General features: G+C 54.0%; 6 protein-coding genes, 2 long non-coding RNA genes and 1 pseudogene across 28 annotated transcripts; 6 read left to right on the top strand and 3 right to left on the bottom strand.

Moving 5' to 3' along the window:
* Positions 1–6,253: 6,253 nt before the first annotated feature.
* On the top strand, positions 6,254–11,564 carry HES4 (hes family bHLH transcription factor 4). The gene is made up of 5 exons (XM_038537546.1): positions 6,254–6,408; positions 6,495–6,590; positions 6,693–6,780; positions 6,882–7,665; positions 10,332–11,564. The coding sequence occupies exons 1-4, from the start codon at positions 6,301–6,303 to the stop codon at positions 7,265–7,267; spliced, it is 678 nt and encodes a 225-aa protein (XP_038393474.1). The 5' UTR covers positions 6,254–6,300; the 3' UTR covers positions 7,268–7,665; positions 10,332–11,564.
* Positions 11,565–25,464: 13,900 nt separating this feature from the next.
* On the top strand, positions 25,465–30,765 carry PERM1 (PPARGC1 and ESRR induced regulator, muscle 1). 9 transcript variants are annotated; one of them, XM_038537538.1, is made up of 5 exons: positions 25,465–25,674; positions 26,162–26,564; positions 26,641–28,788; positions 29,317–29,442; positions 29,701–30,765. In XM_038537538.1, the coding sequence occupies exons 3-5, from the start codon at positions 26,790–26,792 to the stop codon at positions 29,814–29,816; spliced, it is 2,241 nt and encodes a 746-aa protein (XP_038393466.1). In that variant the 5' UTR covers positions 25,465–25,674; positions 26,162–26,564; positions 26,641–26,789; the 3' UTR covers positions 29,817–30,765. The 9 variants fall into 9 exon arrangements, with proteins under 9 accessions (XP_038393466.1, XP_038393467.1, XP_038393465.1 ...); XM_038537539.1 differs by having other exon boundaries at positions 26,136–26,305; positions 26,666–28,788; XM_038537537.1 differs by having other exon boundaries at positions 26,136–26,564.
* Positions 30,748–39,273, bottom strand: PLEKHN1 (pleckstrin homology domain containing N1). Of its 2 annotated transcripts, none has more exons than XM_038537544.1 (16): positions 38,408–39,273; positions 38,206–38,305; positions 35,333–35,479; positions 35,152–35,232; positions 34,955–35,027; positions 34,540–34,667; positions 34,326–34,457; positions 34,064–34,144; positions 33,307–33,382; positions 33,053–33,201; positions 32,792–32,941; positions 32,455–32,595; positions 32,156–32,296; positions 31,803–32,012; positions 31,473–31,521; positions 30,748–31,387 (listed from the first exon to the last, which is right to left on the bottom strand). In XM_038537544.1, the coding sequence occupies exons 1-16, from the start codon at positions 38,488–38,490 to the stop codon at positions 31,272–31,274; spliced, it is 1,857 nt and encodes a 618-aa protein (XP_038393472.1). In that variant the 5' UTR covers positions 38,491–39,273; the 3' UTR covers positions 30,748–31,271. The 2 variants fall into 2 exon arrangements, 1 of the variants encoding a protein (XP_038393472.1); XR_005359773.1 differs by having other exon boundaries at positions 31,294–31,387; positions 31,803–31,923.
* A 141-nt stretch (positions 39,274–39,414) lies between these two features.
* KLHL17 (kelch like family member 17) lies at positions 39,415–47,211 on the bottom strand. 3 transcript variants are annotated; one of them, XM_038537542.1, is made up of 12 exons: positions 47,035–47,211; positions 44,212–44,471; positions 44,003–44,124; positions 43,649–43,870; positions 43,122–43,238; positions 42,497–42,710; positions 42,040–42,184; positions 41,788–41,955; positions 41,275–41,363; positions 41,093–41,166; positions 40,707–40,888; positions 39,415–40,329 (listed from the first exon to the last, which is right to left on the bottom strand). In XM_038537542.1, the coding sequence occupies exons 2-12, from the start codon at positions 44,420–44,422 to the stop codon at positions 40,101–40,103; spliced, it is 1,773 nt and encodes a 590-aa protein (XP_038393470.1). In that variant the 5' UTR covers positions 44,423–44,471; positions 47,035–47,211; the 3' UTR covers positions 39,415–40,100. The 3 variants fall into 3 exon arrangements, with proteins under 3 accessions (XP_038393470.1, XP_038393469.1, XP_038393471.1); XM_038537541.1 differs by lacking the exon at positions 47,035–47,211 and adding an exon at positions 45,265–45,389; XM_038537543.1 differs by lacking the exons at positions 41,788–41,955; positions 47,035–47,211 and adding an exon at positions 45,265–45,389.
* A 97-nt stretch (positions 47,212–47,308) lies between these two features.
* On the top strand, positions 47,309–61,244 carry NOC2L (NOC2 like nucleolar associated transcriptional repressor). Of its 2 annotated transcripts, none has more exons than XM_038537531.1 (19): positions 47,309–47,406; positions 47,557–47,709; positions 49,667–49,841; positions 49,931–50,053; positions 50,732–50,849; positions 50,936–51,026; positions 51,835–51,913; positions 52,042–52,152; positions 52,553–52,666; positions 53,401–53,589; positions 53,858–53,997; positions 54,847–54,958; positions 56,585–56,698; positions 57,076–57,177; positions 58,437–58,580; positions 58,691–58,804; positions 59,680–59,815; positions 60,189–60,311; positions 60,617–61,244. In XM_038537531.1, the coding sequence occupies exons 1-19, from the start codon at positions 47,381–47,383 to the stop codon at positions 60,721–60,723; spliced, it is 2,271 nt and encodes a 756-aa protein (XP_038393459.1). In that variant the 5' UTR covers positions 47,309–47,380; the 3' UTR covers positions 60,724–61,244. The 2 variants fall into 2 exon arrangements, with proteins under 2 accessions (XP_038393459.1, XP_038393458.1); XM_038537530.1 differs by having other exon boundaries at positions 50,729–50,849.
* LOC100685503 lies at positions 47,928–48,686 on the top strand (annotated as a pseudogene).
* On the bottom strand, positions 58,038–114,236 carry SAMD11 (sterile alpha motif domain containing 11). 7 transcript variants are annotated; one of them, XM_038537526.1, is made up of 18 exons: positions 113,798–114,236; positions 112,867–113,037; positions 99,341–99,481; positions 86,295–86,469; positions 85,843–85,937; positions 79,767–79,858; positions 75,806–75,987; positions 74,449–74,499; positions 70,357–70,481; positions 67,059–67,148; positions 66,752–66,886; positions 64,706–64,868; positions 63,490–63,605; positions 63,195–63,273; positions 62,556–63,070; positions 62,214–62,338; positions 61,725–61,835; positions 58,038–61,618 (listed from the first exon to the last, which is right to left on the bottom strand). In XM_038537526.1, exons 5-18 carry the CDS (start codon positions 85,877–85,879, stop codon positions 61,373–61,375), a joined length of 2,067 nt encoding a protein of 688 aa, XP_038393454.1. In that variant the 5' UTR covers positions 85,880–85,937; positions 86,295–86,469; positions 99,341–99,481; positions 112,867–113,037; positions 113,798–114,236; the 3' UTR covers positions 58,038–61,372. The 7 variants fall into 7 exon arrangements, with proteins under 7 accessions (XP_038393454.1, XP_038393455.1, XP_038393456.1 ...); XM_038537527.1 differs by lacking the exons at positions 99,341–99,481; positions 112,867–113,037; positions 113,798–114,236 and adding an exon at positions 87,959–88,085; XM_038537528.1 differs by lacking the exons at positions 85,843–85,937; positions 86,295–86,469; positions 99,341–99,481; positions 112,867–113,037; positions 113,798–114,236 and adding an exon at positions 81,994–82,070.
* LOC119871888 lies at positions 64,002–71,311 on the top strand. 2 transcript variants are annotated; one of them, XR_005359774.1, is made up of 4 exons: positions 64,002–64,942; positions 66,196–66,313; positions 68,284–68,485; positions 70,349–71,311. It is a non-coding gene; the product is annotated as an uncharacterized LOC119871888 (long non-coding RNA). The 2 variants fall into 2 exon arrangements; XR_005359775.1 differs by having other exon boundaries at positions 64,005–64,573.
* Positions 72,590–89,497, top strand: LOC111095960. Of its 2 annotated transcripts, none has more exons than XR_005359776.1 (4): positions 72,590–72,774; positions 77,045–77,182; positions 84,078–84,148; positions 88,962–89,497. It is a non-coding gene; the product is annotated as an uncharacterized LOC111095960 (long non-coding RNA). The 2 variants fall into 2 exon arrangements; XR_005359777.1 differs by lacking the exon at positions 72,590–72,774 and adding an exon at positions 76,855–76,948.
* Positions 114,237–121,042: the final 6,806 nt, after the last annotated feature.

Here is a 121,042-nt window from a genome sequence, read left to right as displayed (position 1 = left end):
TCCAGGGTGGGTGTGAAACTGAGATCCACAGTCAAAACCCAATACTATAGGACTCAGGAACTTGGTTATAGACATATTGCACCTGAAATGTCTGTTAGATTTAAAATCCGGTGAGGGATATGGCCTGCGGTTCATGGATAAGTCCAGGCTGGGGTTACCATTTGGGATGTCATTAGCAGGAGACTGTGTGAGGCATGCAAGGGAGTGGGTACAGAGAGGGTAAGGAGTCATGCAGAAATCAGAAAGGCAGAAGGAGTGGCAGTGAGGCGGAGGGCAATCAGGGGTTGATATGGCTAAGAAGCCAGAGAGGGATGTGTAGCCACCCTAGTCACTACTGGATCAGCCGCAGGGACATCCTGGTGACCTTGCCGAGCTTGGTCTCCACAGTCTTGGGGCAGACTGAGAGAGTTTGAGAAAGCAGAGGAGAGGAACTGGATTCACACGGTAGATGGTTGTCCCAGGAGCTTCGCCATAGAGAAGCAGCAGTAGGTGGAGAGTGAAGTGGGGACCTGATAAGTTGGTGTTGTGTTGTGCTTTTCTAACATAAGCGGCATAATGGGAACAGACTCACAGGGAGAAACTGAGGATGCAGAGAGAGGGGAGGGTGCCAGCTACCTGCCTAGTGCAGAGCACAGGGGCTCAACCAGGGGACATTATGTTCTGCAGGCCTCTACATCCTTGGCTTCATGTCAGGTGAGACCAGGATAGGGGAGAGGCACTGTGGGCCCAAGGAGGACCACCAGTGTGCTAAGAGCACATTGGGGAGTGGCCAGGGGATGTGAGGTGCCTGGGCAGCATCAGGGCCACCTGAGGCTCATGGTCCAGAATGCAAGGCAAGGATGATCAGTGGTTTGGAGCATCTCTGGCCACATGCAGCTGCAGGATGTCAGAAGGTTCATGTGACTGACAGAGAAACATGGCCACGGCATGTTATTCTTGAATCTGGCTGGTCTTGTTTCAGCTGATGCAATGTCTCAGAAGTTTCACTGTGTGAGTTCTGGAGCTCAGGCCTCAAGAGACCCCGAGTGTCCACTTCACCCTTCTGAAATGTTAACCAAGCCAGATGAGGAAGCTGGTCCAGCTTGGGCAGGATGGGGCCACGTGGCAGAGAGCCAGAAGTCCGGAGACCGCAACTCTAGTGTCCATATGTGGTGCCACTTCCCTCCTGGCAGGCCAGTGGACAACTGACAGCAGGTGCATGAGGAAGGCCCCAAGGAAGCCACAGCACCACCCAGATCCTACAACTGTGCAAAGGAACAGGCAGAGGACTATGAAGCCACAAAGATAGCTGGGATTTAACCCAGGCGGTGGTTTGGCCTAAAGAATATGATGAAGCAGGAGGGAGCAAGGGTTAGGGAGCAGGCCCCATGGCTGGCCAGATAAGGTTCTCTTGATACAGAGGGGAAAGGATGTCAGGGGATGAGGAAGCACCAGCCTGGGTCTTATCCAGGGACTGCCAATCTTAGCAGGGCTGAAGGAGAGTGGGAGACACGAACTGTGAGGCTGTGAAGTCAGCAGGGAATGTGATGCTTGAGGTTAGCCCGGGGAAGGGTTGCATTCAGGAGAAGGACCCTGGCCAGGGAAGTGAGGGGCCAAGTGGGGAGGTAAAAGGACTGCTGAAGGGGAGGACGTCCAGAAGGTTGGAGAATCATCTTTGTGGATTTTGAAATTACCAAGAACCGTGGCAGGAGTGCTTGGGGAAAGTGACAGAGGATCGGGAATAAAACACATAGGGGGGACACCTGGGTGCCTCAGCGGTTGAACGCCTGCCCTTGGTCCAGGGCGTGATCCTGGAGTCCCAGGATCGAGTCCTGCATCAGGTTCCCTGAGCGGAGACTGCTTCTCCCTCTGCCTGTGTCTCTGCCTCTCTGTGTCTCCATGAATAAATAAACAGAATCTTAAAAAAACAAAACAAAACGAAACAAAACACAAAGGGATTGAGAGAAGCCCCAGGGGCAGAGACAACTTCAGCAAGGTGAGATGTGATGATACAAGGTTGACAGCTGGGGCTTTTGTGGTAGAGAAGAGAGTGGTCTGGAAGTTACACAGAGGAAGGGCAAGGAAGCTCACCTCTCTCCAGGTGTAGTGGTCCAAGAAGAGGGAGCAGCACCCCTAGGAGCCATCCCACACAGACAGGGGTTGGGAGAAATTTCACCGCTTCCCAAGGTGGAGAGATATGACTTCCCGGATCTGGAAAGGTGTCAACACTCAGATTTTGGAGAAAGATATTAATAACGCCCAGACCATGGGGAAGATGCTATCACTCACCATGTGTTGGGCGGGGGGTGCCCTGCCCACTCTTCAGGTAGCTGAGGGAAAGTGTGTCAGTTCCATGGCCTGTAAGGGTGGAAGATGCCCCTTTGGCCAAGAAGATGAGGACCATCCTGGAACCTGAAACCTCATCATCAGCAAGCTGTGCTCCTGGCCTCTGCCTGGGTCCTGGGTATTTGTTTCCCTCGTTGATATCTTGCATCCTGGATCCATCAGCCCTGACCTTTGTCACTTGCTGGATTCTGGCAAACAGTGACTCAGCCCCCAGCTCCCACTTTGCAGCAGAGAACCAACAACAGTCCTAGCTTAGTCACTTGACAGCTCTGGCCCCAGTTGCCTGAGTCGATGGGCTGCTGCCTCTTGGCAGGAGAGGAGGTAGCAGACTCTAAGGAGGGTACATGGGAAGACAGGAGCAGATGGTGGCCTATGGTATCTCCTATGTTCTGGAATCCATGTGCCAAAGGAATGTGAGGGGCAGGGTGTAAATGCAGGTGCCATCTTCCTGTCAGAGGTTGGGAGGCAGGATGCACACAAACAGCATTTTACAGGCTCTCAAGTGACACTGGCTGAATGTTGTCATAGGGAATGCTGTTATGGTGGCCGATGTGAGACCTCCTCCCCCATAAGGCTAGAGCCCCCTGTCTGGCCTAGAAGATATCTCCATCTTTCCTCACAAACTCCCCCACTGACTTTCCTGCTTTGCTCCCCACCCTCTGGCCATCAGTGGGCCCTGCGGACGTCCCCTGAACCATCAGCCATCTGGGGTGTGGCCCACTCAGGCCTGGGTCCAGGAAAACAGACAGCTGGCCTTTGATGGCTTCCAAGAAGCATTCATCAGACAGAAAGCCAGGGTTCAAAGGCCCTGTAAATGCAGGAGAAAATAAGGAATAAGGACAGGGAAGGAGGAGTGGGTGGAAAAAGCCACTGTCCTGGGTTTAGGCCTTGGTTCATCCCAGGTAGTCCAGTTACTACTGCTCTGAAACAACTGACCCTGAAATGTCATAGTAAACAACTGTCCTACTCTGGGAACCAAGAATTGGAACAGAGCACACAGGGGCAGCTGATCAGATGTGAAATAGGTGGCATGGCAACTTCAGGTTGGGATCATTTGGAGGTATTTCGCTCATGTGTTTGGCAGCTGAGACTGACCACTGGGCTGCTGGCTGTGACACCTACACAAGGCCTTTCCATGGGACCTCTCCTTGTGGCCAGTCCATGAGGCCAGCTGGTGCTTCCTTACAGAGGCAGTCTGTGGGACAAGGGCCTAGAGGGTCATGACCAGACAGATAATGGGGATGTAGGTGATGAGGACATTGGGAAAGCATACCATGCTCTGGCCTAGAGAGGGCTCCTTGCTGGGAAGGCCAAGATACAGGCCCCTGGACACCCTGGGTGGAGGGCTTCTTTCCTTCTCTGGCAGGCCTCTGAGGATGAGCCGAGGAGGTGCTCAGAGTGTGGAGAGCATTGGGAGGCATATCTTCCCTCTGTTCCCACCTGCTTCTCTGGGGCAGTTGCAGGGCAGCTGACACATCCCCCTTTCTCACTGCATGCTGGGTACCTTTAAAGTAGGCTCTCATTTATCTTACCAATAATCCTAGGATAAATAGAAAGGTGACCCATTTTACAGATGAGGAAGCAGGTACAGGAAGGTAAATCAGCCCATCTAACAACTAGTGAGGGAAAGAATGGGCAAGAACGTCGCTGCCAGGCCTCTCCTTCCAGTCTGGCCGCCTGCCAGAACCCACCTGGCCAAGCGGCTGCGCCCCGACCACTCCCAAGAGGAGGAGGAGGCGCCGGTGGCCACTGGGGGCGCTCGCGGGCTCCCGGCCTCTGCAATCCCTGCGACCTCCTAGACTGCAGGACTGGTTCCAGCTTGCGCCCCGCCGAAAAGCGCTCCCAGGGCTTTTTGGGCTCCGGTGGCAGCTCTTCAGATTCCTGCCTGACCCCAACGGCTTTCCAACGCCCCCTCCACTCCCGTACGCTCCTCTGGGCGGGAAAGGGGAACCGGTAGCCTCATCTAGGTGCCTGTGCAGAAGCGATCGCAGGCAGGCAGCGGAGCGGGGCAGGGCGAGGGCATCGGTGGAGGGCAGGCAAGGACTTTGCTTGACCCTAGACTACAGTCACCCTCGGAAAGGAAAAGTGGCTTCTGGATGGGGGCCCAGAGTGGGACCCGGAAATGGGTGTTGGGGCAAGGGCCAGCCGTGGACACTCACTATGGAGACCCACAGCAGTCGAGCTGACCTGACCTGACCCTTCCAGGCTCGCCATCGGCTCACTCCATTGCTCAGAAAAGCTCCCCCCGCCCCAGGCTCTCCCACAGCCCTCCCGGGGCCCAAAGCCTCCAGGTCCCCGTGCCTCTGCCTGTCCCTTCCCCTCCTCCCTCAGCCCCTGGGGTCCCTTCCCCATCCTGGGGGCGCCATGCCCTCCCCCTGAGGCTCTGCAGAGCTGCCGTCTCCCTAGAGGATTCCATCTCAGAGGAGACTTCCCCACCACCCAGTCAAAAGAAGGGTTTCCTCTCTCCCAGCAGCCGATCCATTTCTTTCCATCGCTTACAACGGAATGATTATTTTGCTCGGCAATTCCTCCAGCACCAGATTAGAAGCCCCAGCACCTGGCCAGCCCCACTGTGGGACTCCGGAAACGTCTATGGGAAACCACACTGCTGCCAGGCGACAGTGGACTGTGGACTGTTAGTATGCAAAGACTATGGCCCTGCAACCTAATTCAAAATGAAAACAATATCGAACAGGAAAATAACATAGTCCTGTTTCTCTCACTGTGCCACTTTGAAAGAAACAGATATTAAGAGTTGCTCCTCGGGATCCCTGGGTGGCGCAGCGGTTTGGCGCCTGCCTTTGGCCCAGGGCGCGATCCTGGAGACCCGGGATCGAATCCCACATTGGGCTCCCGGTGCATGGAGCCTGCTTCTCCCTCGGCCTGTGTCTCTGCCTCTCTTTCTCTCTGTGACTATCATAAATAAATAAAAATTGAAAAAATATATTAAAAAAAAAAAAGAGTTGCTCCTCATTTTTTTGTGAGCCCTCCTTCGCTGGTGCTTAGCCTACTGTTGAGTAATCTAAAAGAGTGTGACATTACCAGCCCGGTGACATTACCTCATCTGGCTTGTGTGATCACTGACCTTCAGCCTGAGATATCGCCTCATTATCTGGTGGCCAGTGACATCTTCCAGCCTGATTGGTGACATCACTCCAACCTGTCCAGCAATATCACCCTCAACGGTTCTATGCCATAACGCACTTGTCCTGCGACTCCCTGGCTGCCTCAAGACTGTAGCCAGCCGGTCTCTCTCCTGCCCCGGGTCCGGTGTGCCACGTTCACCATGTCACACGCCTGGGGTAGGTGTGCAGGCAGTGGGGGTCCCGTGAGGCTGTTCAGAGCCCCTCGGCCCCGGACGGGAACCCGGGATGGCGAGGGAGAACGGAAGAGGCGCGTGGGCCGAGGCTCGCCTACTCCTCCGGGGCCTGGCCCACCTCCCCTGGCGCGTTCTCCTTTCAGATTTCCCGCGCCGCCCTCCGCGAACTCCGCGCCCTCCTCCCATCCCGGGCCTCGCTCGGCCTGAAGGAGCGCCTCGCGACTCCGCCCCGCCAGGGAGGTCCGCTGCCCGGAGCGGTCGGAAGGGGCCCGGTCCGGGCGCCCAGGTCGAGCGGCGGCAGCGGAGGAGGGGGCGCGGCGATTTTCCCGCTTCATCCCCGCGCAGCTGGAGGCTTTTGTCGCGCGCTGGATCGCTGGGCTGGGAGCCGGGGCGGGGCTGACATTGGGCGGGGGCGGCGGCCGGGGCGGGGGGGGGGCGGCAGGCGGGTGGAGCGCAGCCTCTCATTGGCTGGTGAGAGTGTGGGAAAGAATGCCGAGCCCGGTTCACACAGCCGGCGGCCGCGCTGCCTTAAATAGCCGAGCGGCTGGCAAGTGTGCGCGCGGGCCTGCAGCCTGAGACCCGAGCGAGGGGAGCGTGGGACGCCGCGCGCCCGCCCGCCGCCGGCGGCGCACCCCGCCCGGCCCCGGAGGCGCACCATGCCTGCGGACACCCCAGGGAAGCCGAGGGCCTCGCCGCTGGCAGGAGCGCCGGCCAGCGCTAGCCGAACCCCGAATAAGCCCCGGAGTGCGGCGGAGCACCGAAAGGTGGGGACCCGGCGGGGCGGGGCGGGGGGGTGGGGGCGTGGGGTGGGGCGGATGGACGCGGGACTCAGCCACAGCCCGATCCACAGTCCTCCAAGCCGGTCATGGAGAAGCGGCGCCGAGCGCGCATCAACGAAAGCCTCGCGCAGCTCAAGACCCTCATCCTGGACGCTTTCAGGAAGGATGTAAGTCGGGGTCGGGAGGGGAGGTCGAGGGGCGGAGGTGCGGACCCGCAAGTCTTGGCGCTCTACTGGCTTGCAAGCCGCCCACCACCGCCCTCCCCCCAGAGCTCCCGCCATTCGAAGCTGGAGAAAGCAGACATCCTGGAGATGACCGTGAGGCACTTGCAGAGCCTGCGGCGAGTGCAGGTGACAGGTGAGGCGCGGGCAGCAGCGGCGTGTGGGAGGAGGTGGCCGGGAGGCGCCCCCCGGACCGCCGCGGCGGGAACCGACCGCCTGTCCCCTGCCGCCCCGCAGCCGCGCTCAGCGCCGACCCCGCGGTCCTGGGCAAGTACCGCGCCGGCTTCAACGAGTGTCTCGCGGAGGTGAATCGCTTCTTGGCCGGCTGCGAGGGCGTCCCGGCCGAAGTGCGCTCTCGCCTGCTCGGCCACCTGGCGGCCTGCCTGGGCCAGTTGGGGCCCTCGCGCCGCCCCGCCCCGGCACCCCCCGCTGCAGAGGCCCGCGCGCCCGAGGTCTACACGGCTTGCCCGCCGCTCCCGGCTTTCGACGGCCCCTTCCCCCTGCTGCGCCCCGGGTACGCCTTCGCGCTGCGGCTCCCGCCGGGCCTGACCGGGACGCCCCCCACCGTCCCTAGGGCGGGGCTGCAGAACCGGGGCGCGCCCTGGAGGCCTTGGCTGCGCTGAGGCTGCACACGGTTCTGGGGCCGTGGCCCTTGCTGAGAGCGTGCCTGAGAATATTTGTTTCCAGAGGCCGCGTGGAGGGAGCTTTGATCTTTTCTTTGTGAAGACTCTAGGCTGGCGTTTCTTTCAGCCCTTAGTTCTGGGGCTCTGCTGGTTACTTTGCGCCAGACTTCTGGGGCAGGACTGCGGGTGGCCCTTCCCCCAGGCTCTGTACCCTGCCTTTCCTCTACCCCAAGGCTTGGCCGATGTGCCTGCCTCTGTGGAGGAGCCAGCGACCCTCCTGGAAGCACTAGGAATGTGAGAAGCCACTGAGGAGGCCCAGGAAAACGACAACTAGTCATCACATTTTCTGGAATGTATCCCAATGTCAGAAAGCAGTCTTGGCGGCATCATTGGGCAAGGTTGGTTTGTTTGTGTTTTAAAGTACTTTACCCTACTCTCACTCCTGTGGACCTTAGAAGGTGGAAACATTGTCACTTCTTGTTCTGGGCTGCTGAGCTGTGGGGAGAGGTGATCACGGCCTGAAGCTTCTGGCTTGGTGCACTGGTTCTGGCTTGGTCCACTTCCTACTTTGTTCTTATGGTTCAACAAAAAGCTGCCTGGACTGAGCCTGCCCCAGGCCAATGTGCACGGAAAAGCCAGCAGGAGAGACTGGCTGAGTCCTGAGGACAGGGAACTGGGGCAAGACTGGCCAAGAGCACTTAATGTCAGGGCTTGTGTGTGGGGGTACTGTCCCACCAGAGTCCAGTCCTGCTGTGTACCCTGGGAGGGGAGGTCTCCTTGATAGTGGGAAAAGACTGGAGGGTGGTCCTGCGCATGCCTCTGTCCTGAGCACCTGCTGTGTGTCAGCCCTACAGTCCCGGGCAGTAGTGCTGGGCAGCATTGGACATCAGCCCTGGAGTCACTGTCCCAGATCACAGGTCTCCCTCAGCTGCTGCTGGGAGCTATGCTCCAGTTGCAATGAGGGGGTGATCTGAGTCATACAAGTTCAGACTGGAGTGTCTCACCCTGAGCCCATCAGAGGTTGAGCCAAGATTCATTTCCCTACTGCAGCTAAGTTCATCAGATGGTAGCCTGCTGCCTACCTGGCCAGGGCCCATCAAGGAGAAAGAGGGTGAGTCACTGCTAGAGGTTAGCTTCTCCTCCAGTGGCTTCCATGGTTGTGTTAGAGGCAGGATTCACCTGGGCCCTCCCGCATTTAGCCATGCTCACCTGGCAGAGATCTCCAGGTCCCTGCCAAGCCATCACTCTTGGCCCTCTGATCTCCTTGCCCATCTTCCCAAGAGTCCAGGGCCTTGGTCAGTGGTCCTAAATGGTGGCAGTTGCTGGGCCAGGTACTATATCCTTGGACTTTTATACACTCAGTGATCCTGGCCCTAGGGGAGCTTCAGAGTAGTCTCTCCTTCTTCAGAGCTGTGGCACTAGCAGGACTGTCCAGGAGGAATAGTTGATTAGGCCTAGAAAGCTCTCTTGGGCAGGAGACCAGCACAGGGTCCATTGCTGAAGCTGGAAGCTCAGTTTGGTTGAGGGAGGAGAGCTGCTGAGGGTCTCAGGGCAGAAGCTTGGGGGAGGGGTGTGGCACTTTGGGATGTGAAGCCTGATGGGTGATTAGGGGGGTGGTTAGGGTCTGTACAAAGTGGGCCCCTCACATCCTGCAGGAAAAAGAGGGATCTTCCTACCTGTGTGGCCACCTGGGGAAATCACCTGGAACTTGGGCCATCATGCTCTCATTACTCCCATGAGAGGGCAGCAGGAACTTGGCCTCCTGGCCCCCACCCACCCATACCTCTTACTTCCTACTTCTGATCCTCTCAACACTGTGGCCAAAGGGAGCTGTGCCATGAGGACCCTCAAGGACCTCTCAGGCTCTGTGGGGGACCACACACAGTCCCACAGACAGGCAAGCTCCCCGGTGCTCTGTCCTTTTGAATCAGCCTCCCTGCTGGTGCTGTCTCCTTACTCTCCCCCTGGAGGCAGCCACTGTGGGCTCCAGAGGCTAAGGCCGTATCTGTGTCACTCCCTTTGTTCCTAGCACCTGCTTGGGACACTTAAGTTCATAGTGACCTGATTGATTAAATGAAAGTCAGAGTCTGGAGGTTTGGGAGAGTTTTTGAAGTATAGTTGACATACAGTGTTGTATTGATTTCAGGTGTACAAGGTAGTGATTCGACCGTTGCGTACATTAGACAGCGCTCATCACCATGAGTAGTCACCATCTGTTAGGGCACAAAGTTATTGTATTACTGACCATATACCCTATTTCTCATCTTTGTGACTTATTTATTATATACCAGGAAGTTTCTACCTCCTAATTCCCTTTTGCCTGTTTCACCCACCACCACCACCCCCCCTTCACCTTTCCTCTGAGAACCACCAGTTTGTTTTCTGTATTTAGGAGTATTTTTTTAAAGATTTTATTTTTAAGTAAACTCTACATCCAGCATGGGGCTTGAGCTCACAACTCCAAGATCAGGGATTGTATGCTCAACCGACTAAGTCAGCCACGCACCCCAAGACTCTATTTTTTGTTTGTTCATTTGTCTTGTTTTATAGATTCCACATATTAAGTAAAAACATACAGTATTTATCTTTTTCCGTCTGAATTATTATTTCACTTAGTGTAATATCTTCTAGGTCTATCCATGTTGTTATAAATGGCAAGATTTCCTTCTTTTTTAAGACTGAGAACGGTGTCGATCTTGCTTCCATCAGAGAGGTCTAAGGACACACAGCTCAAGCTGAAGCTGGCTTCCTCCCCAGGCCACTTCTTGCCTCCAGCTGTGGAAGGGCCCCCACCCTGACCCACACTCAGCCTGGACACCTGCCCAATCCAGCAGACCTCCTCAAGTGCTTTTGTACAGGCCTCAGTGGGGGGAGTTAGGGCCTAATATGTAGAGTAATTGCCCTCACACCAGGGGTTCTCCTTTCTACCCTCCCGCTCTTCCACCCATTTCCTACCCACCTACCCCCTTCACTGCCCCTAGATGGGCTTCTGGTTACTCCCCTATCCCTGACCTCCCACCCACCCACCCACCCAGCTATTTTTATCTTGGCTTTTGTCTTGCAGACATTTCCTGCTGAATAATAAATGAAGCACCTTCCCCAGGCTCTGTAGTGGGGGTGGGGGAGGAATCAGGACCTCCTCCTGAGGAGAAGAAGGCTAGAAGGCCTGCCCATCATTTCCCCTCCACCAGTAGGTGGAGTCTCATTCAATACGTGGGGTCTCCTTCCAGCCCAGTTCCTGGCAGTCGGAGAGTGGGTAAATGTTTGCTAAATTCATGTGCATGGTCAGCAGTACTGCCTGCCTCTGTGGGTGTGGGAGCCTTGTGTGTCTGGGTCCCATCTGCCTGTGGGGCCAGGGCTTGGGACCAAACAATGACAGCAAATCATGGGGGTTTGAAATTTAGAGAAAGAATCAGTCTCTGTGGTGACAGAAGTTGGCCCATGAAACTGCAGTCAGTTGGAAATTTGGAGTGGTGGAGGGGCAGGGCTGTTTGAGCCCTGGCTTCTGAGAGGTGAGGCCTTAGTTCCCCCCACCAAATCAGTGGTCCCCTGATTATCTCCAGGCCCCAGCAGCCTCTTCCCATCACCTGGCAAGCTTTCCAGGGCAGGAAGTTGAGCCTACAGGATCCCACAGCTGTGCCTGGCTGCTCTGTCTCAGCTTCCTAGAGCCCTAGGGACTAGATCTATCCTGGGATGTACTATGGGCAAGAAAATAGGCCCTGGGGTTGGCAGCTTCCTAGAAGGCCACCAGCAATCCCCCTCCTGGTTTGTAGGCTTGTGGATGTGTTGAGAGGTTGACTCACATGATCAATAGGGCCCTGCAGAAGCCATGTGATGTCTCTTTAATGTTAGTTTGCAAGTCCATCTTATTCTGTCTCTTTCTGTCACATCATTCACTCTGGGGGAGGCCAGCTGTCCTTGACTATGAAGAGGCCAACTGAGTGTGGACCTGAGTGAGAGTGAGTTTAGAAGTAGATTCTCCAACTCCTTGAGCCTTTGGAGGAGACCCCAGCCACTGTCAACATCTTGACAGCAACTTCAGGAGAAATCGAGCCAGAACCACCCAGCTGAGCAGCTCCTGAATTTCTCTCTCAGAAACTGTGTGAGATGGGGGATCCCTGGGTGGCGCAGTGGTTTAGCGCCTGCCTTTGGCCCAGGGGGTGATCCTGGAGACCTGGGATCGAATCCCACGTCAGGCTCCCGGTGCATGGAGCCTGCTTCTCCCTCTGCCTCTCTCTCTCTCTCTCTCTCTCTCATGTGACTATCATAAATAAATAAAAATTAAAAAAAAAAGAAACTGTGTGAGATGATAAATGCTTGTCATTTTAAGCTGCTAAACTGTAGATTAATTTGCTATGCAGCAATAAATAAGTTGTATGTAAAACTTAAATAACAATAGCAATAAACAACTGTGTACCCACAGTCACCCAACAGTCACCCCCACCTGCCCACCTAACAACGGGGTTGTAGAAGAGGTTGGGTGGGGGTAGGACTGGACTCTTGGGGCTTGCTAGGAAACTGCTTCCAGGTCAAAGTCAGGCCCATCCACTCTCTGTTTATGATAATAGTTGCAGGGACTACAGACCCTAGTCTAGGGCCCTGCCATGGTGCTGACCAGTCACAGTCCAGGTCCACCCCTGAGGGACCCAGGCAGAGCCAGGGGTCATTTCTGTGGCAGTAACTGATAGGGCACCCTGGATCAGAGCATGGGGTTGTGGAGTCACGGGCTCCAGGTTTCCAACAAGAACAGGTGTGAGAGAAGCTTCCTGCCGAGAGCCATAGTACCACTACTGTGGGTGGGCCTGGCCTCACCTGGCCCTGTCATCCATAGCAGAGACACTGAAACTCCTGGGCCACACTGCCCTGCTCCCTGATGGGGTGCATCAACTCTTAATGCAGCCTGGTAACCATGCTTATCAAAAAGTACATGTCTGCTGCTACCTCAAAGGTGTCTCCTCCTGGTGTCCCACCAGACCCCAACATCCACCTGAGGGTTTTGGGTTCAACACCTGGGCCTCTACAGTGTGGAGTGAGGAGTCCCAATGCCTGTGTGGGGAGGTAGGGGCTCAGCACGAGGAGATGGTTAGTGTTGGCAGCTCAAAGCCCTAAGCTTGGCCCTCATCAACCCCTGACCTGACTGTGAGGGAGGTGCACACACCTGAGCCAGCAGGGCCATCCCACCTCTTTCCCTCCCATCCTTACCCACCTAGTGGACTGGCAGGGGGAGCCTTCCTGGAGCTGCTTGTCCCAGCCAGAGGCTGGTGGAGAGCAGGGCCTCTCCAGCCCTACCCCTCCCCTCACTGAAGGTCCCCCAGCACCCCTTGCCAATTTAGCACAGTGAGGGAGAGAGGTCAGCAGCCCCTGGGTATAGGGAGGGGACACCATCCCACTCTCACCTCCCAACTTCCGAGCTGACCTGAGAGCTGACCTGACCTGAATGCTGACCTGACCGCTGCCTGCACTAAACAGTCACACCCAGAGGGCTGGGGGCTGATTTGGCTCCTGACCCTCCCCTCTCATTGTTCAAGGCCCCAGGCCCTGTGATGCCACTGACCTCAGCTCTCCTGCCAGCCTGGGGTCAGGAAAGTGTTATATGAGCTCCAGCTGAGCTGCTTTCTGCACATTCAAAGACTGGCTCTGGGCAGCCCCCGTGGTTCAGCAGTTTAGTGCCACCTTCAGTCCGGGGCGTGATCCTGGAGACCCAGGATCCTGGAGTCCCTGCATGGAGCCTGCTCCTCCCTCTGCCTGTGTCTCTGCCTCTCTCTCTCTCTCTCTGTCTCTCATGAATAAATAAATAAAATCTTTGGGATCCCTGGGTGGTGCAGCGGTTTAGCGCCTGCCTTTGGCCCAGGGCATGATCCTGGAGATCTGGGATCGAATCCCACGTCGGGCTCCCGGTGCATGGAGCCTGCTTCTCCATCTGCCTATGTCTCTGCCTCTCTCTCTCTGTGTGACTATCATAAATAAATAAAAATTAAAAATAAAAATTAAAAATAAATAAATAAATAAATAAATAAATAAAAATCTTTAAAAACAAAACAAAACAAAAAAACCCACAAAGACTAGCTCTGGTGGAACAGGCCATCATCCAGTGGTGTGAGCAAGCAATTTCCTTCTCCAGTTCAGCTTTAGGAAAAGAGTTCCGTGAATGTGTCTCTAGAGATTTGGTTTGCAAAATTGAGAGGTATGAGTCCCATCCCAGAATCTGAGCTGACTAGTCTGCTCACTTAGAGCTGGTGATATTTGGTCAGACTTTTCCTGAGCAAAGGCCAGGTGCCCTAGACTGACCAGCTCCCCCCAAGGTGATGGCATTAGGAAATGGAGCGTTTTGGAGGTGAACTGCTCACAAGGGTAGAGCCCTCAGTAAGGAGAGTAGATTGAGGTCCATATAAAAGGTCCAGTGGATTGAGGGCATGGGAGCTCGCACTCACTCTGCCAGGTAACGAAACAGAGGGCAGCAATCCACAACTATGAAGGGGCCCTCACAAAATCAGCCTGTTGGCACCCTGATCTCGGACTTCGGCCTCCAGAACTGTGAGGGCCAGCGTATGTTTCTGTTGTTGATAAGCTACCCAATCTGGTAGCCCCTAAAATACCAGAACTTACTGTTTCCAAGTAGATTGGTGACAGGAGGCAGTTAACTTTCTGGAAGTCACAGGGCAAATGACTGCTCCTCCGGAGGGCAGAAACAGCTTCAGGTGTCTGGGCTGATGCTCCTTTGTGTATGTTGTTGCTCCCTGGCACGAGGGTACAGAGGGGACCTTCCCCAGATGAACCCCATGGTGAGCCTCAGCCTGAAATTTGACCTCTTGCCCAAGGCAGCCCAGAACACTGGGGAATATTCTGGTCCACCTCAGCCTGGAGCTTGGAAGGGTTGTGTGGAGTGAATGAGATAGTGCTGGAATGTTCCAGTCCCCAAGAAGTACTTAGAGCAGGCAGCTGTAACAACAGGTCCTGTGGCTGCAACTCTGTGTGTGTATGTGTGTGTGTATGTGACCAGGTTGTGGGGTTCTTGGCTGCCATCCACTGCAGTCTGGGGTGCACAGTCCCCTCAGGCCTGTGATGTGGCATTGGGGGAAGTTTGGAGAAGGGAATTGGGAGGGAAGCAGTAACCAGCTCTTCCCAGAACAGCACCTGCTGCTGGGCTTCTTCTGGAGGTCTTCCCACCTAGAACCTGTTCCACTTGGATTGAGGAGGACAAACATGCTGAGTCAGAGACACACAATCCCTTGGTCAGAGATAGAGGCTGCATTGGGTACAGAGAACCCCCTCAGAGGCAGCCAGGGCCTTTCCCACAAAGACGTACAGACTCAGACCTTCTCTCCCATGTGCTGAATTTCCTTCAGCCTGTTCTGTGTTTGGGAAGGCTGCAGACGTGTATGTGCCCTACATCCACAATCTCCGCGTGGGGCTCTTGTGTTGGGCACCCCTCAAGGTCTTGTCAGCATGGTGGTTCAGGGAAGGCTTCTTAATCCCACAGACTGGGATTAAATTTTATTTCTGCTGTCCCTTAGTTGTGTGACCTTGGGCAAGTCACAAAATCTCAAATGTATAGGATTAGTAATACTAACCTCTAGCACTGTGTGATTGAAGGAATTAAATAAAAGAAACAATCTGCATAATGACAATTGCCTCCACCAAAGGTGGAGGAGCAGGGACCAGATTTATCCTCCTGACTAAAACAACTAAAACGTGGACAAAATATATGAACTAACAAGCTTGAAAGACAGTGGTCCCTGAGAAGTGGGCAACAAATGAAGTGAGCCCTGTATTGTTCCAGCTGAAGGTTTAGAAGAAGGTTCAGGCCTCCACTGCAGGGAGCCGGGAGCCCGGCAGTTCAGCAGACTTCCTGACCCTGGGTGGGGGTGGGGAACCAGTACAGCTGGAGATGCTAGAGACAAGAGAACAGCCAAGAGGAAGAGATAGAAAACACTGAAAGAAATAATGACTAGAATTTTTCCAGTCTTGATGTAAATTTAGAAAACCCACAGATCCAAGAAGCTCAAGAAAACTCAAGCCTAAGAAGTTTGAAGAAAACTACATCAAGGAATCACATAATCAAATTGCTATGATACAGGAATAAAACAATGGTGTCTGCTGGTGCCACTTCTGTCCAGCAGTGTAGGAAGTTCTAGCTAGGCCAGTTAGGTAAGGAAATGAAATAAAAGGCACCCAGATTGGAATGGAAAAAGTAATATGCTCAAATGACATGACCTTATATGTAAGAAATCCAAGAAATCCACTAAGAAAACAATTAAAACTAATAAATGAATTAAGCAAGGTTGCAGGGTACAAGATTGATATTTTAAAAATCAACAGTATTTCAGGGATCCCTGGGTGGCTCAGCAGTTTAGCGCCTGCCCCTTTGGCCCGGGGCATGATCCTGGAGTCCCTGCATGGAGCCTGCTTCTCCCTCTGCCTGTGTCTCTGCCTCTCTCTCTGTGTGTCTCTCATGAATAAATAAATAAAATCTCTTTAAAAAAATAAATAAAAATAAAGATCAACAGTATTTCTACACACTGGTAATAATTTGAAAATGAAATTAAGGAATGGGGGATGGGCTAACTGGGTGATAGACATTAGGAGGGCATGGGATACAGTGAGCACTGGGTGTTATATAAGGCTGATGGATCACTGAACTCTACATCTGAAGTTAATAATACACTGTATGTTGATTAATTGAATCTAAATTAAAAAATAAAATGTCGGGGCACCTGGGTGGCTCAGTCAGCGAAACATCTGCTTTCAACTCCGGTCGTGATCTTAGGATCCTGGGGTCAAGTCCTGAATCTGGTTCCTTGCTCAGCAGGAAGTCGTCTTCTCTCTCTCCTTCTGTCCCTCCCCACCACTCATTCTCTCCCTCTCTCAAACAAATAAATATTTTAACAACAAAAAGTTGACTTTTAAAAATGCTCATTCCTGGGACACCTGGGTGGCTCAGCTGTTAAGCATCTGTCTTCGGCTCAGGGTGTGATCCTGGAGTCCCAGGATCAAGTCCCACATCTGGCTCCTACATGGAGCCTGCTTCTCCCTCTTCCTGTGTCTCTGCCTCTCTCTCTGTGTGTGTCTCTTGTGAATAAATAAATAAAATCTTTAAAAAAAAAATAAAAATGCTCATTGCAGAAAAAAGAAAATCAAATTAAGAAATCTGTTCCAGGGATCCCTGGGTGGCGCAGCGGTTTGGCGCTTGCCTTTGGCCCAGGGCGCGATCCTGGAGACCCTGGATCGAATCCCAAGTCGGGCTCCCGGTGCATGGAGCCTGCTTCTCCCTCTGCCTGTGTCTCTGCCTCTCTCTCTCTCTCTCTCTGTGACTATCAGAAAGAAAGAAAGAAAGAAAGAAAGAAAGAAAGAAAGAAAGAAAGAAAGAAAGAAAGAAAAAGAAATCTGTTCCATTTACAATAACATCAAAAAGAATAAAATACTTAGGAATATATTTAATGAAAGAAGTGCATAACTCACACATTGAAATCAACACAGCACTATTCAAAGATATTAAATAAGTCCTAAATAAATGAAAAGCTATCCCATATTCATGGATCAGAAGGTTAAATATCATTAATTCTTACTTTCATTAATATCATTAACCAATACTTTCCAAATTGACTTTTAGATTCAACGTAATCACTATCAAAATTCCAGCTAGGAGGGACACCTGGGTGGCTCAGTGGTTGAGCAGATATCTGCCTTTGGTTCAGGATGGGATCCCAGGGTCCTGGGATTGAGGCCCACATCAGGCTTCCCTCAAGGAGCCTGCTTCTCCCTCTGCCTCTCTCTCTGTGTCTCTCATGAATAAATAGATACAATCTAAAAAAAAAAAAAAAAAAAAAAAAAAATTCCAGCTAAGATTTTTTCAGAAATTGACAAGCTGCCTCTAAAATTCATATGGAAATTCAAGCAACTCAGAATATCTAAAATGGTCTTGATAAAGAAGAGCAAAGCTGTAAGACTCAACCTTCTAATTGCAAAACTTATTATAAAACTACAGTAATTAAGATAGTTTGGTACTAGTATGAGATTGAGGTTAGACATAGTGATTGAGAAATGAGAGTTCAAAAATAGGCCATCATATTTACTGTCAGTTGATTTTCTGCAAGAATGCCAGGACCATCCAATAGGGGAAAGACCAGTCATTTCAACAAATGTTGGGACATCTCATTATCCACATCTTTCCTCACACCATACACAAAAATTAGCTCAAAATAGATGCTACACATAAATGAATGAGCTAACACTTTTATAAAATTTTTAGAAGAAAATGATCTTGGTTGATAAAGGACCTTAGGCAAAGCCTTTCCAGGTATGATATATATTTTTTAAGATTTTATTTATTTATTTATTCATGAAAGACACAGAGAGAGAGAGAGAGAGAGAGAGAGAGGTAGAGACACAGGCAGAGGGAGAAGCAGGCTCCACGCAGGGAGCCCGATGTGGGACTCGATTCCAGAACTCCAGGATTGCATCCTGGGCTGAAGGCAGGCGCTAAACCGCTGGGCCACCCAGGGATCCCCCCCCAGGTATGATATTAAAGCATAATGACAAAAGAAAAATAAATTGAACTGGGGGATCCCTGGGTGGCTCAGCGGTTTAGCACCTGCCTTGGGCCCAGGGCGTGATCCTGGAGTCCTGGGATTGAGTCCCACGTTGGGCTCCCTGCGTGGAGCCTGCTTCTCCCTCTGCCTGTGTCTCTGTCTCTCTGTCTCTCTCTGTGTCTCTCATTAATAAATAAATAAAATCTTAAAAAAAAAAGAAAAATAAATTGAACTTAATAAAAATGTAAAAATACCTCAAAGGACATTATCCAAAAACAGTAAAAGACAGGAAAAAACATTGCATAACATATATATTATATACATATGTTATGTTATATACATGTTATATATAACATAACATATGTTATGTTATATATATATATACCGGGCTGCCCGGTATTTTCTTTATATATAATATACAAATACATATTGATAGGTATTTTATATATATATATATATATATATATAATATATAATAACTCTCAACTCAATAATAAAAATACAAATAACTCAACTAAAAATTGGGTGAGAAACCTGAATGGACATTTCTCTAAAGATATATAAGTGGAAAAAAAAAAAGATATATAAGTGACCAACAAGCACCTGAAAAGATACTCAACATCATTAGCCATCATGGAAATTTAATCCAAAACCACAGTGAGATACCACTTCCCACTCACTTGGATAACTACAATGAAAAAGACAGAGGGGCACCTGGCTGACTCAGTTGGTGGAGCATGTGGCTCTTGATCTCTCAGGGTTATGAGTTTGATCCCCACATTCGGTGTAGAGATTACTTTAAAAATAATAAAAAATAAGGCAGCCCCAGTGGCTCAGTGGTTTAGCGCCGCCTTCAGCCCAGGGCGTGATACAGGAGACCCAGAATCGAGTCCCACGTCGTCGGGCTCCCTGCATGGAACCTGCTTCTCCCTCTGCCTGTGTCTCTGCCTCTCTCTCTCTCTGTGTCTCTCATGAATAAGTCAATAAATAAAATATTTTTTAAAAAATATAATAAATTAAAAATTAAAAAAATACAGGGGTGCCTGGGTGGCTCAATTGATTCAGGTCATGATCTCAGGGTCCTGGGATCCAGCCCTGTGGTCAGACTTCTGGCTCAGTGGCAAGTCTGCTTCTTCCTCTTCCTCTGTGCTCTTTCTCTCTCTCAAATAAATAAATAAAGTTTAAAAAAAAAAAAAAGAAAAAGAAACAAGGCATGCAAGGAAACTGGAACAACATGTTTAAAATACTAAAAGTCAAAACTATTAACCAAGACTCACCCATGCCTATATGGTCAGTTGATTTTCAACAAAGTTGCAAAGACAATTTAGGAGAGAAAGGAGGCTTTTCAACAAATAGTGTGGGAACAACAGGATGGGACATCTAAGTGCAAATTAAATAACTTGGATCTCTACCTCACACCATATACACAAATTAACTCAAAATGGATTATAGACCTAAAGACAAAATCTAAAACTTTTTGGGGAAAACTTAGGAAATCTTTGTGAACTTCGGTTAGGCAAAGATTTCTTAGCTGCAACATCTAAAAAAAAAGAAAAAGAAAAAGAAAAAGAAAAAATTTCCATGAAAGACAAATGGGTAAATTGGAATTCATGAAAATTAAAAACCTCTGCTCTTCAAGAGATATTGTAAAGAAAACAAAAAGATGAACCATAGACTAGGAGAAAATATTTTCAAATCACATATCTAATAAAGAACCTATATGCAGAACATATAAAGAATTCTGAAGACTCAATAATAGGAAAACAAATAACCATGTTAAGAAAATGGGCAAGGGACACCTGGGTGGCTCAGTGGTTGGGCGCCTGCCTTTGGCTCAGATTGTGATCCCAGGATCTGGGATCAAGTCCCACATCTGGCTCCCTGTGAGGAGCCTGCTTCTCCCTCTACTTGTCTCTGCCTCTCACTCAGTCTGTGTCTCTCATGAATAAATAAATAAATCTTTAAAAAAAAAAGGGCAAAAGATTTAATCAGTTATTTCATAGACGAAGATCTATGGATGACAAACACATGAAAACATGCTCAACATCACTTATCATTAAGGAAATTAAAATTAAAACCACTATGAGAGGGACGCCTGGTGGCTCAGAGGTTGAGCACCTTCAGCTCAGGGCATGATCCTGGGGTCCTGGAATTGGGTCCCACATCAGGCTCCCCGCAGGGAGCCTGCTTCTCCTCTGCCCATGTCCCTGCCTCTTTCTCTGTGTCATGAATAAATAAATGTTTTAAAATTAAAAAAAAAAACCACAGAGATGCCACTGTATATCTATTAGAATAATTAAAGTTAAAAAGACCGACCATACCAAGTGTTGACAAGGATGTGGGGCAACTGGAACGTTCATATATTTCTAAGAATTTTTTTTTTTTAGATTTTATTTATTTATTCATGAGAGACAGAGAGAGAGAGAGAGGCACAGACACAGGGAGAAACAGGCTCCATGCAGAGAGCCCGACGCGGGACTCAATCCTGGTCTCCAGGATCACATTTTAGGCTGAAAGCAGTGCTATACCACTGAGCCACCGGGGCTGCCCCGTTCATACATTTCTAATGGGAACAAAAACTCGTACCCACACTAAAAAATAGTTTGGCAGTTTCTTAAAAGTTAAACACACACCTATCATATAACCTAGCCCCTCCACCCTAAGTGTTTACCCAAGAAAAATGAAAGCACATGTCCACACAGACTTAAACACAAACATTCACAAAAGCTTTATATATAATAGCTCCAAAATACTCATCATGAAGAACATTCAAAATGTTCATCAGCAGGCAGCCCCGGTGGCGCAGCAGTTTAGCGCTGCCTACAGCCCAGGGTGTGATCCTGGAGGCCCTGGATCGAGTCCCACGTCGGGCTCCCTACATGGAGCCTGCTTCTCCCTCTGCCTGTGTCTCTGCCTCTCTCTCTCTCTCTCTCTCTGTCTCTATGAATAAATAAATAAAATCTTAAAAAAACAAAACAAAATGTTCATCAGCAGGTGAATGGATTAATAAGTTAAGGTATATCCAACAATGAAATACTCCATGTTAATACATAAAAAAAAGAGAGGCGCCTGTGTAGCTCAGTCAGTTGAGCATCTGACTCCTGGTTTTGGCTCAGGTCACACTCTAAGTGAGATGCAGCCCTATGTCAGGCTCTGTGCTGGGCTGGAGTCTGCTTGAGATCCCCTCTCCCCACTCGTGCTCTCTAAAATAATTAAATAAAGTCTTTTAAAAAAAAGAACTGTTATATTGTTATATATAATGGATGAATTTCAAATTATGCTGAGTGACAGAACTTAGACACACTGTACAAAGTACATACTTTATAATCCAATTTACTTAAAGTTCTAGACACCGTCATCTAACTATTGCAGATTGATGGTCAGCTTGGCAGTAGGGAAGAAGGCATTGCCAATGGTACAGGAGCCATTAGGGGTGATGGGCATATTCACTCTCTGGATTGTGGTGATTGCTCCCTGGGCATCACAAGGCATCACAAAACTAAGCAAATTTTACAGTCAAATATGTGCAGTTTATCATATATAAATTGTACCTCAATAAAATTATTTTTACAAACGTTAAAAGCCCCATTATTTGTGTAAAACATTGAAGATTGGCACGTAACAGCTTCTCATTGAAAGTTGGCTCTTATTTTTCAGTGCTTACTGTCGCAAGGTCAAGGGCTCACAGGGGGCCACACAGCTTCAGGAGAGGAGGCTCCAGGCCTCCCCTAAGTATCCATCCCCCCCAGACCAGGGTAAGGGTGGGAAGGGCTGAGCTCTGTCTGCTTCCAGTGGAGTCCTGGTGCCCTCATGTGGCCCCAAGGGGTACAGCAGGCTGCCTTCCCTGTAACCTCAGTCTCCTGAGGCCCGTCTTCCTGCTCTGTTCTTGCTCCCCGCTTTATGGCATGTGTGCCCAACTGCCCATCGTCCATCCACTTGTTACCCCTGGTCCAGGTCTACACCAGACATCCCTCAACTGCCCCCAACAAGGGAGTCCTCCATGATTGGATGGGGAAGGAAGAAAGGGGAGCCTCAGAGTTGAGCTCAGTCCTCACATGTCCTCCCAGGTGAGATCCTTCTCTCCATCACCCTAGTCCACCTTCTCCCTCCTCACAGCCTCAGAGCCAGCCTCCCTGCCTCCCTCCCTTCAGGCTCTGTATTATCTTCTTCTAGGTCAGCTGGGCAATTATTGAAAAGCCCTGCCCCAAACCCTCCAAACCCCCTCATCTTGTAGGGCTCCAATACCATGTGGGGCTGTGGGGCTGTGGAGCTGTGCCTCTGTAGACAGATCCATACATGTGTGCGACCTGGGCCTTGACATGGACTGGGCCAACTAGGTGTCCACACGGAAACAAAAAGGTATGACACGACCCCATCACCTACCATCCACAAAAATTAACACCAAGTGGATTGTTGATCCAATGTGAAAGGCAAAGCAACAAAGCTTTAAACCAATATGCAAGGGTCTCTTCGTGAAATCTTTGACTTTGGGGCAGGCAAAGGGTTTTTCAAAGAACAGAAAAGTGCCACCTGGGTGGTTCAGCGGTTGAGCGTCTGCCTTCGGCCCAGGGCGTGATCCTGGGGACCTGGGATTGAGTCCCATGTCGGGCTCTCTGCATGGAGCCTGCCGCTCCCTCTGCCTGTGTCTCTGCCTCTCTCTCTGTTTCTTATGAGTAAATAAATAAAATCTTTTAAAAAAGATTTCTGTTTATCAAAAGGCACTGTGAACAGAGTGACAAGACAAACCTGAGGGAGAAGATATTGATAACACAGAGTCAGCCCACAGTTTATGTCCAGATGCTCAAGCCCTACAGATCAATAAGGAAAAAGCACATAAAATGGCAAAAGCATCAAGACATACCTTCACAGAAAAAGACATGTGAATTAACACTGCCATGTGGCTGGCATGGAGCCTCTAGAGTGCCAAGGTGACCAAGACGTGCAGCAGACGTGTAGCACACAGACTGTCCGAGTGTGTCCTGAGGTCGGAGCAAGTATACAGCCATTCAGGAAAACTGCTGGGGAGTGTCGTCTGAGGCTGAACACGCACACCCTCTGGCCCAGCCCTCTGACCTCTCCAAAACCACGAACACAAGTTTTCCAAAAGAAATGTTCTGGATTGTCTGTAGCATCATTATTTTTAATAGCTGCAAAGTGGAAACAACCCAAATTTCTATCCATGGAGACATGATGCAGAGACATGTACATTCACACGTGCTCCACTCTTGGGGGTGAAGCTGACAGCACAACTCCTGACATGCCTCACTCCAAAGATGGTGAGGCTCAAAGGAGGCCAACTATGAGATCATAGAAAATATACATATTGGTTTCTGCTCTCCATTCCCGGTACAGAGCTATTGAAACCTTATAAATTTGTAAGTGACAAGAGTACCAGGACCATCTTTTGTTCTAATGAGGCAATTCCAGGTGGGCTCTCAGATAGGAATGGTCATCAGAAAGACCAGCCCCCCATCTTCCAGAGAGGGGAGAGGGGCTGGAAATGGAGTTAATGAGCCATCATGCCTATGTGAAGAAGCCTCCAGGGACACCTGGGTGGCTCAAGGGTTGAGCTCCTGCCTTCGGCCCAGGGCATGATCTTGGAGTTCTGGGATCGAATCCCACATCGCGCTCCCTGTAGGGAGCCTGCTTCTCCTTCTGCCTATGTCTCTGCCTCTCTCTCTATGTGTGTCTCTCATGAATAAATAAATAAAATCTTAAAAAAAGAAGCCTCCATAAAATCCCAACAGTATGGGGTTCAGAGAGCTTCCAGGTTGGTGAACATGTGGAGAGCAGCCCCCTGGACAGGGGACGGAAGCTCCATGCCCTTCCCACATACCTCACCCTATCCATCTCTTCTATCTGGCTGTTCACCTCTACCCTTTATCGTATCCTCATACAATAAACTGATAAACCTAAGTCAATGTTTCCCTGACTTCTGAGAGCCGCTCTAGTGAATTAATCGAATCCAAGGGGGAGGGCTCATGGGGAACTCTGGTTAGTAGCCAAGTTGTTCAGAAGTTGTGGATGTCCTAAGGACCTGCTGCTTGTCACTGGCATCTGAAGGAGGCTGAGCCCTTCACCTGTGGGGTCTGTCTCCAGGTAGAGGGGGTCAGAACCACGTTCAACTATAGGACACCAGGTTGGTATCAGAGAGACAGAAGGGAAGCATTTGTGTGGGTAGTGCTGGAGACTCGGAGGAGAACAATATAAGAAGGAAACTGGGTTTTCTTTTTCCACAGACACAGAACAGTTCTTAGGGTACAATTCCACTTGTATAAAGTTCATTACAGGCCAGGCTGGCCAGAGGTGCAGGGTGGCCAGGGGGCAGATACCAACAGGTGGCGCCCCTCCTGGGTGGATTTGGCAGCAGCTACCCCTGCGCTCATCATTTGCACACTTCCTGCACGTGGGATATGCCACCTAGTTTCCTGGAATCAAAGCACTCCAGCCTCTCTCATCCTGTGTGTAAAGTTGATCCCTCCATCATCACCCTCGCAGCCTTGGCCATTGCCATCTCCCACCCATTGAAGCTTGTCCTTCTGGCCCTTGAAAGCCGTCTCTGCAGAGAAGTCTCCAGTCCCTCCAGGGCACCTATTCTCTCCTCAGGGCTTCCTTCTTACATTATGTTGCTGTCAGAAATGGTCTCATTTACCTATTTGTTTAGATGTCTCCTAGACTGGAATCCACAAGTGTGCGTGTCACAGGGACCTGCGTGGGGATGGCCAACATCAGCCCCAAGATCAGGATGGCTTAGAGAATGGCTGAGAGTAGGGGCTTTGCAACCCAGCTCTGCCATTTCCCAGCTGTGTGGTCGTGTGCAAGTCTCTCGCCCTCTGTGTGCCCCACCAAGCTCAACTGTGAAAAAAGAGTCCTTCTTGTGACCCCTCTCAGGATAGACAAGTTTTAGGAAAAGTGCTCATGAGGGCCTGGAAGAGGAGGTAATATTCCAGAGGCCCATCTCTGAGTCCCTGACACACTTGGTGGCTCTACTCTTAGTGGCTGGTTCACCCTGGGCGCGGGGGGTGGGTGGGGGCAGAGTGGGGTATAGGAGGGGTTGGGAGGGTGGCACAACATCAGACTCCCTTTCTTGGAGGATTAGACTCTGTGCTACTACCTCTTTCTTGGGCCCTTTTATAGGAGCCTAAGTCAGGAGAGAAGCTGGTGGGGAATAACCCCACTTTCCACCCCTGAATCCTCCTAACCCTCTCTAGAGGCCCAAGGCCCATACTCCTTGGGCTTCCTGCAACCAAGAGCCCTCAATGATCCCACTGATCCCTTGAGCCTCACTGGCAGTTTCAGTGATGCTGCTGGAGGAGGGGCCAAGGAGCCTCTTGAGACCAGAGGCCAGAGGTGCAAGCCTTGCTCCACCCCTAGTCAGCAACACCTTTAGGAATGTTCTGGAATGGTGATTTTTCACTTATCACTCTGCAATCCTCACAGGTAACAGGGAAAAGCCCTAAGACCCAGAAGGGCCTGGGTTGGTGGAGAGAGAGAAGATGGAGCTGCTGGCGGAGGGCCTGAGGTCTCATAGCAGGTGGGGCTACTTTAAGAGGAAAGGTCAGCCTGGGCCAAGAGATGAAATGCAGAGTGGCCTTCAGCTTGGAAACGGGAGGCCCGTGCAGGACTGGTTGCAGGTCAGCATTCTCTGGCCGGTATCTGACCTGACTAGGAAGGCGTCCCTCACAGAGCTGGAAGCGCCTCAAATGCCATCTATTTGTGGCCTGGACCCTGAGGGCTGGCAGGAGACATGTGACCTCAGGGATGGAGTATTTTTGGTCGTGGGGGTGGGGCCTGCGTGGTGAGCCCAGCACCATGCTGCTCTGGGACAGGCAGCTCAGACGCCCAGCTCCACTGCCCTGGCTGGCCACAGGGGCCCAGGTATGACATCGTTGGTTTCTCAACCCCCCCCCCCCCAGAAGTCCTAAAGTCAGACAGCCCCAGAGGGGCTTCCCCAAGGGCCGGCAAGGAGGGTAAATTTCAGAGGTCAGGAAGCCACAGTGCTCTGGTCTCAAGGCATCTTCATCTCAACTCTGGCCTGGCCAGAGGGACCTCCCACCTCCCTGGGTGTGGTGGTAACTGACCAAAGGCCAAAGAGCACTTCCTGTAGGAGGCTGAGACATTAGGGGCTCTCCAGAAGTTAGGGTCACCTTTGTTCCCTGAGCTGAGGCAGAAGGAGGGAGCTCTGCCAACTGGGCAGGTCTAGGTCAGGGGCACAGGCTTTGAGGATGGCCCTAATGGTCCACTGGGACTTAGGAGGCTCGTTTCTGTTCTGAGACCTCTTGGCTAGGCAGGGGGCAGAACCGGGCGCTCCCTGATGACCCTGGGTGGGCTCTGGCCAGCACTAGTGTGACCTTGATGATCTCAGTGGATGCCCAGAAGCCTGTCCCAGCCAAGGCTGGTGGAAGGTCATCACCAGAGACTGGTCACCTGATGGACACTGTGGCCCCTCCTCCATGGCCAGCTGCCACCTGAGGCATCCTGGGACAGACCAGGGCTGACCATCATTCAGGTGAGTGACCAGTGCTGAGACTCCCAGTGAGTGACCCTTGAAGTGGGCTTAGCTGTGTGAAGTTTACTTTGGTCCCTGCAACTCCCGAGGAAGTTTGAAGAAGCGGAGCTGACCCGGTGGGATAGAAAATGCTCAAAGACCACTTCTGCAGACAAAAATTCACCCACAAGGAATCCTATGTTCTCAGTGTACTTCACTAATCTAAGCCTTCTGTGATTCTGGAATGTAATGATACATCGCCACAAGGTTATCCCGGGGGGTGAGTATGGACCGTGGGAGCTGCAGGTTTCTAATCTGGAGGAGGCTCAGCTTGGGAGCAGCTCAGCTTCCCTCAGGATTCCCTGTTTTGCTTTCCTTCAGAACGCAGATGGAGTGCTGGGCCCTAAGCCAAGGAGGTAGGGGCCCCCCACGAGTGTATGCTGGTCGGTGCCTGGGACCTGCATCCACGAAGACCCCGCCTGGCCTGGTGCTCTGCTGATCTGAGATGGAAAACTTCCAGTACAGCATTCAGCTGAGTGACCAGGATTGGGCTGAGTTTTCAGCCACAGCTGAGGAGTGTGGCCTCCTCCAGGCCAGCTTGGCATCTGGGGATGAACTCTTGTCCAGTGACATTGACCAAGGGGACAGGAGTGGCAGCAGTCCCCTTGGGCCTCCACCCCTTCTCGAAGGACAGCCGGGCTCTCAGGGGAGGGGCTGGCCCAGCTTCAAGAAGGAGGACAAGGCAGCCACCCGGCCACTGGTCAGCAGGTCTTGGCATGAACCTGGCTTGGCCCTGGGGGCCGATCAGCAGATGCCCAGCACGTCCACACTGTCAGAAGCTTTGCTGTCCCTCGGATCTGATGCCGCCCCTCCAGGCCAGAGCTCGTCCCTTCTAGGGCCAGTGTCTTCCAGAGACAAGATGCAGAAGCTTCTGCAGGGGCCGGCCTCCCAGGGCCCTGCCCCTAGTCCCTCTGGCGAGCCTCCTCAGAGCTCTGAGTCTCCCGGCTGCAGCAGTGCTCCCCAGAAGCCCCCTGGTAGCCCAGGAGCCCTACCATGCAGCCCGAGCCGAAAGAAGAGGCGCTCTGCTGGAGCCAAGGGAGGCAGGTGCTTGAGCACCCCAGACTCTGCTCCCACCCAGCTGGGTTCCCTGCTGCTTGCTGATGTCAAGCCCAAGGAGGATCTTGGCCTGGCTGGGTCCAGGGGGAAGGGTCTCTCGGCTGAGACAGCAGAGCAGACAGCAGGAACCGGGCAGGATGAACTGGGTCCAGACTCTGCAGGAGCCCCTGCACAGGTGACCAGGCAAGGAACAGATCTGGATCTGTCTACACCTGTCCCTACGACCGAACAAGGTACAGACCTACTCAGAATGACCCCTACAGCTAAGCTACATACCATGTCCACACCTCCCCAGGAGACTCATGCAGATATCTCAATGGCTAAGTCAGATGTGGCTCTGTCTACACATGCCTCCAAGCTTCAACCTGACACGCCTCTGTCTACACCTACCTCCAAATCTAGACTGGACATGGATCTGCCTATGCTAGGCCCAGTGGTTAAGCTGGAGGTGGATTCATCTACACTTGCTTCGCCTCACCTTGTTTCCAAGGCCCAACCTGATGTGGGTGTGTCTACACCCACTCCCATTCCCCAGGCTGGGCCAGACGAGGTGAAAGTGGAGGTTGCCCCAATGGCCAAGTTGTGTTTGAGCCCTGTTGTGTCTCCAGGAGGACCCCAAGAGAAGCCCAGAGAGGAGGAGGCTTCAGCAGGTACCCCTGGATATCACTCAGGGGAGCCCCCACTAGGCCCTGTCCAAGCACCCAAGAAGAAGAAAGTACGATTTTCCATGGCTGTGCCCAGTCCTGAGGAGCCAGGTTCAGGGGACACCTCACCACCTTCACCAGCCACAGCCCAGCCCTCATCCCCCAGGACCACAGTGGGGGCCCGAGGGGGGCCTGGAGCCTGGGACGCCATGGCTGTGGGGCCCCGGTCTCCGCAGCCTCGGATCCTCAAACACCTGCCTCCCCCTTCGCCCTCTGCTTCAGTGGGGTCCAGGCCCAGGAACAGCTTTGCAGTGACCCTCCCGGAAGCCTATGAGTTCTTGTTCTGTGACACTATTGAGGAGGAGGATGAACAGGCTGAGGAGGAGGCAGAAGCTGGCCAGGCCTTGGCTGAAGTACAGTGGCCAGACACGTGTGAGTTCTTCTTCCAGGACTGCCAAGCCCAGAGATCCGGGCCCCAGGGGAGCCACTCTGTGGCCCAGCCCCCACCAGCAGAGCCTGTGCCTGCCCCTCCCCCTGGAGACCCTGTGCCCATCTCCATCCCCGAGGCCTACGAACACTTCCTTGGAGAGGACTCTTCAGGGGGCCGGCTGGAGCTGGCTGCCTTTCTCCAGCGGCCGGCCACCGAGCACGCCAGCTTGGTCCCCTGGGGAGTGGGGCCTGGCACCCTACCAGAGCCCAGCCCAGCCACAGCAGAGCAGCTCAGTCTGGCAGTCAAGCAAGCAGGTGTGTGTCGCGTGGGCCCCATGGGCTGTCCAGGGCCTGGGAACATACTGTCCAGGGAGTTCAGCCAGGAGGGCCGTTGGGGAGAGGCAGGCTAGGACCCCGAGTCATGAGCCGGGGGAGGGGGCTTGGGGATGATCTGGGAAGGATGGACTAGCCTACGTCGGGCAGACTAGGCCAGACGCTGCAGCCACTCAGATTTGTGCCCACATGGACCATCATTCTGTGTTCAGGCCCAGATGAAAGCAGAGCCCTGGTCTCTAGCCTCTAGCGTGGTAGACACAGGGACAGCTTCCACTCAGGCCTTGCTGCTGGCCAGGTCAGACACAGTCCCCCTGGAAGATATTTTACAAACCAGGAAAAGGTACCCCAGAGGCAACTCGCTCAAATCAGCTTGACCCAACCCTGCCACACGCTATTCTGTGTCTTGGGACGGAGGTGTCCTAGGGAAGATGTGACTTAGACAGCATGTCTAGGATACAGGGGTCTGAGTGGAGCGGCCAGAGCACAGAGCATGCTTTTCTCTCCTAGGGGAACCCCGAGATCTTCTCACCTCATTCACCTTCAGCCAGAATGACATGTGCTTGGTGTTTGTAGCCTTTGCTACCTGGGCTGTGAGAACATCAGATCTCCACACCCCAGATGCCTGGAAAACAGGTTTGGGGGCCCTGAGGGAGGAGCGGGCTGGTGCCCAGCCCAGGGGGGCCAGTGGTTCCAGCCTCACCTGCTGGGCCAGCAGGGATGAGGGGTGCATGAAGAGGCAGATGTCCCTCTGACCCTGCTCCTCTCATTGCTGACCCACTCTTCACCTGGCTGGCCTGCTCTCACCCTTTGAGGGCCAGGCCATATGCAGGAAGGGTGGTGACCAGGCCAGAATGGAGCTGGCACTTACAAAGCTTTGTGTTTCTCTTGCAGTCTTGTTGGCCAACATCGGTACCATCTCTGCTATCCACTACTTCCGCCGGCAGGTGGGGCAGGTTCGCCGCAGCCGCAGCCGCAGCCGCAGCCGCAGCCCCAGCCCCAGCTCTTAGAACATAGTAGGCTCCGTCCAGGAAAACACAGGACAAAGAAATGGCCACAGGTGCTGAGGACGAGATGCTGCCCTCAGGTCTTGCCCTTTGACCCCTGTGTTCTATGGCATCTAGGAAGGAGCCAGTGTCCTTGGTCCTGCTCCCTTGGATTCCACCCAAAGTTCTAGCCAGAAGCTAAGGTGAAGGCTATGCTCCACATGTGGAAGGAAGGAGATTCCCAAAGGCTGGGTGGGTAGGTGCTAAGCAAGGAGCTGGTCAGTAAAGTGTCCAGATTAGCTAATAAAAACATAGGGTGCCAATGAAACTAGAATTTCAAACATGCAGTATTTGAGATGTATTTGTACTAAATTATGTGTGGTTTATCTGAAATCAAACTTAACTGGGTGCCCTAAATTTTATTGGGTCATTTAGTTAGGGGGCAGAGGCAGGATAGGGCGTTGGAACTAGAAGGTATCAGAGAAGCAGCAAGGCCAGCTGGAAATCTGGGCAGGGGACAAGAGTGAGGAGACTGAATGGCCTTCGGGCTTGGAGGGGGGTGTCCCAGGGACTCTGCCCTGTTGACAAATGGGCTGGGGTAGTGAAAGCCTCTAAGGCCTCCTTGGCTCCTGCCTAAGACAGTGAACAGGTAGGGTGGCCCCAGTGGCCCCTGCAGGGTGGGGGTCTATAGGGCAGAAGCTGGAGCCCCTCCTCTGGGGAACCCCAGATGAGGTGCAGCAACAGAAATATGGTGGTATCAGATAAAGGGATTGGACATTTGGGATTGTCCCAGGGCTTTGAGGAGATGGGGCAAGAAGGTGGGTGGGAGGATGGTGGTAGCAGAGCAGTGGAGGCCACCAGGCTGGGTGCCGGGTGAGCATGTGTACAGGGCCCCCAGGATGGGGGACGCCTGACTGCTGAGAGGAAAATGCATGGACACACAGCACAAATAAAATCTTCTCTTTCTTTCTTGTTCGGTCTCTTGTCAGTTTCTCCAACCAGACTCAGCCCACCGACACTCACCCTGAATACCCTTCTGTCTCGGTCATGTCTCAGGCTTTGCTGACCACCTGCCCTTGTGCTCTCTGACCCTCACTAACTTGACTGTTCAGCCCTCTGACCTTCACACCTGCACCGTTCTCCCCCCGCAAGGTAAAGCCAGCATCTAGTGGCCTCATTCAGTCCTTTCCTGGAGGAAAGGTGGAAGTCTGGTCTGATGTGGGTACAGCCCTGTCGCCAGGCCATCTTCAGTATGAGGCTGTCCCCTGGCCTCTCCAGAGCCCAGGGAAACTCATAGTTCTGGAGACCCCTTCACCCTGCTGGGATCAGACACTGACTCAGCATTGAATGGCAGTCGTATTGGATGCCGGCCAGCCTGTGGCCCTACAAAGAAAGAGCCAGGCTCTGTGCTCTGCTGTAGACCCCCACTCCAGGATCCATGCTGGCAGGTGGTTCTGAGAACCAGCTGCCCAGAGGCCATCAGATCCACTGGATGAGCCCCCCTCCAGCCTCAGGTTCTCCTCGGGGCCACCGCTGGTGGGAGAGAGATGAAGCTTTGTCCAAGATGTTGTCATAGCTTGTGGGGGGATGGCCACCTGGTGGGGAGGACAAAGATGCATGTGTCTTCAAGGAAGCAGCACCCAGAGCTCCCCTCAGAAAGAGGCAAGGGCCCTCACTCACCTGAGGGAGGCAGCGGGGGGTCGGGTGAGACGTCCCTCTGAGGGGAGACCTGAGAACCCCAACCACGAGTCTGAGAGCTGAGCCCTGGGGGAGGAGACTTGAAGACCAGCCCATGAATCTGGCAGATCCCAGCCCTACATTTTCCTCCTGGTTGTACATTGTCCATTCCTGCCTCCATCCCCCCCTGCACTGCCTCCTGTCCTTGGTCTCAGCTGGCCTTGTCTTCCTGTTTGCATCTCTCCTGCTCCCCCAGGGTCACTGAGGCCCAACACTATTTCCCACCCACCCACAGAACCTCTTGCCCTGGCAGGGGCAGAGGCGGCTACTCACATGCTGAGGGGAGCCCAGGTGTGGTGGCCTCCGGCCCTTGACGGAGCCTCGGTGCCTCTGGGAGGCTCTAGGCTGTGGGGCTCCCTTCTTGGAGAGCAAGTGGGGACCGGAGGGTCCGGAGCTGGAGTCGGAGACGGGCACGGACACAGAGATGGAGGGGAATGGGCTCGAGGACTCAGGTCCTAGTGAGCTCTGCACTGCGCTGAGGAACTGCCAGGAAATGGGTGCTGACCTGAGGTCCTGAACCTGGAACCTCCATGGAGCTGAAGGACCCTTGCCCCCAGAATCCTGACCTGAGCAGACTTCAGGCTGTGGACACATCCAGCCCTTTCTGTCACCCACAGGGAACTGACCTCATCCAGGCCCTGGACGTCTGTGATCTTGTGCTGGGAGTTAGCAGGTGGTGTGTAGGGATCAGCATAGAGTGGGGAGTGTGGGGTCCTCATAGGGTCGTCTGGGGCCTCAGGGTGGTCCTCTAGGCTCTGCTTGCTCAGCTGCAGGCAAGAGACACAAGAGACAAGTTTCCTGGAGCTGGAGGTGGCCTGAGTCCTCCCTTCTCTATGGAAGAAGGCCCCTAGGTGGCTCCAGGACCTGAGAGATGGAGGCCCGGGTGGGGGCTGGAGGGAGAACTGGGTCAGTGTCCTGGGCCCACCTTGGTCAGGTCCAAGTACAATGAAGTGGCCAGGCTGCGTCCCTCACCCCGGGCCTTGCTCCTGGGTGACCGGCTGCTGCTGCTCCGTCTCAGCTCTGCCCTCTGCCTGCTGATGCCGGTGCAGCCAGGGTTGGCCTGGTCCTGTGGGGACCAAAAACCTTCCTTCTAGAAGCTTCCCTAGGGCCCTGGCCCACTCAATACTCTGAGGCTGCACAAAGTTCCCTCCGGGTTCTGCTTGCGATAGAGTGCCATGGGACCCAGTTTCCCTAACACAAACTGTCCTCATGACCCCCTACCCTTTCCTTCTGCTGATTCCTCCCCACCCCCAGGTACTCACAGGTATAAGCTGGGCAGGGCAGCCTGCTGTGGATGTCACTGAGGACTCAGGGAGAGAGTGGCTGGTGTGGGTGGAGGGGGGTGCTGGGCACCCCGAGTCCCAGCTGGTTCGTCCATCTGAGGAGAGTGAGCCCCGGCCGCCACCCATGGCCTGGACAGCAGGGGGCAGGGAGCAGGGAGGTGAGACATCAGAGAGCGGGGCCTACCCTTCTGCCCAGGATGTGAGATAGGGGGGCAGCCTCTCCCCCTGTTGATGCCTCACCTGTGTAGACACCCGCAGCCCCGGGAAGCGCTCAGGGCCCAGCAGTAGGGGGACTCCATCCCTGTGGGAGACAGTCTGCAGGCAGAGCAGCCAGTGGCTGTAGTCCTCGTAGCTGGCGCACACCACTCGGATAGTGTTGATGAAGCGGCCTAGGACACAGACACTGTGAGGGGCCTGGCAAGCAGAAAGCTCCCTGCACGGCCTCACTGAAGAGCTGGCTCATGCCCTCCCTCCCAGGCTGGGCCTCTGCCCACCTTCAATCAGGAAAGAGCGGATCTGCTTCTCCTTCTCTTCCAGGTTGATGTGGATGGCGCTGAGTGGGAGTTCCGCCTGTGCCAGGCAGTGATGAAAGATGGAGCCTTAGCCTGGGCCCATACTTCTGTCTCACCCTCCAGAGCTGGGCTGGGCCCTCAGATGGCAGGCAGAGGGCAAGGCAGGGCTAAGGCTGACATCCCCGAGGGAGGCCAGGGCTCCCTGTCTGTCCTGAGGGATCCCTTTACCCCTGGACTCTGGGTGGGGCCTTCATCAGCCAATGGCAGGCACAAGTGGAGGCTTCACTCCAGCCCCAGAAGGACTCTCATAAACATACATGCATACACACACACACACACACACACACACACACACACACACGCCCGTGCATGCACACACCCCTCAGGCACCAGGAAAATGTCCACTCAAAAGTATAGGCCCCTCTCAGGGATACTGGGGCCCAGCACAAGAGTACCTCCCAGGAGTGGTTCTGCCCCCATGCCACCTCCCCACGTGATAGTCCTGCTGGTGGTGGTGGACCCTTTAGGATGATAATGGGTGCTGAAGCACAGACCCTTCCTTGGCCACATCACAGCTGAGACCAGACTGACCAGGACAGCAGGCTGGGGGTGGGGGTGGGGCCAGCAAACTCTGTCCCAACAGGCCCCGAAATACAGGTTCCTCCTAAGCCGCTGCCCTCTCCCACCCCCACACACAGGGCGTCTCCCTGGGGTGGGTCCACAGTGGGGAGGGACCCACCTTAAAGCAAAGGCCATCTGCTTCTTCGGAAAAGATAGCCAGAGATGTTGGGTACAGGACCAGGAGCCGGTCCCATTGCTCCTGTGAAGGGGTCAAAGGGCAGAATGGGGCCTCAACCAACCAGTGTGTGTGAGGGCCTGACCCCACTTGCCTCCTAAACTCCTCCCCATTTTCTGTGCCCTCCCCCATGTCTTCCCACCTACCCTGTGCCCCCATCTCCTCCCACCCCTGGGTACTGCCCCACTCCCACCTGGCCACGCACCTGTGAGGGCAGATGCTGCAGCTTGACCCTCGAGGCACAGATGGCACTGCCCACCATTTGATGCCCTGATTCCATCCGTAGCTGGGTCAGACTGTGCTGCAGAGTCCAGGGCAGCTCATCCTCAGGGGCACCCTGGAGAAGGGGGATCAGGGGCAGGCAGAGGGTGTTGGCACAGGGGAGATAGGAAAAGGGCATGGGGGTTCCCAGCACTGACCTGAGGGGGTGCCAAGTGGCAGCGCTGCAACCCTCCCACGAGGGCTATCTGCTTTTCCAGGTGGAACAGCCAGCGGCCTAGCTCAGTCTGGCTGGGGCAGAGCACATGAAGGGGAGCAGGCAGCGGGCCTGGGGGTAGAGGGGTGGAGTGGGCTGGGGCCAGCAGCCCACAGGAAAGGCCCCACCCAAGGGCTCTGTGCGCACCCCGGGGCCAGGACCAACAGCCACTAACAGGGCCACATTCACAGCTCTGGAGGTCTCCTGCCCGCTGCCCTGCACCCCACCCAGCTTGGTAAATGCTCATGCACCCACTGGAGGAAAAGCCTGGATCCCTCAGTGCATGCAGGGTCCCTCCAGTGTTCTGAAGCCCAGCCAGAGTCCAAAGTCACTGAGCAGCCCTCACGCCCCCCACACACCTGTGATCTGGAAGGCATGCTCTCTGGACCCCTCAAGCGGGCAGACACTCAGCTCCATCAGTGGTAACAGCCCCTGCCAGAGCACATGCGGGGAGGGGAGGGCTGGGGGACCCCTAGTGGGACTTGGATACCCACCTCCCAGGAGGCTGCTCTCTCCCTCTACCCCTAGCCTCCTCCTTTTGCCTATTTCCCCTCACCTGGAAGGTGAGTCCTTTGGAACCATGGGCCTGGAAGTGGAGGTAGGAGGGGAACAACTCCAGGTAGCAGTCGCTGACGTCCTGGGGGAGAGTAGGGCTGCCGGTCTGAGGGGCTGGGGGGCGGGGGGCAAGCCCCAGGCTGGTACCCGAGCACCCCCCACTTGGCCCAGCCTGGCCCCACCTGGCTATGTTGGAATCGTAGCTGGACCTTGGCGTAGTGTATAACCTTGCCCAGATTCCTCACAGGTACCCTCCGCCGCCCCTTCTTGAACACACTCAGGAATGGCTGTTCCAGGTTTTCTCGCGGGCTCTCCAGGCCCCGGATGTCCTGTGGGGAGCAGAGCTCAGGGGAGGGGGCCTGAGCTGGGCCGGCTGCCCACCCATACATATAGCCACAGTTCTATGACCCAAAGGTTAGGAACATACACACAGCATCATTCGTAGCTACGGCAGCCTCATACACGCTCCCAGCCTCTAATGTGGAGATAGTGGCAGCCTATACGCGTGAGCTCACTGTCTGTTAGTCATAAAACTGCACAGTCTAGAGCAGAGATGGTGAAGCCTGAACTCAACGGACATTCAACTCTTATTTTTGATATTTCCTAACTTGTAATACCTTCTTTTTGATTACTCAGCCTCCCAAGACTTGTGGGTCAGAGGATGTCTGAGGGGTGTCTGAGGGGTGTCTGAGGGAGACAATGCTCCAAACTCTCCCATGCCTCTCAGGTTGGCTATAAGTGTTTAACACCTGGGTCTCTGGGGGTGGGGGGCAATTTCCATGTAAACACTCCCACCAGGACCCATTTAAAGCTACCAGGACCAGCTATCAGCTCTCGAGCACCCGTGCTGACTGCATTAGCACACGGCAGCAGGCCCCTCATCTTACCCATGGAGAAGGCCAAAGTCCCAGCAATGGCCCAAGGGGTCCTCTCGGATCTGCCCCTTCCCTACTCATTTTCTCATATCAGCCATAGGTGCCTTGGGACCTTTGTACTGGCTATTCCCTCTGACCAGACCACTCAGCCTAACTCTCTTCTCACCCATCAGGACACTGCTCACAACCCACCTTCTCCATGAGGACCTGTCTGAGTAACCTAACATTCCAGCCTTCCTGACCCCTCTGCATACCTTTCCTCCTTTATCTTTCTCAAGACTCACCACATCTGGCTTCTCATATCTTTTACTTATCACCTGGTTCTGTCATGGAGATGGGAACACCAAGAGAACAGGGCCTTTGTCTATCTTGCCCACTGGCGTACCCCCAGAGGTAGGCTGGGTCTGGGATGCGCTGGGGGTTCAATGCTTGCCTGCTGAGGGGAGGGACTATTGGTGCCTACAAACATGTAGCCAATCCTGGCACTCAAAAGATCCTCTCTAATCAGGGACTCGATCATCAGACGGGAAGTCAGACGGGGATGGGTGATGACCTGACACCCTAGCTGGAAGAGCTGAGGTCTAGGGGCTCAGGGGTGAGTTGGGGAGGGGCCATGCTCCATTTGGGTGCTGGCAGGGGCTGCTTTGAGGGCTGTTGAGCCCTGGCCAAGCTAAGCTGCCCCTTGGGCAAGCCCAGGAATGTGAGACCTTCCTGTCTCTGGGTGGGGCCTCCTGTACCCACACCCAGTGTGGCAAACAAGTCAGGGATGAGACCCACGAAAAATAGGCCATGGAGCAGGAAGGGCCATGAGGCTGTCCCTGTGGCCCAGGCTCAGCCTTAGGGCCCAGGGAGGAGGCAGCTAGGAGCCTTGGCAATGCTAGTTCATTTGTATACGCAGAACGCACCACAGGGCAGGGCCTAAGAAGTGGCTTCTCCCCCAGCCCCACCTCCCAGCTTCCAATGTGCCTGGTCCCCTCTTCTGGTACTATGTTTGTGCCAGAGAGGACCACCAGGGCCACAACATCTCATGTGATTCCACCCGGTTTACACGATATGTCCTGGGCTTGGACAGAGAGAGTTGGGGTCTGAGATGCAGTCACATGGAGGGATCCCACTGCAGCCCAGCCAGACCCTGGACAGAAGTGCCCTGTCTACTTCTCTGAGGCAGCATACTTCCTCATGCCAGCCCTTGCCTGCAGGGAGCCCTGGGACCTCAGCGGGCAGGAAAGGAGTCAAGCCTGGGCTTCCCAGCCTGATGGAAACAAGTTGGAAAGGTGGGCTCTGCAGGCTGCTTGGCCTCAAAGAAACAGTGTGAGGATGAGAGTGCAGGGTGGGAGCCCTGGCCCAGAGTGACAAATGTTCCTCCTTCTCTGGCTTGAGGTTAGATATTGGTATATCATTTCCCTCACATTCTAGGGCTTCTGCACATAGCAGAACCTCACCCCAACCCAATGCTCTCCAGGTTAGGGAAAAGGGATGGGTGTCCCTCTCCTTTTAGCTGACCCTCAGCCTCTCAGGAGCTGGGCAGGGTGAGAGGAAGCAGCATTCAGCTCAGAGGTGGCCTAGCATGTGGGAGCCATGTCCTTGCTGTGTGGCTTTTGTAGAGGGCAGGGGGAGGGGGAGACAGTGGGCTCCTTACAGTGGAATGAGGCAGTGGTGGAGGCCCAGACACCCCGGGGGGACAAACCAAGGCCTGGAGCGGGTGAGAGTCTGGCTCACTGTTCACCTGAAGCCCCTTACTGAGTGATGGCAGCAGGTAGAGGTTCACAGCCACACTATCAACACAACAGCCATCCCCACACAGCAACACGGATATAAGTGCTTGGTCCATCTCAAATGTGCCTGGACATGCAGGCAGACACCCGGGTACGGCTATGAGTGGAAAGCCTGGCCATGGTGCCCCCTCCAGCGTAGCACAGGGCTCCTGCAGGCCCCGCCTGTGGCCCGCCCCTGCTGGGTGCTCCTCACCCCACTGACTCAGTGTGTCTCAGTTTCGCTCTCTGCTCAGACTTTCGGCCAGATGAGCTCCCCAGGGCGGGGCAGTGTCTACTTCCTCACTTCATTCTGGATCGGATTCCCCCCAGCCAGGCTGGGTGAAGATAGGACAGGTACACACAATCACACAGAGACCACCGCCACCGCACCCCTGTGAGCTGGGACACGCCCACCCGCCTGCTCACCGTCCCAGGGATGTAGTAGAAGATCTTGTCAGCAGTGGCGTCCTGGTCAGGACCGGCCTCGATGCCAAACAGGCCAGCCAGCTTCCTTGTGCCATCCTCTCTGGGGACAAGGGAAGGGGGGGGCTCACAGCCTGGCCCCCAAGGCAGACTGAAGGACGTCCCGTGACCTAGTGACGGAGGCTGCGCCCCGCCCTCCCCTCACCTATTTCCCTTCAGCGAAGGCTTTCTGGAGAAGGAAGCCCGGAGCCTCCTAGGGGCCTGAGGGACGCAGTGGCTGTTTCCCATGGGTGGCGGTGGCAGCGGGCCCAAGTGGAGCAGGTCGCCGGGTCTGGGTCCCTCTGTACTGAGCCTCTGGTCCTGCCTCCCAGGCGGAGCTCTAGAAGTCCTGCCCTTTCCCTAAGGGTTGGACGGGGGTGGAGCCTTCCTGGGAGGGACCTGGCCCTTACCTGGGCCCAAGCCTTTCAGTTCAGACCTGGGTCCTGCACACATGCAGGCCAGGCTGGAGTCAGGGTGCGGCGTTAGGGGGAAATCTTCTCCCCTGGTCCAGCCAAGAGCACCCATCTCAGTCTCCAATCTGTGTGGGAGGAGCCTCAAAGTCCAGGTTTGGAAGTAGTTGGCCTGCCTGTACTCAGGCTGGAATTGCCTGGGGCTGGAGCTCCATGAGTCCAGGGATCCCTCCCCCTAATACCACCCCTCCCCACGGAGAACACACATCCTGTTTCCACCTAAATGCCACAGGCTGAGTCACCACTGACTGTAAGGAGGTGTGTGCTTGCTCTCAGCTGCTGAAATAGAAGTTTGCAACTTTGGGGAAGGGGAAGCCAGGACCCTCCCCCAACCTATCCAGCTTCAGCCCAAACCTCACCCCAGGCCAAAGTCCAAGGAGGCCACAAATGTCCCGGGTGCACTCAGAACCATCATGGTGAAGCAGGGATAGTACTGTGCACATACCCTGCTCTCCAGAGCCCGGAATGAGATGGGACCACGAGGGCCTCTCAGCACCAGGGTAACAGCAAATCACATTCCTGGCTGGGTGCTCGTCCACAACATCACAGCCCTGACCCACCCGGACATGATGATGCTGCCTCAAAGCCCCCAGATGCCAAAGCAGAGCCTCAGCCCAGCTGCACACTTGTCTCCAGGCCCTCCTGGTCACCGCAGACAAGACCCCAAAGGGTGGAGATGTACACTCAGCCTCAAGCCCACAGAGCCCAAGAAACATGTTTATTGTTCAAGTTGGCTCATATTGCTGTGTGGGATCTGTGGCACGCTTGTGCTCAGCTCAGTGCAGGATCCAGAAGAGACACCATGCCCACAAGAAGGAAGCTTGCTTCATGCCCTTCTTGGGAGCGTGCCTGGCTGGGCAAGGTAGGGGTGCTATGCTAAGCCCAGGCTAGAAGGGTCTGCACCTGCTCAGAAAACCTCCACCCCACTAACCCTGGCCTGCTGCTCTGCACCTGTCCCCTCAGTCCCTCCAGGTCTACAGAGTTGGAGTTCACCCCTGACCCATGCGAGATTCAAGTGTCCACACCCATTGCTTCTTGATGCCCCCAGGGGGACAGGAGGACACCTGGAAAGGCAGCTTGGTCCCAGAGACACAGGACACTTCAAGGGGAAACATGTAAACTAGTAGGTGCTGCACGGCTCATCGACCAATAAATAATAAATAAATAAACCAGTAAGTAAATAAATGGCACACACGTAAACAAACACTGAAAAACGAACAGACATGGACAGCCTCGACGCAGAGAGACAAGGACAGACAGGGCAAGACTTTCCTGGTGGGGGGGCCGAGCATCCTGCCCCCGACACACAAGGCGCTGGGGCCCGCCCTGTGGGGCTTAAGGCATGTGGGAGGCCGGGGGGCCGGGCCTCAGTGCAGTCCGCGCCGCGGGTCAGAGGCTGGTGGACGACACGGACAGCGTGGGCGAGGAGGGCGGTGGGAAGTTGAGCAGCTCGAGCACGGCCACGCCCACGCTGCTGCGCCGCGTGAACATGCAGGACGCGGCCACCCACTTGTTGGTCCTTGGGTTGTACTTCTCGATGGAGTTGAGGCTAGAGCTGCCGTCGTTGCCTCCCACGGCATACAGCCAGCCGTCCATGGCCACCAAGTCGTGTGTACTCCTGGGGGTGGAGGAGGTGAGCCGTGGGGGCAGGGCCGCGGGAGGAGCCTCCTGGGGCAGGAGGGGGGAGTGAGCCGTAGGGGTGGTGCCGTGGGAGGAGCCTCCCGGGGCGAGGCGGGGTGAGCGGTGGGGGCGGGACTCTAAGAAGAGCCTCCGGGGTGGGGGCGAGCCATGGGGGGCCTTGGGCGGAGCCTCCTGGGGAGGGCGGGGCGGGGGAGTGAGCTCTGGGGGCGGAGACTGCAAGAAGAGCTTCAGGGGCCGGGTGGAGACCTGCTGCGGGCGGTGCGGATGCGAAGCAAGGGCATACCACGCAAGCCAGGCCTGAGGCCTTAAGACCTCTATTTCAGTCCCTGGTGGGTGGTAGTGACAGGGGCGCACCTTCGGATGTTCATGGGTGCCACGCTCTCCCAGGCACCGGCCTTGGGGCTGTATCTTTCCACAGAATTGAGGCAGCTGGTGCCATCATTGCCGCCGGCCACGTAGAGGGCCCCCTCCAGCACCGCCACCCCTGCTGAACTTCGTCGGCTCAACATGGAGGCCACGGGGGTCCATGCGTTTACCTGCAGTGAAGGGGACCAGCTGGGGGCAGACCCATCAGCAGCCTCCCTCCTCCTCCGCGGGGGAGATCCCTACTCCAGAATAGGCTATCTGTGGGACAGAGGTGGGACGTACAGGGCTGATCCTCTGGGTGGTGTGGGTGACTAGGGTGATGACCTCAAGCAGCACTTAGGAAGGGAAATTCACATGATTGGGGTGTTTCATACCTGGGGCTCATACTTCTCCACAGTTGCCAGGTGTGATGAGCTGTCATAACCACCCACAGCATATAGGTTCCCATCTGTGGAGAGTCAACATGCCCGTGGTATGCCTGCTACATGCGGGGTCCCCCAGGGTGGGGGCAGGTGGGAGTAGGGTAGACATTACACAAAGCAGGCCTGTCACCTACCAAGCATGGCCACACGTACATATCGCCTCCGGGTGCTCATGGCAGCGATGGATGTCCATGTTCCCGTCAGAGGGTCGTAGCGCTCAGCACTGTGGATACCAGGCCTGCTGCTGACCTTGAGCAGTGGCAGAAAGGCTGCCCTGGTCCCAGGACCTGCCCTCCCCCATGGAATATTAAAATCCCAAGCTGGGCAGTCACAGAGACTGACCCCAGAATCCCACTGGAGCAAGAAGCAGACCCTCTGGGTGGAGACACAGGCCACTAGCTGGCTCCCTGCATGATCCTGGGCAAGCGTCCACATGGTCCCCAGCCCCTGGGCTGGTGGAAAGACCTTGAGAGTTAAAGAAGGGGCAGCTGGGCTGATGCACACAAAGAAGCAGGGCACCCTGGTGACTTGAGTCAGGTGGGATCCCTCTTCACTCCCCTCAGGCATGATCTCTGCAGTCCTGATGCAGGCACACCTGCAGCCAAACCAACCCCAAGAGGCCACCCGGCCCTGACCCCGGCCACTACCTGTTGAGGCAGGAGGCCCCATCGTAGCCACCAGCTGCATACAGGAGCCCGTGCAGGGCAGCTACACCCAGGCAGCTGCGCCTCGTGCCCATGGACACCTCAGGCTGCCAGGTGTTGGTCACAGGGTCGTACGACTCTACGGTGGCCAGGTCTGAAGTCCCATCGTAACTAGGGGAGGGGTCCGCTGCCGGTCAGGACTGGTCCAGTGGGCACATGCTAAGCCCCTGACCCAAAACCAGCCTCCACACTTACCCACCCACAGCATACAGCCGGTTCCCAACTGCTGCCACACCCACTCGGGCCCGGCGCGTGGACATGGAGGCCACCACGTGCCAGCGGTCAGTGCGTGTGTCGTAGGCTTCACAGTCCCCATGGATGGCGAATAGGCTCCCACCACCTAGGAACAGGGAGGTGACGGGGCAGGACAAAGGACCCAGGGAGGCAATGGCTGTGGGTCTCTAGCATAGCTTAAGGTCAAGAGTGATTATGGGCTCCAAGGGTGGGCAGAAATGGGGACTGGTTAGTGGGTCACACCACACGGGGTCCTCCATGGGCCAACAGAGGAACAGGTGTGGAGTGGGTACAGAGTATGACCAGCAAAGTGTGATGTAGCCTCAGGTGGGGCTCAGGCCAGGGATGGGAGGGGAGAGGTAGGGTATGTTGGGGGGCCCAGACATGAGACAAGAGACAACATAACAGGTGAACATACCCACAGCAAAGAGTACCGGGCCAGCTCCCTCACAGCGCCGGGGCCGTGTACGGCTGGTGCCCAGAACGCCCCTCTGCTCTGGTAGCAGGTGGAACTTGAGGGCCTCAATAAGCAGGTCCTTGCAGTCAGGATGGTGCCTCACCAGGCTCTCCGCATCCACGTGGCCCAGCAGGAAGTCCCGGCTCAGCAGGGGCAGGCGCACACACTTCATCAGCTGGGGTGCAGGGGTGCCATGGTCAGGCGGCAGGCTCCAGTGAGGAGATCCCCCTCAGACACCCTGGACCCTTCTTTTTTTTTTTTTTTTAATTTATGATAGTCACACACACACACAGAGAGAGAGAGAGAGAGAGAGAGGCAGAGACATAGGCAGAGGGAGAAGCAGGCTCCACGCACCAGGAGCCCGATGTGGGATTCGATCCCGGGTCTCCAGGATCGCGCCCTGGGTCAAAGGCAGGCGCCAAACTGCTGCGCCACCCAGGGATCCCTCACCCTGGACCCTTCTTGAAACACGTGTCTGCATCACTCCTGTGAGGGGGTCTCTGGACTGAGCCCAGGTGCACCCAGGCCCTCAGCTACTGTGTATCCCCTCCTAAGCACAGCAGGCCTCCCTAGGTACTAGCCTCACCCTCGGGACATGCTGCCTCCGAGCATCCACGTCATGTTTGACCCAGCTCAGGACGGCACGGTAGACATCTTCCTCTGAAGGCACGTTCAGGCTGTCGCTAGAGACCAGTTCCAGCACCTGGGGGTGGGGATCCTCAGATCTGAGATCTGGGGAGGCTCTTGGGGGCCCATGGAGCCCTGAAGGTGCCCAGGAGGGAGAGTCCAATGGGAGCCCAGTGTTCCTATGAGAAGGGGCCAAGTGGGGTCAGGAGCTACAGATTCGGTTCTTGGGGATGTAGAACCAGGGACTGGAGATTGTAGGCAGGGATGTGGTCAGGATAGGATCAAAGTCAAAAGCTGAGGGCTTAGGTAAGTCAGGAAAAGGGGATGAGGCAGGGGTGTGGGGGTTGGGGAGGGCAGGGGATGTGTAATGAGGCTGGAAATAACGGTTGGGGGGCAAATGGTCAGGTCTTTAGAGTTAAAATGAAAGGAGTTCAAGGGCTGGGTCTGGGGTCCAGGGTCAAGGCCATGCCCCAGCTGTCATGTTACCTGCTTTAGTGGCAACAGCATGAACTCCTCAGTCTTGGCCACATCCACGAAGTGCTGCAGCACATACCTGTGTGCTGCCTTGAGCAGGTCGCTGCATGAGTGCGTGTCAGCAAAGCCCCGGATGCCCAGACAGTTGGAGGGGTCGAGCTGACTCAGCAGGAACTTGCAGCAGGCGTCACGGACGCCATTCAGCTGCAGGAGACTGGCCGCTGGGAGCAGAGTCTGTGGGGTGAGAGGAGAGAGAGCGCCACAGGAGCAGGGACAGGGAAACGGGATGTGAAGAATCGAGGGGACACTGGGAGCTGAGGTGCTGGGCTGGGCAAAGGTGTGCGATGTGCAATGAGGCAGCCTCACCTGCACGTTTCCTTCGCCCACCACAATCTCAGCAGTGTACGCAAACTGCACCAGCTGGTCCAAGGCCTGAGGGTCGATGTCGTGCAGAGTCACATGCGTCTGGCGGCTTTCACTCATCTCATCTGTGGGGACAGCAGGTCAGGCCGGTCCCTGCCCTAGGAGATCGGCGGAGCCCCCCGTGTGCCCAGACTGGATGTGGCGGTACTTGCTTGTGAACATGGCGTGGAAGTAGGGGCTGCAAGAAGCCAGCACCACCTTGTGTGCTCGGATCTCCTTCGCTGCCACGTGCAGGACGATGTCACACAGGAGGCCACGCTGCCGCATGCGGCTCATGGCCACGAAGGCATCATGGTAGTGCCGTTTGGAATTGTGGGACACAGTGTGGCCCTCACGGCTCAGCAGCTGCATTGCACCCTCCATTGGGGCTGTGGGCCGGGCCTGCCGAGGACGTGCACGCTCTGCCTCCGGGCTGCGGACGGGCAGTGCCAGGTCAGGGTGCGCTCTGCAGGGAGCTGCTCGCCCACCCCTAACACCTAAGGCAGGGCTGGAGCACCTCGGAAGGCCACCCCTCTCTCCGGCAGCCCATACCTGGGTTCCATCAAGGACCAACCGCTATCCCCTCCCCCTAACTCTTGTCCCTCATACAAGGGAGCCTTCCTTGGAGTCCAGCAAAACTGCTCCACCCCTGCTCCTTGCATGGGGTCCAGTCACACACCTGATGCCAAGGCTGAACATATCCAGCTTCCTCTGCCAGGACCTCTCCTGGCACCACACACCCCTCTGCCCAGGTGCCCCCATAAGAACGGGACTTCTGTGCCTGTGACTCTTCTCCATCTGTCACTGGCCACCCTTCCCACTACCCAACAGAGTCAGTGTCCTTAGCACGGGCTGGGCGCGAAGGACGCGTGCCAGGTGTAGGACAGCTCTGAGACCCCTGTGCCCCCCAGCAGGCCTGACCTCGCTTGACCCTCTGGAGCGGCTTGCCCCCATCCTGCAGGCGAGCTGTCTAAGTCTGAGCGGCGCGGCCGGAATTCAAGGGCGGCGGGAGAGGACAGAGGCTCCGGGACGCGGCCACCTCTGGACGCCCTGTCCCACGCCACCGTGTGCGCGATACACAGGGGTAGTCGTACCCTCCGCGGGGCGGCCGAGGCTGCCTCCTCCGGGCAGCCAGCCAGGCTCGGTGCACCCCCTCCCGGTGTCCTTCCCGGACCCACTCGGCCCCTGCTCTGGCTTCCGGGCCCCCAGCCCCTCGGCCCACTCACGCTGGCGGCTGCGGCGGCGGCGGTGGCGGCGGCGCCTCCGGCCCGGGCCCCGGGCTGCCGTGCTCCGGGCTTTGCGTCCTGCCCGCCGGGCGCTCGCTGCGCGGCTGCATGGGCTCGGCTGCCGGACCCGCCGCGACCCGCGGAGAACGCACTGGCGAACGGACGCCCGGAGTGCTGGAGGGCTGCTAGGCGGTGGCGGCCCTCTCCGCGTCCCTCGCTCCCGCCGCCTGCCCGCAGCCGCTGTTTCTCGGCGCCGCCCGCCCCGCCGCCCGCGCTCCGCGAGTCTTCGAGGACTGAACCTCCCCCAGTCAGTAATGACCGGGCACCCCAGGTCTCCTCCAGGAAGACCCCGGGACCGTCCATCCCCGCCAATTCATTTAAGAAGAAGCCCTGCCCCCGTAAGCACCCTGGGCCCGCAGCTTGGAAGGCCCTGCTGCCCCGGGGACCCGAGGCAGCCCTGGCCCACATCCTGCTTGCCTTTTGTGACCCCAGGCGGACCGCTCGGCCCATCTGGCCTTTACTGGTTCGCTCCACGAACCCCTGCAAGTACCAGGCCTTGAACTGGACACCGTCTGCGGGGGACAGAGTGGCGTGGGTGGAGGTAGCCTGGGGGACCTGCCAGGAGCCACGCCTGCTCCCAGGGCGGCTGTGGGGTCAGGGGGTCCAGACCCACCAACCCTTGCCCTTAGGTGGTGGGGGCAGGGAAGGAGTGCATCAGTGGCTTTCCTGCCTCCTTTCTCCTAGCAACACAACCTTCCAGCTTCTGGGCCTTGGAACCCGCCCTTCCCACAGACTGGGCAAAAGAAAAGTAGCCTTTCCTGCCCAGCCCCACGCTGTGGGCTTGGGCAAATTGCCAGCAGAGGACTCCATGGACTCAAGTATCAGGAGCAGTACTTTCAGGAAGGTTTGGCCAAACGGGCTTCAATAACAGCTCTGGGGACAGCCCGGGTGGCCCAGGGCCTGATCCTGGAGACCCGGGATCCAGTCCCACGTCGGGCTTCCTGCATGGAGCCTGCTTCTCCCTCTGCCTGCGTCTCTGCTTCTCCCTCACTGTGTCTCTCATGAATAAACAAATAAAATCTTCAAAAAAACCCCAAAACAATAAATAACAGCTCTGTGATCTGTTCACTGCCCCCCCACCCCCACTCCTTGGTGTGGACTGTCCAGTGAAGTAGAAATGACTCTCTTCATTCCATTCACATGAGACCGGCCTGGCCATCAGAGTCTCTCTCTCTCTCTCTCTCTCTCTTTTTTTGTCACACTGCCCACCTATGGCATTGCCTATTCTACTAGACTGCTTTTCCTGCTGGGTTGTTGGCTCTTTTCTCTCTTTTTCTTTCTTCTTTTCCTTTCCTTTCCTTTCCTTTCCTTTCCTTTCCTTTCCTTTCCTTTCCTTTCCTAAGATTTTATTTATTCATGACAGACACACACACACACACACACACACACAGAGGCAGAGACACAGGCAGAGGGAGAAGCAGACTCCATGCAGGGAGCCGGACGTGGGAACCCATCCCGGGTCTCCAGGATCACACCCCGGGCCGAAGGCAGTGCTAAACCGCTGGACCACGGGGGCTCCCCTTATTGGCTCTTTCTTATTGATTTGTAAGAGCTCTTTGCATAGAAGTCCTGTCAAATGTTTTCACCTGGATGCACCTTGTCGGTTGTCAATGCACTGACCCCCTCACAGGCACGTGCTTTGGAGCTCTGGGGAGGCTGTGGGCAAGGAGAGGGTGCCCAGGTCCTGGGCCTCATCTTCCCGTCTCTTACCGGGAAGGACACAGATTTGTGAGCACCAGGTCAGGATTCCATCCTATGCAGTCTTGCCCGATATTCGAGATCTACAGCTCGGCACTCAGCGATGTGTGCGGGAGCCGTAACTGCACTAGGCCTGCGCAGTTAGCCCGCATCCGGCCTGCCATTCTGGGAGCCCACGGCATAGGGTTGTGAATGCGCCCTCCCGCCTGGATGCCGCCCGAGTCACGATTGGAGAAACTTAGAGCCACCAGTGGGGCGCGGTGGGGCGGGGCCGGGGGCGGGGCCGGCCCGGAGGAAGTGCGGCTAACGCACAGCATTCTGGGGCCGGAAGTGGGGCCCACGCTGCGGGCTTGCAGTAATGGCGGCGGCGCGGGGTAGAAAGCGGTAAGCTGGGGGTCTGAGGACCAATTCGGCCTTCCGGTGGGTGCTTATATCCAAAGAGGCTCTGATTGAGCGTCTCCGTGTTCCTGGGGCAGCAAGGCTGGGGCAAACCGGGATGGCGGGGAGTCCTGACACCGGCGTTGTAACCTGCAGGCGCCTGGCAGAACTGACGGTGGACGAGTTCTTGGCTTCGGGCTTTGATTCTGAGTCTGAGTCGGAGCCCGAAGGAGCCCCAGAAGTAGAGACGCGGGCCGCGTGTGGAGCCGACCGGAGCCTGGATGGGCTGGGCGGGAGCCCCTGGTCCAGGTGAGGGGAGCGGCTCCGGTGGCACGTCCGTAAAGCAAGCCCTTCTCCTGGCCCACCCCATCGCATGAATGTTGACCTCCGACCCCCTCCCCCAGCCCAGACCCTTGGGCTTATTCATTCCCTCATCCAGCGTTTGCTGAGGTCTTGTTCGCGGACGAGCGTTTTTTGTTACTTTTTTAAAAAATTGAGGGAGGGCGGGGGGGCGGGGGCGGCGCGGAGGGAGAGGAAGAGAGACTCTCAGGTCGACTCCCTGCTTGAGAGCGCCGAACCCTCTATCTACCCTGAGAGCACCACCCGAGTCGAAGGCAAGAGTCGGAGACTTAACTGAGCCTCCCCGGGCGCCCGGCAAACCTTATTTTAGGTGGTGGGCATATGTTAGTGAATAGCAATGTTTGGAAAAGCTCAGGCATTCACCTATGATTCGGGTGAATCATAGGTATCGTAGGTTAGAAGAGATAAGTGTGGCAAACAGCGAAGAATAACACGAGGGGTTAGGTGAGTAGGGAGCACGTTGGGGGCGCCTGTTGTGTTTGGTGGAGGCGGCCCTTGGAGGAGATGCTCACTGAACAGAATCCTGAGGGGTTTTGGAAGCCACACAGGGGAAGAATGCTTTGGTGTTTCACGGATCAGGAACGGCCAAGCTGCTTTTGCCTCGTTGCATCCGAAAGAGCAAGATGGGTCACCAGCAGCTCTACTGGAGCCACCCGAGGAAGTTAGGCCAGGGCTCTCGTTCTTGCCGTCTGTTCGGACTGGCACGGTCTGATCCGGAAATACAGCCTCAACATGTGCCGCCAGTGTTTCCGTCAGTATGCCAAGGATATAGGCTTCATTAAGTTGGATTAAGTGAACTTCCTTGAATGGGTCATCCAAGATACCTACCTTAACTGCAGATGTCCAAGATACCTACTTTGATGCCGACTCATTGTACATAAAATAAAAACACTCCAATTATGCAAAAAAAAAAAAAAAAAAAAAAAGGAACAGCCAAGCTCCTAAGGTGGGGGTAGGTCTGCACAGAAGTGTGTGTCTGAGAAGTGGGAGGAAGAGTAGTAGAAGAGGAACCTGGAGAGATGGTGATCGAGTCAGATCTCGCAGGTCATCTGTAAGACGTGCAGGTAAAATGGGAAGTTATCTCAGGGTTTAAACCTGTGAAGTGATGTCACAGGACACAACACAAAGGGGTGTTTTGAGAATAGGTTGGAGATGGTCAGTACCGAGATAGGGAGACAGAAACTATGGTAATTGGGACACTTGAGAGATGGTGCTGGTTTAGGAGGAAACATGAGGGAATTTGAAGGATTTTTTTTTTTTTACTGATGAGATATCGTGGCACTTTGCATGCTGGGTATGAAAGATAGAGCTTGTCTTCCCTTGAGTCCCTGGAAAGGCAAGATTACCAGCACCTGAGATGGAGCAGGGTGCTGGCAGAGCAAGTTTGGGAGAACCACAAGTTTGGTGTTGGATGTGATGGGGTTGAAACACAGGTGTTGGGATCCCTGGGTGGCGCAGCGGTTTAGCGCCTGCCTTTGGCCCAGGGCGCGATCCTGGAGACCCAGGATCGAATCCCACGTCAGGCTCCCGGTGCATGGAGCCTGCTTCTCCTTCTGCCTATGTCTCTGCCTCTCTCTGTGTGTGTGTGTGACTATCGTAAATAAATAAATAAATAAATAAATAAATAAATAAATAAATAAAACACAGGTGTTGAAATGTATATAGAGAGACTGTTGAGTATATAAGTCTGGAGTTTAGGGGAGTGGGGGATCTGCTGAAAACTTATCCCTGGAAATCCCCCTGCCTTGGTTGTTGATAGTTGTTGTGGAGCAAGCAGATCAAGCCCCGTAGCTTCTCTGTGGAGCCTGGGAGGCTTAAGTGTGGAGGACAGGAAGCCTCACCCCACTTCCCCCATCTCTGTGAGCTGTGCCTGTCTGTTGTACTTTGACGACACTCACTTTCTCAGCCGGCGGAAAGGTCGAGCATCTGAGCATAAGGACCAGCTCTCACGGCTGAAGGACAAAGACCCTGAGTTCTACAAGTTCCTGCAGGAGAACGACCAGAGCCTGCTGAACTTTAGTGATTCAGACACCACTGAGGATGAAGAAGAACAGCTCCACTCTCTGCCAGACACGCTGGAAGTGAGGGCCTAGGCAGAGTTGGGTGGGGGCAAGGGCACACTTAGGGCCTTTTCATCCTGCTTCAGCCCAGCCCTCTGTATCTGGTGCAGGAAGCAAGTGTGGAGGAGGAAGATGCAGATGAGGATGGAGTCCCTGGAGGGCTGAAGGGGAAGAAAAGGGATTCTGTTCCCGTGACCCTTGCAATGGTTGAGAGGTGGAAGCAGGCAGCAAAGGTGAGAAGTGGCATGGGGTGGGCAGCTGGACTCCCCCCACTTTAGGAATCTGCCCTGGGCTCATTTCAGACGCTTGGATCTGTGCAGTTGCGAGGAGGTAGGTGGGAGGAGCCCGTCTCTGAGCACGGGCGCTGGACTCCTATTGAGCACCAGGGAATCTCACATAGTTCTTTCTTTATGCTGAGAGGCTCCAGGATTACATGCTCTCCTTTGTTTAGAGATCCTAGGGGCTCTTGCTCTCTCTCTCTCTCGGTTTCTCTCTCAGGCTCCCTGTTACCTGAGTGCCATCGTGGGCAGAACATAGTTTCTGTGTCTTAGTGGAGCCAGAGCCCTTCTTTGAAGGGTTCTGCATTGGTTTTGCAAGAAAAGGAAAGGACAGAAGGGAGAATCCTAGGTACTACTTGTCACAGGCCACCATGAAGATCTGGAACCCTTAGCCTTTCCCCTGTGGCCCTGAGCCAGGCTCCCTGCCCTTCCAAGAAGATTCTGGACTCCTTTTTCTCTTCCTTGCTTGTGGTTCCGTAACACTGCCTCCACCTCTGCTCCATGTCTCAGAATGTGGGCAAGGGATGCTTTTCTCTCATAGAGCAGGTTTCTGGAACTCTGGTTGCCTCTCACTCTGTCTGACACAGCTGGTTGCTCCCCCAACATTCTGGGTCCTCTTAACCCCTTTAGCAGCACCTCACTCCAAAGCTGTTCCACGAAGTTGTGCAGGCATTCCGAGCTGCTGTGGTCACCACCCAAGGAGACCAGGAAGGTGCTGAAGCCAGCAGATTCCAGGTCACGGACAGTGCTGGTGAGTTGGGGCAAGGGGATGTGGGATAGTGGCTTTTTGTTCTACCTTTTGTCCTGTGAATGGCATCTGTAGTTTCCTTGTTGCAGTGTTCAACGCCCTGGTCACCTTCTGCATCAGAGATCTCTTTGGCTATCTCCAGAAGTTGCTGTTTGGAAAAGCCACCAAGGACAGTAGTAGGTGAGAGGGAAGAGGGGAGGTAGAGGGGCATGGTCAGGCCCCCCACATTAGGGAAGGCAGAGGCTTTGTGATATAGTGGCCCTCTCTAGACCCAGCCAGGATGGAAGGATGTTGAAGATGGAGCCAGGCCCTTTGCAGAGTTCCTGGGAGAGGGTGGGCACTCATGGCCAATTGGGTGGTTTTGTCTTTTTTTTCCTTTTCTTTGTGAGAAGGTAAATTCCTTACCCATAATTCTTCTGGGGCCCAGAGTGTGTGCTTGACTTTGCACCACTACTTTTATAGATCAGGATGCTGTTTTCTTTGCTATTTTTCTCTCTTTAAATGAATGTTTTGTTCACTTCCTTCTGTTTGCTCTGGGGATTGTGTGTGCTTGTAAGTAGGTGAATTTGAGAAGAGGCTATGGAAAGTCTTCAGAGGGGAGAGAAGAGCAGCAGATGGGTAAAATGGGAGGGATATTTGCCTGGGAGGGTCATAGAGCCACATGACTAGGAGGTAGTAAGGGCACAAAAGGTCAGATTGCGCTAGACACCAGGGAAGGGTCCTGCTGTTACCACCTGTAAGGGAGGCAGGGGGCAGTGGCACAACTGGGGACACGAGGATCTGTGTTTGGTGGAAGCTGCCAGAGTTGGACTAGTGATCAGGAGGGTATGGCTTGGTGGAGGTAGCCCTGTTTGAAAGGGGCAGGGAAACTGACAGACCTTGGGAAGGTGGTGCTGGCATTGGCCAGGCATGGGCTTTTGTGTGAAGGGGACCGTTGCACTGGGAGAACAGGGTTCACTCAGATGGGGTGGGTTTGGTCTCTCTGCAGGGTGCTGCAGCCGTCCAGCAGCCTACTGTGGGGGAAGCTCCGGCTGGACATCAGGGTTTACCTGAGCTCAGTTATACAGGTGCAGTTACAATGGGGAGAGGGCCTGCTGGGTCCCACAAGGCCTGGCCACATCTGGTGGTCCGGTCCTTCCTTGTTGCCCAGATGTGACTGGGTGTTGGGCCTCATAGACCTCTTCTGCTTCCCCAGCTGGTGGCCTGCATAACGGAGACGACGGTAGCGGCAGCTGTGCTCCAGCACATCAGCAGCTCTGTGCTGTACTACTTGACCTTTCCGAAGCAGTGCCGCATGCTGCTCAAGGTGTGCAGTTCCCTTCCCGTGTTGGTGTTAGGGTGGAGGTGGCATCGGCGCCCATCCCCACCTTGCCCCTTGCTTGGCCTCCGCCTCTATCAGCTCTCTATTCTTGGGGTTGCAAGACCAGTCACGTAAGGTGGCAGCTTTCTGATGTTTCTGCTGAGAACTGCAGTGAGACATGCTCTTCTTTATAACGTATGTTCCTGGATCTGTGTGTAACATGTTTTTGTGGTACTGCTGTGGGGAAAGAGTGTGCTCTGTTCTACATTTTTGTTACTCCCTATTTGAGCTCTGACTGGTTCTCTACTGAGGTGCTTTGGGAAGGGCTGTCTCCTAGCCTTGACCACCGGGGCCTCTGACAGCCTTGGGGAGGCTGGGGCAGGCAGTGATGTCACACCTTTTGCAGAGGATGGTGGTCCTGTGGAGTACAGGTGAAGAGACATTGCGTGTACTGGCCTTCCTGGTCCTCGTCAGGGTCTGCCGGCACAAGAAGGAAGTCTTCCTGAGTCCCATCCTCAAGGTAACGCAGGCCCGAGGCTCTTGCCTCCAGTGCCTCCGAGTCTGTGTCCATCAGGGTCTGGTGGAAAGTCTTGGCCTGAGGGCTGGGGAGCTGCTTTTGTGGTCAGCGCCCCTTGTTGGCACCACGGCCCTGGGATGACCCACACCATCATCATAGTTTCCTCCCTGAGAAGTTGGGAACAGTGACAGGGATGGGAACTCTTGGCCCCCAGGGGCTGCACATGGACTGCTCTGCGCAGCTCTCTCCTCAGTGGCTGAGGACATCAGGTGTGTAGAGGGATGGGGACCTTGCTGCCTGCCTGCAAGCCTGGGGTGGCCTGTCCCACATGGAGTCCCTCTAGAAATTCCCAGATAGGCCTGGCACATAGCTAGAGCTTTTTTTACCACCCTCATCCCCAGTCCCTCTGTGGTGTCCTGGCCTCTTCCTGCAGTTATTCATGCTGCAGCTTCCTTGACACTCCACCTTCCCTATAGGACCTTTCCTCTCTGTACTGCAGACTTAGTACATGAGATTGGTGAGTGGACACCTGTGGAGGCTGAGTAGCAGCAGCAGGGGGCCCTAGGAACAGGTGCTATAGGAGGAGGGGGTCTCAGCAGACATGGCCATGGCCAGACTGTGGTTCCTGCAGTAGCTCTGAGGGAAAGGCCCAAGTATCTGGTGGTGGCTTTGAGCTGAGTGGTGGGTACATATGGCCCTGGGAGCTCTGGTGGCTCTGACTGCAACTTTTCTGGCAGCAAATGTACATCACATACGTGAGGAACTGCAAATTCACCTCCCCCAGCACCCTGCCCTTCATCAACTTCATGCAGCGGACCCTGATCGAGCTGCTTGCCCTGGACACTGGCATTGCCTATCAGCACGCCTTCCTCTATATCCGCCAGCTTGCCATCCATCTGCGTAATGCCATGACCACACGCAAGAAGGTGTGTGATTGGGCTTGTTGGGGGAGGAAGCCTCCCATCTCTTAGGAGAGACAACCCAGCACCCTGGTGGGGTCAGGGCCCTTGCTGGTGGGGGCTTTGGCAACAGGTGGAAGGTGGGGACGTCTCTGAGGGTGGGGGGTGGGGAGTTTGGGTAGGTGGCCACAGTGTTGCTGCTACCTGGGACCCTGTGCACAGGGTGGGTGAGGAAGGGCTGGGCCTCTCCAGGACCCCTGAGCTGATTTGGAGATGGACTTCCCTCTGTGCCCAGGAGACCTACCAGTCCGTGTACAACTGGCAATTCGTGCACTGCCTCTACCTCTGGTGCCGCGCTCTCAGCACTGTCTGCCCGAGTGAAGCTCTCCAGCCCTTGATCTATCCCCTCTCCCAAGTGGTAATTGGCTGCATCAAGTGAGTCAGGGGTGGGCAGGGCTGCACTGAGGGCCAGAGGAGGCCAGGGCCAGGGCTACCCGGGCAGTTGTGGGGGTCAGAGTCAGGGCTATGCAGGGAGGCATTCTGGAGGGCCAGGCAGAGCTAAGTCCCCAGGAGTGTCTGGCCAATCCCTGGGCCCTGGGATCTGCTATTTGACAGTGCCTGAGGAAGGATAGGGGGTGGTGGTGTCTGTGGCCCAGTGCCCTGCATGGGAGAATGCCCCAGACTCATGCATTCTGGGTGATGCTGGGTAGGAAAGACTGTGCAATTTGAAAGGAACTTGGGTTTATTACCATGGGGTTCTTGGACAGAGCATATCTGGTATGATGTGCCACATTTCAGTTGTGACTACTAAGCTGTGGTCAGTGGGGACAGAGATTGGAGGAGCTGCCTGTGGTTGGGTGGCTGCCTTTGTTGGCTGGGAGGGATTGCCCCTGAGCTCCTGAAGGGGGGACTTTGAAAGTAGGGGCAGGGAAGAAAGCAAGCCTTGAATGAACGAACCATCTCCCTTTGCCACCATCCTGTATTAAAATGAAGTGAAAAGTCAGTTGGGGTGTTTCCTCATCCCGGTGAAATAGTGAGGAGGCAGGGCCTTAAGACTAGAATTTCAGTCAGGGCCTTTTGTTCTGCTTTGTTGTGTCTAGAGGAATCAGAAAGGGCAGGTGTCCCTCTGACTCTGAGAGAAATTGACAAGAGGGCCCCTTCCTAAGATTAGAACCCCAAGGGTTGGAATGAGTCATGGGCAGCCAGGTCAGGAGGGTGAGGCTGATTTGTGGGGTCTCTGAGGCCCAGGCCTCTGCTCACCTCTGCTTTCCCACGTGCCCCCAGGCTGGTCCCCACTGCCCGCTTCTATCCCCTGCGCATGCACTGTGTACGCGCTCTGACGTTGCTCTCGGAGAGCACTGGCACCTTCATCCCAGTGCTGCCCTTCATACTGGAGGTGAGAGGGTGCCTGTCACCTGGGGTGGGGTGGTACAATGCCTCTGTGCTGTTCTTGGAGGCACTTCTTGCTGTATGGAGACCATCTGTTCTGAGATGCATGTAACCTTCCAGAGTGCTGCTTTTTGCATTTGTAGAGCAGGTTTTGTCAGGACATTGTTGAGTGCAGTGCCTTGCTACCTGCCCAAGCTGGTGCTGTGTGTTGGTAGGCCAGAGTGGCAGGGAGAACAGGCTGCTCTGCAGGGCTGGCCTGAGGGTGCTGGTTTTAACAAGCTTGGGTCTTTCTGGTCTGTAACAGTGAGCAGGAGAGCTCGGCCAGAAGCCTAGAAATGATTCCAAAGCTGTATTTCTTTTCCTGCACACTCCTGTGTGCATCTGTGTGTATGCGTTGATCTGCGTGTACACACATGTGAGTGTGTCCTTGTATGCCCACACGTGCATATAGCTCAGGTAGGGAAAGGTTGTGGACTAAAGCCCAGAAATCCACTAGGGGTTAGGCCCCAGCCCACTCTAGACCTAGAGAGGTGTTAGTGTCCCTGTTCACCACATGGGCTGGATAGGGGTGGGCTCAGTGTAGCCAGGGCTGTTCTTTGTGTCTCCTTACCAGGTAGGGGAGAGAAAGCAGTCTCCAGAGGGTTCCTATTCTGATTTCTTCTTTTAATTTCACTTGGCTTTTGTACTGATCCCGGCCTCTGTGTGCCTCAGCCCTACTTGGCATGTCCTTTTGACCCCCAGGCATGTAGGCCTCTCCTTTCCAGAGAAAACAAGTTACAGAGGCTGAAGCAAAGCTCTCTGCCTCCAGGGAATTTCTGCCTTTCCCTTCCTGGGTGGGTGGAAAGGGGGTTGAGAGCAGTCAGGCTAGAGAAATAGAGAAAGGGCAGTGCCCCCCCTAGGAAAACACTTTGTTGTTACAACAGTTACAGTGCTTTCTGTCCGGGGTTGTGCTGAGCCCAGCTGGGAAACCTCATCCCGGCTCTGGTATCTTCAGCATCAGCTACCTGTTCCCCCTCAGAACAACATCCTGGATCACCCCTGTGAGAGGGTGGTGAGGAGGGGCCAGGTATGGCTCCCACTCTGCTGCCACAGGGCAGCCTTCAGCCTTTGGACCTGAGGGTGGGCTTCTCCAAGGGCGGAGGTCGGTGAATGCAGCTTGTGGTCTCTTGAGGGTGAGGGAGTGGAAGCTCTTTAGGGCTTTATCGGAGACCCCCTGTCCGTTGGTGTGTTACTCCCAGGGATGCAGCCCTGGGGTTGGCACCAGACCTCAGGGATGCAGTCATGGATGAGGATGTTGTAGTGACAGTGGCTGTGTGTACAGGAATGATCTCCTGACACTGATGCTTAAAGTTTCTTGGTTTAGTTTTAGGAGAGAGTCAGGGTGTGTGTGCTCCTATTCCTGCCCCCATCGGTCCCACTTCATTCCAGAGAACTCCACTGTGGAATGAAGTGATTCCCTTGGAGGCCAGAGCTCTGGAAGGCAGGGAGTCTGTGGGGCCACAGGACTGGCGCTGCATATGGCTGCTTGTCCCTGGTTCCAAAATGGGTCCCTAAGGAACCAGTGTATGGGTGGAGTGTGCGGTATAGTGGGGCATGAGCTACAGCAGGCCAAGCTGATGTGGCCTTGGGACAGGTTTTCCAGCAGGTCGACTTCAACAGGAGGCCAGGGCGCATGAGCTCCAAGCCCATCAACTTCATGGTGATCCTGAAGCTGTCCAAAGTCAACCTGCAGGAGAAGGCATACCGGGTGAGGCCAGCCTCCAGGCCTTCTGTGGAGGGGCTTGGAGAAATGCCTTGGGTAGAGGTCACAGGTAGATGTCATAGGGCATTAGGGTCTGTGTATGGGGTGACAGCAGTTAGAGGTGTGTGGACACGAGGGAGCTCACTGCCCTCCAGAATTTGTGTGGATCTTCATGGGTGTCTTGGGGTGGAGAAAGCAGTGTTCCCTGGCCTCAGCCACACTCAGTGGCTCACACACTCAGTGTGAGTGTGGCTTGTGGGGAGGCTGTGGAGTCACATCCTCTGATTTCCACCCTGGAGAGTGAGCTGACATACTGGCCTGCTTTGGAAGGTCACTGAGCTTCCGTCTCCCCTGACATTCCCCTTTCTTCCCTGCTGTCTCAGGATGGCCTGGTGGAGCAGCTGTATGACCTCATCCTGGAGTACCTGCACAGCCAGGCCCACAGCATTGCATTCCCTGAACTAGCACTGCCTGCCGTGCTGCAGGTGTGTACCACTGTCTGGTTCCCCCTTCCCTGCCCAGATCACTAGATGGCCTGCTTTGTTAGCAGGCTAGACTGTCTTAGTGGGCTCGGCTCCCCATTTACGTAAGGGGCCAGGAGCAGAGTCTAACCTGAGGCCTCCATGTTGGCACTGCCTCAACATGGGAAGTACGAACATAGGGGTGTGGATCTTTAGGGGTGGGGCTGGCCCAGGTAAGTCAGCAGGGGCCCTAGGACTTGCCAGCTCCACCCCAGGTCTGCCATAGTCCAGGGACCAGACTGGCTAAGAGGTCTACCCTAGGGGTAGTTGGGCTGGAGTGGGCCGAGTCAGACTGGTTTCCTGACTCTAGGCTTTCCCAGGTGGCCCTGGGTGGAAGCCCCAGTCAGCCCCATCACAGACCCTGTCTCAACTTTCCTTCAGGTGATACAAGAGTGGAGTAGGCGTCCCTTCTCTCAGAAGTCCCTTCTGGGCCTCTCTGGGAGTGTCCATTTGCTTTTAGACCAGATGTTTCCCATCTTAAAAGGGCAGGTGCCTGTCATAGGACGGGTCAGGTGGCACAGCCTGTCCCTGTCTGACCCTGGTGGGCAGAACCAGCCCCCACAATTGTAGGTCTGCTTAGTGAGTAGGGGTGGGGCTGCTCACCTGGCTCAGAGCCCCATCCAGACATGGGTGTGGCTGAGTGCAAGGCTTTATTTCTGGACTCTAGGTCCAGGGATCATAGTCTGGAACAAGGCTCAGCAAACTGTTTTGGTAGAGTCAAATGATAAGTATTCAAGACTTTACAGTCACTTGATTTCTCGTAACTGCTCAGGTCTCCCCGTTGATATACAAAACCCCCACAGAAACACGTAAGTAAATGAGTATGGACATGTACAAATACAACTTTATTTACAGAGACAGGCCAAAGGTGGGATTTGACCTGGAGTGTAGACCCATGCTGCCCCACTGCTGCCACCCATGCCTCTGCATGGCCTGTGGGATGGGCCATCTGCTCTCCAGCTATCACAGGCCCAGGCAACAGAGCTCATGTGGCCCCTGCCTCTCACATTCTGGTGTGTGCACTTGGGCCTCACTCCCCAGGTGTGTGCACTAGCAGTCCTGGCTAGGGTGCCAGGACATGTGCACTAGGGCCGTGAGACACACGAACCCATGTTTCCTGCTTCTCCATTATCTCCTTGGGGTCCTGTGTGACCCTGGCAGATGGTGTGGTGCAGAGCATCCCTGCATCTGGACCTTGACTGAGCCCTCCCTCCCTTCTGCAGCTGAAATCCTTCCTCCGTGAGTGCAAGGTGGCCAACTACTGCAGGCAGCTGCGCCAGCTGCTGGAGAAGGTGCAGGAAAATGCGGAGTACATCTGCAGCCGCCGCCAGGGGGCCTCCTTCAGTGTGGCTGACCTGCATGCAGTGGTGAGTTGGGAGCTGGGGAAGGCGGCATTGCCTGAGGGCACCAGTCAGCACAGAGCTGAGCTTTGGAGGTTTGTGCAGAATGGGACATGATCCTGATCCTCTCCCCACAGGATACCTGGGAGAAGCAGACCCGAGAGGAGGGAACCCCTCTCACCAAATACTACAACCAGTGGCGGAAGCTGAGGGAGCGAGAGATCCAGCTGGAGATCAGTGGCAAAGAGCGGGTATGTCTGCAGGGAATGTTTGCTGGGGGGTGGGCATCACCACTGGTTTGTTTGAAGATAAAGATCTAGCTCCCTGGCTGTATCTTTAAGACCAGACTGGGGAAGGCGGCTTGTGGGAAGGGACAGTCCCAGGGATGAGGTCAGCTGATGGTTGGGGCCTGTTCCCAGCTGCAGCCTGTCCTGTGGCTGCTCTGAAGGGACAGATGTTGTGCCGAGCAGAGTAATCGGGGGGCTTCTCTTAGGGCCTTCAGCAGGAGGTCACTGGAGGCTGGACTGGCTAGGGACTTGGGGGGTGGGAGTGGCTGGACTGACCCTGTTACCCAGGCCAGCCCGTGGACAACAGGAGGGTGGGAAAGGAGGTGTAGGAGGGGCTATGCCTCTATAAGTCTGGGCCTGGCCTGTGTGGGACAGTGTGACTTGAGGGAACAGCTTCATGCTGAGTGGCATGCCTGTGACTGTGTCCTTGTGCTGATGTTTGCTATTTCTGGGAGCCAGAAAAGGGAGGGATTGCAGCTGGTCTTCAGCCAGTGTGTGGCTGGAGCCTCCTCACCTGCCTAGCAGGACAGCTGTCCAGGAGTCCTACCTGGTGATGCCGACCAAGAGTTGGCTATAAAAAGTGGAGGACCGGTTGGGAGGCAAGGCTTAAAGGGAACAAGGGAATGGGACAGTGGGTTTGGATAGAGTTGGTCTTTGGGAATGTGAGGGAGAGGAAGACCGTAGTTGTGGTCAGGGTTCTTGCTGTGGTTGTGGGCTAAGCCTTAAGATGGAGGTCAGGCCTAGGGCTAAGACAGGACAAGTTGGGGACTGGGCTAGCGTAGGCTCTCAGAGCCACCTTGACCACCCTCATCTCCTGCTCTGGTTCTGGATCCTTCCAGCTGGAAGATTTGAACTTGCCAGTGATAAAGCGGCGGAAGGTGGGAGACCGTAAGAATGAAGACAGAGTGGAATTTAAAGACCTCTTTGATCTGCACAGTGATGAGGAAGATAGTACTGTGGACTTCTCAGAGAGAGGTAGGGTCCTGAGCTCTTTCTGGGTAAGGGGAAGGCGGACTTAGAAGGCTTCCTTGCACACCTCCTGGAACCAGGAGAGCGGGCGCTGGCTCCCACCTCACTGCTCACTTTTGCTATGCCCCTCCTACCACCAATTCTGCTTGTCTTGGGGTGAGGGCCTCCTGGAATTAGGACATGTGTCCCCAGACCTTGTTCCCTTGCTCCCACTCCTTGCTGGGAACTTGTGAATCCTCTCCACCTGCCCAAAGGTGGCCTGAGGAGAAGATGGGTGGGTGTGGGGTTGTGAGCTTGCCCCACCCTCCCGCATTAGCTGCACCTAGTATGCATTAGCTGGTGGGCCTACTCCCATGGGCTCTTTTTCCTTGGTCCCCAGGGAAGCCTGGGTCCCCAGGAGCTTGGCAGAGGGTAAAGGAGGAGGAGGAGGAGGAAGAGGAAGAAGATGAGGAAGATGAAGAAGATGGCAGCTGTAGCAGCCAAGAAGTCAGCAGTTCAAAAGGTGAGTGTTTCCTGGAGGTGAGGAGTGGTGTTGTGGCCCTTTGAATCTTTCCAGGAGCCCAAGGCTGTCATGGGCTTAGGTGAGTGGATAGGCAGGGCCATTGGGTGGGAGTATGGCTCTAGGCTGGGCCCACACCCCTCCTTGGGGATGCCAGGCCAGCTGCTCTGTTCCCACTGGCTCTGGCAGCCAGTAACAGCAGCACCAATAAATTAATTAGGACTGTGATTAATTAGTGATGAGTAATCTCTAAGGCTGGCTTCTTCCCGATAAAGCAGAATTTATGTAGCCTCGGTCTTTTCCTGCAGATGGAAGCCCAGACACAGAGGTGGGCCTGGATGACCAGGATCTGTGGCGGCTGGCCCAGGGACCAGAGGATGAGTTGCAGGATCTCCAGCTGTCTGAGGAGGACTGAGGGGTGCCAGCCTGGGGACCTGTGGGAACTGCTGTGCAGTGTTCCTACCTCATCAGGCAGTCGGGGGGGAATGTGGCTTCTTGGCTGGCCCAGAGGTCAGGCAGGACGCGTGCCATGGGGTAAGGGCAGTAGATGGTGGATGGGGCTGTTTTTACAACATGAAAGAGCAGAAAGTACTGAACCCTGTGCAGATCCCTGGAGGGGTGGCTATGGGGATAGAAACCAGCACTGTAGAATCTGTCTACCACTGCACCCCACAGTTGAGAGAAGCTGGAGTGGGACCCTGCCCTAACCTCTCACCCAATGGCAGGCTGCTGAAACCCTGGAGAAGAGCAGTCCCAGTCCCAGACAGAGCTAATAGGCAAGGCCAAGGCCAGGGTGGCCTGACATGCCTCCTCTCCTTCCTATGTCATTCTTTGGTTTTTGTCTGCAGGTACCCAGGATGCAGAGTTCCCCGGGCTCTCTGTACCTGGCTCTACTGCCACCCCCAGAAAGTTCTAGAAATTTTTCCTCTTAAGTCACATTTTCCGTTTAAAAACTTGTGTTTTTGCATCCAAAGCCAAAACAAAATTATGCAGTAGGGTGGGTGTTTTGCATCAGAGCTGCTGGCACTGAAGGGCTTCAGGATCAAGGTGGCTCACCCACCAGTTCAGCACAGAGGCTGGGGAGGGTCTGCAGGCCCTGGGAGCAGAGCCACAGTTCCATTCTCTTGCTTAGGTGAGGCTCGGCCAGCAGGCGGGTGGCCACCTGCATAGGGGGAGGGGGCCATCGTTGGGGACAGGGACTGCTCCCCAGAGGCGAGCTCCCGCTCTGGGGCCCGCAGTGTTGGTGGCTGCAGCGGCAAAGCCACAGGGAAGCTGGCCATGTAGAAGACTCGGCCTAGGCGCTTGGCCACCTGTGGAGAGATGGGCCTGGATGGGGGCCTGTTGGCTTGCAGCCATAAAGAGCCTTTGTGCTGACCCACCATTGTCTGGAAACAACTGGTCCCAGATGAGACTCACCTGGGCCCGGATCTTGAGAGCAGGCCCTAGCTTCAGCCCCATGGTGGTCAGGAGGTGCTCCTCTGTCAGCAGGGGCAAGGTCTCCCCATCAATTCCTTGTTCTCTGAAGACCTGAGGGACGGTGGGGGGGGGGGGGGGGAATATCAGGGCCTGAGTGCTGGGACCAGCGCCTGCCCACCATGCTGGGTCCCTCCAGCCCACCAAGGGCTAAATGCCTGGGGTTGGCCCAAGGTTTTCCAGAGAGAACAGGGCCAAGAGAAGCTAGTTTGCTAGAAAAACTTGTAAATGAAAGGAAGACCTTTGTCTTGGGCACATACCATTGTTGGAGGCAGAAGCATTGACATGGAGTGCAGGGAGAACATGCAAAGCATCCTTCTCCCTCCCTACACACTGCTTTTGAGGAAGGGAGATTTTGGGTGGGAAGAGGCATTGGGGAATGGAGAACTCAGAGCCATCTCAAAAAAGGTGTGTCCACTCCTGCTCCCTCACCGGTGCATATTCTCCGCAGCCAGACAGGCCCCCCACAAAGCTGCAGACATCGTCCACTGTCCACTTGCTGAGGTCTTCAGGGGCTGTGGCCTCCTCCCCATCCATGAAGAGTCCCCCCATGGTGCCTGGTTTGGGGGGTTGGTATTACTAGGGCTATGGCCAGCTCTTTCCTACGCACCCACCCCTGTTGGTTGGCCTTTTGCCCAAATTGTTCAGAGATGGACTGATAAAAGGGTTTTTTTTTTCTCCCCATGGACACCCTCCCTAAGACCCCAGGCGGTGGTGGGACTGGGTTTCCTTCCACCCCATGGAGATCTAAAGCATGGAGGGGGGTATGCCCACCTGTGTGGAAGTAGGGGCTGACGGCGTAGGGTAAGCCCAGGGGCAGTGGAGGGGGCAGCATGGACCCTGAGAGAAGCCCCTTCCCTTCAGGGCTGGCCCTTCCAGTTGGGGCTTGGCCCAGGTTGGGGCCCTGGCCCCCAGCAGCCACCATCTCAGAGTCCTCTCCTTCTGAATCCTTGGGGGGCTCATCCTCAGAGCCATCTTGTGCCCAGAGCCCAGCCCCCGTGGTCTCCTTGGACTCACTGGAGTGGGCTGAGGCAGGGCTGGGGCCCCCCTTCCGAGGGGCTCGGCGGACAGGCTCCCGGGGAGGGGTCGGGGGGCCGGGGCCTGGGGGTCCCTGGGGGGGCAGGGCCAGCAGCGGCGCAGAGCTGTGTCTCAGCACCAGCATGGCCCCGCGCCGCTGCAACTCCTCGGCGCCATCGGACGGGCGCAGGGCGGCTTCGGGCGCCAGCAGCTGCGGGCGGTGCGCGCTCTCCAGCTCCTTCTGACGCAGCAGCTCTGCCGACATCTCCAGCCTGGACCAGGAAGAGCAGACAGTAGCGGGGGTCAGGTAGTTGGGCAGTGACGCCACGGCCGCCACCTCCCCCTCTCCCCCTTCTTCCACCCCCTACCTCGCCGCCACGGCGCTTAGGCGCTTACCGGGCCAGGTTTTGCTTCCGCAGGAGCTCCTGCTGCCGGGCAAGCATCTCCGCCTGGGCAGGGGGCAGGAACCCGTAACCTGGTGGGAAGGGGACAGACCACGAGGCCAGGTGGCCGAGTGATCTAGGGCCACCCATGCCCACCTGTCTGTCCTTGGCTTCAACGGGGAGGGGCGGGGTGCTCCGAACGCGGCCGGGCACCAGCAAACCCGGATGCACCCGCACGGACAGCCTCGTGGCGCCCACTCACCAGCCCCTTCAGACACCAAGAGCTCGCACACCCGCCCACTCCTCACCTGGGGTCTGGCACAGGGCCGAGGGCACCCCCAAAAAGGGAGGCCTGAGGTGGGGGCCCAGGGCGATGTGGGGGGCATTCTGGGGCGACAGCAAGGGAGGCGGCTGCGACAGCTCCCTGTGGACGACAGGGCGGTAAACGGGGCGAGCCGCAGGCCCTCGCCCCGCGCGCCCCCTCCATTCCTGTAACTGCCTCGCGCCGCCCGCCCCTCCGGCCGCCGCCTCTACTAATTGCCGGCCCCGCGGGCGGTCGATGCGCTGCTCGTTATGGCTCCGGGTCGCGCGCCGCCCCCGCCCCCGCCCCCGCCTGGCGGCGCCAATTAATCTCGGCGGCGGCGCGGAGGCGCTGACCCGGCGGGCGGCGGCGACTGCAGCGGTAATTACCGCGCGGGGAGCGCCGGGCCCCCGCCTCTCCGCCAGCAGTGGACCCTGGGCGGCTGGGCGGGTGGGGGGCGCAATTAGCTGCAATCCAGGAGGTGGGGGAGGCAGCTGCAAATAGCGCTCGCGGTAGGAGGGCGGGGGGCGCGGCGTTGCTGGGGGGCGTACCCTGGCGCCCGGCGGGAGACCGCGGAGAGCTGCCCAGCCGCTTAACGCCCCCTAGCTCGCTCACCCCTTGGCCTCTGCAGGTGGACCAGCCGGGCGCGCGGAGGTGGGGGTGCCCCCCGCTCCAGCTCTCCGACTTCAAGGCTTCCAGACTTCGCGCTGCTCCCCCCTCCCCCCGCCCCGTTCTGCCCTCTGCCCTCCCTCCACACCCCTCTCTCCACGGACTTCCCCAGTCTGCCTCCAGCCCTTCACCTACCTGTTGGGGGGACAAAGCCCTCAGCTGTCTCTGGGGCACCTGGATTCAGCGAGTCCCAACAGTTGCTCAACAGAAACGGCAGTCACCCTTAACACCCTGCCCAGAGGGGTGGTCACCCCCACGCATTCTACTCCAGAGTGTTCTGGGCCTCTGACCAGCTCAGCGGGTGTCAGGACCCTTCTGCAGACCATGAACCTAGGGCCAGCACAATGCCTGGCACACTCCGTCCCAACACGGCCTCGTGTGGCTGTGATGGGGGAGGTACTCGATTGAAGGCAGGTGACAAGGTAAGGAGATGCAGGCTGTGGACGTGACCTGCAGAAACCAGGTACTAGGTTTCTGATAGGCCCACCCCAGCTTTGTATCCAAGAAATAAGCCAAGAGAAAATGGGGACCTCTCCTGTGTGAGCACCCAGTACCTCTCTGAGAAGGATGGGGTGCCAGCTGGCACGGTGCCCTCTCGGTGCTGAGCCAGGCCCTGCTTTCGACGTTGACCTGCAGTGGATGAGGGCAGGTGGACTTCCAGGGCACTGGGACTCCTCACAGCTGCTGCTGCCACCTCCTGCCGGACCCTTAGGAGATCTGGGAGTGGGGAAAGTGGTCAGTGGTGACCTAGAGGCCAGGCTCTGCCCAGGACTCTCGCTACCTCAACCCTGGTGAGTGAATGACACCAAGGAGATCAAAAGCTGGTCAGAGTACATCCTTAAAATAACCTTGCTGGTTGGTCACAGAGAAAGACAAACAGAAGGCCACAGGACAGAGGAGACCCAAATCATTACAGTGCAACTAGCTTCATGGTGCCAGGAATGGGGGTTGGGAGGCACCCACTTGTATTGGGAGGGGAGCTGGTAAGCATTTGAAATGGATATGGGGAGGTCAGAAACCAAAATGCAGTGGGAGGGAGGGAAAGAGCCGGCAGATGGGATTCTGTAGTGCGGGCATGCTGATACGGACAGGAGTTCAGAGGTTCTGGAGATGGGTTGTGCAAAGACCCAAAAGTGAGGGCGCAGGCCTGCTCCTGGAGGATGGGAATGGGCTTCCAACCCCAGACTAACGCTGCCCAGGTGCCCCCTTCTAGATAACAATGCAGCGCCCCCCAGGGCGCCTAGCACTCTGCTCCCCATCCAGGTTCCTCCATCCTGCTCAGGGCCGGGCCTCTGAGTACCCCCCGCAACCCCCCATGTGTGCAGGCTCCGCCGACATCGCCGCCGCCGCCTGTTTATAAATTAATTACCCGAAAAGCGGAGGTGGGTCCTGCCCGGGCCGGGTGCCAGCCCGCAGAGCCCAGCCGGCGCGGCCGCCTGCATCGATCCCAGCGGGGCCCCTCGCCCCCGCGCCCGCCCGGCGGCCTCGGTTATTTACAGTCGGCTCCGCGGCGGGGGCGGCGGCGCAGGGCCATGATTGACAGCCCGGCTCCCAGCGCTGCTCCCCGGTGGCCGGCGCCCCCTCCCCCGCGCAGGCCAGCGGAGCGGGCCCCAGGCAGGGCAGGGAAAGCAATTAAAAAGGAAGATTTTTAAATTATTAACATTTGGTGAATTATTCAGGCTCTCGGTGCCTGACTGCCCTGGGGGACAGTGCCTTGTGTAAGGAGAAGAAATCCTGCCCTCTTCCCAGCACCCCTCACCCACCTCCAGCCAGAGAAGCCAAGCTAGGGGCAGCGCCCTTGAGCTGGGGTCTGCTGGGCTACGGTGCAGCTGGTCAGGGTGCCAGATGGTGGGTGAGTGAGGGGTGTCCATAAGAGGCAGGAAGGACAGATGGACGAGCACAGGGTGGGGAGCCTGGTGGGGCAGGGACTGTGCTGCTGAGCGCTTCTCCTGAGCACCAGGGAAGTAGGTCCTGGTGGCCATATCCTAACTGCCACCCGATCTGCCTTCTGGATGTCCTAACCTGACTGCTCCCCTCCTCCCAGCCCCTTCCATGTAGAGACCCAGGCAGACCCCAGGCAAGGTGTTCAGCACAATCTCCCACACTGCCCTGATGGCGCTACAGTAAGAAGGACTGCAGCATACAGATCAGGCAACGATAAGGTGTGTGTACTACTGGAGAGGGGCAGGTTCTGTCTCTGGTTCTGTCCCCACCTCCCACTCTCACTGCGGCTCATCCCAGACTCAGTTTCCTCACCTGTGAATGACAGTGCTTGCATGCCACAGGTAAGGGGTGGCCCTGCTGGAGAGTCTATGGGAGATGATGGTAGGGGTGGACTGTACGGATATGCAGGTGGGGGATCTCCCAGAACTACCCAAACAAGTGGCTGCCTGGGCAGAGGGAGGAGAGTCACAGCAATGCCCACCTAAAAGGGGGGTGAGGGGCCTACAGATCTGCATCCAAACCCAGCCTTGGTGTCAGCAGCCAAAGATCCCAGGGCTTCTTTCCAGGGTAAGCAGAGGCCTGCAGGGACAATGGAAACCCAGCACACACAGGTAGACACTTGGTGAGGGATGGTGTCACGGGATGGGAGCACATACCGTGGCTGGGGAGGCCCAGGTGGTACAGGCGCTGGGGGTCCTCAAAGGTGCTGGCCTCACTCAGGGCAGACACAAGCCGGCGGTAGTGATCCTCAGGGGCCATGCTGGGCCCAAATTCTGGCAGCAACAGAGTCTCTGTTGAGGGGAGCAATGGTGAGGGTATCTTCCTTCAGATACTGCCCCAGGAGAAGGGCAGGACCTCTCCCTCTTAGAACCGGCTGCTGGGCTAATTCTGCCCTGTGCAGGATCAAAGTTATCCCCCTCCCTCCTTGTGACCTGTCCCTCCACCTCCTAGTTGAGCTCCCACCTTGGGGTGACTTGCTTCGTGCCTTCTTCTCCAGTGGGCAGTCACTGCTGATGTGGGGGGAGCGGCCTAGCCTCTTGCCCAACAGGTCACCTAGGGGAGGGCAGAGTGAGCCCCATCATGTGTCTCTGGGCTTGGAGGGGACAGAGTCTGGGAGGGCCGGGGTAGGGAGGGATCCAGCCCAGGCCTCGGCCCCTACCAGCTCCATCTCAGCCCAGAACCAAATCCAACACTGCTCAGGTGCCTTTGGGTCCTGGCCACATCAAAGACTTTTCCAGTCCAAGGTCCCAGGCCTTCAGCCAGAGGACATCTTGCCAAGGTCTGGGCAGGTCAAGGGACAGTTCTGATCCTGGATTTTAGAGTATGTGTGTATGTGATGGGAAATTGGTGGTAGCAGACTCAGGTGGCAGCTCAGGACTGCACAGGTGCCCTGGTGCCCCTACCCAGCCAGACTAGACTCCTGTGTAAATTAACGGGCCCTCCGGGTCATTCTTTTTTTGTTTTGTTTTGTTTTTTTTTTGTTTTTTTTGTTTTTTTCCTCCGGGTCATTCTGCTGAAGAACTGAAGGCTTTGGTTTAGATTGGAAGCCATCTCCCCTCGGTTGAGGAGCCTAGCCTCTATGGCTCAGGGAAGTCACTAGGCAACAGGCCCCAAAGGTCAGGCACACCTGCCACATCCACTCTGGGCACCTCCACCGAGGCCACACCCTTTGCTGCCCTCAGAAGGCCTGAGCCAGCACCCTGGCCTTGCCTGTCACATACACGCTCACCTGCTCAGCTGGGCTCTGAGCTCTTGAGGGCACCCCTGAACAGTCACACCTGCTGTACATAGTCTGGCCATAGTAGCAGGGGGACCCAGCCCCACCCATCTCCCAAAGCCCTCTCAGGTCCTACATCCAAACCATACTCCTCTGTCTTTCCAAGTTCGTCCCTCTCCATCCCAGCCCCTGGTCCTTCCTTCCTGGGCTCAGGGCCTGGGATAGCATCTTTGATGAATGGCTAGGCAGATGTCCTGGTCTCCCGGGCCCACCCCAGTGCTGGCCTGTGGGCCAGGGCCCTTGCTCTTGCCCCCTCTCCAACCTGACAAGGCTGCCTGGGTGGGTGGGGTGAGGGCTATCTGCTCTGTGAACCAGACTTGCCGTGACACCTCAGCAAGGCAGGCTTCCCAGAGCCTAATTCCCAGAGCCTAATTCCTTTCTCTTATTCCCTTAATCTGTCATTTTTATCAGGCTGGGGAAGTGCGGCAGCAGTGAGAGGCCGATCAATCTCCACTTTACAGCTGACAGAATGGTGCTAATAACTTATTGATCTCAGCCACCTCACTGCCACCGGTCTGGGCTCAGCAGCCCAACCCCAGGCCCTACCCAGAGAGGGACGAGGTCCTTCACCGCTTGACTGAAGGGTCCCTACCTCAGGGATCTGTCAGGACAGGTAGGAGCACAACCAGCCTGAGGGCACCTTGAGGAGGCCAAAGCTGGCCCCCAACAGCCTTGGGGCATCAGGGCCCAGCTGGCAGGAGGGCCATAATATCCAGCTGTGCCAGGCCTGGAGGCGGGCCTGGGCTTGGTCCACACCTGCTGCTCAGGCCCCATCCTACACATATACCTTTTCCTCTTGGGTTTAGGGAATAACCCAGCCCTCTCACTTCCCTGAGTTCTTCTCCCATTTCCCACAGTGGAAACTTCCCCCTCCCCTTCCTGTTGGGGGATCGGGCTCCTCTCTATCTGGGGGAGGAGCTGCTGAAGGTAGAAGAAGGACCCATGGGGAGACCCAGGCCCATGGCTGCAGTAATGTCCTGCCATGGAGATCTGAGGGTTCATGAGTCCCTGACGAGGGCAACAGTCGTAAGATGGCAGCTGAGCCCCTCACCCACGGCCCTTCCTATCCAGGGTCCAGGGAGGGACCAGGGCCGGGGCTGTAGGAATAGAGCTGACATGTGCTCCTGGGGAAGCAAGAGGCAAGGACACGCAAATGTCCCCAGCCAAGGGCCAACAGGAACAAGTGGAAGCCAATAGGAGACTAGAGCCCCAAGAAGAGGGCAAATTCTCACAAGACCTGGACACAGCACAGATGTGACACTTTACGCAGAGCACCTGAGCCCTGGAGTGCTTGCCTGCACCTCAGCATAAAGTGAGAGCGAGGACACAGGTGTGTGGCATGGTGATACCCACACACAGACCGTGAGCTGGGGTGTCTGGGCCATACCAGGGCCCCAAGCACACAGCCCTATCGGAGAGCAGGCCACACATGCACATCGGTGCCCGTGGACTGTGAGGTCTCCGTGTGTGCAGGCAGCCGGGGGAGGGCCTGCCGGTTCAGAATATCTCAATCACCGGGGGCTCCCATGGCTCTGCCGATCGATGGGGCAATTAGATTTTATCAGCTGCCTGCTCAGCCACCTCCAACAAGGCTGCAGAAGCGGCCCCCTCACACCCAGCCCGCAAAGGCCTTCCCAGGCACAGGCATGCCTGGGAGCACGAGGGGGATGACTACCTCCTACCCAGCCATTCTCAGAGCTGTTAACCACTGCTGGAAACTTCCCTGCCCAGGGCCCAGAGGGCAGCAAGGGCCCCCTGCCAGCAACTTTGACCTCCCCTCTTTCAGTGAAAGCTCAGCCACCACCCATTCTCTGCAGCAGAGCCTCATGGCCAAGTCCCCTCTGGCCTGTTCCTCTGAGGAGGGCCTAGGTCCCCCAACTGCCCCCTCCTCCTGAGCTCCTGCTGCCTCCAGGAGCTGTCCCTCTGAGATGACCTCAGGAGCTCTTGGGCCAGCACTCTCCCTTCCCACCCCTGCAGAGGTTCAGGCTCCAGCCCCCCCATCTCTTAGGCAATGAACCTCTTTCCTCTAGGAGCCTTTGCCCATGGGGTTGGTGGGCACTCTCATGCATGCAGAGCATGTCCCTGCCCTCAAAGGAGGCATTCAGGATGTGCATTTCTGGGCCTCTCTGAGGCCTGCACATCCCTGACTGTCCTCCCTGCTTCTGCCCCTATGAGAAGGGGGTGGCAATGGCCTTGACCACTCCGAGCCCACCCCAGGAGCAGCCATGGTGGAGCCACAGCCCCTGCCTCCTGTCTGCCCGGCTGGCCGGGATTAACACAATTACCATCACACGGAGCCCCAGGGGACAGCCAGCCTTGCCACCTCCCGCCTCCACTGGCCTCCCTGGCTGCCAGCCAAGGCTGCTAGGGGTGGCGGCATCCAGAGCCGCTAAGCAGAGACACTGGAAGGGTGGCAGGGCAGATTGTCCTCAGGCTGAGCTGCAGTGGCCCTGGCAGCCCTGTTCTCCCCCCCCAGCTCCTCACCTGCAGCTCCCAGGCCTATCTCCACACCACCTCTCTGGAATTCACAGCGGCTCTGATGCTCGGGCATAACGAGGTGGCGGCTGCGGTGGACACTGGATATAAGGGTAGGCAAGTCGCTGTCCTGGCTGCAGCGAAGCAATACAATGAAGGTGAGATCCCAAAAGGCCATGCACCCAGCCCTGGGCACAGCAAGTGCCTGAAAAAGCTCGAGTGTGGGCATGCATAGTGCCAGAGGACAGTCTGTAAATGTGCAATGCCTCCTGCATACCTCTGTGTGAGTCTGTGACAGCACACATGTGGGCATCCCCAGAGCAGGTCCCAAGGGAAACCTCTGGTGGGTGTGACCTACCCAGGTCTCACCCAGGCCCATTAGGACCTACCAGGTGTCTGCCAGGCCTCTGTCAGGCCTGGGGCCCTTACGCTCTGGCCCCACCGCAGCTCCCAGGGAGGTGTATGCAGAGCACGGGAGCCCAGCTCAGTCTTGCCATGCTCTCCCCATAGTGACCAGAGCAAACACCAGGCAAGGGGGATGTCTGCTCATGAGGAACAGTGACCAGAGAGGACACGCACTGTCACACATGCACCTACTCCTGCGCCAGCTGCTTCATTAAGAAAGTTGCATTTACTCTTCCAACTAAAACCTGCAACTACCCACAGACCCTCAATTTCTTCAAATAAGGAAAGGAAACTGAAATTCAGACCAAAGTCCTGCAGGCAATGAGATGTGTGCACAATAGGGACGTACACACGGGCACGTGCAGGCTCATGCAAGGGCAAGAGCATGCACCTACATTTGCACATACACATAACCCTCCCTCCTCCCCCGCCATGTGCCCATGACACCGGTCTCCCCAAGGCCCCCTGCTAAGAATCTCAGCCACCAGGAATAAACAAGTATTTAACTCTTCTATTCCCTTTATTCCCTCATTTCTCTTTTTGGTAAATCAACTCAATCCTACAGCACAGGGTCCCAGAGGAAACGTTAGTGTGATTGTGTGTGAACAACCCCCAACCCCATTGTTCCTTGTGTTCTTAGCATAGAGAAGGGTCACCTGCCACCTTTCAGATGCAGCCTGGAGCAACAGGAGGTCAAGACAGTACAGAAGAGGAGCAGCGAGGGCCTGGGCACCCCACCCTCCCCAATACCCTTGCTCCCTGGCCCACCTGTAATAGAGCAGCCTCCCAGCTGGGCCGCTGCAAGGAGGCCTCCACGGAATGACCTGGGAACCGACCCTAAACCTCATTAAATAGCCCCCAGCCCCCCTGGCCTGGGTGGCTGGAGCAGGCTAATCCAGGCTGGCCCCTAAGCAGATCAGTTTCAGCCCCAAAGACTCCAGGGCTGGGCTCTAGAGCCTTCTGGGAGACCCAGATGCCAGATCTCTCCCCACCCCCACCCCCCTCCCAGAAGGAGAGAAGGCACCTCCCCCCCCCCAAACACACACAAAGAGGAGGGCAGGTGGGACTAAGTACTTTATGAGATTAATTGGCAGCAACTCTCATCCCTCTATCATCCTCATCAATGCGAGGATGTTTAGGACAGAAGTGCTGTCCTCAGCATGAAGGAGGGGATGGGGGGTGGCTAGAGTCCTCCAGGGAGTTCTCCCCTGTGGGGATCCAATGCTGTAGGGGTCCTGATCCCCAGGACCCCTACAGGAAGTAGATCAACTCCCCAGAGACTGAGTCGGCAAGGAAAAGCCACCTTAATTTGTTACCCATGAAGCCATGGTCCCATGCCCACACTGGGACCTGGGGACCATACCCCTTACCTCACCACTACCACTGTGGCCATCAGCCCTTTCACTTTTGGGTCATTCAGGCACTCAGGTGGTGTTGTGGCACCATGGAGGTGAGGCCCAGGGGGGCATCTGGACACCACTGCCCACTATACCCCTGCTCTCTGCCTTGGGGGTTCACTCCACAGGCAGCCTGGCCTGATTCTGGAAAACCTGTTTTTGTCACTCACTGAACAAATTATGGAAGCTTTTGTATAAAGAACTACAAAGAAACACCAGGCTGAAAGCATATAAACTCTGCATTTGGCACCCCAAGTATGAGGTCCCCGCAGCCATGAAAACACTCTCTGCATCCTGCTGTGCATAAGGGGTTTGGGAGGCTCTCTGTTCCACTGTGGGGGTGTGACTGTGTATCAGGAGGTGAGGGCAAGAACTTGAGTGGCAGAAGGAGCTACACGGAGGAGGGCGTGTGCTGGGAGGCTGAGGGAGAAGGATCTGGCCCCTTGCACCCCAACTCTGCCTGAGGGGCTCCTTGGGCTTCTCCAGGCTTCCGCAGCCAACTGTCATACTGGCAGTGTTTGCCCATCTCCTGGCCAGCTCAGGGGCCTCCAGAGGGCAGGGACCACATCTCCTGCCAGCAGCGTGGGGTGCCACGGGTGCTGAAGCAGGAGCTCCAAGCAGGCAGGTGGGCCAGTAGATGGAACTCATGGACAGATGGATGGATGGATGGACAGATGGATGAAGACCAATGGATAGAGGGAGAGGGATGAATGGACAGTGAGAGACGATGACAGGTGAACAAATAGGCATTACTGAATGGATGGATGCAGACAGAGACAGAAAGGATGGGAATGGCAGAGAGATAAACACACAGAGCCTAAAGAACGACAGGACATTACAGATGAAAGACAGATGGACAGGGCCAAGAGGAGCCAGGAAGAGACAAGATAGACATGGGGTGGGGGGCAGCATGAGGCAGCCCTCCTGGGCCGGATGCTGAGGTGCCACATCAGCAGGTGGGGGGCAGATAGGCTGTAAGTCCTCTTGGCCATGCTACACCCCTGCCCCACAGCCCACTGCAGTCTCCCCTCTGGTAAAATTCCAGAAAATCATCTCAGCCACCCCTAGTGTCTGTGCAGGACCGAAAGAACCCACATGCACATGGATTTGGCCCCATACCACGGGCACCCTCCATCTGGACACCTGGGATCTTCTCTCACTGTACAAGGCGAGGGGTAGGTGAGGAGGGGATGCCACAGGAGGCAGGAGGAGTCGTTCTAGGAATGGAGGAGCCTCCCTTGGGTTCGCTATAAGCTTTGCTGACAAATTCAGCCTGTAGCTTCCCAAGTAAAAGGCTCATAAAATGTCATCAATGTTCATAACGGTTCATAAAAATGATCAGTTGAGTGGGCAACTTCAAAATGAGGTGGAAATAAGTTTAAAGATGTTTTCATTGTAATTTGGCTCTAGGATCCAGGTATTTTCAGAAGCATAAATAATAATATACACAGCACAGAGCCAGGCTGGAAGTGGGGAGGACAAGCTCCCACCCTCCAGGGCTGCCATCTCAGCTTTGACAGAAGCAGCTGGGCCTATGCTCGGTGCCCACTGCCTCCTGGGCTGGGCCCTTCCTGTTCCCTCCCTTGAAACCACAGCCTGGGCTCCAGCCACAGACTGACCATCCTCTGCTCCCCTGGAATCCAGAACCTGGGTCTTTCCAGTGCACCACCCACCTCCTCATCAGGTCCCCCCTGCTCTCCATCGTGCTCCTGCAGCTAAACCACCATAGACCGAGTAAACCTCAAACCTCCTGGGCAGGGCCTCCAGAAAGACCCCACTGAAACACACTCTGTCACCCCTCTGCTCAGGAATTTTTGGTGGCTCCTCACTGCCTGGAGGACCCTGTCCTACAGGCTCAGCACCCAAAGTCCTTTAGCATTCGATGAGGCCAGATCTGCTGGCCCTCCCTCATCCCTCCCCCCACCGACATCCCCTTCCCTTGTTCTTCCACATCTTTGCAGACCTCCTCTGTCCCTATGAGACCATTTTTACCTCCTGGTAGGTAGATGGGTGGGTGGGTGAGTGGGTGGGAGGGAGAAGTCATGGCTCATCTTTGGGCAGTTTGACTCAAATGGCTAGTCCCATGTGGGAGGCAGAGTGCACTCTAGCTCTAGGGTTGGGCTGCTCAGAACCCACACCCATGCTGCTGTGAAGGCCTAAGCACAAACTGAAAGACTACAGAATAGGGCGGGGAGGAAGGGAGGGAGGCTGGGGAGACTGAGAAGCAGAGGGGCAACAAGGCTCCAGCCTGCCCATGCACAGCGTGCGGGGATAAGCCCAGCCCAGGCCCAGACCCTACCTGCAGGACGTCTCTCGGAAGGAGATGTTCACATCCCAGTGGGTGTGGACTCTGCAGGGAGAGAAGCAGAGGGTCAAAGTGGCCTCCAGGACCTAGTACCCAAACAACGGGGTGGGTGTATGGCATAGCCCTCATCTGCCCTGGAATGCTGGCCCCAAGGGAGCAGGGCCGGCTCACATTTGTCTCCAGTGCTATCTGGTACCAGCTCAACCAGCCAGTGGCTGCCACCAGGATAGAACCATGGGGCAGGAGTCAGCTCCTGGTCTCACCAGACAAAGGACTTGAGATAGACAGAATCAGGCTGCCATAACCGTCCTTCCAGTTGCAAGAAACCCAGAAGAGCTGCCCCATTGTGCTAAGGGTGGGAGCTGCAGCCTCTTCTGCCCATCAGCCAAGCTACTGAACCAAACCCCTTGGTGTTAGAACCGCTCAGCCAGGCTGGAACCATGTCAGGGAGCAAGCACCACGGCTGTTGCTGACACCAATGGTCCAGGGTCCACCCAGGTGTGTGGAGCTCTCTAGGCCCAAGCTGCTAGCAGTCTGCCTCCTGAAAATGACCACCACACGCTGTAGGTAGGAGGGATGCCAGAACGAGAGGCTCTGCGCTATCTCTGTCCCCTCACCCAGAAAGACCCTCAGGCTGACGGACGGCAGGTGGAAGCCTGCGGTGTGTCATCTCAGCAAGTGTGGGTATGAGGGCTAGGAAGTGGGGATGTTGGGGGTTTGGGAGGGTTATTTTAGCGTAGGAGAAACTGGAACATATTGAAAAACTAGGTGAGAAGAGAAAAAGGCCTAGAAACTCGGGGTGGGGGGTGGTAAGTAACATGTGCTAGATGGACAGACGGATGAAGGGATGAAGAGGAGAGTGGACAGAGGGAGGTGTCTCTGCCAGAAGAAAAGATGGAGGGAAAACAGAAAAAGCAGGCCCCAAGCCTGGGAGGGACAGTGGGGAGTCAGGACTGCTGCTGCATGCCAAGGAGAATGAGCACGAGTGTTTTAAGGGCTGCTCCCGGGGGGTCTGCTCAGCTCCTGTCTCTCTACTTGGCTGTGGTGGTGTCAGGCCCTCTCCTCCTGGGTCTCCCTGACTGCCCTCCTCCCAGAGCCCCTGGCCCAACATCCCTCCTTCACAACATGGAATCATGTCGGCCCCCTCCCTCCGAGTGGGGGCAGGGCAGGTTCTCCCTACAGTCTTGTGGCATGGAGGGGTTCAGACGCGACAAGCTAAACTTGGGCCTGTCTCCAGGACAGAGGGCCCTCACACTAGCCTGGCCTGGCCTTCAGCTGCCTGGAGACACCAGCCTTGAGGTGCCGGCCGGAGCCTGTGTGCCCTCCCCATCCAGGTCCCCAGTAAAAGTACCTTCTCTTCATGATACGGACATGTGGGGTGTCCTCCTGTTTCAAGCCTGGGCGCCGCCCACAGGCTGGACCACTCCCATCGCTGTCACCATCACTGGCTGAGAAGCTGGGGGTCAGCTCCTTCTTTAGGACCCTCGCAGTGGGGAGGGCAACTGTCCTCTTGTCTGCCAGTCGCCCCCGGTTCTGGGCAGGGAGGGAAGAGAGGAAGGTTAGGCTGAGCCAGGACCCTCAGGCTCCTGGGAGGCTTGCACCCCAGGCCCAACCCTCAGGCAAGGGCCCAGGTGAGAGAAACCCTCAGAGCAGCCTCTATGACCAAACGGGCACCATCACTGGCCCTGCTAACGGGCTTTCAGCCTGCAGGACAGGCCCAAGGCCCAAGGCTTACATAAGTTCCAATGGCTGGAGGTGAAGACAAGAGCAGAGACATGAGGCCTGGGACTGCCACCCTGGAGGGCGGTGGAGTGAAGGGCTATAGACCTTGTCCAGACTGCACACTCCAGCCTAGCTCCCACCCCACGCTGTCAGCAGACCCCAGCTTTCCCAGCTCCAGGGAGCCCCACGGGGCCATGTGTGCCCCCACAACACAGCACATCTGCTCTCTGCCCCTGATCCAACACGCAGTTACGGCTGTGTATATGTGTCTGCTGGACAACCCCACATAGCTCCTGGGCCAAGTCCTTTTTCTGTTCTGCTAGTGCCATCCAGGGGCCAGTTCAGGGTGGTCTAAAGCCTGACCCTGGGGCCTGGTCCTGCTGACCCCGTGGCAAACTGCAGGTCTGGGGTTCCCACGTCAACAGGTGAGGAGTCCTTACCAGCCTAGACCCTTTGTCCTATGGGCCCCAAGTGAGCCCACCCTCTAGACCAGAAACAGAGATTCAGTTTCTCCCACAATAGCTACTTCTCCCGTCCCTGCACCCATGTTGTGTGCTGTGTGCTGGGAGAGCAGAGCAGGAAGGTATGTCCTGTGCACAGACATGGAGGGCACTCCACACTGAGCTTGTCCATGTTCAGTACAGGAACACACCAGACGGTACACGCCCCTCACTCGAGTGACAGACAAGCTCACTCTACACCATGGCTCCCTCCAGTGTCCTTAGGTCCTGCTGCCCCAGTGGAAGAAGAAAAGGTGTTTAAGTATTTTCAGGTGGGCAGGACTCTTTTTCTTATTTAATAAGGGGGTGCTGTTTCAGGAAGGTGGCCAGGGACCTTTACATTATCTAATTCTCTCTTGTCTTTTCAGTCACCAGGGGCCCCTTGGACACCCTCTTTCCTCTTCCTAGGACCATGCCACCTGTGAGCTTGAGGAAGAAAGTGTGAAGGAGGGTCTCACCTCACCCTGGACCAGTGTAAGGACAGCTATGCAGTCCTGACCTCCAGAGTAAGGGTCCTTCTCTGAGCCCACTGCAGCTCTGGATTTGGGCAGTGACCACAACAGGGCCAGGGAGCCTTAGTCTTCTCCCCTTGTTGGGTCTGGGGGCCACAATTACCCCAATCCCCAGATCCCCACAGATGCTAGGAGCCACAGTCTCCTCCATACTTGCCCTTATGAATCCATTTGGAACACCCTCCATGAGATACACTGGACAGCACTGGGACCAGGTGGGGTAGGAGTCTGGGGGCAATGGAATCTGAGGGCAGGCCTGAAGGGCCTGCTCTGTTGCCCCTTCTGAGACCCTGGCCTTGGCCCTGTGGTCTAAAAGCAGTATCAGAGAGTGGGTGAGGCTGCAGGTATGACAGTCCCTCTGGTCTCTATGCCAGCCAGTGGGCTCCAGGGGGAGTGTCTTCAACAATCCCTGGCCTGTCTGACATGTGCCCTGCTGGGAAACCCCACTCAGTTCTGCCCTTCTCTAGCCTGTGGCCCAAGCACCAGGGCCTCTTCTCCTGTTAAACCATTATCTTAAGAAGGAAAGGAAATGCATTTCCCTCTGCTTTTCATCTGTAGGACCAGAAGGAGGAGAGGAAAATGAAAGCAGTAAGACTGCCACTTGAGATGAGGCCAGAGCAGCTATGCTGGCCTGGGGTGGCTCCTGGAGGTGCTCCTGTGGGAGGGGAGCTGAGGAAGATGGACCAGGATGGGCAGCCCTGATCCTGACCAAGGACAGGGAGCATACTTTCCTCCCATGCACACTCAAGACCTCAACCACTCACCCTTCTCAGCAGCACACAGATGTGAAAGCTGGGTGCCAAGCTCCTGCCCTTCATCAAGCCCTGGCTCCTCAGAGTGCAAGGCTGGGTACATGAAAGCCAGTTTGCATGGCTGCATGATCCCTGCACCCTATGCACATCCACACTGTGCCCTGGGTTATCTGACTGTGAAGTGTGTACATACCTTTGGGCTTGGCTGTGAGGGATGGAGGAAGACAATCTCTGTATGGCAAAAGTGAGGGCTGGAAAGACAAGGGGGTCTGTGGAGCTTATTCCTAAGGGAGTGTACAGGGATAGGCCTAGGAGGGACCAGGTTCAGGAGAGGCAGGCCCAGGTCTGAGGCATCCCTCATGCAGACAGGAAGGCAGTCCTAGACTGTGGCCTCATCCCTGTCTGACCTCCACCCTCCCCAATCCAAGCCATGTCCTTGGAAAATTGATACTGGGCTCAGGCCATCTGTAACCCACACTCCTGTGAGAGACCTCTAAAAGGTTGGGTTGAAATAGGCTGGGCCCCTCTGACCCAAACAGAAGCCCAGACTAGCCTTGAGGATGCCCAGAAGACTCTTCTCTAGTACTAGCTGCTTGAAAAGGTGGGTAAGTGGAGAAGGAACTCATCTTCTTGCCCCAGGCAGGTACCATGGGAGTGGGCAGGAGGTGGGCTGCCTGTGCACACATACTCCAGTGACGAGCCCATGGCAGACAGGCGGGTGGAGTAGGTACACAGGTGAGGCATGGCTGCATCCCCCTTCCCCTGTCCAACTTGTGTGTCTGATCTAGTGTCTGTCTTCATAGATGTGGCTCTGGCTTCCCAGCCTGCCCAGGTTACCCGCCTCCAGGGTCCACGAGAAAATCAAAAGATCCCTTCCTACTTCCTCCTTCCAGTCCAAAGTAAAGAAGCTGAAGGTGGCTGTCTTGGGTCCTGTCTCACCCCTTCCTGTGAGAGGGTGCTGCTGGTGGCGCCAGGAATAGCATCACAATCCCAACCAACACCAGGAGCCAGGGCCCTAATTGGCTTTCTCCTAGCAGCTCAAAATTGGTTCCTCTCAAGATGCAATTTCCTCCTCAGATCAATCCTCCAACTATTACTGCCTGGAGGACATATGATGTGGAAGACAGTGCTTCAGGGGCAGGCATGGCACCCCAATCTCTGCTGCTTCCCTAGGCCAACGAGGAGGTCAACATACGTCTACACCGGGTCGGGGGCCCCACATCAGTCTTCATCTCCAGTTCTTGACACCAAAGGCCCATACTGCTCAGATTCTGGCCCTGACTGAATTGTATCCTCAGACTCTCCTGGACTCCAGGGCCTTGCCCAGCAGCGTTCTAATTCTTGGCATCCCAGAGACACATGTTACGCACATCCAAGCTGTGACCACCCCAGAATGCACATCCAGGCCATCCAGTAGTGTCACATCCCAGAACAAGTCTTACCCTAGGACCAGCCCCTCTTCCAAGCTGAGCCGGCTGACACAAATGGCCCCTCCCCCCCAGACTTGTGACAGGGCAAGGTCCCCAGGCCACAGTTGGAAGACACTGTCCAGGGAGGAGACCTTCACAGCCTAGACTGTCCCCAAGACTTCAGGTGATGCAGTCTCGAGGCTCCCAGATAGGTAATAATCAGGCCCTGCATCCAAAGAGGAGAGGGCTCCCCAGGATTCCCACCCAGAGCAAAGTCTCCCCTATTTGCCCTTGGGGAACTCACTCCTGCTTACTGGCAGTGTTGAGATTAGGACTCTGGACCCTAGAAAACAGGCACAAGCTCCACAGGAGAGAAGGAAAACCCCCCCAAACCCCAACTTTTCTCCCACATCTCACCACCGGGGAGGATATTCGACAGCCCGGACAGTCGCAGATCGGAGGGTGCACCTGCAGAATCCCCTTGGACATAAGCGTCTTCAGACTTTTTCCTGTGAGGAGAACCGAGGCAGGACCGGTGAGAGGGCAGGGCTGGGGCACAGATGGAGCCGGCGCAGGCGGGCACGCTTTCGGGGCTCAGTAAGCGGCAAGGCCGGTTCCCCCTCCCGGCACGTGCACGAACATCCACCTCCGTTCAACTTCGGAACCCGCTACCTGGCCCTGCCGGCCACCCCACCCTGGAGGACGCCTCGGGGATCTGTAGAGCTCCGAAACTCAGGATGGGGGCAAGCGCCCTCCCCTGACCAGGGGCAGCCTCCTCCCCGCCCCTTGCGTCCTTCCTCCCGCGCTCTACCCTCTCCAAGCGGGTCCCGGGGAACCGGGAACAGGGCCCAGGACGGTCCAGCCTGCGTGCAGGTGAGCGGCGCTGCCGGGACCCGGGACTGTGCCTGAGCCCGCAGCGGGAAGGAGGCCGCCGCAGAGCAGCGAATCCCAAAGCGCAGCGCGACTGGGTCCCTAACTTTCTGACGACCCCCACCCACGCCCCCGGCGCCCACTGCGCTTCCCCCGCTTGCCTGCTCCGGCGCCCGCACTTCACGCCCTCGGAGCAGGACCCCTGAGTGCTCCAAGCAGGCGGCTCCCGGCCCCGCCGCAGCTCCAGCTCCGCGCGCGCCCCCGCCCCCGCGCGCGCCCCCGCGGCCCCCACCTGCCTGCGACACCCCTTGCACCTTTCCCTTCCCTCCACCAACTCGCACCCGCACCCTGGCCGCTCCTGTGCCGCTCTACTCCCGCTAGCACCCGGTGGCTCCCCCGCCCAGGAGGGAAGTGTGTCCTGCCCAGCTGGCCTCCCGCAGGCTCCCGAGTTCCCGTAAACTTCCCCTGAGCCACAAAGCCCAGGAATCCCGCAAAGACCTTCCGAGTGGGAGGAGGGCCCGGCTCGTGTGCAGCCGGGGGCCCAGAGCACGCGGCTCAAGCGGGGGTGACGGTGGAGGCCGAGGGCGCTCTGCGGGGTCCACCAGCGCGACGGTGCTGGGGGCGGGGGGGATGGGGGGTGTCCCTGCGGCAGCCCCAGAGTCGCAGCGCCCTCTCTAGGCGGAGATGGAGTCTCCCAGGTGGCAGAAGAGGGGGTCCGGACCCAGGGGTCCTCGGGGAGCCGAGGGGAGGGACGGTAGCGGCCTGCGCCCCCACCGCGGCCGCACCTTTGTGGCGGATGCTTCGCTTCCAGTCCTTGGCCGTCTCTCGGCCGCTGACGAACTGGAACTCGTTGGGTGTGAGCCACTCCCCGCGGTGGCGGATGGACGGACCCTTGCTGCCTTGGCAGAGTTTGCGCACGTAGAGCAGCGCGCGGTTGGCGCCGCACTCCACCTCGATGCACGGCTCGCCGTTGTCCAGCAGCGGCTGGAAATCCGGTGCCGCGGCCGCGGTCGCCGAGAAGCGCTCGAGGGCCAGAGGGTCCCGGGGCAGGTGGAGGTGCGGGGCAGCCTCGTGCAGGCTCAGGTAGGCGCGCGGGGAGCGGAGTGGTGGAGCCAGCAGCGCCTCGTAGCCGGCGGTCGCGGCGGGCAGCGAGGCGGCCGGGGGCAGGGCGGCCGCAGCTGGCAGTGGTGTCAGGTAGCCCGGGAGCGGCGGCAGTGGTAGTGCGGCCAGGGTCGGATGGAAGGTGGCCAGAGCCAGGGCCAGGTCCTCGCGGCCTGGGAGCTCCTTCTTGACCGCCGGCATGGCGGGCCAGTGGCCCTGTAGCCCGGCTCTCCGCCGCCGGTGCAACTTGTTCGGGCCTGGGCTGGAGTTGGGTCTCGAGGGTTGGGGGCCCAGGAGTCACCTGGCCGCGCGCCCGCCCTACCCGCTACTGCGCCCCGGCACCTGCTGCCGCGCCGCCCGCCGGGCCACCTCCGACCGCTTCCCGGCCGGCTGGCGGGGCCTCGGCTGCCCGAGACATGGTGCTGCGGGAGCTGCTATCGATCCCCTAGCGACCTGCCGAGCGCCGCAGCTCCGGGGCCCCAGGGCTCCGCTGGGCGCCGGGCCACCTGCGCCCGCGCCCCCTGGGCGGCCCCGCGCCCCGCTCGCTGGTCCGCCGGCCAGGCCCAGCCGGGCAGTGGAGTCGAGAAGTCTCCGGCCCTGCGCCGCGCCCCGCCCCGCCCGGGGGTCCCAGGCCCCCGCCCCGCCTCGCCGCCCCGCCGCCCCGGCCGCGCACCCGCGTACACTGGCGCGCGCCCGCCGGGCAGGGACTTGGGAGACTCCCGCCGCCGCCGCCTCCGCCGCCGCCGCCGCCACAACTTGGCCCATTTAAACGGCCCCGGCGCGGCGGGCGGGCGGGCGCGGGCTCCGGCAGGGGGTGCGTGACGGCCGACTGGGCTCACACGGCTGGCGGCGGGGGCGGCGGGACGGGGCTGCACCGCTACCCTACTCCGGGGTGGGCGAGGGTAGGAGAAAGGGAGACCCGGGCGTGGGGGGGGGGGGCGTATGCTAGCGAGAAGCGGCGCGCGCGGACGCACCATTGTTGAGGGAGTCGCGGGGCGAGCGCGGGACACGTGGGGAGGGGCGGGCCCGGCGGGGCAGGGGGCTCCCTGCGGAGGAGAGGTCTGTGATTAGGGGCGGCCCGCGAGCCGGCGGCTGGGGTAGGAGCGCTTTCGCAGCGGCGGGGTGCGGTGGGCACAGCGGCGGGCGTGGGTGGTCTCCTCTGCGTCTGCAGGGTGTGAGGTTGTGGGTTTGTGGTGTGTGGCCTTGGCAAATGTGTTGGGGAGGTTTCATGTTCTGTGAATAACGACAACAATTCTGTCAATTATTGCCGCCCTAGCCGCCCTACTCTGCCCTGTACCTGCTTTAGTTCACTTGATCATCTCAATATGAGTTTTCCTTATTCTCATTTTATAGATGAGGAAGGTGAGACACAGAGAGGTCAAGTAACTCCCCTGATGTCATACAGCTATTTTAAATCCTGGGCCCTCTGGCCCCGGGACAAACAATACCTGAGCCGTGGTGTGTGGGGCAGGAAGGTGGGCTAGACCCAATCTGGGTAAGGAATGGAGGATGTGGGGAGGAAAAGGGGCTAATGAATGTGAAATTGCATACTTCCGTTCCTTACTATGAGCCAGTCTGGGGAGGAGGAACCCTCTGAGTCCATGTCAACTTTGGTGCCCTGAGGAAACAGGTCAGCCTTGGCCCAGGCCTGGAACGAGGGTGGCTTGTTCCTTGGTGATCAACCAACCCCCATCTCCCTGCAGGCCAGCATGTCAGCCTTGCTGTAGGAGCATTAGGAAGAGAAACCTACTAATAACTGATGAGACAGGTGTGTCTTTCTCTGATGTGTTATTCTCCACAAGTTAAAAAGTAGCCTCAGATCCCATCTCAGCACCTAAACCCCTACCCCTGCCCCTCTGAGATGCACTTGGCAGGGCATTCGTGTGGGCATCTCTCTGACAGGCTCTGGGGGGCTGAGCTGGATCACAGGCATGCTTGCATGCCCACAAGAGATGGACTGGCACTGAGGGAACACAGCATCATTATCCACCTCCTACCAGACACCAGCACCAGCTGGACATGAGGCTGACCATTGGCTGCTGCTCTGCTTTCCCTTGCTGATGCACATTGCCAAAATCATCCACAGCTGAGGAACCAGCCAGCCCCAAGACTGACTTAGGGGAGCAAGGCCTAGGCTCAGATCAGGAACGTGTCTGGGAATCTGTGCACCCAAACCTCTGCATCCCTCTTCTGCTCTACTCCTTGTACATCTGCCTGTTGGGATTTAACAGACCAGGTATGAATGTGGGTGTGAATGTGAATGATCCTATTTAGTTTGCCACCCTCAGCCTGATTGCCCGAGGTGCAGCCTGGATGCTTGCACATGCCTGACCCTAGGTACACACTCATGTTTTGTGGCCCATGTCTTGCTCTCAGGTGTGATGCCTCTATGTTAATGGATGCAGGAGGCTGTTCCTGCCCAAGAGCCAAGGCCCACAGAGGAGCCATCATGCTAATAATCTGTGGTTGTGGCACAGTGTGGAGAGGTATTGGTTGGGCTCAGCTGGAGGCCAACTGTGTGGCTACAGCTCTGACACTGCTTTCAAAAGATGGTCCCCACCATTCAGTTCTTCTCATACTTGCCTGCACCTGTTCACAGACCCTTAGGCCTCCTAACCCCTGACCTTTAAAGGAGGTTTGGGGAGGGAAGTTTATCTTTAGATCTGAGAAGGTACCATGTAGCCTGGGGGAGGGGGCCTCCCTTCCCTTCTGCAGGAACACCTCTCACTCACCCCTGACCTCTTTCATCCTGCACAGGTCCACAGTGGTGAAGGAGGGGCATAGAAGGCCCCAGCATGGGCTTTTGGAAGTGGGATTCAGCTGGCAAGGTATGGAGGCTAAACTAAGCCAGCCTAACCTCCATGCTACTCTCTCTGGCTCCTCTCTCTGCAGGACCAAGGTGCCTTCCTGAAAAGACCATGCTTGGGTTCAAAGTTCCCTGCAGGATCCCCTTCTCCTCCAAGGGCCACTCCTTGACTCTCAGAAGGCCCCCTTCCAGTGACTTTCCAGGGCTTTGGCTGATTTGTTCACCCCTACCTGATTTCCCCTCTTCATGGGGAACACACGTCTCTGCCCACGGGGTCAGAGCCACTTTCCCGCAGGGATTGGGCATCCTTACTCCTGGACATTATAGCCTTCCACAGGGATCTGCTCACTTCCTCCCTCCTGTCCACCTGTGTCCCGGTTTGGCATCTGGGGGCCCCTGCGCTCCTCTGCATTTCTGACTGAAGCCGGAGGTCAGAGGGACAGAATTTTGGCTCTAGAGTCACCCCAGGCCTGGCATTCTGGTCTGGTGGCACCCTGGGGAACACAGGCGGGATCCGCGGCAAAGCCCCTCCTCCGGCCCTCAGAGGCCCCGCCCCCGCCCTCCCCCGAGGCCCCGGCGGCGCCGTCGCTGCTCGCGGTCCCCCCGCTGGGGGCCCTCCGCCGCTGGGCCGAGGCCGGAGCCGCCGCAGCCGCCGCCGCCGCCGCCAGGGAGGGGGAGGGGGTCATAAATAACCCGCGGGGCGGCGCGGCCCGGGCGGTGCAGACGCTGACCCGAGACGTCCCCGGGGAGCGCGGGGGCGGCCCGCAGACCCTGCTGCCCCCAACCCAGGCTCGGCCAGCCTTGACCGCCTCCTCTGGAGCTATCCGACCCCATCCACAGCTGGCGCTCCTGCCAGAAGCCTCCCTCCCATTCTGGAGTGCCTGCCTGCCCCCGTCTCCAGACTGTGCCCCTTAGAGCCCCTTTTCATCCATTCCTTCACCAATCAATCATTTATTGAGCACCAGATGTAGAACCCCAGGAAGAGAGATCCAGAGGTGAGATTGGAAGGACAGAAATGGAGAGGAGGGCAGTCTGTCTCTGAGATCACAGGTGCATAGTTGGGGCTGCCTTCTCAGCCTTGGTCTTCCTGAACTCATCCAGGGTGACTGTCAGGGTGGGGGAGCAGGCCCAGACATGCCAGACCCAGATCACACAGGTGTGGGCACAGCCGACACAGCTGTGAGGAAGCACACCCATGTGTACATATCCATGTGTTCAAACAAGCACCCAAAGCCACTAACAGAGGCGTACATTCTCTAAAGCACACACTGTCCATACACTTCCGTACTCACACACAGCGGCTCCTCAAGCTGCACACACAGGAGAAAAAAAAAAAAAAAAAAAAAAGCTGCACACACAGGACAGGGGCATGCACAGATGCTGACATCTGGACCACAAACATGCACAGACCATATTTGTATTGACTTACATCATAAGCCAAGATTAAAGACACCACCAAGACCTGTGGGAAAACATCCAGAGACACGCAGGCCTGCAGCATGAGCCCTGGATGGGTAGAGCTGTCATAGCTAAGAAAGCATGGCTGGGCAAGGGTCTGGTTTAGGAAGGGTTAACTTGGGAGGTCAGAGGTGAGCGAGGGATCAGCTGGGCCTCCCTCAGACTCCCTACTAGAGTGGTCAGAGCTTCCAGGAATGTGTGTCTGTTCTCAGCTGCAGGTCAGACACAGAGGGGCTGCCCTGCTAGGACATGTTTTACCTTTGGCTCGCCATGAGCTGGATGCAGGCCATGCCATCTCTGTCTCAGGAGTAGAGATGCTTCTGGGCCAGTCTGTTCACTGACTGTAATTTTTGCTATTAAAAGGAGCAAAGAGATAGGACCTATGGTCAATGGGTGTGCAGACTTGGGGCACCCACAGGGCACACACTGTCAGAGCATTGGCAACACCTGGTGTGTGACACATAAGCTGGCACACACACACCTCACACACACACACACACAATGACCTCAGGCAAAAGCACAGTGACACAAGTGAACTCAATACACCACAGGGTGCACTGGGTACACTCTGATGCCGTACAGAGGAAGTTGTTGGTCTGGCAACATGGATGGGAGTCTGGCCACCACTGGCTCTGCATGCCTGACCCCTCTGGAGGAGAAATGAACACACCCACTCGCTGGCATCACTGGGGAGAGACAGCAGCACTTACTTCAGGGCAGCCCTGCTGGGTGCTGTGGACCCTCCTGGGCCTGGGTTATGCTGTGCTAGGCTGACACAGGTGGTAAGCAGGGCAGACTCTGCGGTAGCCTGAGATTTGGGTCCTCCTGGCCAACCACTGGATGACCCAGTCTTCTTTGCCCTTCTTCAGACCTTAGTTTCTCCATCTGAAAATGAGATCAGGGCTCAAAATCTGTGGGTTCCCTTTTGGGGGAACAGGGGAGAGCAGTCAGGGTGAGATGTGGCTACAGGTGCCCTGGTTGGCACGGTGAGGTAGGCCTGGCGTGCTCTAGATGCTTTCTCCATAAATGGAACCAGGATGCAGGAGCTAGGGGTTTCACCCCATGGTAGGGCCAAGCAAAGGGCAGGAATAGAGTCTTCCAGGGCCCCCAGGGACAAGAAAGTCTTCCCAGTGAATAGGCATGAGGACGGGTTTCACCCCTTTCTCTCCCTGCGGACATTGTTGGCCTGCTGCCTGGACATGGCTTGGGATGGAAATGGGGTTGGGAGGACCCCTGGATGCAGCTGTTGCCCTGCTGGGAGGATGTGGGTGCCAAAGTGGTCCACGTGGTCCTCATCCCTCATGGCACAAGCCTCTGCAGCACCAGTCACCCTCTTTTTCAGATGTCAAGTCAGGGAGATGACCAGAGTGGAGTAGCAGAGCTAAGGTGCAGCATGCAGACTCAGCTCCAGTCCCCTTACACCCCTATGTCCCAGGAATGTGCCAGCAGGGACTGAGTGTGAAGGATGAAGAAATCCTTACCTAGGATTGTAGGGATACCTATGTGCTCATGTGTGTCCATGCTGTATGCTTATTTGTGCAGTGACCACAGTCCTGCTGTGCATGTCAGCTCACACTGAGCATAGACCCCACATAAAGGCCTCAGGGACCCATGCTCCTCATTGTAGGGGTGTAGGCCCTGGAGGGTCAATCCCAACTGGACTGGTCACATGTCTTGGCCCGGGAAGACCTGTGAGTGTTTAGAGCCTATCACAGTCCTGATAGTGTCATCTCAGACTCATAGGCAGCAAACTCCCCGGGGGAGTGGGTGCTGGGGGAGGAATGGGCTTGGATATGGGAGGGGCCTTGGAGTTGAGCATGATGAGCATGACTGGAAGGAGTGGGCTCAGTGGGCTCTATGCCAGGACTGCTAGGTGGAAGTTGAAGGAGAAGAGGAGACATTCGGGTGGGGGCATCAGCACAGCAAGCCTAGAGGCAGAGGAAAGCTGGAGATGAGGGGTCAGTTGGTGGAAGGCTAGGAGGGTGGCTGGCTACAAGCTGCTCTCCCCAGGCCCACCTCTGAGAGACTCCCAGGCTACACAGGGACTCCAGACTGGCCCTGGAAGTGACAATTTATATGTTGGACTTCCCGCCAAATGTGAGCTCCCTTTGAGCAGCAGGACTGTTTTTGAGCATGTCAGCATTTGAGGGCTGCTTATAGGGATCCATCCTGGTGTGGCCCACTCAGCCCAGCTTGTTCTCCTTGGCCTGCTCACCTCTTCTCCCAGCACCTGCCCACTGGGCTTCTGCCTAGGCAGGACTCTGAATACCCTCCTACCCCCAGAAGCTTCCTAAGACTCTGGACTCCATCTCATGACCCTGAGATCATGACCCGAACCGAAACCAAGAGTCGGACTGAGCCCCCACCCAGGCACCTTGTGAGGGTTCCTTTATTACTGCAGCCAACTGAGTCCTCCATGGGGTCGTCTCATCTGCACTGGTGTCTGTGGTCTCACTTGCACATGGTGCCATGAGAGCAGGAACTCTGTGATGTCCAACCTGTTGAAGTTATGCACAGTGCCCCAGGTGCAGTGTCGGAAGTGGGAAGGTGGAAGAGCACAGCTTGGTATGGGCTGAGACCCCAAACAGAGCCCATCTGCAGAGGCCAGACCTGCGCCTACCTCAGGCGGGGGAAGGGCAACAACCTGGCAGTTTCCAGGGCTCTGTCCAAGGGCACAACCTGGCACTTTCTCTAGGACATTTAACCAAGTCCCAGGTTGGCCCTCTGGGGCTTCCTACCTGCAGACTGGCCAGGCTATGTGGAGGCCCATGGGAAGTGGAGCAGGAGAGGCAGCTGGCAAGGCTGGGGCTGGTCTGAGGGGGTTTTACCTTTGCATGGAGCACTGTGGCCATTTCCAAATGTGGAGTCCTCATGCCCTGCTCAGGACAGAGGAGCCTGAATGTTCCTTGCACATGTAGATGTTAACAGACGTTGGCATGCTATAGACCCCCTCCACAAGAACATACGACCATTCTTCTAGACTGGGTCGCCTTGCCAAAATCTGAGTCTGCCACATGCTGGCAGTGGAGTAACTGTGTATCTGAGGTCCAGCAGGTGTGCGTGGGCTCCTGAGCTCCTGGGACCTCAGACACATGGCAGGATGATTCATGACTGAAGAGGGACAGAGCCAGGACTCGGGCTGGGTCATTCCATCTTCCAGCCAGGAACATGGCCCTCAGCAAACTTGTCAGCTTTTGCTTGATACCTTGTTTTGGCCTCAACATATTGGAGGCCACCCCTCATACATAGGCGGAGTTGAAGGGTAGATGGATGGGGGAAGGATTGATGGGTGAATGAGTGGATGATGGGTGAAAGTGGGTGGGTTCTACATTATGCATTCTTCTCTTTCATAAGTACTTCTGTGGTTTCTGTTACAGACTATGACCCTGCATCTCCAGCTTCAATCCAGACACTCAAGAGTCTGTAGCCTGGTGCATCCACCCCACAGCCCCTTGAGTCCCTTTCCCACCACCATGCTGACATCCCCATCTCGCTCAGTCACTCAGAGCAGGCATTATATTTCCTGTTGGCCAAGCAGCAAATGCCATCTGTGCTCTCTTCCGGATCCCTATTCTCCAAACACCTAATTTAGCCCCTCTCACCTTGGAAATTTCTGTGACACTCCCAGACTCTGTCCCCATTCACCTAGGGCCTGATGGGCACATCTAGCCAACTGGTTCTCCAGGGTCTTCTTTGGGAACAGTCCAGAACCCTTGGCCTGCAGGCCTCACCTCTGCCCCAGGGTTCAGCTTCCTATTTCCCTGTGTTTCTTCAGTGTTTGAGCACCACTGAGCTGTCACCTCTGCTCAGGAGCACCACTCCTCATATCACAATTCCATGGTCCCAATTAACAGTTGTGTAGCAACTGTTGCATTTGGGAGTCCTTTCCTCCATTAAAAAAAATTTTTTTAAAGATTTTATTTATTTATTCATGAGAGACACACATACACACAGAGAGGCAGAGACATAGACATAGGGAGAAGCAAGCTCCTCGTAGGGAGCCCAGTATGAGACTTGATCCCCCGCAGATGCTCAACCACTGAGCCACCCAGGCATCCCATGAAAAATTTTAAATTATATTTTATAACTCTTGATAAAAAGACAAATATATTCCATGATAGATTCATTATTCAATATTCATTATTATTTTTTCCCTTCTGGTTTTAAGGGAAATTAAAAGTAAAATGTTTTTGTGGTCTCTAAATGTACTAGGGTCCAGGTTCTATGCTCCCTGCGCATGGTGGTCATGTTGGCCCTGGTACCACCTACTTATCTTCAAGACTCACAGCAGCACCCCCTCCTCCAAGAAGCCTCCCTGGATTATCTTCCTTTCCTGTCAGGGTCCTCTGTACCCCCAGAACACCAGCACATATCTTGGACCCATAGATTTCCTACAGTGAGTGGTGCTGAGGCCCTGGGCAGACAAGGGTGCCCAAAGGTGTCAGGCGGAGCCTGGGAATGCTGATTTGGGTGATTTCACTGAGAAGTGATGCTGGCAAGCTGGTACAGAAGCTGGAACTGTCAGGGGCAGAGGGAGGTGGTGTTGACTGAGATTCTGAAGACAGACCTGACCCCTGGGGGGGGGGGGGTGCAGGTGAGGCCAGCAGACATCACTCCCAATTCTGAGTGAGTGGCAAGAGCCTAGGCCCAGAGCGGCCCACAGCTGCCAAGACCTCCCCATGTCTGCCTGTGGGGTCCCTGGATGGGTTGTGTCTGTACCTGCAAGTAGAGCTAGATGTGGTCACCACATCTCTGGAGCTGGGGACTTGACTTCCCTCTTCTGGGTCCCCACTTCCAGCCATTTGGCCCCCAGGGTTCCAGGCAGATCCAGGTGCCCGTGATCCCTGAACCCTACTCTGCCTCTGGCCAGGCTCTCAAAGGTCCACCAGGGAGGGAAGGGCACAGACATACACATGCTTAGGTGCACATTGAGCCTCTGTTGTGACCCTCGAGTGTCCAGCCTGAGGACTGAGGAGTGGGCCCTCGGTCTGGTGCTGGGGGGATGGGGGTCTAGGGCATTTACAGCCCAGGTCCAGGGGATGCCTAGGTTCCTGGTGCCTGCCCGTGATGACAGGAAGCAGTTGGATCTCTGGGTACCATCAGGCTGCTCTGAACAGCACAGGAGGATTCCAGAACAGAGGACTCACCCCTCCTCCCCCCAATCTCAGTGCCTGCAGCATCGAGGCCAAGACTAATAAAACACCCACCTCACAGGAGACAGCTTTATCTTGTTGATCGGAAGTCTGCCAGCCCAATTTATGATGGAACATAAGCTCTCCAAATCTGAATTTATGCGCTGTAGTATAACGAGAGGTCAATGGGATTAAAAGTGGGCTTGTGAGAGGACCACAGGCGGCTCAGTCCTCAGCGCTGCCACAAGAACCTCGTGGCCCTGTACCCAAGGGAAGACAGCCCAGCCCAGGAGCAGGACAGGAAAAGGGAGGGCAGGGGAGAGATCAGCCTGAGAAGAGGAAAGGAGGTGGGAGGCAGGCAGGAGAAGCAGACAGAGAGGGCCACGGGCTGGGGCTGCTGCTGGCTTGGCCGTTCAGTGTGATGGGGCAGGCACTGGGGGAGAAGGATGAAGAAAGGGAGGGAGCAGAGGTTTTCCCGCAGGGACCAGGGAGCTTTCTCTCTCCACCAAGCCCTGGGCTAGCCTCTGGCCCTGAAAATAGGTAGGAGATGGCCCTGAGGCAGGTTGAAGGACAGAGTTCTGACCCTGGCCCAGGGGCCCGTTGCCTAATGAGGTTGAAGTGTGCACACATGAACTCCTCCAGTTCGGGCCTACCTCCCTGACCCCCTCCTCGACACCCTCTGTCTTCAGCACCCCTTGAAGCACTGGATGAGGGTGAGGGAGGGGTGTGCTCGGTCCAGGTGGGGGCCTGAGCACCCGTCTAGTGTGAGACTGGCTTTCTAGGCTCAGGCTAGACCCTGACTTCAGAATTTATACAAATAAACGAAATGAAAAGTGCTGGCAGCCCTGATCTGATTACAGAGTCATTCATTCTTTGGTCGTTAATAATTTGTGCAATAAAGGATTGCGGCCGCTCAGTGTGAGGAGGAGGCTGTGGCCCAGCCTTCCCTTGGCGCCGGGGCCTCGGGAGCTGGAAACATAAATTATTAGTTTCTTATCGCTCAGCCTGCCATCGCTCATGCTGCCAGGGGCCTGGCAGGAGCCAGCGGCAGTCCCACCGCCTGCCTTGGCCTGATTCTCAGCTGCTGTTTGTTGTGGAGACTCTGGGTGAAGACCCTCATTGTCATCCCCTCCGCCGCCCCCAGAATCTCACTGGCAGGACGTGGATCCTCAGTGCAAGCTTATGGGCTGCAGCTAGCACTGAGGCCAGTTCTGGAGTGAGGGGGAGCTTGGGGGTTTTTGCTCTTGTGCTGCTCGGAGCCTCAGATCCTCCCTTTGTGTAAGTGAAGCCAAACCACTGGAGGTTGGTAAAGCTACCGCATACTCCTGGCCCATGGCACTTGCGCAGAAAGGGCAGTGGTCATTATGAGCAGTACAACAGAGGCCCACAAACTGCCCCCCTCCCTGACCTAGCCCATCCCCAGTCAGGAGAAAGGAGAGGTCTGTGTCTGGGTTTGTGTCAACTCCTCGGAGTGAGTCTGTGCCTTCCTGGGTGGGACTCAGAGCAAGCACCAGGACCTGAGTGTGCACACCTGCAGGCGTGGCATTCACTTCCTGGCTCATTTTGTTTTCCTGTGTCCAGCACTGGGCTCTTGGTCTGGTGCGCAGGCATAGGGCAAACAGTCTAGACAAGGGTGCTGTTGGAGGCAGGTGGTGCCCAAGCTGCAGCAGGGAAGGGCTTGCTGGGGTGGCTGGGTGAGCATGTTGTGCCCCTGGGCTGTGCATCTGTACCCCCAGGTGGACCTGCTGAGGTGTGCAGAGGTGGGGGTTGAATGCAAAGGCTGCAGAAGAGTGTTCCAGCCCAAGTGGTGATTAAGGCAATTATGGTAATTACGGAAATGAACACCCTCAGGCAGGGTTCCCAGCCTGTCCGCTGTGGTTCCCTGTCTCCACCCACAAACTGGGGAGGCCAAGGCAAGTTTGGGAAATTGGGGTGGTGGGCTCCAGACTCCAGATAGCCTCGATGGAGGATGTGGAAGGAGTCAGGGTTTGGGCACTGACATCTGCCTCCTGGCAGCTAATGGGATTGGACCTGAACCCTCCTGTCTTGGCTTACTTCCTAGGGGACTGGGGTTATACCCTAAGCCTACCTCAAACTCATCAGATTGGTACAGATCTGGTGTTTGGTGGTGTGCTGCCCAGAGTGTCTGAGGCTACATGCCCAGTTCTTGGCTGCCAAGACCTTTAACCTCTCCGAGTCTCAATTTGTATAATGGGAATGAGAATTAAACAAGACAATTAATATGTATCGAGCACCTGCTGTTTGCCAGGCATCCCAAGCCTGCATAGGGTGGGATAGAAATGGCTCATCCCAGCAGCTGTGCATGCTGGGAAACCGCCTGCAGGTCTGGGTCCAAGCCCAAGTCCCCCTGGCAGAGATCCTACTCTCCGCATCTATGCAGTCCGCCTCCTTCCCAGAACTGACCTCATCTTAGCAGCCCCAGAAGGTCCCCACTTAACTTAACTTGTTCAGCCTGTCCTCTGGCTTCTTGAGCACCCAGAGACAGTTGTAGTGGGCCCTTTCGTGCCCTGTGCTCTTCCCTTGCCATCCCCATAATTTCTGGGTCAGCATCAAGTGACTGGTTTTCCTTCTCATGGGTCACCTTTTCCTGTTTCCTTGCATGCCTGGTGATTTTAAATTGGATGACTAGGATTGTGTACTTTGATGGGTGCTGAATATTTTCAAAAATATTCTTATACTTTACTCTGGACATCAGGAAGTCATTTGGACAAAGTTTGGTCCCCTCAGGTCTTGCTTTTAAGCTTTGCTGGGAGGACCAGAGCAGTGTTTGGCCTGGGGCTAATTTTGTCCATTTTACAGTAGCAAGACCTAAATGTACTCCACCTGGACCAGGGGGTCCATCTCTTAGCTGGGAGGGCTTCATCACCAGTGCCCTAGGATGCTGCCACTGGGGGAGGAAATTCAATCTTGAAAATTCCCTGGGAATGGAAAGAAACTTTAGAGATGCTAGGTTTGTTTTATTGCCTGGAAGTGTATTCTGTAGACAGAAGGAACAGCAGCTTTGATAATAAACACACACATGTGCCACACAAGGGCATGCATTTGCTAATATGTGTACACACAAGACGCAGGCAGGAGTAGACATCGTCTGAAACAGAGTTGTGTTCAGATCTTGGCCTGTCATTGCGTAGGGACTCCAAGGACAGGGTGTTTCTGACATGGGGAGCTTGGAGGGAAGGACTCTTAGGGCTGGCCCTCTGGCCAAAGAAGCAAGCCTTGGGATATGGTACCTGGAGGAGGCGGATATCTGACCTGCAGGCAAACCAGGATCTAGGCTCCTAGCACTGTGGATAGATGGGCAAACAGTATCAGGAATGGCATATTCCAGAGCAGGGTGGAGGGACAGAATGAAAGGGAGTGAGGGCACCATCCACCAGTCTTGCTCTTAAACTGGGCTCTATTTCTTCTATTTGGGGGACAGGTTGGACCCAAAGGCTCCAATGAGCCAGGCATTCTTTAAGTGGCAGGTAAACCTCTTTCTCAGAGAGAGAACCTGGTTTCAATTCAAAATGTCCCCCTTCAGCATAGCCAGCATCAAGTGAGAACATCTGGGAATCCCACGTCAGAGGCTTACATGGCAGGAGGATGCTGTCCCCAGCTACCCCAGGGGAGCTTAGAGGTCCGTGTCACTCTTGGGAGGTGACCTCTGTCCCCATGAGGTACTATCTTCAAAGGTAGTGACTGATTTTCAAAGCTCAGTGCCCAAATAGCACGGACACCACAGGCCCTCTGCCCTAGCATTCTCCTTTCAAGCCCTGAGCTGTCTGATGAGCCCCCCTTCTTATCCCACACTTGCTCCCCTTTAGCATCTTAGGCCTTCCCTGAGCCGGGCCTTGTGGGCAGACCTCCTAGGGTCCCACTCTTTCCCCACTGGCCTCTCTCATACTGTCCAGAATGTTCGACCTGTCATTTCTCGACTCATTAACTCCATGGCTCCACTGCCTGCAAGGTGAACACACATTTATTATTTCTCTCTGATTTGTTCAGTCAGCACTAAGCCTGCCTCTGTGTCAGGCACAGCGTCATGCCCACTATGGACAAAAGTGACTGGTTCACATGGCCCTCTCTTCTGGGCGTGGGAATCAGAAAAGGAAGCTCTAACCCTCCACCTGAAACGGGCTGGACCACCCGCATTCCAGAACAGCACTTTGGCACCAGTCCCCTCTGTCCAATTTTACTCATCCTTCCATGCCAATTTCAAATGCTGCTTCCCCTTTGAAGCTTCCTGGATCTCTCTGGTCCGAATGAGTCCATTGTCCCTTGAACTTTTGAGCATACTTCCCTGCTTTTCCAGAACTCTGACTCTGGCTCTGGCTTGCACAGGAATCCGATATTTCTGCTTGATCTGTGAGCCTAAAGAGGGGTCTCTTCTCTACTCTGGGGGGGCCAGCCAGCCCTCTGAAGACCTTGGAAATAAGTGTCGCAATGACTCAGCATTTCACAAGCATAATCTCAAGTGCCCTTAGAGCAACCTGTGTGGTAGGTGCTCTTTCCACTTCCTTTTACCCATGACAGCTGGCAGGTGGTGGAGTAACATTGAGGTCTGGTCCTCTGGATTTCTGTACTCTAGCAAAGGAGCCCACAGCTGCTCTGGCCCAAGGACTGCCCTCGAGCTCATCATTTTGATTATTAATTAACCCTTTAGTTATCGGCTAAGGAGTTCTCATGGATTCCAAGGCTGCAAGCAAAAGAAAGCAAGGGATCCAGAGAAATCCAGAGGAGCCATTGGATATCATTCTGCTACCTGGTGGAAGGGACTGGAGGGATCAGAAAACTGCGGTGAGAGGCAGCCCCGGTGGCTCAGCGGTTTAGCGCTGCCTTTAGCCTGGGGTGTGATCCTGGAGACCCTGCATGGAGCCTGCTTCTCCCTCTGCTTGTGTCTCTGCCTCTCTCTCTGTGTGTGTGTCTGTCTCTCATGAATAAATAAATAGAATTAAATCTTTTTTTTTTAAGATTTTATTTATTTATTTATTCATGAGAGACAGACACACAGAGAGAGAGAGAGGCAGAGACACAGGCAGAGGGAGAAGCAGGCCCCATGCAGGGAGCCTGACGTGGGACTCGATCCTGGGTCTCCAGGATCAGGCCCTGGGCTGAAGGCGGCGCTAAACCGCTGAGCCACCCGGGCTGCCCTAGAATTAAATCTTAAAAAAAATAAAATAAAATAAAGTCTGTTTAAAAAAAAACTGTGGTGAGCCACGAAATGGGGTGCTCGGGGCAGACGAGGAGGAGGGGGGAAGAAGGCTGGTACTGAGAGCCTGACCTCTAGATACCTTAGTGTCCAGAGGCTCCAGTTAATATGGGCAAGGGCTCATCTGACTTCTGAAGCTGCTAGAAGCTGCTTTGTCATGCTTACCTGCAGCTGCATGGTCACTGGCCATCCTGGCCTTTCGCTCAGGATCGGCCTGCTTCCTTCTTTCAGCACCACACAAAGCTCATAGACACCCAGCCCCTCCTCCTGTCTGCCCCAGCACCCCATTCTTGTGCTCCACAGTTTTCTGATTTCTCCAGCCCCTTCCTCTGGGGGATAGAGCCTCTCCTCTCTGTGACCTTGCCTGGACTCTGAATCCCCGCTGCTTCAAGGCTCAGCCCCCAGCCTCTACGCCGATTATTGTCACTCTGCAAGGCCAACAGGCTGGCTCAGCATGCCCAAACACAGAAACACACACACAGATCTTTTTACCAAGAGTACACATTAGGACACACAGACCTACTAACTTGGCCCTCACCAGTCTGTGTGCTAACACAGAGACAATTCATCAGGGTTTCCCTCACCCAGGCCCAGAAACCCTGAATGAAGCACCCCCACCCCACTCTGTGTGGTCGCCTCTAGACCAATTTCATTTATCACTGGCTGAGGATGAGTAATTTTATCGTGAAACACAGTTCAGGGTGATAGATGAGGGAGTGGGACAGGTGATCGCCTCACTGCCTCCCTCCCCTTGGAGAGGGAGGCTGGAAGGAGATTCTTGCCCTTTTATAAAGGGAGAGCAGCCTTGGAGGGGGATGAAGATGGAGGAGCCTCTGAGATAGGGTGGCTGGCAGTGCTGGGGTGGGAGGGTTGTTGAGGAGGCAGAGGACCAAGGTCCAGGCCCCGCCATGAAGAAGAGGAGACAGGGCCCAAGTAAGGAAGTGGACAGGTCTTCCCCCCAAATCTTGCTCAGGGCTGAGGCCCACAGGGTCCTACTCGGGGGGAGGGTAGGTATGTGGCTCCAGTGTCCAGACAGAGAAAGTAGAGAAAACTTTTCTCTGAAAACCTCCATAATCGTTTCCTCTTCTTACTCTGAACCTTGTCTTCTATTTGCAGTGAGATTCTCTGAATTGATGCCTTTCTCACCAGTGTCCATCCCAGCAGCTGAGCACACCTACACTGTTCAAAATAACAACCAAGACTATCAGCACTTGTCATATGCGTTTAGAGCGTATAGATTTGGATTTTCTGGAGCTTCTTCTGGCTCCAATTCGGATTCTAGTTTGAATGGCTGCCAGTGGTGGTCGGCTGGGGAGTGCTGAGCTGCCCAACCACCACCAAGGTTTCCGGCCATAGTGGGTGGCTGAGGGCTCCACAGGAGGGTGCTGGCAGGCTCAGATTGCCCAGGGAACAAGTCCCCCCCCCCCCCCCATTTGTACGGTATGAGAAGTTCCTGGGGTCTGGGAGGGGGAATGAAAGCATCCAGATCCAGCTTTTTCCTAGGTGTGAACAGCCGGAGGATCAGCTCTTACCCCCAGCTTCATGGGACCTGGCCGATTGCCCGTGGCTAGGCATGGGGACAGACAGACTCAGCCCCGCAGGAGCCCGCGGGGAGGGGCATGATCGTGGGCTGGCCGGTGGGAGCCCTTCCTAGGGGCCGGCCTCGGAGGGCGCGGACAACCTCGCTGTCACCGGGCTGACGAGCACCGAGAGAGACAGTCCCCGCCCCCCCCCCCCCCGGGGCGGGAGACTTGGGGGAGGGGGGGGGCTGGCGCAGGAGCAGAGCTGTCCCCAGGCAGCCGGGCAGCGCGTCCCCGGAGGCCGCCGGCGGCGCAGCGGAGGCGCCAGGCGCGTCCGGGAAGTCTGGGCGGCCGTCCGCCCGCAGCTGCCCCCGGGTCCTGCGGCCGAGCCAATCGCGACGGCTCGCCGGCGGCGGCAGCTCCCCTGCCCACCCCCAGCCGGCGCGCCGAGAGCTTAACCCTTCCCTTCCCGTCCCCCTCCGGGTCGGGCTGCGGGCCGGGGCACTGCGCGCCGGAACCCCGGGTGATGCAGCCTGGGTGGGGGTGGGAGCCCGGGGTGGCCCCGGGGCCTGGGCGCACTGCCCAGAGATCCCGGTGGGCGCCTCGGCACGGCACGCGGCAGGTACAGGAGCCGCCCAGCGGCGTCGGGGCGGTCGCGGGTCAGCGCGGTCTCGGTCTCGGTCTCGGTCTCGGTCCCGAGGAGGCCACCTCCCGTCCTTCGGTCCCATACTCCGCCCTGCCCCCACCCCCCAGTTCTCTGCAGCCCTATCTGCTCTTCTGTCTTTCCTCCCCACGTCACAGGGATAGCAGGAACGACACACCAAGGACGACTATTCTTACTAGTGTTACTAGCGGGGTAGGCACTGTGCTGTTCATTCAGATCAGAAAGCCAACGATCGCCCTCGCCGTGTTGCCCAGGTGGCGGATGAGGAGACGGAGGTCCAGAGAGGCTAAGGACGGCGGCCAAAGTCACCGTGGAGGAAACTGGACAGGATCCTGTCTCCTGCTTCGGGACTAGTGTCCCCTCTATCCCTCCTCCTGCACCTTCCATCCTATTGCTGTTGTGTGGATCTACCACAATTTGTTCATGTATTCACCAGTTGATGGATATTTGGGTTGTTTCCACTTTTTGGCCATTACAAATAGTGAACATACGTGTATAGGTATTTGGATACTAGTTTTCGATTCTTTGGGAGTATAGGCCTAAGAGTGAATTGCTGGATCATACGGCAATTCTGTGTTTTACTTTTTGAGGAACCATCAAATTGTTTTCCTCAATGGCTGCATCATTTTACACTCTCACCAGTACTCTTTTTTTTTTTTTTAATTTTATCTATTCCTGTGGATGTAGAGTGGTGCCTTGTTTATTTATGTGTTTGTTTTCTCAGCCGAATGGCAGTTTCAGGTGGCAGCGATTTACCAGTAGAGTGGGGGAGAGGGTCAGGCTGCCTGGTGATGGGGGGAGAACTGTACACATTGCCTCTGATGGTTCTAACAACCCTTCTGGGAGGCACTATTATCTCTGTGACAAAATTGTCTCTCAGAGACTGGGTCCCCTGCTCAGGGACATTCAGCTTATCGGAAGATTCTTGCTGAATTCCAAAGTCCGGTTCTCCTCTATTCCCTGCTGTCCTTGTAAGTGTTAGGTATTAGGCTGGTCTCCAGGTGAGCCCAAATGGCCAAGTCTGCAAGCTCTGGCAACAAAATCCCACATGTGTTTACCCAGAAGTGGGGGATATGGTTAGATGTCAGAACCAAATTTCTATCGCAGATACTTTCCGGAATGTGAGCCCCTTTTTGTCAATTTCGGGTCCAGAATAAGACTAGAATTTTGGGAACCTGGCCCAAAATTGCTATGATGCACTCCCACCCCCAGCTTCCTTTTTGCTCACCTTCATTTCTAAACGTTTATTTGGAACTCTTCAGCAGGGTGCAGGATGTTCAGAGAAGGTTGGAGCGGCATTTCAAGGAGGAGCAGCGCCCTCTCGTGGCCGTGCTGTGTTCCTTCGCGGAGGACCCACAGCAGTTCCACCCTGGGAAATCAAGACAACGGATGGGATGGAGAGACCCCGTGCCCTCTCAGGGACAGCAGGCAAGCGCCCATGGTGTCTAGGGACAAGACACGGGTGCGAGGAGGGTGGGAATGGGTAGTCTCTCAGTCATCCAGCTACTGGAGGAGGAAAGGCAGGCGTGAGCAGGCACATGGGCCCCGCATCCCCAAGCCCCAGGGATCCTGGTTTCTTGGGTGATGGGAAGCGGTATCAGGTGGCCCTGGATCCTCACCAAACTCTTAGGAGCAGGGGCCTCTTTGGACCTCACAGGTCTGAGTGTGGAGGGACCTCCACACTCATATGTTCAAGGCTCTGGCTCTGGAGAAGTAGTGACCTAGTGTCGGCCCTACACCCTTTTGCTGGTACTTCATCAGGGCTGCCAAGAAGAGCCTGCTGACACAGAAAGTGAAGCTCTGAGGGTTAGAAGGCCTTGCTTCAAATCACAAAACTGTTAGACCAGCATCTGGGGACACTGGGACTTGCACCATCCTGTGTGGCTGGCACAGTGCTCATGCATGAACCCTGGTGGCTTTGCATAGTCTTCTCACTGCTTGGGAGAACATTGCAGTGACAGAGGGAACTCTGGCGGCAGTAGTTTAGTCCAGAGCCACCTCTGTCTTGCTGAGAGACCCCTCATTTGGGCTAAATTCCTGGTCCCCTTTGCTCAGATCCAAGTTCTTTCTTGGGCCTGGTCACTGGTCATGCTATATGTGGCTTGCTGGTGTCAGTTCTTTCCTCATCAGCAGAGGAAAGGGCTTGCGATATCCCTCTCCTTCGATCTCTCTGGCCTGGACTCTCTCCCATGTCCCCCTGCACAAGCCTTGTATTCAACCTTGTTTTTGGCATTTTAGAAATGTTTTTTTAGCTAAAGTTCCCACCTTTATAAGTTATCCTCCACAATAGTGTCTTTTTACATAAATTAACATAATCCTGTAGGGCCTAGAGAGGAGGCTGAGCTCAGCCTGTGGACTCCTCTTTCTCTCTCTCTCTCTCTCTCTTTTAAAAAATATTTTATTTATGAGAAAGACAGAGAGAGAGGCAGAGACACAGGCAGAGGGGAGAAGCAGGCTCCATGCAGGGAGCCTGTTGCAGGACTACATCCCGGGACTCCAGGATCATGCTCTGGGCCAAAGGCAGGCACCCAACCCCTGAGCCACCCTGGTGTCTCTGGACTCCTTTCCAATGACAGGCCCTAGGGTCTCTGATGAGGGTCTTGAATATGAATTGATGAGCTGTATGTGGGAGTGGGAGTGGGAGGAACAGTCTAGAGGGGGGAGATGAACATATGTTGGCAGAAGTGCATAGATGTGGGGTGTTCATTTATTTTCAGCTCCTAAGTGCCCAGTGTGTATAGGAGGTGGGGCTTAGAGGCAAGACAGAGTAGAGCTTGAAGGAAGATGAGAGCCCCTGAAAGCCTCTAAACTGCCTCCAGTGATCCCCTCATGTTGCCCATGATCTGTGTAATGGCAGGAAGTGATGGAGCATCACTTCTGAGCTTCTGAGATTAAGTTATGAAAATATGGCAAGCAGAAAAGATGACACAGTGAGAACCTCAAAAAAAAAAAAAGCGAAACTATCAAATAGAAGTCATGGAAATGAAGAATATAATAACTGAAAAATACACTAGAGAGGTACAATGGCAGACTAGATGAAGCACAAAAAAGGATCAGTGACACCTTTTAAAGACAGGGCACCTGGGGTACCTGGGTGGCTCAGTTGGTTAAGCTTCTGACACTTAATTTTGGCTCAGGTCATGATTTCAGGGCTGTGAGATCAAGCCCTGCATCGGGCTTCATACTGGGCATGGAGTCTGCTTAAGATTCACTTTCTCCCTCTCCCTCTGCCCCTACGCCTCTCTCTCCGGAAAAAGAAAAGAAAAGAAAAGAAAAAGACAGGGCAGTGGAACTCACTGGAACAGAGGAGCAAAAAGAAAAAAAGAGTGGAAAAACAAAAATAAAGATAGCTTGAGGGACTTCTGAGACAATATCAAGTGCACTAACATACATGTTAGAGGGCTCCCAGAAGGAGAAGAAAAGGAAGAAAGTGACAGGAAGCTTATTTGAAGTAATGGCTGAAAACTTCCCTAACCTGAGGAAGGAAACAGACATTTAGATCCTGGAAGCAAACAGAATTCTAAATAAGATGAACTCAAAGACACCAACACCAAGACACGTTATAATTAAACTGTTAAAAATTGATGACAGGAGAGAATAGTAAAAGCATCAAGAGAAAACAACTTGTTATATGCAAAGAAACCTCCACAAGAATATTGGTAGATTTTTTAAGCAGAAACTTGTCAGGCCTGAAGGGAGTGGCATCATATATATTTAAAGTATGATATATATTTAAAGTATTGAAGGGGTGTCTGGATGGCTCAGTTGGTGGAGCATGCAACTCTTGATCTTGGTTTTGTGACTTCAAACCCCACATTGGGCATATAGCTTACCTAAAATAAATAAATAAATAGACAAATAGATAAATTAATTAATAATAAATAATAAACAAATAAACTAAAAATAAAATAAAATTACTTGAAAAAAGTACTGAAAGAAAAAACTTCCAACCCAGAATACTCTACCTAGCAAAGTTATCATTCAGAATTGAAAGAGAGATACAGAGTTTCCCAGACAAGCAAAATCTAAAGGAGTTCATCACCACTAGACTGACATCACATGAATTGTTAAAGGAAGTTCTTAAAGCTCAAAACAAAAAGTGTGTTAAGTATGAATGAGAAAAAAAAAAGTATGAATGAGAAAACATATGAAAGTATAAATGCCATTGGTAACATAGAGTAAAGATAGTTTATAAAGCTAGTATAATGGTTAAAAAACTGAAATGGTAAAAATAGCTATAACTACAACAATTAGTTAAGGGACAGACAGGATAAAAAGTTGTAAAATGTGACATTGAAAACATAAAATCTGTATGTCGGAGAGTAAAAATGTAAAGCTTTATTTTTTAAAAAATTATGTATTTTAGAGAGAGAGAGAGAGTGAGAGGAGGGCCAGAGGGAGAGAATCTTTCAAGCAGATTCCCTGTTCAGCATGGATCCCACTGGGGGCTCCATCTCATGGCCCATGAGGTGGTGACTTGAGCCAAACCAAGAGTTAGACACTTAAGTGACTGAGCCACCCAGGCATCCCTAAAAATGTAGAGGTTTAGAATGCATTCAAACTTAAGTTTAGAATGCATTCAAACTTAAAACAGATAGACTGTTAAAATATACATTATTATATGTAGGCCTCATGGTAATGACAACTCAAAAACATATGGTAGATACACAAAAGATAAAGAGAAATGAATCTAAGCATAGCACTAATTAAATTCACCAAACTACAAAAGAAGAGAGCAAGAGAACAAAGGAACAGAGAGAAACTACAAAAACAGCCACAAAAGAAAGAATAAAATGGAAATAAGTACACACCTATGAGATAATTACTTAACATATAAATGGACTAAATTGTCCAGTCAAAAGACATAGAGTGACTAAATATATAAAAAAATAAGACCCATCTATATGCTGTCCACAAGACTCTATTTTATTTTTTTAAAAATATTTTATTTATTTATGAGAGACACACAGAGAGCGAGAGAGAGAGGCAGAGACACAGGCAGAGGGAGAAGCAGGCTCCATGCAGGGAGCCTGATGTGGGACTCGATCCGGGGATTCCAGGATCACTCCTTGAGCTGAAGGCAGACACTCAACCACTGAGCCACCCAGGCATCCCCTACAAGACTCACTTTAGATGTAAGGACATGCACACATACTCTGAAAGTGAAGAGATGGACAAAGGTGCTCCATGCAAATGGAAGCTGGGATATCTATGCTTGTAGCAGACAAAACACACTTTTTTATTAAAAAGATTTTATTTATTTGAGAGAAAGAGGAAAAAAAAAACATGGGAGGAGCAAAGGGACAGGGACAAGCAGACTGTGCTGAGCACAGAGCTTGACATGGGGCTTAATCCCACAACTCTGAGATAATGACCTGAGCCAAAATCAGGAGTCTGATGCTTAAGCGACTGATCCACCCAGGTACCCCCAAAACACACTTTAAGACAAAGACTAATAAGCAACAATGAGGGACTTTACATAATAATAAAAGGATCAACCCAAGAAAAGGATATAATATTTGTAAATATTTCTGTGCCCAACAAAAGAGGATCTAGATTTATGAAGCAAATATTAACAAACCTAAAGGGAAAACTAGCAATATAATAATAGTGGGGGGATTTTAATACCTCACTTACATCAATGGATAGATCATTCAGGAGAAAATCAATAAGGAAAAATGGTCTTAACATATAAGACCAGACAGAATTAATAGATATATAGTTGATCCTTGAACAACACAGGTTTGACCTTCAGGGGTCCACTTTTATGTAGATTTTCTTAATAAATACAATACAGGACTAGAAATGTATTTCCCTTCCTTATGATTTTTATAATAATATTTTCTTTACTCTGGCTCACTTTATTGTAAGAATAAAGTATATAATATAAATAACACAAAAAATACATGTTAATCAACTGTGTATGTTATCAGTAAGTTTCTGGTCAACAATAGGCTATTAGTAGTTAAATTCTGGGGGACTCAAAAGTTATACATGGATTTTTGACTTGTGGTAGGTTAGCACTCCTAATCCCTGCACTGTTCAAGGGTCAAGTGTATACAAAACATTCAATTCCAAAATAACATTTTTCTCAAGTGCACATGAAACATTCTCCAGGATGAAATATAAGGCTCAAAACAAGTCTTAATAGATGTAATAAGCTTTTTGGAACACAATGGTGCAAAACTAGAAATCGATTATTCACATATGTGAAGATTACAAAACATTCTACTGAACAACCAATGGATCAAAGAAAAATATCCAAAAATACCTTGAGACAAATGAAAATGGAAACATAACATACCAAAACATATGGGATGCAGCAAAAGCAGTTCTAAGACCATAGCACTACATGAAGGTCAATGCCTACATAAATAAACAAGAAAAATCTAAAACTAAATTTACACTTCAAGGAACTAGAAAAAGAACAAACAAAGCCCAAGGTTAGAAGGAAGGAGATAAACATCAGAGTGGAACTAAATGAAACAGAGAGTAAGAAGACAACAGAAAAGATCAATGTAACAAAGAGCTGGTTCTTTGAAAAGATAGACAAAATTAACAAATCCTTAGTTAGACTCACCAAGAAAAAGAAGAGAGAAGGCTCAAATAAAATCAGAAATGAAAGAGGAGATGTATCATGAGAGACTGCTGTGAACAATTATAAACTGACAAATTTGACAACCTAGAAAAATGGATAAATTCCTAGAAACATAAAACCTACAAAGACTGAATCATGAAGAAATAGAAAATCTGAACAGACCAATTAGTAGTAAGGAGATTTAATCAGTAATATAAAACCTCCCAACAAACAAAAATCCAGGACCAGATGGCTTCACTGGTGAATTCTTACAAACATTCAAAGGAGAATTAATACCAATCCTTCTCAAACTTTTCCAAAAAAATAGAAGAGGCGGGAACACTTCCAAACTCATTTTACAAGGCCAGAATTACCCTGATACAACAAGTAGACAAATATGCCACAAGAAAAAGGAAATTACAGACTAATATGTTGATGAAAATACATGCAAAAATCCCAGACAAAATATTAGCAGACTGAATTCAATAATACATTAAAAGGATCATACACCATGATCAAGCAGTATTTATCCCAGGAATGCAAAGATGGTTCAATATCCACAAATCAATCTGATATACCATATTAACAAAATGAAGGATAAAAATTATATGATCATCTCAATAGATGCAGAGAAAGAATCTAACAAATTCTAACATGTATTTAAGATAAAAAACTCTCAACAAAGTAGGTATAGAGGGAATGTACCTCATCATAATAAAGGCCATACACAACAAGCCCACAGCTAACATCATACTCAACAATGAAAAGCTGAAAGCTTTTCCTCTAAGATCATGAACAAGACAAGGATGCCCACTCTCACCTTTATTCAACACAGTATTGGAAGTCCTTTCCAGAACAATTAGGCAATAAAAAGAAGTAAAAGGCATCTAGATTGGAAAGGAAGAAGTAAAACTCACTATTTTCAGATGACATATTATATACAGAAAACCCACTAAAGAACTGTTATAACTAATAATGAATTCAGTTAAGTTGAAGTATACAAAATCAATACAAAAAATCTGTTGCAGTTCTGTACACTAATAATGAAGTATCAGAAAGAGAAACTAAGAAAACAATCCTATTTATAATTGTATCAAAAAGAATAAAATATCTAGGAATAAATTTAACCAAGGAGGTGAAAGATATGTACTGTGAAACTATAAAAACACTGATGAAAGATATTGAGGATGCCACAAAAAAATGGAAAGATATTTCATACTCATGGAACCTGTTTTGGATTTGAAGGTGAAAACTAAGACAGTAATGAAAGAAATTGAAGAAGATGCAAATAAATGGAAAGATATTTTGTGCTCATAAACTGAAAGAATTAATATATGTTTAAAAATATTTTACTTATTTATTTGAGAGAGAGAGAGAGAAAGAAAGAATGAGTGAGGGGGGAGGGACAGAGGGAGTGAGAGATGCAGACTCCTCACTGAGCAGGGACTCCAACATGGGGCTCACTCCCAGGACCCTGAGATCATGACCCAAGCCAAAGGCAGACACTTAACTGACTGAACCACCCAGGTGCCCCAATAATTAATATTGTTAAAATATCTATATTACCCAAAGCAACCTACAGATTCATACAATTCCTATCAAAATTACAGTGATAGGGCAGCCCCGGTGGCCAAATGGTTTAGTGCCGCCTTCAGCCTGGGATGTGATCTTGCAGACCTGGGATCGAGTCCCACGTCGGGTTCCCTGCATGGGGCCTGCTTCTCCCTCTGCCTGTATCTTTGCCTCTCTCCCTCTCTCTCTCTGTGTCTGTCATGAATAAATAAATAAAATCTTTAAAAAAATTAGTGATATTTTCCCATAGAAATAGAGCAAACAACCCTAAAGTTTTTATGGAACCACAAAAGACCCTAGATAGCTAAAGCAATCTTGAGATAGAACAAAGCTGGAGGCATTATACTCCCTAATCTCAAACAAAACAGTAATTTGAAAATATATATGTACCCCCATGTTCATTGCAACATTATTTACAATAGCCAAGACATGAAAACAGCCTCAGACAGAAAAATGGATAAAGATGTGGAATATTACACACACACACACACACACACACACACACACAATGGGATATTACTCAGCCATATGAAGGGATATGCAACAACATGGATGGACTTTGAGGGAGTTATGCTAAGTGAAATAAGTCAGAGAAAGACAAATATTGTATGATCTCACATATTTGGAATCTAAAAACAAAAAGAAAATAAGACAGGAAACCCCTGAGCTCGTAGATACAGAGAACAAATTGGTGGTTGCCAGAGTTAGAGGGTGAGAGAGGTGAAATGAATGAAGCATGTTAAAAGGTACAAATTTGGGCAGCCCTGGTGGCCCAGCAGTTTAGTGCTGCCTTCAGCCTGGGGTGTGATCCTGGAGACCCGGGATCAAGTCCCACATCAGGCTCCCTGCATGGGGCCTGCTTCTCCCTCTGCCTGTGTCTCTGCCTCTCTCTCTCTCTCTCTCTGTGTGTGTCTCTCATGAATAAATAAATAAAATCTTTAAAAAAGGTACAAATTTCCAGTTATAAAATAAGCATATCATGGGGATGTAATGTACAGCATGATGACCAGAGTTAATACAGTATTGCATATTTGTGAGAGTAGATTTAAGAGAGTAGATTTTAAAAGTTCTCATCACAAGAAAAAAATTTTAACTATGTATGGTGATGTGTTAATTAGACTTGTTGTGGTGATCATTTCACAACACATACAAATATCAAATCATTACACTGTATGCCTGAAATTAATATAGTATTTTATGTCAATTATACCTCAATTAAAAAAAAAAGACTATGGTTTCCTTCTTGGTCCTATGCTCACTCTGAGCAAGCTCTTTACCATGTTGTGAGGTAAGCCCATGAAGAATCCCATGTGACAAGGGACCAGGCCTGACCACAACCACATGACTGAGCTTGGAAGAAAAGTCTTCAAGTCAGGCTTCCAGAATGAGACCATAATCCTGGCCAATAACTTGAGGGAAAGAGGGCCTGGGAGGTAGGGTGATTTAGGTTGTAAGGTCAGTAAAGACTTTGTGAGGAATTGACGTTCGAACTAAGCTTAGATGGCAATGAGTCAGCCATTGGAAAGTGGAAGGGGTTTGATGGAAGAGACCCTGAGTCAAACCAAGCTTGATATTTTTCAAGGACAGAGAAGGTGACAGGAGTGTAGAGTAAAAGAGAGAGAGATGGCACAGAGAGAACTTCACTGGACCAGTTGAGAGAGGAAGGCTCTGAGCAGGGAAGGTGAAATATGAAGAGTCTGGCACCAAGAACACCCCAAGGTTCAATGATTTGCTGGAAGCACTCAGGGTGAGAGACGCTGCTATGCTCATGGTTACAGTTTATTACGGGGAGAAGATGTGCACTAAAAGCTGTTCTGTTTCTCGGTGGGACATCCAAGTAGAGGTGTTGAGTGGGCAGTTTGAATATGTATGTCTGGAGTCTGAACAGGAGTCTGCTATGTAGATGCATTTTGGGGGACAAGTATCAGCAAATTGAAGCCACAAGTGTTTGAAACCATGGGAGCATTCTCCAGTGGTGTGTATGTGTGTGTGTACACAAAGTTCTGAAGGTAGCCAGGGAACTTTTGCCTGTGGGGACAGTGGGCCCTGGGCAGAGCAGGAAAACCAGAGGGACATTTGGAAGAGTATCCCACAAGGATTGTGTGGTTAGTAAAGGTCAGGACTCTTGCCCAGAAGTCAGGGAGGAGGAGGCTGACGATTGTCCTGAATTAACTACATGGAGGCTGCTAATCACCATATCAGATCCTGACTGCAATGTTGAGAGATGGGAGAGGTGAGGGAATGGAAGCCACTCTTCCAGAATAGGGATGCATGAAGCAGGCTGTGGAAAGGCACTGGACTCTCTCAATCCTGGACACAGTAGCCACCGGAAGTCTCCTGTATTGAAATGCTTGAAGGTAGAGATCAAACAGACTGGCTTTGTGGAGGAGAGTTAGCTGGCAGGGAGTCTTCACCGACTGAGTCCCACCCATTACAAGTCTTCAGGTGTACCTGGAGGTTCCCTTGGGGCTCCTCTCCAATTTACATTCCCATCAGTATCTTGACAGTGTGACAGGGCAAAGCCACCACTGCTGATGGCTGCCTTGGCTCTTCTGATCAAGGTCAGAGTCATGAGGCGCTTACATTCCCTAGAACTGATGCATCCTGCTTGTGCCCAGAAGCTCTCAAAACTTCGACGAAGCCGCTTCCTCTGTTTCTTACCCTCCAAAACTGTCACATGCTGTGTAGATGCCAAGGCCATTCTTCCATTGTTTCCATGCCCATGTCCCCTCTCTGCTCTCCCCAGGCTCCCCTGCTGCCAAACTAACCTTTCCTCCTTTGGAAAAAAAGTACATTCCCTTCCTTATATAGGTGAACTGTCTCATCTCCAATCCTGCCCCCAAAGTCACTGTGGTACCCAGTCTACAGGACCATGCTCATGGCTGAGTCTTCAGCTCCTGCACAGCACTGTGGAGTCAGGAAAGCCTGAAGTTAGCCATGTCCCCAGAATACCAGCAGGACAGTCCCCTTTAGGCCTGGCTGCCCTTGGGAGGTGTCTGCAGTGTACCTGCCCCAGGTGTCCCAGCCTAAGCATCCCTCACCCCCATGGTACCCTTCTTACCTGGGCTTTTCCCTACTTGCTACTTTTTATCAGTGTGTCCTTCAGGCTCCCTGAGCTGTGCAGGTATTTGCTAGTGTCTGAGCAGTTAGCACCCTGCTGTCCTCTTGCCCAAAGCATAGCCTGGAGGGTGGGGTTTACACTCTCCTTCCATTTTCAAGCCCTCCTCCCTTCCCCTTCTCTCAATGACTCACCTCAGGGAGGGCTGTTGGGAAGAGAATGAAAGGGGGTCTTAAGAGCTCTGACCCAGGGGGTACTGGGGGCTCAGAACTCAGGGACTTTAGAAGGGGGTGGGCTTCAGCCTGGCTTCTGTTGAAAACAGATGAGGTATCCTTGCTCGTCTGCTGGGGCTGGCAGGACATCAGTCTGCTTTTCCAGAGATTGGAAGCTACAGCCTCACAAAATCATGGCCATTCTTCTCCTGGGGTTAGCGGCAGTGGCCAGAGGGTCCACACCTGTCATGGGTCTTGTCCCTTGCTCCCTTCTTTCCTCCCAAGTTATAGCTCCTTGCTTTTGAACAAGTGTCTAGCGTGCCGATAGCTAAGACGTTCTGGCAAACACTGGGCAGACACCAAGACCTGACATGCATAGGTGGACCTGTCGGCAAGTGCAGCAGGACTTCTGTGGGACAAGCTCATGGAGGGATGCTCCTCAGGACACTGTGCTGCACAGCCCACACATGGCCTCACACTGATCCCTCCCCCACTGACCTTCCCGAGGCTGCATCTCCAGCCCCACATCTGAAGGCTGGAGACACCCAGGCTTGGCCTGTCCCAAATGAAGCTGCCCCCAAACTGTGTTCAAATAGCCTCTCTTGCAGGGGTCACTTCTCTCCCCACCTCTTCTTCCCTACAGACAGGACTGCCTTCTAGACACCATCCTTGCTGGATCCTTTTTTTTTTTTTAAGATTATTTATTTATTTTAGTCATGAGACACACACACAGAGAGAGAGAGAGAGAGAGACACAGAGAGAGACAGAGAGAGACAGAGGGAGAAGCAGGCTCCTGGTAAGGAGCCTGATGAGGGACTCAAGCCTTGGACCAGGATCAAGCCCTGAGGGCAGCCTGGGTGGCTCAGTGGTTTAGCGCCACCTTCAGCCCAGGGTGTGATCCTGGAGACCAGGGATTGAGTCCGGAGTCGGGCTCCCTGCATGGAGCCTGCTTCTCTCTCTGCCTGTGTCTCTGCCTCTCTCTCTCTCTTTGTGTCTCTCAAGAATAAATAAAAAGTCTTAAAAAAAAAAAAAAAAAGGATCATGCCCTGAGCCTAAGGCAGACACTCAACCATGGAGCCACCCAGGTGTTTCTGAGGCCCATAGGTTAAATGTGACTTTCTTGATTTTCCCATGTTCACTGTCTTAGTGGCTTGGGCTGCCATAACAAAACACCATAGACTGGGTGATTTGAATAATAGAAATGGACTCTTAGCCTTTAGAACTGTAAGAAAATAAATTTGTTTTTGAAGCCACATAATCTATGATATTTGTGATGGCAGCCTGGCAAATGAATACAGTAAACACTCAGCAGCCCATATACATCTGGAGTCAACCACATGCAGCACCATTTCCTGCAAACCAGCTTTGCCTTTCAAAGGGTGAACCTGACTGACTTTCCATACTCAGGTGAGAAGGGGTTGCTGCTTTTTTTTTTTTTTTCCAAATCTTTAACTTTTTTATTGCATTGATGAGAACTTTCCAAACTTTATTGAATAATATAAATCTTAGTCATCATCTTTGTTTTGTTGATATTTCCTCATGTATAGAGAATACCTCAAATGTTTCACTTTCAAGCGGCTAAAAACTTGATTAACATGATTTTGTTTCAAGTACATTGAGCTGTTTTTATCAGTGTACCTACATTATTTTCACTGTAAGAATCTGTCAAATAGGGGTGCCTGGGTGGCTCAGTCAGTTACGGGTCTGCTTTTGGCTCAGGTCATGATCTCGGGGTCCTGGGGTCAAGCCCTTGCATCGGGGTCCCTTCTCAGTGAGGAGCCTACTTCTCCCATTGCCTCTGACCCTCCCCCTGCTTGTGCTCCCTCTCAAATAAATAAAATCTTCAATAAAAGAATCTGTCAAATATTCCTATTCTTTTGTCACTTCCTTCATATTGATCTTCTTTGCAAGATCTATGCCCAGTGTGGGGCTGGAACTCACAACCCCAAGATCAAGAGTCACATGGTCCACCACTGAGCCAGCCAGACACCCGAGAAGGGGTTGTTGGCTCCCACTAACCCACTCCTCCCTCCGCTGGGAGGCCCACTCTCTTCTCCTTACAGGGCGTGCAGAGGAGCATGGTTCCCGGTGCAGTACAGCTTGAGGAGCAGGATGAAACCCTGAAGGTGAGCAGAAGACCAGTCTGCAGGAGCCCTAAAGGGGCTTTGCCCAGTTACAGCTTAGGACCCCAGGCCAGGAGAGCTCCATAGTGTTCCTCCCATCTGATCTCCATGGTACCCCAGATACTAAGTCACTTTCTTGGGGCTTCTGTTAACTTGGTACCACCCCAAGACTCCTCCCTTCTTATGGAAAAGCACAGACTGCTTCCTAACCATCACACATGGGCAGTCCCTCAATTCAGGGTAGCATGTAAAGACTCTTCCCCCAGCCACACGAGGACACCTCCACACTGTCATTTCTTAGTAAATAAAATTACCTGCATAGCCTACTGCCCTGCCCAGTGTCAGTCACGCTGACCTTGCACACACAAATACATTCTTATACATGGCTGTGCGTACATGGCATCCCTTCACACACACAGACATTCTTGCCCCACCACACTCGGTCCACATAGACCCTGCCCCACCCAGAGGTTATGCACACAGTCTATACAGCTACCCCCCCCAACATGCCCATGCTCCCATCACCTCACCCGACCCATCCTGGGTTGCCTGTGAAGATTCCCCTTTCACATAGACTCTTCCTTGCCCCACACACTTAGAGGGAAGGGACAGGTTTTCCAAGGGCAGCTCTTCCCTGGGACCCTTTCCAGAGAGTCCAGGTCTGGGAGGGTGGACAGAGTGCTCTTTGTAGGCCTGGAAATGGTTGTTTGTGGTGGTCTGGGGGCATTTCTTTCATAGAAAAATGGTCTTAGCCCCTTCCTGCTGTGCCTAGGAGACTTGGGGACCTTGTTTGCCCTGTGTGCCACACAGGCATTGACTTAATTAGGCAGGCAGCTCAGGAACCTGAGGCCAGGAATTGCCCCCATCCTCCTTACTAACTTCCAGATGTGACCTCTGAGGCCTAAGTCACAAAGGCTCACCTGATGTCATTTGAAAAGGCATTTGACACAGAAGAGAGGGCAGTTGAGGTCAGGCCATGGAGACTACAAATCTGGGCTGCAGGAGCATTTGGAGGGGCCAAGGCAGCAGGAGCTTTTAGCCCTTCACTACCCAGCAATCCTAGTCAACAATTCTTGACATTCAAATTTCAATGTTTAAATTGCTAGTGTGATTTTAATGAGAGCAGCTATTGAAAGAATAAAGAATGAGCCCCCTCTCGTCAGGCTGTCCATCCCAATCACCCAGAGCTGTTACTGTAAGGTCATTACTGACCTCACATTGGTAAATGCAACATGCCATAGAGTTGATGCCTTCTTCAGTCACCGGTTTACACTGTGTTTCCAGGATGCCACAGGCTTTGGGTTTTTCTATTTCCCTGGTTGTGGCTTCTCAGTATCTTTTCCCGATCTTTTCTTTCTCCTCTGGATCTCTGCTCTGTTCACCCTGACAGTGATGATCTCATCTGGTTATACATGTACTTGTGGCTCCACGCACACCTCTCCCACCCTCCTTCTCACAGGGACTTGTACCTGTGTGCCCAGCTCTCTGCTCATACTTCCACATGGATGTGGGAGCAGATGCTGTCAAAGCCCACCCACTTCTCCACACTCACCTACGGCTTTTTATTGCAAACTCCTGCACTCTACTCAGGGGTTACTCTGGTCACAGGAATATGCGTGTCCAAAGTGCCAGAGAATTCGTGCCCTGGAAACAGCCTCCCAACAGAGATGGATGGGGGTCAGTGCACAAGCTCCTAGCCCTCCATGCTAGTGTGCAAATCTGAGGCGTGTTCTACGGTCTCCCTGAGGTCCCGGAAAGGACCGAGTCCAGAGGCCCACCCCCTTCTTAGGATCCTCCGCCCTCATGCACTGCTTGCAGGCAAGTACGGCCTAAAATCCATTCTCAACCCTAGGTTTCTACACATGATCTGTTTTCCATCTTCATGTCCTACATTGCGCAGGGCAAACTTTTGGCCTATGGCTAACTCCTTTGTCTCACACCCTCACCGCTCTACGCGAGTCTGACCCCCTCTGCGTCTCCGCCCTCCCCCCCCCCCGCCCCCCGCGCCCGCGCCCACGCTGCTTTGGCCCGATCCGCTGTCTGTCCTGGACTCGGTGGGACCACAGGTCAGCTCGGGGTGCCCTCTACTACTCTCTCCCCTCAGCCCCGCCCCCGCCCCCGCCCCCGGCGTCAGGTGCCTCACCTCTGCCCTCGGGGCGTCCTCGCGGGGCCACCCACCCCGAAGGACCGCCCTCTGCCCGCCTTCCTTTCTCTTTCGCGTTTGTCCCTCAGCCTCCGTGCAGCGCGAGCTTCGGAAGGGCAGGGCTGTCCTCTGTTCTTTATGACCGACCACGCCAGGAACGCCGTATTTATTGAACGCTTCTCCCGCCACCTGCGGCCCCTACCATCCTGGTGACCGGCTCTGAGACCCTCTGCAAGCTGAGGGGACGCCCGAGGAGGACAATCCCGCTTCCTTTGTTCCAGGAGTCGCTCACACCCGCAGGTTCCCCGGACTACAAATCCCAGAATACGTCACGCCTCGCGTCGTTCGTGTCCTTGCTGCGGTGGCGCTGAGCATTCTGGGAGGTGTAGTCCATGACGCTCAGGTTTTTTTTTTTTTTTGCGGAGCCTTGGGTAACCAAGGCTTTTTGGCTTTTGCCAACGATGTACCCACTCGCGAAAGAGACTTCTGCCTTCTTCGCCTAGTTGGGGGGAAAGTGTTTGGACTCCCTGTCTCCCAGAGTAGGCCAGACGCCCTTCTTAGGTCTGTGCATCTCCAAGTGTGGGAGCATTTACTGTGCCCGTCACCTAAATTACGGGCTGGCGTGTCACCCGCCTCTACGTGGACACCACCCCACGGAGGGCCTGCGTGCACCATTTCACTCATGGTTCAACGGCGTTTGCTCACCAGCTGCCTACTAGGCTGCATAGACAGCCCAGGAGTCAGATAACAAACACTTTAACTGGATATGTCCCAAATGCGATATAGTTTTAACTGGAAGACTCTGGCTATTGTATTTAAAATGGCCTATGGGGGGAAGGGCTGAAGAGGAGAACCCATTAAGAAACTGTTAAAAAGAAAACCACAGGCCCCAAATGGTGTCACTTAGACCAAACTGGGGCTGGATATCTAATATAATTGCAGTTTCAACCTCCCCCAGAAATGTCGTTTTAACCTGTCAGTCAGGGATTTTTTCATCTGGTATGGGGGGGGGGGGGGCACCTGGGCCCTCTCCATCCTCCCAAGAAAGATGAGGTAATCTGCACGATCCATTTGCTTTCCCCCTCAGGGAAAGTAGCCTTGAACAATCTATTCTTTTTGCTGCTAAATATCTTGGGCTACCTTCCTTCTATAAAAACCTTCCATTGTATACCCCTTTTATTTGCTAAATGGGATGAAACCCCATTCATGAATCATTTAATAAAGCCAATTAGATCTTTAAAATCTACTGTGTTGAATTTTTGTTGACAAGGCTTCTCTTTGTGTGACCTTGGGTAAGTCAGTTAACACCTCTATGACTCAGTCTCCCCATCTAAAACTGAGTATAGTGATAGTATCCATCCAGGTCCCAAGTCAGTAAACCGAGGCTTAATACCTAACCATACTGCAGTTTCAAGTCCCCAGGAATGTCACCTTTAACCAGTTCAACATGGTTGATCAGAATTAGGAAATTGTCTGATAGATGCCGTCTGTTCCCTTTAGGAGTGTGACTTGCCTAAAATAAAAGATTCTTTGCTAATAATTTCCTTGTTCCTTCTCCCTCTCTGCCTTTAAAAACCTTTCCTATATTTAACTCAGGGGAACTCTCCTCTGCTTGCTAGATGGGAAGTTGCCTGATTCACAAATCATTTAGTAAAGCCAATTAGGTGTTCAAATTTTCTCAGCTGAATTTTATTTTTTACAGAGTTACTGAAGGGGAATTTTTTAAAAAGATTATTTATTTATTTATTCATGAGAGACACAGAGAGAGAAAGAGAGAGAGGCAGAAACACAGGCAGAGGTTAGAAGCAGGCTCCCTGCAGGGAGCCCAATGTGGGACTTGATCCCAGGACCCCAGGATCATGACTTGAGCCAAAGGGAGACGCTCAACCACTGAGCCACCCAGGGGCCCAGTGAGGGGGAATTATTAAGAACAGTGCCCAGTACACTGAGGGGGGCACTTGGCGGGATGAGCACTGGGTGTTATGCTATATGTTGGCAAATTGAACTCCAATTAAAAAACAAACAAACAAACAAACAAACAAGCAAACAAAAAAACAGTGCCCAGTAGAGAGAAAGATCCATGCGTAATTTAATAATTCTCATTATTAAAATCAATGCCACCAGCCAGGTGAGGGGTAAAAGTGGTTTCAGCCAGGTGGTAGTGATAGAGTAGGCAGTTGTTAGACACAAGCTGGAGGCAAAAGTGGCGAGAAGTAGGTAACACCTTAGAAGGTTGAGGGCACAACATCCTGACTTTGTGGCTTCCAACACCCAGGGGGCTGACAGACCAAGAGCCTGGGGTGCAGAGCATGCACTCTCCTCTTCCACCTCTGCCCCAGGGTAACCTATAGCTTCATTATAATATATTTACATTGTGGTTTCAGCCTCCCCCATGGGGGGATGAGGCCCTGACAGGCCAGAAAGAACCTTGCAGGGCCAAAACTCCTCCTTCCAATTGGTAGGAGTCCCTTAGATGATTGTAAACAACCTCAGTCAGAGACTGCCCTGGCTATATAACCACTGCAAACATAAAAAGAAAAGACACCCCTAACCTGGGTGCAGTTGCCACTTTTGTGCCTCTCTATCCCCCTTTCTTGAGCATGTACTTTCCTTAATAAACTGCTTTGTGCTTACTGGGGAGATCCAAGAACCGAAACCTCCATTCACACAACCCAGACTCTCCCACTGGTAACAGTAGCAATGCGGCTCATGAAAAGTAGTCATGTGCTGGAGCCAGTTTTCAGATGGAGCCCACAGACTGTGCTGAGGAGTTGGATGAAAGAGTTTGGCCTGAACAACCAGGAAGACGACAGAGTCATTTCCTGAGTGCAGGAAGCCTGGGAAAGGTTGGCTGTTAGGAGGCATCAGGAACTGAATTTTGGATATGTGAAGTTCAGGAAGACTAGTGGACACTCAATACAAATATTGAGTAGTTATTTGGATATGAGACTGGAATTTAGGGAAGTCCAGGCTGTGGGGACAAACCTGGGAGTCATTGGGATATAAATAGCCTTTGAAGCTACTAGGCTGAATGAGGTCACTGGAGGAGTGAGTGAGATGGAGAAGCAGCCTGAGACTGAGCCTAAGGGTGAGTCAGCAAGTAGAAGGCTCTGGCTAGGAAAGCAGCAAGGACAGAAGCCCCACCTAGGTAAGAGTCCAACTCTGCCATGTGGAGCTCTGAGGCTTTGGGCAAGTCAGCTAAGCTCTTTGAGCCTCAACTTGTTCACCTGGGGAGGAAATAGGAATGGCCATATTTAGTTTGCAGGAGTGTGTGACAATTAAGATAAGTAATGCAGCTACAGGACCCTGCACAAGGCCTGACTACAATAAGTGCTTGGAGCAACTGTGAACCTGGAGTGACAGGTGCCTCACCCCTATCTTACCCTTTCCCCATGGATTTCTACTCAGGGGCAGACACACAAGAACTCAAGACATTCAGAGGGAGCAACCTGCAAATGCCAGGCCCCAAACATTCCTCCTATGGTCAGCTCACTGCCCACGTCTTAGGCTGGAGCTCAGAGCTGGCTTCCTGGTTTCACTTCCTCTGGTCAACAGCAGATGGGCCTTGGAGCAAACTGCAAGTCTACAGGGATGGCTTAGAGCCAACATGCAAGCAGGGAAGAAAGAGGCACATTCGCATATTTAATTATACAATTTTTGTCAATCATAACTCAATGAAGCTAAAAATAGATGTAAAAAAATATAATAGAACTCAGAAAAAGAAAGAAAAAAAGGAGTCATATTCTATGGCTCTCCTCCTGTCTTAGTCTGTTCTGGTTGCTCTAACAAAGTACCTGAAACTGTCAGCTTATGAACAACAGAAATTTAGTGCGCATGTTTCTGGAGGCTGAAAGTCTGAGATCAGGGTGCTGGCCTAGTTGGATGAGGGCCCTCTTTCTGGTTCACAGCCAGTGCCTTCTCACTGTTGTCCTCACATGGTAAAAGGGTGAGAAGCCCATGGGCTGTCTTTCCTAAGAGCACTAATCCCATTCATGAGGGAGGGGATCTATCCTCATGACCTAGTCACCTCCAATATCTTCTACATTATCACACTGGGCATTAGGATTCCAACACATACATTTGGGGGGGACACAAGCATTTTGACCATGGCACCCCCTGACGCATAAAACAGGACCAAAGTGTTTTGTGGTGAGAACCACATTTGATGTTCTACTCTGTGCGTGACCCCTGCGGGCCAAGCTTTTCCACAAGAGGTGACCCCGGGCTGTGCATTGTCCAGGACATGCTGACGGGTGACAGGTATCAACTCTTTGCTCTGACTTTTCTCTTAGATAAAACTGTTGTTGATTTTGCCCTTTTGTTTACATATTGTTTTCCCAGGAAGACAGATTTCTATAGCTTTGATTCAATTGTTGTTTTTTTTAAACAGGTTTTGCTTTGTCATGAGTGTATTTCTGACCATCTGGGTTTGATATTTTGTACCCTAGCCTCTCATTTAGATTTGAGAGGCACTATAGTTTTTGTTTGCTTGCTTGCTTGTTTGTTTATTAAATTAGCTAGCCACTTCAGATTTCTTGGTAAAGACGCAGGGAATGCTGTAGTCTATAACTCATTCAGACCTCTCAGGATGGGTTATTGTATGAAGGCTGCACTTGGCAGTGTTGGGTCTTGTGCTCATGAGAGGATCTCTCATAATTATATATGGCTGTCATCAGGAAAAGGTTAAATTATGTCTGCTATTTTTCTTTTCTGAAGTGGAGAAGTCTTATGTCAATGAGCCTTATTTCTGGGTGGTCAGAATAAGGGAGACCCAAGCAGAGATAAGGAACAGAAAGAAAGCCAAGATGATTTTAGGGTTCACTATTTTATTCTCTTCTCTCAGGGATTCCTAGCCTGCCTTGCCTCCAAGCAGTTCCTATTTTGTCCAATATTGTCATTGTTTATATGGTTCAAAGAAAAGATGAATTCATCGGTGTCTTGCTTCCACCCATGTCCTCACACTATTCCAACCCTTCCACACACAGTGCAGTTGTTTGGCTCCTAGTGTAGCCTTACTTGGGAAACAAACATCTGCTTGTACATTCTAATTCACTCCCCTGTTCTCACAGAAGGTAGCATGCTATGTGGACTGCTTTGTGCTTTGCTTGTATCTCGGGGATCCCTTCACCTTTCCACATAGGGACATGCCTCTTTTTTGCTTTGGTGCATAGTACTGTAGTGTGTGGATGTAAGAGACTTCATTCATCCAGTTCACTATTGATAGGCATTTGGGTTGTTGCTAACATTTTGCCTTTACAAATAAATATTGCTTCAAGTGAAAAGCTCGTGCATGTGTTATTTTTACTTAGGGAGGCAGATCTTCAGGGTAGAGTCTTAGAAGTGGGATTGTCAAAGGGCAGATGTATCTGTGACTTTGTTAGATGAGGTAACCTTCTCTTTGGTAACCTACTATCTTGCACTGTCAACATACATGGATGCCTGTTGTTCCACAGCATCACTCATGGAGCATTTTGCCAACATTTTGGATTATTGTCAGTTTGGTAAGTGAGACGTAAGTCGTGAGAAGTCAGTGTGATACAATTTGCATTTATCTTTTTGAGAGAGAAATTGAGCATCTCGCTATATGTTCAAGGGCTATTTGCACTGTCTTTTCTGTGAACAGTCTATTCATGTCTTTTGTCTCTTTTTATGTTTTTTAAAGCATTTTTCTCCTTGATTTTTAAAAAAGATTTATTTATTTGAGAGAGACAGTGTGGGTATGCATTCATTGGGGGGGAGCAGAAGGAGAGGGAGAGAGAGAGACCCAAGCAGACTCTGTTTTGAGTGCGGAGCCCTGATGTGGGGCTTGATCCCACAACCCCAAGATCATAAATCCAGTCAAAACCAAGAGTTGAATGCTCAACCAACTGCGCTACCCAGGTACCCCTTCTTGGTTTTAAAAAGCTCTTTATATATTGGAAAGATCAGCCTTTTATTTTTGATATAAGTTGTATGTTTTTTCTACCAGCTGCTTGGATTTTGGCTTTGATCGTGAGACTGCCAGCTCTTTCTAAAACATCTGCCCTTAGCTTTCATTTTGCTCACTGGCTACTGCACCTCTGAGGCCCATCTCTCTCTGCCTGACAGTGGGTGTTTGTATCCTGCACTAGGTGGCCTTCTGTCTTCTTGCACCCCCTCTCTGGGTGGCCTTGGTCATAACTGAGGCCTCAGTGGGCATCTCTGTGTTACCCTGTGCACCTCCAGCTGGGGCTCTCCTTGGAGATCCCGGCCACCTGCCCCATCATTAGTAGATCCTGCCTTCAGGTATCATCTCAGGCTGTGTGGGTCCCAGGCTGGACTCAGAAACACACTTTCTCTTGTGACCTCTCTCCTGGCAGTGGCAGAAGTCTCTCTCAATCCCATCTCTGAGCTTCCCTACCTCAAACCTAATGGTTGCTTCTCAGGTTGTCAGTGGGGAGATGGCTCCTTTTTGTACAAAACGTCTGATGTGCTGAGAAGTTCATGATGTCCTGGTCTAGGAAGATTTTGCATGGAGGGTTGAGGGCTCCACTGAGCAGCACTACCCTTCACTGTCAGCTCCTTTGACTTGCTTGGGGTCCACATCCCTTGTCTAAATAGTATCCCCTTCTGCCCTGAAAAGAGCCATGTTGGTTCACACAGTCACAGCATCCTCCTGTGGCATCTGTCCTCCTTATGCCACTTGTCATTGCACACTTCAGGCCCCCAGATGTGCTGCAGCAAGCAAAGGCCCCTTTGACACTTGGAAGGTTGTGATGTCCCCCAGGGGGTTCCATTCCTAGAAATGCAGGACAATATGGGCCACTTGGGGAATGGTTTTTCCACATAAGTATAGATGTGCTGAGGCTGGGCTTAAGCGGTCAGTGACTGTATCAGAGCTCAGTGGGGTTTGAAAGTCCCAAACAGTTCTCACCACAGAAAGTTAAATACTTCTCTTGGCTTCAGAAACAAACAAACAAACAAACAAACAAACAAAAAACACTCTCCAATTGGCTCTTTCTACAACAGAATTCTCAGTGCTGTGAGAGTCCTTAACGGGCATCTAAAACTTACCATGTCCAAGATGATATTCAGGGTCTTCACCCTGGGCGATACTGTGTCAGTATGCCCCTGCCAGCAGGATCAGTACTACCTAAGCTGATGAAGAGTGATATGCAGATATTATTCTCCATTTTCCCCTTACCTCACTCTCCATACTTGTGTCATCTGTGAGCCACTCTATAGTGCTTTTAGATGTATTGCCAAGGATGGTCCAGCTCCCACCTG

Source organism: Canis lupus, chromosome 5 (genome assembly GCF_011100685.1).
Source record: "Canis lupus familiaris isolate Mischka breed German Shepherd chromosome 5, alternate assembly UU_Cfam_GSD_1.0, whole genome shotgun sequence".
In the NCBI taxonomy this organism is placed as follows: Eukaryota; Metazoa; Chordata; class Mammalia; order Carnivora; family Canidae; genus Canis; species Canis lupus.
The sequence above is the reverse complement of the archived record's forward strand: the minus strand, read 5'-3'. Positions and strand labels throughout refer to the sequence as shown.

What these genes read in the sequence shown, in the direction of transcription:
- HES4 (XM_038537546.1), top strand. Translation starts at nt 6,301, where the DNA reads ATGCCTGCGGACACCCCAGGGAAGCCGAGGGCCTCGCCGCTGGCAGGA. An exon ending in GTGCGGCGGAGCACCGAAAG is followed by an intron (nt 6,409 to 6,494) that starts GTGGGGACCCGG and finishes CCCGATCCACAG; the next exon opens with TCCTCCAAGCCGGTCATGGA. An exon ending in TGGACGCTTTCAGGAAGGAT is followed by an intron (nt 6,591 to 6,692) that starts GTAAGTCGGGGT and finishes CCCTCCCCCCAG; the next exon opens with AGCTCCCGCCATTCGAAGCT.
- PERM1 (XM_038537540.1), top strand. Translation starts at nt 26,790, where the DNA reads ATGGAAAACTTCCAGTACAGCATTCAGCTGAGTGACCAGGATTGGGCT. An exon ending in TCTGGCAGTCAAGCAAGCAG is followed by an intron (nt 28,789 to 29,316) that starts GTGTGTGTCGCG and finishes TTTCTCTCCTAG; the next exon opens with GGGAACCCCGAGATCTTCTC. An exon ending in CCCAGATGCCTGGAAAACAG is followed by an intron (nt 29,443 to 29,700) that starts GTTTGGGGGCCC and finishes TTTCTCTTGCAG; the next exon opens with TCTTGTTGGCCAACATCGGT.
- PLEKHN1 (XM_038537544.1), bottom strand. Translation starts at nt 38,490, where the DNA reads ATGGGAAACAGCCACTGCGTCCCTCAGGCCCCTAGGAGGCTCCGGGCT. An exon ending in TGCAGCATCTGCCCTCACAG is followed by an intron (nt 34,145 to 34,325) that starts GTGCGTGGCCAG and finishes ACCCCTTCACAG; the next exon opens with GAGCAATGGGACCGGCTCCT. An exon ending in CCCCCCGCTGCCTCCCTCAG is followed by an intron (nt 31,388 to 31,472) that starts GTGAGTGAGGGC and finishes CCTCCCCACCAG; the next exon opens with GTGGCCATCCCCCCACAAGC.
- KLHL17 (XM_038537541.1), bottom strand. Translation starts at nt 45,374, where the DNA reads ATGCAGCCGCGCAGCGAGCGCCCGGCGGGCAGGACGCAAAGCCCGGAG. An exon ending in GGAGGCAGCATGTCCCGAGG is followed by an intron (nt 42,711 to 43,121) that starts GTGAGGCTAGTA and finishes CCTGCACCCCAG; the next exon opens with CTGATGAAGTGTGTGCGCCT. An exon ending in CGGCTGTATGCTGTGGGTGG is followed by an intron (nt 41,956 to 42,039) that starts GTAAGTGTGGAG and finishes CCCCTCCCCTAG; the next exon opens with TTACGATGGGACTTCAGACC.
- NOC2L (XM_038537530.1), top strand. Translation starts at nt 47,381, where the DNA reads ATGGCGGCGGCGCGGGGTAGAAAGCG. An exon ending in TGCTGCCCTTCATACTGGAG is followed by an intron (nt 54,959 to 56,584) that starts GTGAGAGGGTGC and finishes GCCTTGGGACAG; the next exon opens with GTTTTCCAGCAGGTCGACTT. An exon ending in TGTGGACTTCTCAGAGAGAG is followed by an intron (nt 59,816 to 60,188) that starts GTAGGGTCCTGA and finishes CTTGGTCCCCAG; the next exon opens with GGAAGCCTGGGTCCCCAGGA.
- SAMD11 (XM_038537523.1), bottom strand. Translation starts at nt 81,521, where the DNA reads ATGCCGGCGGTCAAGAAGGAGCTCCCAGGCCGCGAGGACCTGGCCCTG. An exon ending in ACCCCATCCTTCTCAGAGAG is followed by an intron (nt 63,606 to 64,705) that starts GTACTGGGTGCT and finishes TGTCGTCCACAG; the next exon opens with GGAGCTGTCGCAGCCGCCTC. An exon ending in CAGCCCCTACTTCCACACAG is followed by an intron (nt 62,339 to 62,555) that starts GTGGGCATACCC and finishes CCCCCAAACCAG; the next exon opens with GCACCATGGGGGGACTCTTC.